The 132,412-nt window shown below is 39.3% G+C and overlaps 5 protein-coding genes across 12 annotated transcripts; 3 read left to right on the forward strand and 2 right to left on the reverse strand.

The window, feature by feature from the left end:
• Positions 1-1,335: 1,335 nt before the first annotated feature.
• Positions 1,336-19,023, forward strand: LOC101157472 (armadillo repeat protein deleted in velo-cardio-facial syndrome homolog). 3 transcript variants are annotated; one of them, XM_011481788.3, is made up of 15 exons: positions 1,340-1,804; positions 6,240-6,416; positions 6,909-7,498; positions 11,787-12,265; positions 12,337-12,523; positions 12,595-12,712; positions 13,011-13,176; positions 13,870-13,887; positions 14,714-14,841; positions 15,477-15,627; positions 15,700-15,892; positions 16,432-16,543; positions 16,708-16,795; positions 17,795-17,871; positions 18,042-19,023. In XM_011481788.3, the coding sequence occupies exons 1-15, from the start codon at positions 1,784-1,786 to the stop codon at positions 18,132-18,134; spliced, it is 2,598 nt and encodes an 865-aa protein (XP_011480090.1). In that variant the 5' UTR covers positions 1,340-1,783; the 3' UTR covers positions 18,135-19,023. The 3 variants fall into 3 exon arrangements, with proteins under 3 accessions (XP_020563316.1, XP_020563317.1, XP_011480090.1); XM_020707657.2 differs by lacking the exon at positions 13,870-13,887 and having other exon boundaries at positions 1,336-1,804; XM_020707658.2 differs by lacking the exon at positions 6,240-6,416 and having other exon boundaries at positions 1,337-1,804.
• A 1,469-nt stretch (positions 19,024-20,492) lies between these two features.
• Positions 20,493-23,105, forward strand: LOC101157715 (bone morphogenetic protein 10). The gene is made up of 2 exons (XM_020707659.2): positions 20,493-21,044; positions 21,331-23,105. Exons 1-2 carry the CDS (start codon positions 20,702-20,704, stop codon positions 22,311-22,313), a joined length of 1,326 nt encoding a protein of 441 aa, XP_020563318.1. The 5' UTR covers positions 20,493-20,701; the 3' UTR covers positions 22,314-23,105.
• Positions 23,106-24,913: 1,808 nt separating this feature from the next.
• Positions 24,914-32,632, forward strand: LOC101163504 (mothers against decapentaplegic homolog 4). 2 transcript variants are annotated; one of them, XM_004074773.4, is made up of 11 exons: positions 24,915-25,306; positions 25,878-26,190; positions 26,279-26,453; positions 26,678-26,707; positions 26,786-26,989; positions 27,130-27,237; positions 28,808-28,858; positions 28,945-29,128; positions 29,811-29,979; positions 30,100-30,238; positions 30,879-32,632. In XM_004074773.4, exons 2-11 carry the CDS (start codon positions 25,951-25,953, stop codon positions 31,088-31,090), a joined length of 1,512 nt encoding a protein of 503 aa, XP_004074821.1. In that variant the 5' UTR covers positions 24,915-25,306; positions 25,878-25,950; the 3' UTR covers positions 31,091-32,632. The 2 variants fall into 2 exon arrangements, with proteins under 2 accessions (XP_011480091.1, XP_004074821.1); XM_011481789.3 differs by lacking the exon at positions 26,678-26,707 and having other exon boundaries at positions 24,914-25,306.
• rfx3 (regulatory factor X3) lies at positions 32,249-48,987 on the reverse strand. Of its 2 annotated transcripts, XM_023960433.1 has the most exons (17): positions 48,675-48,984; positions 42,501-42,613; positions 42,270-42,349; positions 41,717-41,975; positions 40,581-40,655; positions 40,159-40,340; positions 39,953-40,072; positions 39,757-39,881; positions 39,551-39,666; positions 39,198-39,313; positions 38,655-38,809; positions 38,464-38,561; positions 38,148-38,297; positions 37,841-38,049; positions 37,608-37,761; positions 37,428-37,470; positions 32,249-37,234 (listed from the first exon to the last, which is right to left on the reverse strand). In XM_023960433.1, the coding sequence occupies exons 2-17, from the start codon at positions 42,606-42,608 to the stop codon at positions 36,960-36,962; spliced, it is 2,265 nt and encodes a 754-aa protein (XP_023816201.1). In that variant the 5' UTR covers positions 42,609-42,613; positions 48,675-48,984; the 3' UTR covers positions 32,249-36,959. The 2 variants fall into 2 exon arrangements, with proteins under 2 accessions (XP_023816201.1, XP_023816202.1); XM_023960434.1 differs by lacking the exon at positions 40,581-40,655 and having other exon boundaries at positions 48,675-48,987.
• A 2,310-nt stretch (positions 48,988-51,297) lies between these two features.
• On the reverse strand, positions 51,298-80,057 carry glis3 (GLIS family zinc finger 3). 4 transcript variants are annotated; one of them, XM_023960353.1, is made up of 11 exons: positions 77,126-80,057; positions 76,327-76,735; positions 75,444-75,606; positions 74,232-75,360; positions 60,349-60,510; positions 60,147-60,257; positions 56,717-56,849; positions 56,500-56,572; positions 52,338-52,483; positions 52,039-52,143; positions 51,764-51,855 (listed from the first exon to the last, which is right to left on the reverse strand). In XM_023960353.1, exons 2-10 carry the CDS (start codon positions 76,664-76,666, stop codon positions 52,079-52,081), a joined length of 2,322 nt encoding a protein of 773 aa, XP_023816121.1. In that variant the 5' UTR covers positions 76,667-76,735; positions 77,126-80,057; the 3' UTR covers positions 51,764-51,855; positions 52,039-52,078. The 4 variants fall into 4 exon arrangements, with proteins under 4 accessions (XP_011480005.1, XP_020563042.1, NP_001157277.1 ...); XM_011481703.3 differs by lacking the exon at positions 52,039-52,143 and having other exon boundaries at positions 51,298-51,855; positions 75,444-75,533; positions 77,842-78,866; XM_020707383.2 differs by lacking the exon at positions 52,039-52,143 and having other exon boundaries at positions 51,298-51,855; positions 77,126-77,609.
• Positions 80,058-132,412: the final 52,355 nt, after the last annotated feature.

The raw sequence follows: 132,412 nt of genomic DNA on the forward strand, positions 1-132,412 counted from the left end.
TCGAACCAAAATATTATTTTTACAAGAAACGAAGCTTTTATATTGCTTTTCTTTTTCCTGCCCCATGTGACTTACTAAAATAGAATATGAGCCCAAATTTACTTGGTTGGATCAAGTCTGTCTGACAACTTTGTAGATGTATAACAGATGTCACCAGTCTTAATGATGTGAATTAAGGAATGTTAGTTTGATTTGTCAAAAAGCAAAGATTTAACATTCCTACATAATATTCCCTTGGTTTAATGATTTGGTTCACTAGTGATTGTGTTTGGCTCCAGTTGACTCTTAATCTTAAAGATGGAGGAAAGGAGGAAGACATTTTCTCTCACATCATTGCTGCCACGTAAATGGTAGTTTTTTGCAGACACTGCGTGGAAATATTTAGTTGTTTTATGGATTGGTATATTTTAAGCATTTTTTGCAATACAAATAAGGAAAAAATACAGACAAAAAAAGGAAAAATCCATAGATCTTATAGATTGCAGAAATTTTAGGGCAGGAGTTGCTCAGGTGCTTGAGCAGGTCAGCCAATGATCAAAGGGTCGGCGGTTACATCCTCTGTTGCTGTGTCCTTGGGCCTCTGTGCCTCCAGTGTGAATGCATATATGAATGCCCCGGTGATGGTCAGAGGGGCTGTAGGCGTGTACTGGCAGCCACGCCTCTGTCAGTCTGCCCCAGAGAAGCTGTAGCTACATCAGTAGCTACCATCACCAAGATTGAATGAGGAGTGAATGGATACACATTGTAAGCACTTTAAGAAACACAGAAAAATCCAATCCATTATTATTATTATTACATCAAACATTATGTCAGAGATAATGAGACTTGAAGGATAATGGCTTATTTAGATCAGCTGTAAATTAATCATTAGTATTTTAATAGATGTTTAGTGTGTTTTAGAGGGTAAATTTACCATATTCTAGCTTTTAAATGAGTGTGTTTCAGATTGGTTGTGATTTATTTCAACCACAGCTACAGCAGGTCAAATGGTGGTAACATTTAAAAAGCAGGTGCAGCTGCAGCATAAATCCTCTCTGTTGGTTCTTACTTTTTGAGATTTGAAACAGAGCTTTATAAAGCTAAATTTTGGAGCAAATCTCCATCTTGAGCCTGAAGTGAGTTTTCCATCTTCTGCTGCATGCGGTGCTCACTCCGTGCACCTTGCACCTCCCTTCACTCCCCCCCCACCACCAGTCCCTCATTCCTCGTTGTGGTGCACATGGGGTGTCACAGGACTGAGCGAGCTGCTCTGTGCTCCAGCTGCATCTGCTTGTGTGCCCACAGGGGTCGGTGTGTGTGCACGGATGCATGTGCATGTGTGCACGCTCCCTATGCACCAGCTTCAGCCAGAAATTATGGAGGGAGCACAGGGATTGCAGGGCTTTGCACTTACCCAAGCCATTCACAGGCTCAGCATCGCACAGTTGATTCAGCACCTTGTTAATAGCGCACACATTAACTGCAGCGCAGATCAGAGGAGGAGTGCAGTTATGAAAGGGAGGGGGGGGGACATCTGTGTTGAGCAAATGTGTGCATGGTGCGTCTAGTGTGTGTGTTTGTGGGAGAAAGGGAAATCGAGGCAGTGAGTGCAGGAGGGAGAGAAGCAGCGGACGTGTGTTGGTGTGAGCAAGGGAGGAAAGGATGGCTGCTCATGCTTGAACAGCTTCACCTGCCCAAAAAGGAGGCAAACAAATTCAACAGAGCCTGAGTAACGCTCCAGAGGAAAGGATTTGTTCATCATTTGCAGGGAGGCAAAGCAGAAGAAAGAAAAAAAGATTTGGCAATGCCTGCTGAAGTGAAGGAGGTAAGTGTGCTGTGCTGGAATGGCTCTATTTGCTCCCATCAGGCTTTTTTCCCTCCTCATCCTGCAGAGAACTGTAGCCCTCCACGGCTTTGCGTTCTGCCTCTGTCATGATGAATGAAGCAGGCAGCAGTCGCTCCCTTGCATCTCAGTGCTGGTTGGTGCGATCTGCTTGGATGCAAACATCTCAATCCATGTGTTTTGCACGCCTGCAGAAAAGCGAATGTAAAAAAGAAAAACAAAACAAATGCAATCTTATAAGGAGAACTTTGATTGCATTACACAGAAAGGTTGTTCTTTGAGGGAGGGGGTTATGCTGCACACAATCTGGTAAGTGCGTTGCCATGATGTGTCGGCGAGGCATTAAATTAGACCATGCAGCATTTAATTATGACAGGATCACACGGAAATCAGGATTGAAAGCAGAGAAAAACTTTTTGAGATGGATTCTCTCTTTTCCTTTTTTGCATGGGTTGTTATTTTTGAGCTTTTGCCTTGCAGATAACGGAGTCTTTTCATCTGCATTTCCAACTCGATCTCCATATTTCAGCTTAAAACCAGAGCAACACTGATTCAACAGATACTAGAAGGCAGGACAAAGTTGTGACTAACGTTGTCTGACATCTGTAGGGTGATGTCATGTTTTATTATTGTGCAGGAGCATCACTATAACAGTGTTGCACTTTGATAAAAGCAAGGTGTCTGTTCAAGCTCATTGGTTTGAATCACTTTCCGATGGTTTTACTGATGAAACTGAAATCTATTTTTCTAACCATCAGTTTTCTTTTGAAAACTGATTTTTTTCCCCCCTCAAGTTTGAATCATGGCTTGTGTCTGTTGTGCCCTTGAGTAGGAATTAGATTACTCCCTGTCTCTCCTAAAATAACATCTCAGCATCTTGCTCCCATCATGAAGTTGATGGAAACGAGAAACAAATCATTCCATCTGCTCTGCTGCACCTAATATCTATTGTTTTGTTGCTTTTTTTTAAAAGCCAAGTCACATTTAGACCCTTCATTTTGACCTATTTGGCTCTGCGAACACACTCCATGTTGGTGCAGTGAGTTATTCAAATGAGCCTTGACTCACAGTGCCTTGGCCTCCACTGGATCTGACAGAGACTGCATAAAGGCCTGCGTCCAGCCTATTAGGATCCTCTAAATCCTTAATCAAGCTGTCTGTAAAGGACAGTGGATCCTCGGCTGCCTTTTGGCCAGGCATTTATTTACAGCTGCCTGACAATATCCAATCAACCTCCGTCCCCCCTCTTCTCGAAGTGTCGGAGCCAAGATCAGCTCCCGGCAGCCAGTTTCTCCCGGGTGATGCTTTCATCTCCCTTCTCCAACACATTTTCCACATAGATATGAGGAGCTTTTCTGTCAGGCGAAGGGGTTTGAAGTTCTGTCCCTCTTCTCGAACAAGCACCACAACCATGTTTATGCAATGAAGTTCAACTTACTGTTCTCTTTTGTACTGCAGCTTCAGGTGATTTACAAGTAAATCCATTTGAATGTAGTCTTAGCGTGTCCCTGGGCTAATTGTGACTGTGCATGACAATGAAACGTTTCACATTCATTTAAATTGTGTTTAAAAAAAAAGGAAAAATTGGTTTGGAGAACAGAGAAGTGCTCCATGACTCATAAGTAAGTCAGGATGGTTCCTTTTAAGTATTCTGTCATCTTTTTAATTAGTTGCTTGCGTCATTGTTAGAGTAATGGAACTTCTGGAGGAAAGCAGTTTCTCTTCTCCCATTGGGAGAAAGACTATGTTTTGAAATTTTAGGGTTTTTGTAAAAGAAATAAACAAGCAGATTGATTTGTCATTTTAAGTCTGCAAAATGCCTCTTTATGGTGTCAGCGGGACTTTTTTTTTGAACAAACTATTCAAGCTCAGTTTGTCACATACAGACACAGTTTGGCAAATACTTCATAAAAACTGTGAGGCTCAGGGCTCATTCTAACTTCCATGAGAAGTTTCATAAATACAAAAATTATTTGTGTATTTTTAACCACTACTGTGATTACAAAAAAAACGGAGCCATGGTGTAGCTTACATGCTGGCTCTTTTCTCGCAGTTGGATCTCTGAAAACCTGTCTGTGAAATGTTGGATTTCAAACGTGTCATCGTTTAGTCATGACGTTTTAAAAAAAGTGGCAAAAGTTGGTTGAAAACGTGCTTCAGACAAACAAAAAGAATAACTTGAAGATAGGACAATAAATATGGACATATCAAGGAAAGCTTATGTAAAGGAAATATCATGCATATCTTGTTATTACGCTAAAAGGTTCACTGGTTTGAATCCCCTAGCACAGTTGTCAAGCTCCAGGCCTCAAGGGCCGGTGTCCTACATATTTTCCAACCAACCTGCCATTGAAGCTCCTTATTGGCTAAACACACCTGATCCAGGTAATCAGCAGCAGATGAGACAGGATTTCTGAAAAACCAGCAGGAGGTCATGTGTGATTTATCTTTTTGTACCCAATGTTAGGTCATACAAAGCCCACTATTTTTAAGTTTTCTTCTTTTTATTTTTTAGCTTGATATTACTCAAGATTCCTTGTTGTACAAAGTCCAACTAGTAAAGGAGAGTTGGCACAAAAATCTCAATATAAACAAAATCAGTCCGATTTCTCAGTTGTGTAATCAGACTGAAAAATTCCTTTGTTAGAGATCAAGTCCCGAACCTTGCATTACAAACCTGCATTACATCAGCTCAGTTGCTGTTTTGGTTCAGTTGTTCCACTCCAAGAACGGATTGCATTCAGACAGAGTGAACCAAGGCTCAGTCCAATTGGAAATGAACCGAAACCACCTCCAAAGATGGGTTCGAGAGTGGTTTCCTTGTCCAGGGTCTATCGGAGGAAACAAACTCTGGTTCCTTTAAAGCGAACCAAATGTGTCCAGACTGAATGCACCCTCAACTTTTAAAATCCAGCTTGAAATTAAATAGTTGGTATAAAACAAATGTTAACTTAAATGGAAACAGATATCGGTTTCCGTCAAAAGAGTATAGGCAAGAGTTGGAAACAGGAAGTAGCATCTAAGTGATGAAGGAAACAGCTGGAATATAAAATAAGATGATGTGCTCTCTTAGTAAACCTGAAACACAATACTTACCATGTTTTTAATTATGACCTGGACATAAAAAAATATATCCCCATAGTTTGATCTTTACTTAGAAAATGCCAAAAATTACTACTAAAAAAATCCACAAATTAATTTTCCATTGATGAAATTTCCTGGCTTTTATTTATTTACAAATTTAGTGAGTAAAAGTTTCACTTTTTTTTTAGAAATAATTTATAATAGAGATATAGAGATAGATGACCATAAATATTTTATTTTTAAAAAACTCAAAAAGTTCACATTAATCAAATAATTAGACCTTGAATTTGCGAATCAAAATTTAATTATTACTACATTGTGGCAGTAATACTCAGCACAACCTCAGTTGGTTTTAGTAATAATTAAAAACATAGTTAATATTAAAATAGATGTTATTTATTGTTTGTCTATTTATAAAGTTCTGGCGAATAAAAAACGTTTCTAAGAAACCACTTATATTTCTAAATCTGCTTCATCTAAGCAGTAATGCTTAACTGTTTGTAGTTTTTGTATTCTTAAAAAATGCTGACTTTTAAAAGCATTTTTTTGCAGTTTAATTTATTTCTAAGTTGGTCTTTATATGCATTTCATGTTATCTTTCTCATATTTTCCATAACACTGCTTTCCAGTGACCAAATCTTTGAAAAACCTCCAAAACAAAGTGCACAGAAATGCTGAAGCTCCAGATGAAAGCTCTGTAAATCTTTTAAAAACTCAGAAATTCAGGAGAACACCTTCACTCAGAAGCAACATTCTTTGAAATAAAGAGAACTATAATCATCAAAGAACAAGTTAGATGTGTGATAACTCTGAGAGGTTACTCTGGGAGTTCTGCCAGAGCTCCCCATTTAGTGGAATCAGTAGTGTTGACTTCTGTCAAGAAAACAAGCCAAAAGTATGAAAAGTTAAAGAACAGCACGTGTAAAATTAATTTAGTACCCAGTTCTATGATGTATAACAGCACGCTGCAAGAATTTGGCTTAAATTGTAGAAGACTTCTCAGACCAAAGAAAAGCTGCAGGAGCATAGGAAGAAGAGTTTGAGAATTTTGAGACATTTGTATCTAAGAGTCTTGTCAACTAACAACAGGACTCTATTTAATGCTGGGCTGTGATCCTTAAAAACACCAAAAAACAATCAAAGTAAAAATTCAAAAGTGGAGTATAATGGACTTGTCCAGGGTGTACCTGTGCTTAACAGTAGCCAGGTCAGGCTCTGGCAACCCCATGATCCCAAAAGGGATATTGCGGACCAGGAGAATGGATGGATAGATGGAGTTTAATTGCTTTTTCCCCCACAAAGTCCTTAGTGTCTATGAATGTGTGTTGTTTAGGAGCAAAGTTTGGAGGAGCTGCCTCCATTCACTCCATCACATAAAGACAAGGAGTCAAACCAGGAAAACCCAACCTCCACAGATGAACTGGACACGCCCACTTCCATTGCCTCGGTGATGACCTCCACCAATGAAAGCTCCACAGAAACTGACACTCCACACCAGACGGACACAGAGGTCCGTCCCAACCTTTTTTTGATTCACTTTGATTCTTTGATTCTGTGGGACAACAAAACTTTGTCCCTTTAAACCTCTTTTTTTTAAATTGCTGTAAAAAACTAGTAAAAGGAGAATGTTTTAACATAACCAGACAATTAAATATCCTGCTATTTGTTTTGTCTAGTTTTGTCAAAAAGTTGCTGACCTCAAGTTGTTTCATCAGAGCTCAATCCAAAGCCATTTTCAGCTAAGAGGATTTCATTATTCTTTGGCACGAAAGCTGAATTCATTATTTATGGACGGCTCACAAAGCCAGACGTGTGCTGAAACAATGATGATTGATGTTCTCTTTAAAAGACATAAACTCACAAAGTAATGTTTTGGCAGCTGAGCATGAATCAAGCTAAAATTTAACTGCTGGGATGTAAATGCAGAGAGGTAAACGTGCAAACTGCTTGGATGCTTTTTTTTAAACCTTAGATTGATTCCTTCTTTGTGTTTATCCTTCAGGAGTCCAAGGTGTTGGAGCAAGAGAGTGAAAAGATTCCTAGTGATGTGCAAGAAAACCCAGAGAGCGTCCATGCTCCAGGAAAATCTTATTCTGCGTTACTTTCTGCGGTTCCGGAAAACGCTTCCACTCAGCAGCCTGTTTCTCAGCCAATTGCTGAGGCCTGTGAATCTGTCACACCGACCACAACAGCCACCAGCGCCGCCACAACAAACCCACAACCTCAGCAAGTGGCGCCTGCTGCTGAGTCTCCCACGGTAACCACAGACGCCCACAGCAGAGTGTACACCCTTCCCGATGCCTTCAGGGGCGTACGAAGTGACCTTTACGCAGGATATGGAAGTCTTTCTCGCTTCAGCATCCATGGCTACCTGCCCACCAAAAACTTCCAACCAGGCGCTCACTACACCCTCCCCTTCCTCAGAGACAGCTACACCCCAACATGCATCAGTAGTCAAATGGAGGAGGACAGAGAGAACCTGCTGGACAAGAAAAGCGATGACTCAGCTGCCGATTACCAAACATTGGGAGGAATCCACCAGTTTAGGCCCATTACCACCATGGAGCTGTTCAGGGAGCCCTCAAGGACCAGGTAAGAGGATTCTACATCAGATTAAAAGCTTCTGATCCCACAGGGAGAGATGTGTGAAAAGCCATAATGTTCTGAACAAGCAATAAGACAAATGTTGTGAGCTCCTGTAACATCTAATGTCTTTCAAGCCTCTCTTCTGTTTATCCAGCTCCCTCTTTCCTCTGCTCCAGCATCTTTTTTTAACCCTCCTATTTTGGCCCATTTTCCCACCTGTCTTCCTTTTGCTGTCCTCCTCCATCCCGCTCTTCCTCTTTTCCTCCTCCTTTTATCCACTTCGCAAAAAGCCAGTCCAATCAATCATCATAAAATGACGAGTATTACTCTAATCAAGACTGTTTTAAATCAATTTCCTTTTTTTTTTCTTTGGAAACAAAATCTTTTTCGAGCAAAAATTGCGTCATGCTGCTGGATATTTTACTAGGATGACTGATAATTGCCAGAGAATGTGTAAAAATTTGTCAAAGATGTTAAATCACTGGGAAAAAAAGAAATAGATGCTCTGATCACATCTGAAACATTTATTTAATTAAATATATTGTGCAACTTTTGTGAAAAAATCCTACTTGACAATACAACTTTACACAGAAATGGAAATGTAAGTGTTGTGACATTTCTTAATTGGCTTTCCCGCTTTTGGCTGGTGATGGGATTTTCTGGAGAAATTATTTCTTTTTTCCCCTCTGTGTGTCATACGTGATTGACTGACAAAAAGCTGGAAAAAGTTTTTAGGAAGGACTTGCTGATAGCTGTCTTTTACTTTAACTGGATGTATGAACAAAGCTTTGAAGACTAGTTTGAACAGGAAGCTGTTGGACTGTATTTCTGTGGTATTTTGATCAAATCGCCTCACACACACACACGCATGCACGCACGCACGCACGCACGCACACACACCTCACCTAAAGCTCTAGAACCTGTGTCAACGTCAGAAATTAGGACATGTCAGTCTTTTTTAACAGCTACGTTCTGCTTCAGCAAACAAGAAAGCAGCAGAGAAAAGATCAAGACCCCCCCCCCCATGCTCCCCCAGCTGTCATTAACACACATGTTCATTCACAGCTTTGACATCTAAACATCATCAACTCATAACAGGCTCACTAGAATGCACACAGGTCGGGTTAGTCTTCAGCACAAATCCTTGCGGTGTTAACAAACAGGTCTAAAAATATAACGGCAGCCACAAGATTAAAACTGAACAACATTTTGAGCAAATTTTAAACTTATTGATGCTAAAAATGGTCAATAAATAAATAGTTACCAGTATAAAACTTGTGTTTTACTACTTTCATAATTAAAGTTTTCAAAAATAGCACAATCTTTGGGTTTAAAAGGAAAAATTACACCATTGACATTCACTGCAAACATCATGACCAAGCTGAGTTTGTCTTGTTCTCAGTTTTTACATTATGAGGTAATCTTAATTGTTTTTAACAAGTTCCACGTGTAACATTTTTGCTGTGTCTTATTGCCAGTTTGATTTTAATAAACACAAATTACAATGCTACATGATCGAATAATAATTCATATTTTCCATTTATTACCAAAATCCATTTAGTTTGGTTCTAAAAACATGATCAATATAAATAATTATTAATAATTATAATTCAATAACTTTAGTTATCATTACATTATATTATATCATATATTAAGTTAATACAATGTTTGGGACAGATTGGGCCAGCTTCTGCTGGGATACACATTTGTAAAATAATTACGAGACAAATCAACATTTTGTTTCATAAATCAGTGATTCTTCATAGTTTCACTGCATCCATGACCTAATTTTACAAACAGCACATTTTAGCACAAATGTCATATTTTAGCCCAAAGTATTCTGAACAAAGCAGTTACATGATTGTGGCAGATTTCAGGCTTCAGGACGGCTTTAACTTACAGAACAACTACAGGTTCAAAATGCTTCACTATCATTTAACAACAAACTGGTGTAATTTAAGCAGAAAAGCTCTAAGATCAGTCAGGCAGTGAGAAAAATAAATCTTATGCAGATGACGGTACCGTCTGCTTCTGGCTAAATTGCTGCTGGTTCCACTCCTGCAATGTTTGATGTATTATTTGAGCTAATTTAGTGTACTGCTTCTGCACAGCAGCTTTAATGCACCACGTGGTGAGTCTGTAGTGCTCTACATGACCGAAGAGATGTTAGGCTTTGTATTTTGAACAGCACTGCAGAATGGCTGAATCACCACAGAAGGAGCATGGATTAGGACAAGAGGTTTATTTTGAAGGCTTTACGGGAGGAACAGAAACCAGCTGAAACAGTATTTTAGAAAAATAAGTCATACAACAATGTACATTTATTTGAGTGTAAATAAAGATTGATAAAACATTAATTATTGGTTTGTTCTTCTATTATAGCAAAAATCGGCTACAATCTGTGAGGGGAAAAAAAGAAATATAGCGGCAAAGTTAAATCAACAGAGCTATTTTTCTTATCCATGCAGACAATAATTTGTGTCAAACTCCAAACCTGCAGAGACATTCAGAGAAAGCCTCTGCCATGTTCCTGTAAGTCAGCAGGAATAATGGAAAGACAGATGGACAGCAGTTAAGTTGCAGCTGGTATCAATCGGGATGGCAGCCTCGCTGCAGCTGATAAATAAGGAGGTCTCTTCTGTTATTGCCTGCCGGAAGCGTCTCCTTGGCCCACAGAAAGTGATAGAACTGTTTACTAAAGGTTTCACTGAGGCTCAGCTTGTGAATTACAGAAATCCAGTTGAAACAACTTTAAAATGTTAAATGTCTACGAAGCAGACTGACACATCTGAGAATGACTCGATGAAACTTTGCCAAATTCAATCCAGTGCGAATTATTGCACATAGATAACACATTTACCTAACAATTCCACATGTGCTGCAAAGAAATATGGAAAGACCAGTAAAGCGAAATAAAAGAGAGAATTGAAAAAGACAAATAGACAGATCTTAAGAACTTAAAAAACACTGATCAACAGAAAGTCCCACTCCAATCCCCTTTTGACCTATTGTAAAAATGTTTCCCGTGGTCTTTTAGATGAATATGCCATTTGAAGCCAAAATCAAAAAAACCTGTGTCATTTCCTAGGACATAATTTCTGCAGAGCGGCTATAGTTCATTAGAAATTCACCTCTAAGTTGTGGGCAGGACCGTTGGCACAGAGCAACCCTGCCACCCTTTCCAGTCATCCATAACTTAGAACTGTTTACATGCTAGCTTACATACAACCAAATATTAACGGTGCAACAAAAATGGCGACCAATATTGGAGCAATCTAGCCGTACAACTCAGACAAGGAAAAAATGAAAAAGTACATGGATCTAGCTGTCTGTGAGTGGATGCATCAGGATGGCACAGAGCAGGGAGCTTGTGGTCCGCCCAGTGCATTTTCTACGTTACAACTAAGCTCTTTTTCAAGCTGCATTTTTTCATCTGCTCCTGATTCAAAACTATTTCAATAAAGAAATACTCAGAAATGCATTATTGAGTTTAATTTTCTTCTTATATTCCCTCCCTCATAAAAAACTGTTTGAAGAATATGTAAAAAAACACCAAAAACACAACTTTCATCTGAGTGGGTCTTCAAGATTCGACTTATGTGGCTTCAGTGTGAGGCTCTTTTAGCTTGGGAATGACATTTGCAGCTTAGATTAAGCCACTGCTGTATGTTCAAGGTTTGTATTTAAGTCATTTCCATATATAAATTTGATTCAGTGTTATCAAGATATTCATAATTCTCTTCATATTTATTTTCCTTATTTGGATTATTTGAGCACTGCTTGAGATAAACAAAATAGATCCAAAAAATTACCAGGTGAGCAGAAACAAAGTCTGTTCTGGGTAAAGAAAGGTTATTTGTAGATCAATCTGTAAAATGTAAAACAAAATAAACAGAGCTCAACACCCTTCCATAAATTAAAAGTGGGTTAAAAGAAGGAGGTGATATTTTGTTGATTTTAGGATCAGAGAAAAAGTGAACGTGGTTTTTTGTAAGCTCCAAAAAATAACACTAATCTGTTTTCATAGTTCCCACAATGAAACAGCAAGCTTTAAAATCACCAGCCTTCCATGCAGTAGACCAGACTGATTTAAAATAAACGGAAATGCTGAGTTTCATGTTTTTTGGTCCTTGCAAATTCCTTAAATGTGATTTACAAATATTTGACCCCTCCAAACAATAATAAATTCTTAAACTTGCTCGATGACAACAAAAATGTTGTTTTGTGTGGAAAGAAAATCACCTATAACTCAAAGCTAAGTCTATTTCTTGATCCAAACTGTATGTTTCTTCAGGAGTGGCTATGATGAGGCCTTCATGGCCCAGCTGGAAGGAACCCTGAACCCTTTCTTCCAGGCCATGTGCCGCGCACAGACTCTGCAGATTCCCCACAAACGCAGCAGCATGGTGAGCCTGGACAGCATTCGAAGAGACCCGCGCTGGCGAGACCCCAACCTGCATGAAGTGATCTCAATGCTCAGCCACCCTCTGGATCCCGTCAAGTCCAACGCGGCTGCCTATCTGCAGCACCTGTGTTATGAGAATGACAGGATCAAGCAGGAGGTCCGTCAGCTGAACGGGGTTCCGATCTTGGTGGCGTTGCTGGACCATCCTAAGGCTGAGGTCCATCGCAAGGCCTGTGGGGCTTTGCGCAACATATCATATGGAAAAGACCACAACAACAAAATAGCCATCAAGAACTGTGGCGGGATCCAAGCTTTAGTTCGGCTGCTGAGGAAGTCCAGCAGCATGGAGGTCAAAGAGTTGGCCACAGGTACAGAATAACTTTGTAAACTCTAGTGCAACTATTTGCAGTTCTTCAAGCTTCTTCTGCTCCATTTGCAGGGACTCTGTGGAACCTTTCCTCACACGAGCCTCTCAAGATGATGGTCATCAACCAGGGGCTTCAAACTCTGACTGATGAAATCATCATCCCACACTCAGGCTGGAGAAGGAGAGACTCAGCTGACTCCTCAAAGCTGCAGAGCGCCGAGTGGACAACCGTCTTTAAGAACACATCTGGGTGTCTGAGGTGGGCCTGCCTGCAGCGTTTACACACAATCGGAAAAATGGAGAGGTGTTTGCTGACAGTTTCTCCTGCAGGAATGTCAGCTCGGACGGGGCAGAAGCTCGACAGAGACTGAGGGAGTGTGAGGGGCTGGTGGCAGCGCTCCTTCATGCCCTGCAGTCAGCCGTCATCAACAAGGACACAGACAACAAGGTTTTTCACAGCGATTTAAATGTTTTATATAAAACTGTGTCATTTATGAAAGCTAAAATATGTGAATAAATGTTTCAATAAATGTTTTTAGTGTTTCTAAATATAAAATGATTTATTCTTAATGTCTGATTTGCCAAGCTTAATCAGAAATGCAGTATAATTACAATAAATGTAAAAGTTCTTGACATTTTTTAAAACTTTGACTTCCATTTGAGAAGAAAACAATCTGTATTTTATCCTTTTTTTGTTTTGTTTTAGGACATCTGAATAAAACTTGTTTTTATTGCTCTAAATGTAGTCAGTGGAGAACTGCGTTTGCATCCTCCGAAACCTGTCCTATCACGTTCACAAAGAGGTACCTGGAACTGAGCGGCTGCAGGAGCCCCATGCTTGTCACCTGAGATCAGTGGGTCTTCAGAAGAAGAAAAATGAGCCAGACAGCCTTGCTGGAAAAAGACCTAAAGGTAGACTGCGCAGTGGCTCCTGATTTTCATCATCTTTTGTTCTTGTAAAGGAATTTTGATCAAGTGTTTTTTTTGTAGAAAGTTCCAAATCTTGAATCTGAATTACTCTGTTCCGAATGTAAATTTGAACATGCAGATCAGGATGTGCTGTTTTCTTTCAACTATTGTTTTAGTTTCAAAACTGCACAATCATAATTCAAAAAACACTGGGAATGCTTCTAAAATAGATCAAAAGAAGATCGCAGAGGGATTTTAAGACCATTTCCTTTTTCCCCAACATTTTTATTTTTTACTTCCTCAGTCTCCATATAAGGATTTAACTCTAAATGTGCTGGTTAGCTTGTTGAAAGATGTCTTTTCTACATTTGGTGCAGCAAAAAAGCCAATTTCATAACTCATAGAGCTGAAAAATGACATTAAACACATTCATTTGATTTAGTTATCAGCTGACACCCAGAACATAATAGACTGCAGCAGTTTATGCTAATGACTTTGTTGAGAGTGTGCAATCGAAGATTTCAAGTTTTATGGCTTTCAGCAAGACTGCAACACAGAGTCTGGCTGGCTAATCTAATCTGCCGCTCAGTCTGACCACACGGAGGAGCTGTGTGTGTTCTGCCCCTGCTGTGTCCTTTAGCAGCATAACCTAAACTCTGACATTGTCCTATCATCTTCCTCCTTTCTATTCTTTAGAGGAATGGTTCACTCAAGGTTAGTCTACTCATTATTCCTGAATGTTTTCAAAGCAGAGTTTGTGCCAGAGTGTTTTTGCTGATGGGCTGTACTAGTGTTTGTGAGCATGACAGTTTGTGATTTGCATGTTGGAAAATTTAATATGAAGCGCATTTATGCTCACACTAATGGAGACTATTTTTGTTCAAACTTTTACTGTAAAGGAGCCCCATTATTGGACACATCCTCCTCATCCAGCAGTCCCATCAACAGGCACATGTGCATTAACCTGCATTCTATTTGCAGTGTAAGCATGACTTTGGTATGCCTGGCAGGAGAAACCATTAAAATGCAGTGCCACACATCAGCGCCTTGCAGACTTCCAGAACAAAAAACAGAATGACCCGCTACATTTTACCTGGCTGCATTGAAAGCGCCTCCAAACACTGCATGGCCCTTCATTCCTTTCATTCCTTTCACTTCTCTATGTATTGTGTTCAGTGCTCTTGAGTTTTTAGCCCAGCCTTCACTTTGAATAAAGAAAAAAACTGAAAGAGAGAGGAAGAAAAAAACTCGGAAGCACTGCAGGCCTGAACACAGTCATTAGAACAGAGATCAGAGCTTAGTTTCTGCCTCCCACGCTGCAGCCAGTGAATGCAGATCAGAATGACAATAATGTTAGCCTTCAAGGTTAGCCCTGCAATTCTTGTATGCCTTTCAGCACTGACTCAGTTAGAGGAAAGCAAAAAAAAAAACCTGAAGGAGGCTCCTGGATTTACAATTTTCTTCTGTGTGGTTTCAGTTAAATAATTTGATTAAAACCCTGCTGGCTTTTAAACTAATAGTGCTTCTTTCTGTGGTAAAGGTTTGGAACTGCTGTACCAGCCAGAGGTGGTGCGGCTCTACCTCTCCCTTCTCACCTGCAGTCACAACCACAACACCCTGGAGGCAGCTGCAGGAGCACTGCAGAACCTCGCTGCAGGACAATGGGCTGTGAGTAACGCTCAAAATTACATTCCTTCACACCGCTACAGGGGTTGCGATAGAAAGTGTGAACGAATCTTTTGATTTCGGTGATGAAAAACTTGCTTTGACCCTAACACAGGCACAAAAGTTTTTGTTCTACATGAGCTGCGGATCATCATCCTCTCTGCTGCCTTGTTTGAAGCACTTCCAGCCTCTTAAGCCTCCTAGAAGAAGAGAGGGTTCATGTAGAGTTGTGCTGTAATGAAAACTTCAAAAATCAGACAGCAGAGTTCAGGGTCAAACAAGACAAAAGCAACAGTGAGCTTTAAGGCATCCGCGCTCAAAGCCTTTTTCTCAGCTGGTCGCGTTTGTTTTTGCTGCGACATCATTAATCAACTTAATGAAAATGTGCAGTGACCTTGTCATCGGCATTCACGATCAGAAATATCTTGAGCGTCTTTCTGCCTGAGCGGCTTAATATGTCTTAAAAAAATAGCGACTTGAGTCAGAAAGCACCGTGAATGTCATTGTCATTTATGATGAAAGGTTGCTTTCACATTAAAGAACTCCGGTAATCCTTTGAAGTCATAAACATGTATGGGGGAGCGTGCTCCAGAGCTTTAATATGCATTTGTTTGTGTGTGATGATTCTGTGCTGACAGTGGTCCAGCTACATTCGGGTGACGGTCAGAAAAGAGAAAGGGTTGCCTGTTCTGGTGGAGCTGCTGCGCTCAGATGTGGACAAAGTTGTGCGAGCCGTGGCCATTGCTCTCCGCAACCTCGCCATTGACAAACGGAATAAAGACTTAATTGGTAAAGTCCTTTTACCCATACATGTGTGCACAAAGATCAATGCAGACACACTCACCATGTTTGTCCTTGCAGCCAATTACGCCCTGAGAGAGCTCGTTGGTAATTTACCATGTGGCCAACAGCACCCCGCAAAGAATTTGGAGGGTGACACAGTGGTGTCCATCCTGAACACAATTCATGAGATCATCACAGACAGCCCTGAGAATGCTCGAGCACTTGTGCAGTGTCATGCTGTGCAGAAACTGGTGGCCATCAACAAGTCAAGGTACAGCAGCATCACAGAACTTCTCCTCTGGGAGGATGGGTGTTCTTTGTTCTTTGTTTTTGTCTCTTTTGTTTCCAGGTTTTGATAAGTAGTTTAGTTCTTTTTGATCATCACTGCCGTTTTGTAGGAGTTTATCAGCCCTAGGTGCTTGGTTTTCTTTGGCTTGCCCTTCATTCGTTCCATGTTCGGATTTGTTTGTCATGGTTGAACTCATGTCATGCACAACTTCATAAAGACCCACTCCAATTAAAATAGTGTTTTTTTTACATGTTCTTGTAGCATTTTTCTCATGATGGAGGACATACTGTGTGTTGAGAAAATTAATCTCAACCTTCAAAAATAAGAAAAATGATGTTTTAAATCAGTCTGATATTATTATTGAAGAGATTCCAAATTAGATTGCCGTTAGTGTTACTGACCGTGAGTGTCAGCGCACTGTCTTGATATTATGAGCATCAGCGCTGTCACTGAGCTTAATTATTCAGACAGTTGTGTCTCGAAGCCGATCTCTCTTTTATAACGCAATGATGTGTTGTCAGCCAATCCACACGAGAGACCAAGGCAGCCTCCCATGTCCTCCAGACAATATGGACCTTCAAGGAGCTGAGAAACTCGTTGAACAAGGCAGGATGGAACAAGAGCCACTTTAAGGTATCTGTTGAAAAATTGATGCTTTGCAGGAAAAGAGAAAATTGGGGGCGTCAAGTCTGAAGAGAATATTATATTTTCAATAAGACGGTTTTTTGCCAAAAAAAATAGGAAAAGTGTAATTATGCCCAGCTTGAAAAGCCTTTTTTCTCTTCTGTCTTTGAAAGCCAACAACCAGCGGAGCAGCAAAAAAATCCAAGAGCGGCAAACAAGGCATTGATGACATCACCTCACCTCTGATGGACAAAAATCAAGGTCGATAAAATCTGTGCATGAATTCCTGTGAAAAGTTAGAAATTATCCTCGGTGTTTCCACATCATCTCCCAGACAGAAAATTTTTACTTTAAGACGATATTTTTTCCACAATGTAGCCATAAATCAGTGACATGCTGTGAGGGTAATCAGTGCACAGGCTCGCTTTATTAACAGTCTGTTAATGGTAGAACAGTCTCTCCCAGAGGCAGTACAGCCACACGCTTCAACGCTCACTTTTCCGATGAAACCATTTTTTTGGTTGTTTTTTTCTAAAAAAGAAACACATGCTTGGAAAACAAACGACCGCCAACTTCCTGTAAATACATACATTTTCTAACATTCATGTTAACAATGAAAAATGAACTGTTGTATGGTCTTTTACTGCAGAAATCAAGCCAACATTCATGACATATAAATATAAAAATAGATCTGTTTAGTTACTCATTTCCTTTGTGAGTATATTGACTTTCTGCTCAAATTCATAATTTCTTTATGTGCTCAGTCACATAGATTACAAATGTGTAGGAGAAAACATTTTTTTTATTGTTAACACAAGAGGAAAATCAACATTTATTTCCCTAAAAAAGCTCAAAAGCACATTTCTCCTGGAAAATTCCTTATATATTCCTTACCAGACCCCAATTTGTTGGCAATGGTATGGACCTTTTTTAAGCCCTTAAATTCTTAAGCTTGTGTTTCTTGTAAGTTTAATTTAATTTAAGTAATTAATTTAATTCTGCTATATGACTTATGTTTTGTTTATTGTGCTGAAATTTGGACCTGGAGTCTGTAATAAAAGTTCTATTCTATTCTATTCTATTCTAAATAAAGGTTGGAAGCTTATTAGGTTTATGCATCCTTTTGAGTCATACTAATCAAGATTTTTTGTTCTTGTCATTTCTTCTATTTCTGCCCATATGTGTACAATTACTGTAATGCTAACAAGTCTTCCATAGTGGATATATATATGTATATATATTTTTTTCACGTTTGTGCAGATGTTTATTCTACCTTAGAGCCAAATGGCAGAGCTGGAGATGGAAAGGGGCCTGCAGTGGAAAGAGACCCACTTCAGGTAATCCACCCACTAATTGCATCCATGTTATGTGATATGTAGACACAAAATAAACACTCTTTGTTCCCCCAGTTTGGGATTGTGTGATATTTTATAGTAGACTTTAATTTCTTCTGGCAACTAAAAATGTTTTTGCTGACTGATAAAGACTGGCTGTGCTCCTGATGCAGGCGACGAGTGAGAGGAAACACTTCATCCGAGCTGGCAGGCCTGCAGTGGGCCTCATGGACAACAAACCTCCACCGCTGGACTCCTGGGTGTAAGCTTAGGAGTTCGTCCAGTCAAGCTCATCAAATCCCATAAAGGCACTTTTCTCTGTTAAAAATCCAGATTTAATCTTTTGGATGGTTCTTGTACAAACAAACATCCTTGTTTACAGGACTTATTGTGCCAAACACTGACATACATTCATGGATTTATCATTTATTGTACTAAACTGAGTGACTGATTATGTGTGACAAATAAAATAGCCCAAATATGCAAACTGTGTTAAAAATATGATCCCAAAGAATATATGACCAGTTTAGGTTGAAGTTTGAAATCAAGCTAGCAAGATCTGAAGTGGCATGTGGATATTTTATGCTCCACCACCATAGTTCTACTTTAAGATACTTTTTGATCAAAACTTTTCCCTTCGTTTTTTATGTTTCATTTTTTTTGACACATTTAGGACAATATATGAGCCTTTCCTCCAAATGATTCAATATTTGGTTTGTTCTCAATAAATCTAAGTAGATTACAGAGTCTTTACTGCATTTGTGTGAAGTTAAGAAAAAAAGAGTGTACATGTGTAACAAAAGACTGTTAATATCCAAATTAAGGCATTTATATTGTAATGTTTATTGTAATAACCATTATATTAAGAGTTATTTATGTGTATTAGCCAATACTGATAAGTGATGCAGTTTTGCTTTGCAATGATCCTTTTTGCATTGCCATGTTGAATGAAAATAAATGCTTTGCATAGTTTCTTTATTATTTGTCCTTTATTTTTATGCAATAGAGTAAAGTTTATGTTGTTGTACTTTATATCTGCTTGCATATCAGAGACCGGCCCAGTGACGTTGTAAGATCCAGAGCCCTCTTTGGTCCCAGCAAGGGTAAAAATTGTTTGTGCACAAATTGAATAAATAAAGATCTTTTTTTATCTTATTTTATTTTTTGCATCTGTTTTTCCTCAAGAAAACGCATTGAGCAATTTTGTTATATATATATTTATATAAATAATTATAATAAAAATTTTGAATTGTGAACAAAATAGAATATTTTAACTTGGAAAAACAACTTCAGGCACCAAAGGTTAGTTTTATAACTATTTGTATTTACTTTTTTTTTATTATTTTTATTTTTTGCACAGTAAAAAAAGTCACTTTCTGGGATTACATGGGCTCTGCAGCTATGCAAAACCTTGGTTCATTTCTATATTTAGTGGTTTTTAAATAATTTCCATCACTATTAGTATTACTATTTCATTTTTAAGTAAATGCAAAAGTACAAAAACTAATTACCATTGATGAAGGACTGTAAAAATGAAATTAAATCTAACAATTTAATCTAATAACAAAAAGGTTTGAATATATATATTCTTACGATCCAACCAGATCAATTTGTCTGAGACAATTGTTCATCCAATCAACATATACCATTATAAAATCGTTTTAAAATCAAATAAATCAAATGTATTGATAAAGGGAAAATGCCATTTAGGCACTGTGCATCATAGCAGAGAACAAACGTGATGGCGGCAAAAAATGATCAATCCATCATTCCAGTCCACTGTGTGGAAACACTTTGAATTTAGCAGACATTTGACCATCCAGTATTCTTGAATGTTCTAATAATGTTCTATTTGGATTATTTTGATGTGGAAAAGCAACAGTGGGCTTGACTTTAGGAAACTATATTGTGAATGGATTTGACATTAATTCTTGTTTACTTGTTTGTTTGTACACATATTTAATTGAAACTGGATTATTTTGCAAGAAACACAAGAAATTGGGAAAAAATTAACAGACACTATTCAGTTTAGCTCGTGCTGGTTTGCGGCGCCTTCCGTCTGTGAAACCAGGGTTCAACTCCGGGCTGCTCCCTGTTCCCTTCTCTACCTCTGTGCCGGTTCCAAGCCCGGTTTGAGAAGGTTGCGTCAGGAAGGGCATCCGGCGTAAAACATTGCCAAGTTTACCATGCGACTTGTTTGCTGTGGCGACCCCTGATGGGAGAAGCCGAAAGAGGAAGAAGAAGATTCAGTACCCAGGTATTTATCTCTGAGTCACACTGGTTGAATTTCTAACTAAATATGTTCCGGATCAAAACGGTCAGTGAATTAGATCGTTTAAAATGAACCAATACCGACCAGGAATCGTATTGACAGCCACAAATTATGACATGAATTGAATTATTGATAAAATGAATTGTCAAACCCCTATAATAATTACAATTAATATATTACAAGATATTGCATGACAAACATTCATTAGACCTTCTAACCTTTGTAGAAAGCATTTCATAAGTGGATTTTCCCACCTGGAATACTGTTTAGTAGAGAGTTAAAGATCAAAATCCAGCAATATGAGTGGACTTGCGAGTGGACAGTCCCAGCTTTGGTGAGAGAGAGGAGGGCAGAGCATGGCATCTCACATGGGACAGCACAGCCCTGCCCTCACAACCCAGCCTCAAGATCAACAGGGGCGACAGCGTTTTCATTTTGGCCCCAAGAGCCAACTGTTGTCACCTGATGAAGGAGAGTCTGCAGGTGTTTTCTTAAAAAAAAAAGTCCCATCTTCTCATCTCATGCTCAGTCGTTGGATGTAAGTCTTTCCTCTGCTCGGCCATGACTGCTTCAACTTTCTCTAACCTTGGCTCTGTCAACACCCTGAATGTCGCTCTTCTTGTGGTGACTGGTTTGAGCTGGAGTAGTCCCATTAAGCCTGCAGAAAACCAGCACTGGATGTCGTTTGGTGTTAATGGGCGCCACGAGCCGCTTTTCAACGCACAGGACCTCCTAAGCCAGTTTCTGTCCACACTAAACCTCACCAGGCTGAGGTCTCAGACCAGGGGCCTCACTGGTCCTCAGGAGCCACTGCCAGAGTTCATGCTGGAGCTCTACAATCGATTTACCAATAACCGCACCGCCGTACCGTCTGCAAACATTGTACGCAGTTTCAAGAATGAAGGTACATTTCTTTACCTTTTTCCTTAAAAATGTTTGAAAAGCTATCATGGATAGGGACGTTTCTACTTTCTTTAAATTTAACGTTTGGCATGAATGCTGACATAGTTGAATCAGTTTAACCTTTTAGATTGCAGCTGCGCAATTGTTTATTTGAAAAAGTAATTAAATCCTGCAAAATGTATGAGTGAAACAATAAAAAGAATAGATCAAGATGTTAATTATTGTCCAAAGAATAATTTTGGGTATTGTAGAACTCATTAAAAAATCCTTTCCTATGTTAATTTCAGATTCCTCCCTCTCCACTGTAAGAGCCCTGGGTGTTAGGATTTATCCCCTCCTGTTCAATATCACCATACCCCATCACGAAAGCATAACGGTAGCTGAGCTTCGCCTCTTCACTCTGATCCGGAAGGCCCAGAAACCCCATCCTGGCTTTGACTGCGAGGTGACAATCTACAAAAAGCATGAGGGTGTTGTTTGGACCAAAGAGGTGGGGAAAGAAGTGAGAGGGAGGGATAAAGAGGAGGTGGTGGGGATGGAGGACTTGGAGGAACTGGTGACAAAGCACATCCACGTCAAAGATAACAGCTGGGTGTCATTTGACCTCACTCATGTGGTTTCACTTTGGAGGAAGTCAGGCCGAGCAGCTCACAGACTGGAGGTTCACGTCGCACGTCTGGAGGACAGAAGCCTGGCTGAGATTGATATTGACAGGAACTTGGAGGGGCAGCACAACACAGTATTGATTGTATTCTCAGACGATCAAAGCAGAGAGCCCAAAAAGGACAGGCAGGAGCTCAAACAGGTGATTAAACATGAGAATAACCTCAAGGCAAATGTGGGACAGAGCCACCATCCTTTCAAGGGGCACGCATATGACCAACAGTCAGTCACGGAGTTTCAGTCCAACCATATCTATGACACACCTCCTCGAATCCGGCGCAGTGCTAAGAGCCAGTCGTGCAGGAGGACGCCTCTCTTTGTGGATTTTAAAGACATCGGCTGGGACAGTTGGATAATTCAGCCTCTAGGCTACGAAGCATACAAGTGCAACGGCGTGTGCAACCCGCCTATGACCTCCGAGGTCTCTCCAACCAATCATGCCATCGTGCAGACGCTGCTGAATTTGCACAGCCCTGACAGGACATCGCGCGCCTGCTGTGTGCCCACAAAACTGGAGCCGATCTCCCTCCTCTATCATGATAATGGAGTGGTCACTTTTAATCACAAGTATGAGGGAATGGTAGTAGCAGAATGCGGCTGCAGATAGTATCTCATAATGATAGAGACTGGGAGCTGAACATCTATTTATCTATATTACACACTTGTTTTGCTTTCACAGACGTGAATTTAAGACAGTGGAGTTAGTTGTACATTAGAGATGAAGACAGTAATGTGAATATTCTATTGTATGAAAGAGACAAGTATATTTTTGCATGATTTACAACAAAACAAAAATTGTGAGCAGAATTGGAGCTATCCAGCTGTACAGTTTTGAGCCAGATGCCAGCTCATTTCATTCAATTTTATTTAATTTATATAGCCCAATATAACAACAAGAGTCATCTCAATTGGCTCATACCGGTAATTAGTCATCTCCAAGTGGATGCATCAGAATGAAGTGGAGCAGGGAGCTTGTGGCTTGCAGTAGTAACTTGTGCGTCACATTTACAACCTTTTTTAAGTGGCATTTTTTCTTCTGCTCCTACTTCACAATAATTTGAATAAAATAAATACTCAGAAATGCAATTATAAAACTAATTTTCCTTATATATGTCATCCATCATTAGAAAAAAAATGCCACAATAACATGTTAAAAACACTATTTTCATTGGAGTCTGTCTTTACGTTTTTTCCGATTGTTTTGCAAAGTTCTTCCACATTGCAGTTCCTTGCTGGAAGAATTTTAAGACAAACATGGTGGTCTACATCCTTTTGCTGATAAAGTTAGATCTGTGTCATTAGAGAAATTACTGATCTTTGTCTATTTATATCTGTTTTTTTCTCTCTCCACACATCAGTGGATAGGCTGTAAAATAAAATATCTGAAAGCAAACATGTTTATCGAGCTATCTTCGATTGCTCATGCTGTTCTGTTGTCAACTTATCACAACACTCCCAATCTAACAACGTTAATCCCCATCCTTCCAGCATCACATGCCTCGCGGGCCTCTCTCTGTGCTCGCTTCCATGCCATCGTGATAAAGAGGTGTCAGAGCCTGGAGTCTTGTAGACCATCACTCAGGGTGAGACGCCACTCCAAGTGGCAGCATTTGTGAAAAGGTGGTGTCAGATTCTTGGTCACCCTGCTCCAACGTGCTTTTTTGACAATCCTGCCATCAGGTTGCTCGATGCACTTTGAACCCTCCCACTCACTGGCATGCTTTTCCACTTAACGTGGCCACGGCAACGATGCAAATGGAAAAAAGAAACATGCCACATCATCACGCAGCTTCTGCTGCTAACAGTCGGGAGAACACGACGGAATATTACGTTGGGAATAACTTAATAGGGTTGTTTCTCAGCTTGCTAATTTATAAAACAGTATACAAACTGGTACACATTAATAAAACTCAATTAATTAATAAAACCTCATTATGAACTGGAAAATGTAATAAAAGGCTCAATAAAGACGTGGCCATTGTGGTCAATTCTAAATAGTTGCTTTGTTTTCATGCAGCATACCTGTTTATGTAGATGAGTCTATCTTAAGTGATTTTGATTTGTCAAATGTTTAAAGTTAGATGTTTCAGTTTGCCCCTACATGCTTGTTGATAGAGTTCACCATATATTTTTGTACTTTTGTTTTTAGAGTTTGAAATTCTTTAACTGTCTAAGCTTTATGATGCTTAGAGTGATGTATTACTGTTCTTTCAAACAAAGCTTAGCTGGGAAGAATAATCAAAATCCTAATATAATAATTATGAATCAATTAAACTTTAATTATAGAGCATGATTTCTGCAAATTGTCTGCAGCTCAAAGTGGTTACCAACATAACAACCCCCCCCTAAAATGCCCACATATCCAAATTAGTCTAAAAATTACACACAGTAAGACACAAAATAAATAATAAAAAAGAGACTTTCAAAAACAAACTAACAAATTAATATTTGATACTAATGAATCTTTCTCGGTTTAAAATCTTTTTAAACACATTTTTCTGTGGGTGTTATTTTCACAACTTTCGTACTCCCTTAACAAAAAGCACTCAATTCAAGTGTACTGCAGGTATACCTAGTCTACACTAAAAGTGAGGCAGCATACTTTGAAGTATAATTTTTATTCACTATCTATATATTGCAATCTTAACTCTTGTCCTATCCTAGTCACTTTAACATTGGGAGTTGGGTCATCTAGACCCACTAGACAGTGCGCAGAACCTTTTTTCTTCAATGATTTGTGATCTTCACTGGTGTCCATGGACAACATGAAATCTTCCCACCTTTGTCGTGGTAGGGAGAACACGTCAATGGTCATCTTGACCCCATAGGATAGCACAAGGGTTAAAATGTTCCAATTCTGTCTGAAAACGTATTCGGTTAGTAAAAATCCTGCACTACAGTATACTTAATATACTTATACACAGCTATGCTAAACATAATCAACTTGAAGCACACTTTTGCAAAGGGCATTTTAAATAAAAATGGATAGATTTAAGGAATTCTATGATTCAGAGACCACCAATCATCAAATCATTATAAAACCAATTGTTGTTTTGCACACAGTATCAGCGTCAGTCTGATTTCAGAATCACGCTGCTGGTTCTAATGAAAGCTGTGACCCACAGTGACAACAGAGACCTGTGTACAGTTTCTAGAAAATAAAAAATGGCAAAACAAGCTGCACTGCAGCGCCACGCCTGTCACATTACCTCTGCGCATGTGCAGTTAGAGCGAGGTGGGTGGAGGAATTTTTTTTGTTTGTTTTCGTGGCTAGTAGTTAGCCCGTGAAATAGTTGGTTTTAACCAACGTCATTCGTGATAGAAATATTACATTCGATGAATGAAACTTATGAACGAATGAGAGTTTCGGTAAATGCTCTTCTCTGTGGAAATAGGGAACGGTGAAGCGTTTTGGAACAAGTTAGCTCAGCTGGCAAGCTAGCGCGAAGTTGATGGTCGTCCGCTAGCACACATGCTAGTTCGCTAGCTGGATAACCTGAACGGAGGGCAATTAACCAAAAATAATACATTTAGTTGGCGAAGTCGCAGGTGTACCAACAGTCAGTACTGTGACGAGCTCTGCCTTGAGGCCATTTTGCGGTAAGTTTCTACGTGCGTGTTTATTTCTTGTTTGATGGATGGTTTGTTTCTTTGTGGAGCAACGTTAGCGACGAATAGCAAATGCTAACAAAATTCATTCTTGCTAATGCTAACCAACTACCTACTGTCAATGAGTTGTCTATTTCTAATAGGGTAAATTGGTATAAACATATGTTTATTTCATGCAATGTCAAGGCATTTCAATTTACGGCGGTTTGTTTGTCATTTTTTCTCAATGTGTTATTAGCAACGTAAGATTAGCCCAAAAATTTAGTGAACACCGCGAGAACGTAATGTTAGTTTGAATGTTTTTTGTAGTTGGACAAGTCAACTCGATTAAATCCAGTTCTGAAATAGTTACATTTGTTTTGTTTACATTATAATATGTTTTATTTCTTTGAATAATTTAAAGGTAACCTATATCATCTATATCCTATAACCTATACCATAGCGCATTAATTCATCCCATATGCACGAATACCATTGTTGAATATGACTTGGAAAAAAGACACATAAACGTTATTCCTATGATGTTCTGCCCAAAATGTCATTAATGTTCTTTTTGATTTAGATTTGTAAACGTGAGCTGCATTAGATCAACTCTGATCTCACAAGAAGAAACCCCAAGATTGTAAAAGAGCAACATGTCAATCACTAACACCCCCACAAGCAATGATGCCTGCCTGAGCATCGTGCACAGCCTCATGTGCCATCGGCAGGGAGGGGAGAGTGAAAGCTTTGCCAAACGGGCTATCGAGAGTTTAGTCAAGAAGCTGAAGGAGAAAAAGGATGAGCTGGATTCTCTCATCACAGCCATCACCACAAATGGGGCACATCCAAGCAAATGTGTAACCATACAGCGAACGTTGGATGGACGCTTGCAGGTATAGTGCAAGTGGTTTACTTCCTGTAATAAAATGGTGGATTAAAAAAAAAAAGGCTGCCATGGCTAACATCTTATCTGTGTTTTAGGTTGCAGGTCGTAAAGGTTTTCCACATGTCGTCTATGCCAGACTGTGGCGATGGCCTGATCTACACAAGAACGAGTTAAAACATGTGAAATACTGTCAGTATGCCTTCGACCTGAAATGCGACAGTGTTTGTGTCAACCCGTACCACTATGAGAGGGTTGTTTCTCCAGGAATTGGTAAGTAGGAGTCAGGTAGTTCTAAGAAATACAGATTGTTAGAAGCACATTAAAGTGTATATGAATCACCACTTTTTTACACTTTTAAACTTATTAAATTTTCTCGAACAATTAGTCACACATGCAATAATTTGCCAAAAAGTACACTTGAAAGTACTCGGTACTGATTAATTTAAAGTAGTTGTGGGGAAACTGATTCATATATCTTGTTAATGTGTTTGCAGACTTATCAACACTCACCATTTCAAATTCAGGTACAGAGTTTTTCCTTTCCTCGCCATAGTTTTTGTCGATTTTCACCTGTCTTAATCATCTCTCTCACTTTCTGCCAGGTCCACTCATCGTGAAAGATGAGTTTGACTATGATAACCAACAGTCTCACTCCAGCTCGGAGAGTCACCTGCAGACGATCCAGCATCCACCGTCAAGAGCGGTTCCCCCGGAGACGTTCAGCAGCCCAGCTCTGCTGCCTCCGTCAGATGGCAGCAGCTCAGCCTCGACATCTGCTTTCTCAGCTATTAGCGCTGGACCTTCAAGTGAGATGCTACACAAGCTGAACTCCTTTGTTGTACATCTAACACTCTGCAGGACAAAGTTTCTCCAAAGCATGAAGTATTTATTTTTTATTTCTGCTTTTGCCAACACATATTTATTTATTTATTTTTTAATATTTCAGATCCTGCCCCAAACTGGAGCAGAAATGGCAGCTTTCCTGCAGCGGTGCCTCAACACCAGAATGGGCACCTACAGCATCATCCACCCATGCCTCACACGGGACATTACTGTGAGTAGACTGACAGCAAGCAATTCTTAAAAACATCTGACATCAAACTGGAAAGAATTAAATGTAGAAGTTTTTGTTCTGACAGATATAGATTGTTTTTTTTATTGATCAAAATAATTGCCTCAGTGGCTGCATAGAATTTGTTCTTTTTTGTTTTAGACTAGAGCAGGGGTCGGGAACCTATGGCTCGCGAGCCATATATGGCTCTTTTGATGGTCACATGTGGCTCGCAGACAAATCCTTAATTATACTTTTTTTTTTTCATTAGACCAGTCCTTCTCGGGCGCGATGCAATGCCAGAGGCGCGCAGTAGTAGCGGTGCTTGGAGAAAAAATTATCAATTTACTGTTATCTATTATTTCACAGAGTTTGTACCACCCGGAAACCTTTGAATTGCCTCCCTGAGGAAGAGCGCGCAGTTTTGGGGACGGGATGTGTGAGGAAGAAAGCAGAGGGGGTGGGGGGTGGGGGGGGACCGGCAGCAGGTGAATCGCGCAGAGATGGTAAAAACGTAAACCTGCTGCCCGTCACTCCTGCAGGGTGAGTGTGTGTTTGGTTCCATGTCTGTCTCACATCTAAAGAACATTCAGACCTACGATCACGTTTAAAGTCTCAACGCCTGCATGAAGCAGAAACTCACCACGTATCAACCAGACTAGACCATCAGCAAAACCACCACGAGAAATACTCATCATTTATTAGCAACAGTATAACAATGTTATTAAAAAGAATCCACAGACTTATTGGACTTTAAAAATGTTGAAATTACATCAAATGCACACATTCACTTGTATATTTAGTTTTAAACATATTGTCGCGGACTGAGTTTAACTTGGCTGTTGGGCCGCGTTAAAAGTTCTGGAGTTCATGGAACGCATCGTTCAAGCAGAGATCTGATTGGCCCTCAGTTCTGTCGCTCAGCCTGTTGTTAGGGAGTTTGGACCAATGGGGTTCAGCCATGGGCCGAATAAGGAAATGGGAGGGGCTGGAGCGGGAGCAGGGGAATATAAAGTTGGGAGAAGCGCTCTCGTCTCGGCGGGAGAGATTCAGGAGTTGCTGAATTGATTGTACGGCGTTTGTTGCGGTCTGCAGTAACCAGAATAAAGAACCCTAAAAGAGGTTAAGTCTCCGTGCCTTAGTGTGGGAAAGGGACACTACATTATTGTATGGCTCTTTCGAAATTACATTTAAAAATATGTGGCGTTTATGGCTCTCCTGGCCAAAAAGGTTCCCGACCCCTGGACTAGAGGATGCTTCAGCTAACTATGCAGGACATATTTATGCAAAGTTTTAACATTAAGCTACAAATTTTAGAATGAAAATGAGAGAAAGCATGCCATAGCTCTACAATGCCATTAATGAACGTAGGAGTAGTTTCAAAATTTGAAGTCAGATTTCTCCACTTAAAAGGTGCCAAACATAATAAAAGTTAAATTTTATCTTTGCATGTTTTGGTATTGTATCTTTTTCAGGTGTGGCTGGATGATTTTTCTCCATATTTGATTAACTTTTAAATTATTTTAGGTAGTTTGATAAATGTGTAACTATAAACAAAATAACATGTTTTCAGGGCCTGTTGCCAGTGAAATTTCCTTCCAGCCGCCTATATCCAATCATCCAGGTCAGTAGAAGCTTCAGGCAGTTTTACCATTTGACAGAATGCTTTTTCTGTGTAACTAATGATGCTTTTTCAACTGTTGGGTCCAGCTCCAGAATACTGGTGCTCCATTGCCTACTTTGAGATGGACGTCCAAGTTGGGGAGACATTTAAGGTTCCATCCACATGTCCTGTTGTAACTGTAGACGGTTACGTGGATCCATCTGGAGGAGATCGCTTCTGCCTGGGACAATTGAGTAATGTCCACAGGACAGAAAATATAGAGAGAGCCAGGTATTCTATAACATACAAAGTGTATCATCATACACGATCTGTAATAAATGAATTTATACCATGGTCCGGGTGATTACTGGATTCTGATTGGCTGCTGGGTGCGCATTAAAACCTGATAACCACACGCCCCAAAAAGAAGAAGGTCCGGTCACATATCTTAAATCTTCTGTATCACTGCGCCGGCTTCTTTAAAACAACCTTTAGCTTTATCAACTTGACAAAAACAAGCGGTAAGAGGAGAATTTTTCTCTGAACTGATGCTTTATTCAATCCATCAGAAAGATCAGCATATATATCTTGCCGAATCTTGACTACAGCGGTGGTGCGGCGCCTTGTCAGTTGTCACGTTACCGTGACAACGTTACCGTGACAACTGACGTACGTAACAAATAGTCCGCTTGAGTGTAAATTAGTCCGCTTTTCCAAATCGAAAAAAACACCCCAAGAATTAAGGACTAAAAACTGTTTAATATTTATTTATTTTGTAAGTGACCATGGTATAAGCAGGTCAATGGCCTTCGAAGTGTGCATTATCACTATTTCAGGCTTCCACGGCGTGCGTTAAAAAGTGATAATGCACACTCCGTCTGCCATAAATCCTCACTAATTTGCCACCAAAAGTTACTTTTAATGGCGCATTACTTAACTTGCAGTTTATCTTTTGTTTCTTGTTGGCCTGCAGGCTTCACATTGGCAAAGGCGTGCAGCTGGAGTGCAAAGGTGAAGGAGATGTGTGGGTGCGCTGCCTAAGTGATCACGCCGTCTTTGTGCAGAGCTACTATCTGGACCGAGAAGCTGGACGCGCACCAGGGGACGCCGTTCACAAGATCTACCCCAGCGCATACATCAAGGTGAGAACTCTGCTGCGTTTTCCTAGAATTTTCCTGCAAAAGGTGTGTGCAAAGTCTAAACTGTTGCTTCAAGTGTTGCACTTTCTTGGCAGATCTAGCAGCTCTGTTGTACCTTGTCAGGTGTTTGACTTGCGCCAGTGCCACAGGCAGATGCAGCAGCAGGCGGCAACGGCTCAGGCAGCGGCTGCGGCGCAGGCAGCTGCTGTGGCTGGGAACATTCCAGGACCTGGCTCTGTGGGAGGCATCGCCCCCGCCATCAGTGAGTGCTGTTAACTGCTGCACTTAGCTTTGAACAAGTCTCTTACTGTGATTACTTGCCATTGTCAAACTCAGTGAGGTAGTTTAGCATTTTTACCAAAAACATTGACTGTTTTTTTGACCCTCAGCTGCAGCAAAATGGAACAAAAGTAACAAAATGCACAGTTTTAACAGGGAAGTCCACATAAATAACATTTTAATTGCATAAGCAGAACCCTATGAAGTTTTAGTAAGGTGGTCCGGATGGTGAAGTAACACTCGTTCTGGAGTTAAATAAATTAATTGTACTGTCCCAATTTTTTCTTGGAAGAAAAAAAAAGTCATCTTCTCAGGATTGGATTCACGATTCTTGATTTAGATTCTTAAACCCTCCAGACTGCGTCACAGCAATGAATAGAAGCCATTAGGACCAGTTTCCTGCATGATTTAAATTATAGAGAAGCTGTTCTTCAAAAGTACACCTCTGATTAGAGTATTTATGTTGCTCTGGAGAGCCTCAACACTTCTTCTTTAGTATGCGTTAGATCTGACTTATTCACTTTGCTGAGAGAAAAGGGACTGCTGGCCGTTGGTCGATGATTAAGTCTGCTCTGTAACTCCTTGTGGATATGACAGTCTCCATTTTCAAACTCCTCCTGCAGGTTTGTCTGCTGCTGCTGGCATCGGTGTGGACGACCTGCGCAGGCTGTGCATTCTGCGCATGAGCTTCGTGAAAGGCTGGGGGCCGGATTACCCACGGCAGAGCATCAAGGAAACACCCTGCTGGATCGAGATCCATTTACATCGAGCTCTGCAGCTACTAGATGAGGTCCTGCACACTATGCCCATCGCTGACCCTCAGCCTCTCGACTGAATATAACAACACAAACTGTACAGAGGAATAGAGGCGAGGGAGGGGTGTATATCTGGCTGTAATTGAACAGACAACTCCACCTTTGTGGCTCGGGGGTGCTGAAAGAAGACTTGAGTCACACGGATACTGTACAGGCTGTATGAGTAGAAGCAAAGTTACTCCAAACATCTTTAACTGCAGCTCTGTGAGGAGTTGCCTTTATAGTGAACTCCAGATGTGCAAGTCCATTCCAATCAGCAGCTGGAGAAGCATGCGGGTTACACTGACAGTAGCTGCAGTGCTCTGGAAGACGCAGCTGAGCAGGAACACCAGCTCTGTCTGCTTGGAGATCAGGCCTGGGCTTCTCCTGCCTCAAAGAATGTGTAAACTGCACGGTAACACGCCACAGGCAATAATCTTTTAGTGTGACTTGGTCTAGTGAGAACAGAAAGTTGCTTCTCATCGGTGGATTTTTTTGTTTTGTTTTCATATATTCACACTATCAAAGTGTAAAAAGAGACCATTTATCTCAGAGTTGCCTTTTAAGTGACTAAATTCATTGTTGTTACCTCGTCTGTACATTCTGTGGGTTCTCAGCTGGAGAAAACTCTCTCCTTCATTTAGAGTTTTGGGGCTAAAATACTTCCTTTAGTTTGGAGTATTTTGAAAAAGTTGTTTTTTGTCTTTTTTAGGAGCATTCAAAAAAGCCCACTAAAACTGCATAAGATAATAAAAAAAATCACCAAACAAAGCTACCACCACATAACCCCCCCCCCCAGTCTAACTTTTAAAAGACTTAACACACCTGCATGAATGTTCAATTTTTTTTCATTAGGTGTCAATTAGCACTTTAATAATTTGCATTTTTTTCTTCTTTCACAGGTTAACTTGTGGCTTTTTGTTGCATCTTTATGTTTTAGCATCATTTATCTTTGTCATGCTAAGGAATTTGGTTCCAAAGTTCAAGATTTCCCCTCTTCCCAGTTCTCATACCGCTCCTAAAGATCTTCCTTCCCGAATTAAACACTGTATTATATTTCAGGTTCAAATACTACAAAGAGGCAGGCGTGCATTTCGTAGAGTCCTGGATGGTGCATCACTTTAAAATGGCTCACTACCCTTATTTTGAAAATAATTGTAAGGCAGTGGATCCAAATAATCAGCTGAGTGAGGAATGAACTGTGAGGAACTGTAAGCCATAATGATGCCAAAAATACTTCCTGAAATGTTGGAAGGGTTACTGGACTGCAGTTGTTTCAGTGTTACTTCTCTTGTGAAAGCTGGATTTTACTTCTTTAAACATTTTGTCAGCAATATTGTTTCAATAATGTTAGTTTTGTTTACCTCCAGGCTGTGGCAGTATTTTATGATTTTTGTTGCTAATTTTACAGTGATGAACCATTCGGGTCACAGGAAAAAAAGAAGCAAAAACATGCGTGGTGAACCTTACAATCATGGCATACAATCTGAAGAAATATGAAGTTTGAATGCAATTGGTGTTTATGTATGAATAAAAATGAAATGCGCCAACTTTGTGTTTACTGTAAATAAAAAAAGAAATCAGAAACTGGTTTTGAACAAGAAAATGTTTATTACTGCAAAGACAAGTCACAGAGTTTAAGAAAACAACACTAAGAAGCTAGCCTGAGCTGAGATCTGAAATATTCAGAAAAACGAAACTACATGTGTCAGTAATAGTTTCTCTAGTCATCAATACGACACACTAAATGATCAGGTCTCTGTAAATATAAAATTCCCCAAATTGTCCATGTTTTTTTCTTTTTTTTTCTGTAAAACACAATACAAATCACCCTACACGCATTGGTTTGCTCGCAAATTTAAGAATATACATTGTATGTAACAAACTCAACAGCACACGAGAAGAGTCACGGGAAACTTGTGTGTATATGTCTCATCAGGTACTATACATTATCCAAAAAAAGAAGAAATCACAAAAGCACTTTAGCCAACATATTAGATAAAATGTTTACCAAAAAGAACAAATATTCTGGACAAAAAGATACTTTTAATATATATATATATATATATATATATAAATATATACACATTTTGCCAAAGGTGAACTGAAACAGAAACCGTGTCCCAAATGCCACTGCCAAATGCTTGTGCTTGCAGTAGAGCGTGCTACAGATGGCCACGACTCACTAGACTCAAATGGCACTTAACAAATCTCAAAACAAGTCACAGCATTCAGAAAATATTTGACAAATCTGAAAAAAACAAAACAAAAAACCTCAGGAGGGCATTTTTTTTTAAAACTTACAGTCACTCTCCTTGTACATTTGACCAGTTTTATACACGTAAAAGTTGTTTGCGGGTTTATGTGTTTCTAGCCGAGTGTGTGCGCACGCGCGCAAGTCTGTGGTTGTCAACAGCCAGTAAATTCATCATCAGTAGTCAAGTCTGAGGGATTTCTCCCCCCCAAAAAAAAAAAAAAAGTGGCAGCACTTGTGCATCTATAGGTCGGCCCTATAGCCTCCATCTGTAGCCCACCAGAGACCCAGCAGTCACCCAGGCCATCTGCTGCAGCCGGGGGGGGGGCAAAATTAAAGGCACCAGAGTTTGCTATGGGTCAGTGAAGCTGCCGCGTCGTCTACATCCAGGCAGTTCTCGCATATAGTTTTCTACTTTGAAATGGTCTGGTTTGCAAACAGCTTTTTATATATAAAAAAATTAATAATAATAATAATTCAAAGAAATTAGGTACAGTTGTGTTGCAGCATTACCATCAGTCCATTGTTTTATCAGGCAGCACTTTTAAATAAAGGAAACAAAAAAAGTCTAAGGAAAGATTGACAAACAATTGCTAGCAGCACATGGCAGGAGTGCAAGACCAGAAAGCACTTACAAAAAGCACACAATTGAGATTCCAAGAAAAACATCCTTTAAGCCATTTTCACTTCAGGCACAAAATAATACAAGTCACCATCAAAAGTACCAAATATATTTATATTTCTGAAAAACAAAAACAAAAACAAAAAAGAAACCAAACAGTAAACATGCCACGAGGAGAAAGAAGTATCCTTAAAAAAGAAGTTTCAACCTTAATAGAACAGTGAAAACAAGACTGGCAAAGTATTTGAAGATTGTGAAGACAAAGAAATCTTTTGTGTTGAGATACATTTTTCAAGCCAGCCATTTTTCTGTTTGAAGTTTCAGAAAAAACTAGTTCTTAAGGTCATGATGAAGGAACAGAGAAAACTGAAAACATCTGACTTTTACACTGCAGCTGCCTCAAGTGAGGAGGTTAGTTTTTTCTCGCAAACGTTTTAAACTAAAAGTCAGATCAGCTTAATCAGAGTAAACAGAGACTGTCAGGTTCCACAGGTGTTACTAAGAGAAGGCGGCTGGGATGATCAATTTGACCCTTTTTTGAAAATAACATCCAGGGGTCTCCACAGAAAAAACCCCCACCACTTTGCAATATTTTCACCCGTATTTGTTTCCTTATGCATGAGTCTCAAGCCTTCAAAATGAAACCAGGGGTGGCTTAATCTAGAGGGATCATCATTTCTAAAAGGCCTTTTATTTATTTATTTTTGTTTTAGGGGCTTCATTTGGCAAACAAATACGCAAAAAAAAAAAAAATCCCTCCTTTTTAAACCTTTTTTTCTTACTCTACATGGATTTATTACACCATGTTGGGGGCAAACAACACAAAATGAAACAATTGCTCTCTGTACAGTAGGTATGCTCTTTGCAGTAGTAAAGTTCATAATTCTTCCTTAAAAGATTTATGATTACGATTATGTAAAACAAAAACAAACAATAAATATCAATAAATAAATACACAATGAAGAAACGGCTGTTTTAAACAAGCATAAAGGAAGGAAAACTCCTTTTCCGATCAAAGGGGGTTTCTGCAGAGCCCCGCCCCCTCCTCTAGAACAAAGAAGGCTAGAACAGTTCAAGTATAGATCTAAGAAGTTAGTTGCCACAAGCCTTTCCCATTTCACAGTCTCTAAACTAGGGACAGATGAGCTATGCAAAAAAAAAACATTCACATATTAACAATCAGATCAATCGCAAAAGAGAAACATGTAGTGTCATCATTTTATATACTATACATATATATTTTGATATATATATATATAACTATCTGTCTCTATATCTCTTTGAATATCAGAAAATATCTACTTTTTGTCCACTGTACAAAGAGGGTCTTCAAACAGGGAGCAAATGATGAAGCATTTAATGGGCTCCAGAACGGATTAAAAAAAGGAAACAAGGAATAAAAGGTTATCGGAGGTGAGAGAAATAACAATGGGGGCTTCTCTCCGTCATGTTAAGATTTGTGCAGTACAGTGGTGGTTGTGTGCAATAAGGTCGGGCGACTGCGCTGCACGCATCTAAGGGCTGGCACCACTGGTTTGAGGTAGGGTGACTGATGAATGTGTTCCAACACGCACATGCAAGCACACGGATGCAGACATGTGAAGCTCCAAAAAAACAAAAAAAAAAAGGACATTGCAGGTCTATCACACACACGCAAACGCGCACAAACGCAGGCACCTTTGACCAGATGACGAAGGCTTCAAGAGGGCAGAGTGAGGGCAGGAGCAAGGCTAAGGACCATGGTTCAGATAAATTGTAGGTTCGGGAGAGCTGATATAGAGGGAAAAACTAAAACAAAAGCCCAACAGGTGTGTTTGTGCCCGCCTCCCCCCCAGGTCTCAGTACTGATGAGCCAGCCCAAATCCAGCAACGAGTCACCAGAAGGCCAAATGTGGGGCTGGGACAACGCAGAGGGGGCTGTGGGCGTCTCTACAACACACAGTCAGGACTACATGGACAGCTGCATTTAAGGATAAGGCACTATGATAAAGCCGAGGTACATTATATCCCTGACATTCCTTCTGCTCTGCAACATGGCACTGTGGGACAGGAAAAAGCCTCTGTGTGGCCCCGAATGGCTCACACTGAGCTTCCTTTTTTATTTTTATTTTTGGTTTACTTCAAAACGTTAATGCAAATTCCTGAAAAGAAAAATGACCACAAAAAAAAAAAAAAAAAATCAGCAAAACCAATGGTAGGAGTAATGTAGGCTGTTTTCACGATTGTAACACATGAATCCGCACTAAGAGGACTTCTGAAATGAACGGTGTTCACAAAAAAGCTAGAGCGGAGGGCTTTTTTCTCCCCAAAAAACTTGTTCCTGTCAATTTAATCTCAGTGTTCAGCAGCGCAGATGTTTCTGGACGTTTGCTGGTGGCGATTGGCCCACAATCCTTTTTAGCATCACACAAAACAGAAAGTTTCCCTGTTTTTAGCTACATACAATACTCCCACACTAGCTTGTATACTTCGGTGTAAATGTGAGTGTAAATTAGTATACTTCAGCTAGTCTGATGTGTATCAGAATGCATATGAACAGAAACAACTAGAGAACTTAAAGCACAATGATAGCACCATGAGCTTTAAGTGATACCAATTCCAGCAACTCTATGTACAGTGGGTGGTGCTTGGAGTTGGTCGGCGCTCTGCTCTGCTGGGACTTGTGACATGGATTTGAGCTCAGAGACATCAGTAGTTTGAAGGACTTTACCTTCAGTCGCGCTCAAAGAAAAAAAAAGGTCAAATTTAGTCCTTTCCCTCCACGTCCCTTCCGCCGCCTGCCGTGCTTTGCAAAATTTTTTTTTTTTTTTTAACAGGATGACTAGACATCCAGATTGGAAACAAGTCAGACAAAGACAGCACTGCTAGGTCAGACGATCCCTCCTCAGTGGACGGGGCCAAACAGAGAGAGGGAACTACGCTCACACAGGCTGCAAACGGAGACGATGCATGAAAAGGACACCACACTTACAGGTTTCCCATCAGTGGGGACAGAAAACTCAGACCGGACACGCTCAGCTCTGCCCTCAGACCCTCAAACGGAGGCGTAGGTGTTGCCCGTGCAGTGGCGGATGGTGGGAGTACCAGTGGGGGATGTTAGCATGTGCTCGGTGTGGTCCGGCTGGGGCTGCGGCAGGGAGTGGAGGACACTCGGCTGGACGACACCCACCACAGGATGGGATCCGTCCTCCAGGGCTCCAACCTGGATCACCTGGATTACCTCGTGCTCTGACTTCTCCCGCTTGGCAAGAGGTTCTCCAGACTCCCCCGTGTACTCCTCCAAGTCACTGTCCATTCCACTTGTTTCATCTAAAAGAGATTTTTTTTTTCTAAATCAAAGACACTTTTTTGTCCCATTTTTCTACAACATAACCATCGTTTTTACTTAAACTAAAACCAAAATCAACAAATCTTTTTTTTTTTTTGGAGACCTTGTTTCTTTGAGCCTCTGGACACTTCTTGTAAGAAATAAAAAATATAAAAACTCTCCTTTTTGGCTTACCTTTATCAATGTTTGCAAGGGATAAGGTGTTGAGGCTGTCAAACTGAAAAGACACACAAAATAAACAAACAGGCACACACTCGAAATGTCAGCGGATACAAAAATGAGCAACTACAGAAATAACATGAGTCTGGAATCCAAAGATTTAAACAATAAAAACAGGAGTTACAGCATGTTTACCTCGCCCATTACACCAATAGGCGTCTCTCCAGTAGCTTGAGCCACCCGATGCTCCACCAGGTAAAACATGTACTCATCATACAGCAGGCGAATCAGGTGAAAGGAGCCAAAGCTGGCAGCGCTGCGCAGAGTCAGGTCCCTGATCACCATTGAGCTGCAGAGACATTAAAGACATTAAGTTCTTCGTGTCGCCACGGCGTGTGCTCAGCCACGTCTCTGCGGTCGTTGCAGACCTGTAGAAGGACCATTTGAGCAGGAACTGCCGAGCTGCTCTGGGGAAACTGGGCCTGTGCTCGTAGGGTTTCAGCACTTGGGTGACCACATTGTCCAGCCAGGCTGCCCACTGCTCCAGGGAGCTCTGCTGCTGCAGCGTGGCTTTGAAGTCCTGCTCCAAGTGCTGAACCACCGTCTCCTCACACTGGCACACCCATGATGCCTGCTCCTGTGTGAGCACATGGAAGATCAGTCTTTTAAGATGGGAGTCAATTCCAGAAAACGGACATTAGGGGAACCATCATGGCTGAAAATTGACATTCTTACCTGTACGTTGGCAAAGTCCACACGGTTCAGATCACTCAGCATCTGGTTGATCTGGGATGTGTTCTGCAACACGGCGCGTGCCGCCTGAGCCAGGTGGTTCAGTGACGTATATCTGCGCAACGTTTGCGCAAAGGCACTAACAGCGGCAATCTGTGACCAGAAAAACGTAAGTGTTAGCATCTTTTGGCAGGGACATTTCATCTGTAAAGCAAGCCGTGTACCGTATGATGACAGAAAAAGCCCACATGTATGTAGAATGAGCTCCAAACAAACCCCCCTCATGAACTTCTCAAATGTAACTACTGCAGTAATGCACCTTGGTCTGGATCATTCTCTGTGGAATGGCATTCATGGCATTATTAAGCCAACCTTCCAGGCTTTTGGCAAAGTTGCGAATGGCTTGAGTCAAGGCACCTAAAAACAAAAACAACACAAACCCAACCCGGTAAGTTAACAACCACAGAAACCCCCCCAGCACGTTAGCCAAGTAAACATGAGGCGTCTCACTGGGAATGGGTCTCAGGACATCAGGAATAAGGATCTCCACGAGGGCCTGGTACATTAAATGGTCACAGGTGCTCATCCACTTCAGAACTGCCTCGTTTCGGCACAGCACCAGCAGCCGTGCTCGAGGGAGTCGGGCTTCAATCTCGCTTATGCTGCTGCGGAGGGAACAAACCACATGTACCCTGGACTCCTTTGAATAATGGGTTTGGCCATGACATCAATCAGGTTCAAATATGCGCTGCATATGAGTTTAATATTCCAAATAGACCAACGATAAAACTGACGTTGATTCTTGCTGGCATTTATAAGGACAGAACTCAGAAAAGACAGATTTGTATCATTTGCTGTTAGTATAAATAATACAGTATGTGGCGTTTCTAGCTGCCTTTTACACCAGAGAAAATATTTCTGCAACCTCTAAAGTTCTTGTCTTGCTTTTCAAATAAAAACTGTGATGTCATTTTGAGATCTGACTTGGTTATTTCTTGCTGAATTGAAGTGCTCTGGGGGCCTCATTGTCCCCTTTTGTGATCTCGAGCTTACCTGTTTTCTGTTACAGTGGCGCCCTCTACTGTTTCAGGGGGAGAATAACGCCAGAATGTCTCCCACAGCTTCTCAATTAAGCTGAACTGAAGGTTGACAACTACATCAAGGATTGCCTGAAAAACATTTAAAAACAAGGAGTCAGACCTTTTGAAAATGTGATAGTCTTTTCTCTGAATTTTAACGTTAAATAATGCACTTATTCAAACACTTCAACACGTCAGTTCAGTATTCTGTCTTAACTTTAAATAAAATGCAAAACTCCCATCTTAAAAGATATCAAATCTCAAAAACTTTTTTGTATTTAATGATTTGTGGTAGAGTGAGCGTTGAGTTTTCACAGAATCTCTAACCTCACAGTGCTCTCTGTAAAGGGACTGGAGAGCTTTCACATCCTCTGAGCTGATGTTCTCTGTATTGCTCTGTCCCAGGTCCAGCTCAACAAAGTCGGGGAGTGCTCGCGATGCATCTAGAGGGAAGCAACAAAACAAAGAAACAGGTAAAAAATATATCCATTTGTACTTTTGAAGTCCAGGATTAAAGGAAAAAGGCGGCAGACCTATGAACTGCTGGTGGTGCTGGCTCTGTGCAATGACGGTCTGCTCTGCTGCACCAGGATGATGCTGGCCTCCACCTGAGTAATTCTCCCCAGAGCTGCTGTCAAACTTCTGCACCGGCTTGAACCTGAAACAAAACTTCATTATGTCTGATGGCTAAAATCAGCAGCAATGGCGGTTTGGCAGAACGCATTCCACCTCTGTTTCTGCTGAACGGGCTGCTGCTTCAGAGCCATGTACTGCATGTCTTCTTGAAGTCTATTTAGCGGTGAGTCTGGTTTCACACGTATACCATAGTAGTGATATTTGGAATTCCCTCTGCAAAAAATGAAAAAGAAATCCTAAAACGTGTTGACAGAGCCAAAGATGGTGTCGACAGATTTTATTTTGAAAAAGTAGCCAACCTCGTTCCAAGGCGCCTTGTACGGAGTCCCATGAAGATGGAGCGAATTAGTTTGCCAAAGGAGGCTGCATTAACGGGGTCCAGCTTCTGCTCCTGGCAGTGGCGGAGATAATGATTGTAGAGGGTAGATCGCGGTAGACTCACCCCTTCTGCTGTCTCATAATTGTCCAGCAGCCACTGGAGCTGAAAAAAGAAAAGAAAAATGCTTTTCAAAACCAAACCGCACTCGGAACCGTGACACTGTCGGGCAACGGCCAATAAACGTGATGCTGCTGTCGCGTGACGGGCTTTAGCACAAGCTTCTAAAGGCAGACAGCAAACTTAAAGCAACAGCGAGCACCTCACCAAACTGAAAGAGCAGAAATAGAAAGACAGATTTGCAGAAAGAGTAAAGTTAAGCAGGCGTGGAGAAAAGCAACTTACATGGCTGTTGAGCAGCGAGCTTCTCTGACTGGATAAACCCTCAGATTTTTGGAGCGTCTCAATCGCCATTTCAATCTGATAAACCACGAAAGCACAGGACAACAAAATGTAAGAGGGGAAAAAAAAAATCGGAACCAAAGCCAGAAAAAACGAGAAGTCGATGTAAACGTGTCACTTGGCCACAAGCGAAAATAAAGATGGTCTAGAAAAAAAAACAAAAAACAATCCCGAAGCAAAGCAGCACTAAAACCCCAAGCAGAGCAAGAAAAAAAAATCCTCTACAACTCATAAATGGAACAGGAAAAAGGCTCATTTTCCACCCCCACGCCTAAATCAGACATCCAACTTCCACACTTACAAAGATCCGGCAAATCTGACCAAAGTTTGTGAGACAAATCACTTTTGAAAAGTTATATCCTGCTGCTTTCATCTTTTTTTAATTTGAGTTTAAAAAAAAAAGAAGTCTGTTTAAATGACCATGTAAATCTGATAACTGGAATAATCAGATGATAATCAGATTGGACACATTTAAATGTACTCTACAAATCTGATTCTCAAAAAAGATTTACATGTGTTTTTTTATAGATTGTGTCTTTAGAGACTCATAATCTGCTTTAATCTTCCTGAAATTGAACATGCCTACAATCTGACTTTTTTATGTAGAAGCTCATCAACCTGCAAAATATGCCAAGTACACCAGACAAAACCGTGTACATGTTGAAAAATGTCAAATTATTGGTAGAAGTTTTTCTGTCCTAATCAGATTCCCCACAATCAGATGATTGTCTTAAACTAATAAAGGAGATCAGATTATAGTGTGTACTGCTTATGATCCCAGGAACAATCTGATAACCAAGCCTAATGATCAGATTTTAGTGTGCAGCATTTGATTCTCCTTTTATCCAATCAATCAATCGTGCATTTAGCCTTTTTCCACTTAGGAGATGGAATGCTGATCTGACGATAGGACTAACATGATGGGAAACACAAAATAAGATCCGTTTTACTGCAGGAGAGAGAAGAATGCGCTACAGAGTGAAAGGGAAAGAGCTTTCTTTAAACTCTAATCATCACTTCAAAGGCTAGAGGGCAAATAGTGAGCGAAGGCTGCCTTTGGTGGCCGCCGTGTCACTTACAGTGGCCGGGGAGGCTCGTGCGGTCTGGGTGGCAGGGTGGGGTCCAGCATTGTCCATCAGGTAAGCCCCTGAACTGCTGCTGATTACTTGACCCCCTGCGAGACCCATGCTCATTCCTCCGGTTCCCCCTCCTCCATTGTTGGTCAGGCCGTGGGAAGTCACCACAGTGGACACCTGTGACGAGCTCCCCTGCGTGTCAAAGTAGCTCCCTCCACTGTTCTGGCTGTACAGCTGCGGCTCTGAGTACGAGTAAGTTCTTCTGTTCAGGAAAGAGGTCAGGGGTCAAACCGGCTGTCATTGCTTTATTGAGCTGGTCGTTTTTGATCAGCTTGTAAACCATCTTATCAAGTTGAGGTGAACTGATCGCAGCAAAACCTATGATTTCAGGCCTTCAGAGGGAAGGAAAAAAAAAGAAAACAGTTGCATTCCTTCAACATCATGTGCTTCCACCATGAATGACTGCAGGAAAAGGCTTGAATGGAGAAAGCACAGAATAGGGAATGTTTTTTTGTGAAGTGGCATAAGAGCGCAGCTGACTAATAGAGTGACTCACATGTTGCCGTTGGTGTAGACGCCACTGTTTTCCTCCACATACTGCACCTGTGCTGGGTAAACATGCTGAACAGTCTGGGCCTAGAAAATAAACGAATAAATAAATAAAAAAAAGACATTGTAAAGTGCTTCAGATAAATGAGTCCATTAGCTATAGTCAGTCGCAAGGCATGCAAGTGCACTTTTGCTTGGAACACTTCAAAACAGACATAAACAGTGTGCAGATAGATACCTGCTGCTGGACAGGCACCTGCTGGGTGGAGCCAGGAGGCTGGACAGGCACAGTGGTCTGAAGAGGGACAGTGGAGGTGGAATCAGCGCCCGCCTCAGGGGTCTGCATGGCGCCTAATCAACAGAGAACATTCTTAAAAAAAATAAATAAATAACAGAACTACCTGTTTGGGGTGTTTAAATTTTTTTTTTTTTTTTACAGAAAATGCTAAATCAGCTTGTTAAATATTACATCAATCTTCACTGAAAATATTTTCTTGTCACTTCTAAATGCTCCTATTTTTTATTTTTATTTTGGGGATGCATTTGATAAAAAAAAAAAAAGTTTTTTATTTAAAATGCCAAATTAGTTCATTAAAGGATTAAATCAATCTCTGTTTTAAGGTATTTTCTTGGGCCAAAAAAACCCAAAAAACTTCAAGTATGTTTTTAAAGGTCGTATTATTGTTTCATGATACTTAATCATAGATCGGTTTATATCACTGCTTATGTGAAAAGTGTTCAAAAGAAAACGGTATTATAATTACAAATCCATATTTAATGGAATCGATTCTGCGTTTTGGCAATGAAGCCCATCCTCAGTGATATTTATTTAAAGCTCAATAGCAACAGCCTAAATTAAAGACGTTACAAGGACAATGATGATGTCAAATGAAAGAAAATATAGCTGTTTTAGTGTTACTAATATGGCTTTCCAGTTGTTATTAAAAGCAATCCACTTAAATCTAAGTAACAACACCCTCTGCAGGACTTCCTTTTTTTTATTTTCTGGAAACAATGGGAGATCCCCTCATTAAATCTGTAACTAAACAGATATATTCCAAATGCTGCCTGCGTTTTCAGCACTGAAGCAAGCAATAACAATAAAAAAAGAATTGGATGCATTACAAATGCAGAAAATATCTAGTTATCCCAAAAAAATATATCAAACTGAGGAAATGAAAGGTGCAATGGCATATTCTGCTGCGTTTCTTCCTTAATCGATGCCTCCAGAGCTTTTCAAGACCAATTGTACCCGGCTTTTTCCGCGCATGGTACTCAATGTACTGAGAGTCTCATGCATCACTGACACACGGTCTTGTCTCCACATTGGAAGCCATAAAACAAGTTAATATTTAACTAACTCTAAATAGACGCTGCCTCTCTGCCAGTTCCCACTTTTTTTTTTTTTTTTTTTACAGGTTTCACGACAGCTGCATCTAAAGAGCATGAGTCCACGACCAATGCAGCTCTTCACAAGCACAGAGACGTCTTGTTACCTTGATCTGTCTTTAAATTAAAACTCTAAATTAAACAGATTTAAACACACACCTTTAACAGAAGGAGGGCCAAATAAAAAGAGGGAGACACTGGGGGTGAACCTGTGTTTGTAAGTTAATAATAGTGCGGCGGCTGCCGTTGCTGAATTGTTCCAGGGAAAAGCCACCTTCAGTTAATCACACGGTTTCCATGAACAAGCCTCTCTTGGTTAATTAAGCTGGGTCTCCTAACAGCTTCAAATCACTCTAGGGACAGCTTGCCACTTTCTCTTCCCCTCACTGTTACACTGCCCCTCTTTAAAGTTCACAATTCTACAACTTTATTCATGTTTTTCTGGATAACTTAAAAGATAGTTTTACAAAAAGCAGAGAATAATCTAATTTTCATCCACAGATGACCTTTTTGCTGTACTTCCCTTGTCAGATGACTTTTCAGACTACTTTAAGGAGTTTTATTATGGGATAGTTTGATGCTATGTTAAAATATTAGACTGTGCAAATACCCGCACCAAATAATGAAAGCTTCTACAGTTTCTCCAAATTTGATGTAGATAAACTTTCTTGAAACAAAACAAAACTAAATAGGATGTGTTCTTTTCGTGGTCCCACAGTGGAGAAAACGGACTAAAATTCTGTATAAAACCTATAAATTCAAGAATATGAAAATAAAAGGAAATTTGAGTAAAACTAGTGCAACAGTCTAACAAAAGAGAAACTGAATATTATATACATAAAAACCTGCTTTTAAATGAAACACGTTTTTTTTCTAAAATAAAAACAGTAAATATACAAAAAGATCCATGGGTTTCATAAATCAATAATACACTTTCTAAGTAAAGATCACTAACTCCGTTTTTTTTTAAATGAGGGCTGTGAAACTGTCAAATCTTGTGTACAAACCCCAAACAATGAAAGGACAATAAGATAACCTGATGATACACAACTGATAAGCAACAACACACAACTTATTTCATTTGTCGTTGTTTTTTTAAGGTAAAAGCAGGGCACAAATATCTTTAAAATGTCATTTCATCCAGTCAAATTGTAGCCTTCGGCTTCCTATAACCAGTTATCTAAAAAGACACGCAGAGAGTGGACAATATTCCACAGAGTAGTTTGAAAGCTAAAGTACATAGCCCCAACTGAGCCTACCTAATCGAGGAAAAGAGCCCCTGTATTAAAGCGCCCTCGATGCTTTACCTCCACCCCCCCCCCCCCCCCCCCTTCCACAAAGAAATCCACGCACACACACCTCTTGCCACACCATTCAGGCACTCCCTTGTGGCCCACTTAAATGCTGTGCTCCACCAAGCAAGTGCAATCCCTACAAAGACACGGAGGAACAAAAGCCACCAAGGAGTGCAACATTTTGCTGGGAGTCCCCCCCCCCCCCCCTTTCTTCCCTTCCAGTCCAGCCGAGATCCTGAGCCAACAAACACTGCAAAGCACCGTAAACTATCCAGAACTTTTCAATCTTTAACGGCTATAAGTAACAATGTTGGAATCTCACGTGCAGAATCAAGGAAGTACATAAAGCTGTATTTGCTGCACATGTGATCGGATGCTGGCGCAGCAGGAAAACAGCAGGAGGAAGATGTGACGGAAAGCTGAAAAGGCGAGGGGGGGGGTGGTGGTGCAGAGAGCTGCGATGTTGAAATAAGGATTTAAAAATTAGAACGAAAAAGGCTTTGACTTACACTGACAGTGCAGCTGATTTTAATTTCAAAAATGCCATAATAATAATTTAAAAAAAAAGCTGATTGCAAAAATACACCATCCAACTTGTCCCTTTTCAAAAGACCTGTAGATGCTTTTGACAGTCTAAGTTTAAAAACAACTTTATAATTGAGAGACTGCAGAAAAGAGCAGCTCAAATATGCAGCTAAGCCCTGAAAATGTGTGATGGAATAATTGAATTAATCAGCCGCTCTTTAAATGATTGGAAATGCAACAGGATCCAGGCAGCAGGTGGCACGGTTCTATTTCTGCCCTACTGGACTACAGGTAAGTGGTAACATGATCTGATAACTGGCAGTTCCCAACATCCTGTTTTGTTTGTGTGTGTGTGTGTGTGTGTTGTGGTGACCTAATTTGGGTTAACTCCATAGAAAAGAAAATATCTTATTAGGAAAAAAGAATTTTACTAAAAAATCTTCCAGTTTACGAAATACGTTTACAAGCCAAATGTATTTATTTGCAAAAGTTTAGTACGCCTGATTCTTTTTTCTAATACTAGAAACGTCCCTCTCAATCAACGCTTCTTTCTGAAATGGATTCAATATTTTCATTTCATGCATCTTCAGCATTTTGAAGAGCACTACTTTGCTGTGATGAGCTGCTGCGAATACGATGCACCGCTCCTCAGAGGTCCTCTTGGTTTATCAGGGAGACAAGTGCGACTCCACCTTTCAAATCTTAAAAAACCTCCTCAGAACCCAAACATTGGTGGATTTCGTTTAGGATCGTCTCCCAGCCTTTCCTGTTATTTGAACGAATCGTGCAAATTTCTATTGTTAGAAATGTCAAAACATCCCAGAGCCGTCTAATCTACGGCCCCTGAAAGCTAGTTTCATTTCATGGCAACAGTTTCCAACTGTATGGTTTGCTAAACCCCATCTCTTAACTTTTGAACTGTTCTCTTGACACACATCCATCTGTCAGGCGATGAAATACTAGGACTCCTCTCCAGCAGGGGTTTGCTGTATTGTATAACAAGCAAACCAGCTGTGATTGCCTGTGCACAGATTTGCATCTGTGTTGTGCCAAACTATTTTCAGTCATTCAACTCGCTTTAATTACATTTATGTTTTTCAATTAAATCCATTTTATTTCCTACGTTCTTTTATTTTCGTTTGCTGCAACCTTAGATTTAATATAATGCATAGCCTTTGCACATTTACGGTACACACACACACACGCACAGACAAATCGCAATATGGATTTGGCTTTTTTAATCTGAACTCTACAGCCGCAGTTCTATGCAAGGACTTAAATTATTTAAAGACTGCTGCAGCTGTTACACAATTGTTCTAATTTTAATTTGTTTGTTGCTGCAGCTGACATTTAATATACCTAATTTGCAACAGGGGACTGACTCATTTTGATTGAACTCTATATTTTGACAGTATGAGTATGACTATTACTCACTCAATGAAGTAAACCAGATCTAAAAAGAGAAAATAGTTTTGTTTTTTTTGCGTAAAGAAGATTTTTGCAATAAAATAATTGTTTGGTTGTCACAAGAACATTGAGAGTATATAAATCTAGCATTACAATTTTTTTCAATCTGTACGAATTTCCACCTGCTGAGCACAGTGCATCAAAAATGAACACAAAGGAAAGCAAGTTAATAATGACGATTGGCCAGCACTGGTTTTAGCTAAAAACTCAATGTAGCGAATCAAGGAAAGCACTGAAAGTCATCTCTTGGCACGGTGGTGGTAGGATGATAATTTAGGTGTGTTTGGAGTTTAGATCTTGCAGCCAATGAGTCATTTATAAATTTTTCCTTGTGCCAAAATATAATCGTTTAACAAAACATCCTTTATCAGTAGCTAAAGCTGTTAAACTGCCTTATGCAACAGGTCAAACACACCAACAAAACTACAACAGCTGAATAAATAATTGGCTTAAACAAAAAACTTAAGGATGGAAAGAAAAGAAAAAACTTTTTACAGATGGTCTTAAGACAGGTGACGAAGTAGCACTGCTACTACCTCTGTCACAACCAGAATTCACCCTTGTGTGTTTTTTTTTTATTGCAACTCACACACACAGACAAAGATACACAAACCCATGCACACCTGTTCCCTCTCCTAATGGGAAGGAGAGGCTGCAGGGGAGCGGGAGACCAAGTGGACCCAGGAGTAAATGTGATGCAACACTTAGAAACTTAACATGGAAAAAAAAAACGACTGGAGGATCATGGGGTCTCCCCAGTTTTTAGTTTTTATTCTGTTTAATGGCAGAAATTGAAACAGCAAATTGGTGTGTTTAATTATAGTTAGAAAATATGAATAAACACACTGAAAAAAACCAACATTTTTTCTGAAAATAAAACAACTTTTTCTTTTTTATTAACCAATACATTTTTTTGAGTAAATATTGTGAAAAAAAGCACAGAGCTAGTATTTAGAACATCCTGTATTACCTCAAATATTGAAATACATTAATATAAATCTGATTGTGTAGTAACTGATCCCTACAGAACTGATGTTATCGCGTTCTTATCATTATTACCAGTTGATCCCACAAAGAGCACAGATGGAGAGCTAACGCCGCGATCTTGCTCCCTAAGACAAAAGGGAAAGTAAAGGCTCAGCTATTGTGAACCTATTAGAGAGTGAAAGCCCAGCGAGCACACACCACTTTCCTTTGCTAATCGACGAACAGATTTCTTAGCGGCAAAAAACGCTGAATCACCCGACGCGGAAACACACAACCCGACCGTAACATTTACCCGAAAATGGGACAGCAACAGACATCGCTGGCGTTAGCAACCTAGCAACAACAGACACCTGCTCCAGCTGACCAGTTAGCATCACTGGCTAGCCTTTGCGACCACTCAGCATGGCAACTTCAGACCAATTCTCTGCGAATAAAAGCTCGTTTTTTAGAACAAAATGGAGTCGGGCCGGTCCGTAAAGCTTTGTAAAAGGCTACACAGCCGGTTTCTGTTGGCGACCAGGACGCCTCGCCTCAGTTAGTATCCACAGGCAACGTTAGCACGCAGGCTAACACGTTACAAAGAAACACCCTCGCTAGCAAAACTACCACAGCTACCCAGCGAGCCTTCATCCAACAGCAGACAAAACGCAAACCAACAGCATCAAACCCCCCCTGATAAAATTCATATCCTGTGACGCCGAGGAGCATCTTACATTTATGCTAAAAATAGTCAAGGATTTAAATCAAACCTGAGCCGTGGACTGGTTGATGAAGATGAGGATGATGGAGGAGGTGGTAATGATGGAGCGAGAGGTTGTTGTTGGTGGGTTACAGTCGCCAGGACTACGGTGACTATGGCGCTGCCTCACCGGGCAACAGTTGCTATAAAACTCACCGGCAGCGCGCAACCTTAGGTGGGAGGAGCGCGCGGCGATACCTACGGCAAAAATCAAAAAGGAATAAAACGATTTCAACCATCGATGAATTGATTGGACTGCTTCTCTTTCGGCTTTTGTCTTTCTTTTCTTTCCTTTTTTCGGGGGGCATGTACAGATAAATTCCCCGATATTTTTCTCTCTCAATCAAATTACTTCGAAGTCTTGACTTAAATAATACAAAAATAAATAAAATGTATTTAGCCATTACTTTGTTTTCCATGTTATTACAATGTTGTGGTTGTTTTACACTGCAGTATATTTATCAAAAATTGCATTGCAATTGATAAATCGTGTATACTTCTGTATCATATTTAATTTAAAGGTGAGAAATTATATATTTTCATGCACTCAGTTGGAATTTATATATATATATATATATATATATAGGTTTGGGAAATAAAAGTAAAAGAACATACAAATCTATGTACATCCACTTGTAAATGATGTCCTTATAATTACTCTTAATCATAAATAGACATGATTGTACCTATACAATACATAACCCATCAAATCCATTTAATGTGAAGTTTCTCAAAATGAATTAAATTATTTGCTTAGAAAGGAATGTGCGGAAGTCAAATTTTATAATCCCACCCCTATTATGCTCATGTTGTTGATTAATAACTTTATTATTATTATTATTATTATTATTTGCTTAATTATCGATGTTCTTTTGACAAATATTAATGCATTCAATAATTTAATGTACTCAATTTATTTGTATGTATGTTACTATATTTATCATTTAAATATTATTTTCAGCACTTGCAGACAAATGGTGTCCTTCTTTTGAACTAAACTCGGGTGCAAAAGGTGAAACTATTTCATCAAACCAGGTTTTTTAAAGGAAGAACAATGTTAAAACAAAGCAGGCATTGGCTTCTGCTGGACACAAAGCCTAACAAACCACCTGTATCCAACACACCGCCTTTCTTTTTATTTGTATTTGATTAGCAGTTAGTAACTGCCAGTTACTAAACAGACGCTTTTTTGGTAAAGCTGTTATTCCCGTTGCTAGGCAACTAGCAAAACCTCCATCTGAAGCACAACACTCTTATAAAAAAAAGATGTTTCAAGTAAAATTGTTTGTTCTTCTAGTTTCAGAGGAGAAAGACACAGTTAAGGAACACTATAATTTAGGATTATTTGGTGTCTTAAATGTTAAAAACCATTAACATCTTTATATCATAATCTAATAATAAAGTGCTTTCAAACTTATATTATTGTCCTTATTGTAGTCACACTCATTTTCTATACAAACTTTGTGCTTTTCTTGTTGATAAATTAAAAAAAAAAACCCAGTACAACCACTAAAACTCTGTTCTATTTACACCAGGAAAATTCAGATTATTGCTGAACCTGAGAGGAAGAAATACTTTAAGAAGGATTCAAAAAAAGAAAGAACAAAAAAAGACTTACGTTTTTGCATCTCTGCGTTACTAAAACACGCACAATGAAAAGATAAAATATAAAAAACACACAGTGACATGTTTCTGAACCCCTCTAAAACATCTTTAGATCAGTTTAGCTGGACTTATCCATCACTAATAAACAGTTTTTACCTAACCTAATCACAAACTTTTACTCAAGCATTTATTAATTAAATTTCCCTCTAGCTGTGTTTTAGGTATTACATTTGTGGATCATCATTCACACTAGGCAAGTAAACCACATTTGCGCTACAATCGCGTCAGATGTGAAAAACCGTTGTGGTGATGCGTTTAGGTTCTTGTGAAGAACTACAATGCAGATCGGGAAAGAAAACGAGGCTGTTACTGGTTAGAATCTGGCAAATGAACCATGAGCATCACTTCCTGTTGGTTCACAGAGCATGCATCCCTCTAACCTCTGTGGGAAATCTTGCCTCCTACAAAATGATGTTGCCTAATATAACAGGATTGTAAACTTGACCCATCAATTACCAGAGCACAGAAGTGTGTGGCTTTTCCATCAGCTGTGGTGCTGAGTTTCAATTCTACATTTCAAAACTTAATACTAATCAGTTTTATTCCACATTTTTTGACTGTTCAGAACAAATTCAGGCAAATTTTAGCATCCAGATAAACTCCCTCTGGTGGAGAAACCCCCAAATTTTTTCTGGGTAAATGTCAAGCAAATAAAAGTTGACCTTTATAATTCAGGCATTTTTAGCAATAAAGTTATAGCTGAAAATCACATTTACAAATTATGGAACGCAATCTAAACTTGTGATAGTAATCCCTTTTTTTTTAAACTAAACATGAAGGCATTTTTATACTGCAAGTTCTTTGTTTCCAATTAAATTTTAGATGAAAATCAGGTGGTTTATTAATGTACAGCATATAGTTTTAAACATTGAAACGGTACGTTGTTGTGAAGTTTGAAAACTTTGTAGGCATTCAGGGGTCAAAGGAATGATCACAGCTAATTAAAATAAGTAGGAGACATGCACGGGATCATTCACAGTCCTTTCATTATTCAAGAAACAGGTGATATGCAGGAATATTACATTGAAATGGTGAGGGTGTCTTGTTACTATAGTTACAAAGACAAGGCTCTAAGAGAAAAAAAACATGATCCATAGCAGACTTTGCTTTGATTGCAGTGTTAACATTGTGCAAAATGCCATCAGACCTGAAGTACTACATACAGAACAGGAACTGCGTCTCAACCTAACAAGTAAACGAAAAAAGAAAAAAAAACTGCTAGCACATTAATTATGAAGTAAGAATAATGTATTTATGATGCTTTAACAAACACATTAACAGTTATTTTTAAAAATAGAATCTTTGACTATTTCATCATTTTGTCTGCTTGAGGCATTGAACTAACATAAACAAGATGTGCTCCCTCTGTAGCAAAAAGTAGTGCAATAGAATATCCATCAGTGAAGGTTCTCATCCAACTGGATAGAAAACCTAATTTGTGCCATGGTCCAAAACAGTGTAGTACTCTGCGCTGTGCAGCTCCCGATTAGCAGTAATTTCTTCCTCTTGAATGTGGACGTCAAATCCTACAGAAGAACACACACAGATCAGCCTCTGAAACTTAATGGCATACAGAATTTTTTTTTTTTCCTTTCTGAACGAACTGAGTTTGAGACTATTGGGAACGGAAAAGAACTGCCAACGTAGCCAGAGACTTGAGAATACAATGATTTCTTTTTTTAAACTCAAATGCAAAAAAAGTCGCCAACCTTGCAGCTGTCAAGTCTGGATAGAACATGGGGGCTTTGTTTAAAGGTGAAGTTGGAAAATTGAAACCAGCAGCTCACAGCAGCACATCTTTAGGATAAACTCGACTACACCATTAGTGTGCATGAAAAAAAAAAAAAAGAAAATAAACACACAGCACCACCTACATCTTTGCTAAAAGGTTCTTCAGGTAGGAAGCTTTCACAGAAGAAAACCACCTTTTGGCACCAAAGTGGTAACACCCGTGGAGAGATCCTTTTCACATGTTTAAAGATGGATTTGATTATAACTTGCTGAGTACCTGGGCTGTGATCTGCCACACCAGGAGCTTGGCTGAACTGCTGTAGATAACAGTTGTTCTGAAGGAATGATCCACTGGTGGTTAGGCAGGGGGAAGTCTCACACAAGTCCTCAGAGAACACTTGATGAGGGCAAGGTGCAGCAAACCTGAAATATTTGCAGAAATCAGTAAATACTTGCTAAAAGTTGGAAAAAAAGAGCTCTTCTGATGGAGTTGCATCACTTCTTCGTGGCCATTTTTGATGTTTTCCTGCCTCGTTAGCTTTGGTGTGGGTGTGTCTCTTCTTAAATCTATAAATCAGGTTTCCATGTGGGATCGGAGCTTTCCTTCTCCATGCTCTGCTGGACTCGTGCCTCAGCCGTGTGCTTCATTCAAGCAACAGCAATTACCTGCACCTGCTGCTATAAAAGTGCAGCCAGTTTGTTACTGCTGGGATTTGGTGCGAACAGCTTGCCGCTATGCCTCTCGTTAGTGTTTATTAGTCATGTGGCTACTTTAATTAATCAGTTTTAGCTATGCTGCAGAATCTTGACTTTGCGAGTCACCACTAATGGTGCAGATCGAGTGTGTGTTTTGCGCGTGAAACTTTTATCTGTCTTTATTTGCCAGTGCTGAGACAAGGTCAGGGTTTTGTAAAAAAACTAACCACTTACTGTTGCTGCAGGTTAAAAAAAAAACTAAAAAAATGGTAACAACAAAAAGCTTTCAGTAAATACAGCACACATGCTGGGGCAGTATTAGCATTGCCCCCCTTCCAATTGTAAGGATGTTCTGGGTTTAAACTGTTACTGGGCTGACAGCTTTGAAATAAATCTGTGAAAGAGCCCTGCTGTGCTCTTGGGCACTTAGATTAATTGCCGGTTTCACCACCTCTGTCTTAACCCTGTACCCTGCCTTTTACCACACACAAGCTGAAGTGGACAAGTGGACTGCAACTTGAAAAAAATTATTTAAGTGGGTAATGCTTACATCTATTTTTAAGATGTTTGTATTTATTAAAGGCTAGAATTTGATTGATCTTTCCTATAAACACATTCTCGAGCGCTCATTTTTATTTAGTATGTGTAATCCAAGCTCTAGTTTCCTTTCCTATCCTTAATTTTTGCTGAACATACCAAAAGTATTGGCTCACCTACTTGACTCACATGTGAACTGAAGTGCTATTCCATTCTTAACCCCTAGAGTTCAATACGATGTCAGACCACCTTTGGCAGCTATTACAGCTTCAACTCTTTTGGGAAGGCTGTCCAGAAGGTTGAGGAGTGTGTTTCTAGGACTCCTTGACCATTCTTCCAAAAGCGCATTGGTGAGTGAGGTCACACACTGATGTTGGTGGAGAACGCCTGGCTCTCAGTCTCTGGTCCAATTCTTCCCAAAGGTGTTCTATCTGGTTCAGGTCAGGACTCTGTGCAGGCCAGTCAAGTTCATCCACACCAGACTCTGTCATCCATGTCTTTATGGACCTTGCTTTGTGCACTGGTGCACAGTCCTGTTGGAAGAGGAAGGGGCCCGCTCAAAACTGTTCCCACAAGGTTAGGAGAATGGAATGGTCCAAAATGTTTTGGTATCCTGAAGCATTCAAAGCTCCTTTTCACTGGAACTGAGGGGCCAAGTCCTGAAAAACAACTCATCATAATTCTTCCTCCACCAAATTTCATAATGTAGTCCGAAGTGTACCGTTTTCCTGGCAACCTCCAAACCCAGACTCGTCCATCAAATTGCCAGATGGAAAAGCGTGATTCATCCCTCCAGAGAAGGCTTCTCCATTTCTCTAGAGTCCAGTGGCGGCGTGCTTTACACCACTGCATCTAACGCTTTTCATTGGACTTGGTGATGTGTGTCTTGAATACAGCTGCTCGGCCATGGAAATCCATTCCAAGAAGCTCTCTGCGTTCTGTACTTGGGCTAATCTGGCGGTCACAGGAAGTTTGGAGCTCTGTAGCAATTGACTGTGTATCTTTGCACAATGCTCTTCTGCAACCGCTGACCCCTCTCCGTTACCAACCACTTGGTGAATGAGTTGCTGTTGTTCCCAAACTCTTCTATTTTGTTCTGATAGAGCTGAAAGTTGACTGTGCAATATTTGGGAGCGAGGCAATTTCACAACTGGATTTGTTGCACAGGTAGCATCCTATGACAGTTCCACGCTGGAATTCACTGAGCTCCTCAGAGCGGCCCATTCTTCCACAAATATTTGTAAAAACAGTCTGCATGCCTGAGTGCTTGATTTTATACACCTGTGGCCAGGCCAAGTGATTAGGACACCTGATTTTGATGATTTGGATGGGTGAACAAATACCTTTGGTAATATAGTGTATCTTACAGTAATAGCAAAAGTTAAAAACAACTTTACATACATTTGTGTGGAAGTCTATTTTTTGGGATAAAAAACATAAAAAAAAAACACAACGGGTGTTTTTGTTCCAATGTTATTCTGTGTTTTTCCTTCTAATTTTTTTCAACGACTGCAAAAGCAAAGAACTCCAATCAGGCTGGGCTCTAACCTCAGCTACTCATGAAAAGTATAAGATGAGCTGCAATGAAAAATTGAAAAACCACAATGTGACTGTGTAATAAACATGATCCGTGTCTGTTTTGTTTATGTGCTCGTCACCATATTGACAGACTGTTTTGTTCGTCCTACTTTATCCACAAACAATGCAAAGCAGAACGTTGGGGAAGTATTAAACATTAATCAGGATGAACGGTTTATTTTCGTTTGTGGTGATGCAGAAAATGAGATACTGTTGGACTCTGCAGGGGCAAAAGTACACAAAAACGCCCCAGACAAAAATGATCAAACATCCCAAGAACTTATAATTGTAAAAACAAACTCCATAGAAATCCCTTATATCATTACTCTCTCTGTTGGAGTGAACCAAGTTGTTGGAGTAATGCAAGTAAGTTATAGACGTGTCCTTATCTTCTCTCTTTGGGACTAAAACTGTTGTAGTCCTAAAAATATTTGAGCGAAAAACAAAAAAAATTAGATTGCAAAACAACTACAAATAAAAAATATAAATCTTAAAAAAAAAAAAAAAAATCTCACAAAAGCATCCAAGTCGCCCACAAACTTCGCTGCTTGTTATTGGGATTCACTCACAGACAAAAAATAATAATAAACAGTTCATATTTAATAATTCTCAAACATTTTCCTCTGTAATGTTTGTGGATAAAGTAAGTAGGAAGAATAAAGGAGACTGGCGATATCGAGACGAAAGCATAAACAAAATAGACGCGTTTATGACACGGACACTTTGTGGCTTTTCAGCTTTAAGTTGCAGCTGATCTCATAGTTTTCATGAGTAGCTGAGGTTAGAGCCCAGCCTTAGAAACACCCATGTTTTTTTGTAAATACAAGAAAAAATTTGAACGCAGATCACCTGTTTTTTTTTTTTTAATTGAATGCAATACGCTTCCATCCATTTGAAACAGGTCCTTGTAAATCTGCAGAGTTCCTCTTGGCATCTAAACCATTTGAACTTTACAGTTTCCAGTACAGCTAATGAAACCTTTGAATGTACACAATATGGTTCTGATACAGTGGTTGTCACACAATCATTTCCTTACCAGCTTGATATTTACACTACTTACAAGTTATTTAATGATACACTTCGCCCTCCTGTTGTGTCATACAATTGTATGTTTACTCATAAATTTATTACATTTTGAAAAGTGGCAAGAATAACTAAAGAAGAATCCATCCTCCTGTATGTTGATGCAAATCAGTTGTTTTACTTCACTACAATGAACTTTTGAGTTATCTTTCTAAAGTTGTTATAGCATGTAGGGCATTGATTTAAAGGCAGCTTAATTTATTTTCCTCTTTTAGATTTATTGCAATATAAATAATATGTTTTTAAAAAGTGTAGGTTCTTTTTTGCAGAAGAACATAAATCATTTAGACAGATAATTAAACTTACAAAAAAAACTATAGAACATTTGGAGGCTGATGGCCTTTTTGTTGGTTATGATTATGTAAAACCTTTAAATGTAAAAAAAAAAAAAAAAAATTTTTTATAACAGCAGGCCAAATTAAGCAGAAGGTGAAAATGTTTGCAGAAAATAAAAACAAGGATTTTTAAATCGGATTTAACATGCACAAGTAGCTAAAGTCTCAAATGTAAACATAAACATCATAATGCAACACAATCTCCAGTACCTGGGGCCATCTTGAATGGGTAACAAATGAGTCAGGTGAGGATCGCCGAAGGAGTCGTGTCCTTGTGCTGCAGCTGAGGAACAGGATGACAGACACTTCAGGGCTGTGAATCTAATGGATAGGCCTTTTATGTGCACATCGTTTCAGAGGGATATGTTTATGTAAGTTTCCTCCCTGATATCAAGCGCATTTATGCAAACAGGACAAAGTTACATACCAGAGAATGAGTCATGAGAGGCACCAGGAGATAAGTTGTCTTGGCTTGCCAGAGGGGAAGTGTTTGGCTGAAGGTGTTGGATAGTTAAACAATCTGTAAGTGTGTCCAGACTTCCATCAGTGTAGGATTTCATCTGTCGAAACAATACACGTGTGTAAAAAAATAGAAACGATTATGATCAACTTTTGATATTCATTTACATTAAAAGATCTTTTAAAAGAAAACATAAAAAAACACTAAATACGTACAAGTTTTTGATACTTGATAAGGCACAGGAAAATATGATGATGAATTTCCTATTGTCTGCTAAAGCTTCCTGCTGTGGTAATGGTTTCATGGTCTGGGCTAGATGGTTCTATCAGGTAGTAGGCTAAATGTTTTTTTTTAAAACCCACTGTGCTAAATTATATTTTGGTGATTTTGACATGTCCTCGAGGCATTTTTCTGATGCTAGAGGACATATATGAAGAACATTAAAAGTCTTCTTTATTCCAATCACTGTAAATCTAGAGCAGCTGATAAAATGCTGTTTAAAAAAGATACAATTGGTGGGCTACAAGCTCCCTGCCCCGCTCCATTCTGATGCGTCCACTTATTGACGACTAGATCCACGTACATCTGCGTTTAAACGGTACAGCTGGATAGCTCGGATATTTCTCGCCGTTTTTGTTGCACAGGTAATGTTAGGTTGGGGTTGTGAGTGGCTGTAAGCTTGTGGATTGGAGTGTAAACAGATGGACAACAGGATGTGTGGGCGGGCCTACTCCGCCCCAACAATCTAGCCCACAACTCAGATCGGAATTTCTAAAGAACTACTGCCGCTCTGCAGAAACTATGTCCTGGAAAACAACACGTTTTCAGATTCTGGCTAAAAACAGCATAATTATAATTAAAAGACCACTGGGACACTTTGGAAATCGATCAAAAGATGATCTGAGACTTTTAAGAGAAATTCCAAAGTATCAAAACCTTCAAAACTTCCCACTAAATACACAAAATCTAGAAGAAACGAATAAATAAAGGAGGTTTAATGCTCATGTGATGGAATGGAAGAAAACCCACAAACACTCAGGAAATGAAGCTGTTCCGTTCGGATAAATGCAAACAAATTTCTCCAAGTTGAAAAATAGTACTGATTAACCCAACTTTTTCATCATAATTTCTACAAAGAAGAAAAATCCCATCATAACAACACCTGAAGACCCAGCATTTTTGATAAACAGAAATTGTTTCACCCATCTGTACAGTGCTCCATGGAAACAAAAAGGAAGTTAAAAATACTTTGGTGACAAGACAGAGCATCTGTTTCTCAAATCCTGTCAGACTACAACAGTTGCTATGCAGTCCTGAAAAAAAATCATGTTTGTATATTGTCCCGTGTAAAATATTTTATTTATGAAGAAGGGTTGTGTAGTAAAGATATGCATGACACATATTCCAGCCTGTATACACATCTTGTTCTACAAAATGTATGTTTTGTCAAACTTTTCTATGGGAAGAAGGAAAAATATTTTTTTTTAAAACACATTTTTTTCAGGTTTTTTTTTTCTTTCTTTTTTGTCTCATTCATTAGTATTAGAAAAATACTCTCTCATAATGGGTAGGGATGGGCATCAATGCCAGAAATCAGTGTTTTTCAAGTTTTGACAGTTTGATTTGATTCACGTTTTATTTTCTTTTTTAAAATTCTTTTCAAATTGCTTGGTTAAGAAAAACATTTTTTGCCATCACTAGTGAAGAAAAATGGAACTTTCATTTAAAAATTAGAATTTCTTACACTGTAAACCAAATGAAATCAATGTTTGACTTTAACTAATCCCAATCTGCTAAGATGCACTCCATCTTTACGACTACTCACTACTACTACTACTACTACTACTACTACTCACAGCGTCTCTTATAAAATGTAAATACTTTCAAGTGCATAGGTGAGTGTCTCTCCCTCTAATGTAGACAACTACATACATCTTTTTTAATGGGAATTAAAAACAAACAAACAAATAATTAGTAAAATATTTCCTTCCCTTCTTTTTAACTTTGTCTCAAGACTGGCCTTAAAAAAAAGGAAAAATCTGTGTCTGAGTTGATTACATTTAATTTAGAAAGAAACAGTTTTTTTGTCAAAACCATACAAAACACTCTAGAGGTTAATTGAAGTTTGAGAAAGACTGAACACATTTTTTTCAATCAACTTAAGCAAACTTTTTTTACCGGTTTATAATGGTGGTTAATTGTTGGTAAAATTAAATCTGAAGTTACTAATAGGATTAGAAAGCATAGTTTTTGTGCATGAAAGAAAAAAACAACAAAAAACTGACAAATGTAGGAAAAAATTTGTGTTGATCGCTCTAGAATATTTGACCTCAAAAAACATAATTTCCAACTGTAGCCAGAAAGACTTCCTTTTGTTGGATTGCTCATATAAATAATTAACTCATAATAGTACAATAAGTCAAGAGTTCATCTTTTGTAAATATGAAGATGCAGAATTTAAAAAGGAAATTGTGTACTTAAAAAAGAGGAAAAGAAATTGTGGAACTCTTTGCGATTTCAGTCAATTAAGTCAAGTAAAATCGGTAATAATAGTATCTGTGCAGAGACTCTTTTGGTCCTAAGCTTATGTCGCCATAGATACAGACAAAGATGAGTTGTTACTAAAAAAGAAGACAATTTACAAAATCTTCTAAATCCTTAACTTAAAAAAAATACTTTTGGTGTCCAGCAAAGGCTGAATATGGTTTAAAAATCATCAACTATTTAGTCTTTTGTCTTCTAAACATTTATGACAAAATAAAAATAATAATCATGACACATTTAAAATATCTCAAATCGAAAAACCCTGTTCTGTGCCTTTTTTCCCTAGCAACTCATCTTTGTCTGTATCTATGGTGACTTATGCCTCAAAGCAAAGGAGCATGTCATGCATGCATGCTAAAATATGAACTTGAACCCTGCACTGCTGTAAAAGTAAAGTAATGGAGAGGCTTCCAGTGGAAAATGGAAAGCAGAGATATAACAAACAACATAATTGTGAGTAATTTTCTGAGATCTATTTCTGTCATCTCGGCTCATGCATGCGCTAGGTGTTTCCATCAAACGGCACCTTTAATTAAATTTAATCTATGTTCAGCTATAGTGTGGAGCTCACAGGGATAAGTAGCCTGTCAGAATTAATTAAAATAGATCAAAGCACAGTAGAAGTTTAGTGTCTGAAAAATACTTGAATTTTTTTTATTTTGACTTGATGGTACGTATGGATCCATCCATCCATCCATCCATCCATCCATCCATCCATCCATCCATCCATCCATCCATCCATCCATCCATCCATCCATCCATAAATCTATACATTTAGATATATCTACATAAGTTTTCTCCAACAATATAGGCAAAAGAAAAACAGGAAAGTATTATTGTACAAAGCACTTGCCTTCTTGCGTAACTGTCGCTCTCTTGTAGAGTGGGATTTCAAATGTTTCCTTAATGAACTGGGATCAGTGTAACGCTTTGCACAGCCAGGAACCTGACATGCGTACGGCTTCTGCACAACCACAAACAAACATGTATGGAAAAGGTGCGCAGAAAAAGAGGATTCATAACAATCCATATTCTTCTGCTAGGGTGTCACTCACTGTGTCCAGGTGTGTGCGCTGGTGTTTGGCTCTGTCACTGGAGTTGCTGAAAGCCTTGTGGCATCCTGGGTGCTGACACAGATAGGGTTTCTCCCCCGTGTGACTGCGCAGGTGGATCTTCAGGTTTTCAAGTCGAGAAAATGCCTTCTTGCAGCCTTCAAACTGGAACCACGTTAAAAACAAAACAAGGATATTCAGAGCTATAGATCGGAGGACCTCACATCAAAATCTTAAACTCAAATTCACAACACTGAAACTATACTTTATGGCTCGAAGAACATAATGCATTTTGGCTTTCAGGGTGACCAAATAGTTTGTCGAAAACACAGACATTTTAATTATTTAGGCTTTTTGGAAATTCACTTTTAAATATACATTTTACAATGATGTTATTACAAATAACTATTCCTTTTATTACTACAACCTGAGCTCTTAGAAGAGGTAAATAGACAATTTAATAATCATAAGAATAGTGTCAAAACATATAGCAATAGGTTTCTTGCTTTTTTGACAGTAACATATCGTATAAATATGTTTATAATTATAAATAATTCTATGCATTCTATGCATGTGTGGAGTTATGGATGCCTGACTGAGAAGCTATGCAAAAATTGCCCTTTGGAATGTTAATAAAGTTCTTGTTAAATAAAATTCTTAATCAGTGCAAAATGTTATGAATTTTTACATATGATGACACTTTATTTCTGATTGTTTAAAAGATTGAAATAAACAATTTTATCAAACAAAATGAAATAGAAGTATTAACAATAGGAGAATTTTGTATAATCCAAATCCAAAAACTAGAATTATCCAATTATAAAATAATGATGTCACCAGCAGGGGTCAGTATTTCAACATATAATACCAGGTTTCTGTTTTCAACAGTTTGTCCTGTGTCACCTTGACAGCAGTTGTCAGACATCACTTTTACTTGTATTTACTTTAGTAAAGTATTAGAAGTACATTCATAGTAAAACAGATGGCTTTTTTAAGGAATTCAACTGTTTATGAAGACAGAAGTGCTGTGTTCACATTAGTTGAAATTTTCTGAAGCATAGAGTGACTAATGACTTCACTGCTCAAAAATGCCACTCAAAGGTTTTTCGTTGTAATCCTAAAGTATTTGCCCCCCCTTCTCCCTGCAGCTCCCTGCTTACAGAGAGTGGGTGATTGGAATGTCCTTTCGGACCATGTCTAATAAAGTTATTCTTCCTCCAACACCAGATTCCTGGCATACTGAAACCTCTTGGCCATCACTGCAAAAACAAATTACTTTTTATTTTATTTTTCTTCATTGATTTAAATTCTTGCCATTCTTTCTTGTCAAAATAGATCTTTCCAGTCAACTTCTCATCTCAAAAACTTTAACAAGCCCATTTCTGCTTTAGAGAAAACTGAATAGAAAGTTAATTTCCAGGAAAACGGCGGTTCATATTGAAAACTCTGTGAACTGTGTCACTTCATAGAATGTAATTTGGAGGTTGTACAGGCTAAATGCCTTAAACCTGGTTCCAAACTGGTAAATAAAAAGGAACAATTCATTATCCAGGTAAATGTTCATTGATAAAGATGATCAAATGGACTTAAAAACAAGCAACTAAGACAGAGTCAAAAGCAGAGTTAGTGCACAATTGGGGCAAAATTTGAGGTCAGTCTAGTAAGGTAACTGCATAAGTCACTTAGTGGAAAAAAACTCAACAGGAATATACGTCTGATCAGAGCTTTGAGGAAACACAATAAAACGTTTTTCTGCCTCACAAGTGGAAACAGACAGCAAAAGATAAGAGTCACTGATTTACATATCTGCATTATAGCCATGTCTTTGTGCAACAGTTCCTCTTTTTGTCTAGTAACCTAAAATCTTGTCATGAGCCAATTCCTGTTCACCCCTCCAAAAGCATTTGAGTGTACATGAGCTCTAACATGCTGCTGAAGCTTCAGCCAGCACTGTATCCCTCCCCTCCTATGTCAGACTTACTTCTCTCTTTAGCAAAAGATCCTTTTTAGTCTTGAATTTAAAAGAACACACACAAAAAGAATTGCTTTCTTTGCACGAACTAAATATTTTTAAACTTCCAAAGCAGATGTTGGGCCAAAAAAAAAAAACCGTATGGCTCCACAGAGAGGATGAGAGTAACAGCCAGCATGTGACAGGTCCTGGCAGGAACTCGTGCCCTGGCTGCACAATGACAGCTGCAGTCTGTGCAAGCAGACGTTTTCCAGTGCCCACCTTTACTCGAAGGTCAGTTCACATCATGTCTGTTGCATGACGTTTTCTCTATTATAAATCATGCAGTTTTTCTTATGTTTCTATTGATTATTTCGTCTAAAATATGACTAAATAAATCAAATGAAAAAAGAGATACATCCTAAACAAAAAAAGTTATGTCAGCTCTAAAAAAAAAAACATTACAGGAACTGTCCCAAAACTGGATCAATCAATGTTAACAGCCTTAAAAAAATAGAATTATCAAGATTTATCAAATCTAGACCTTGGTCCTTTTTGAAATTTAGAATTACTTTTCAAATATTTAGGATTTACCCTTTGTCTAGTATGACGGCACGACAGAGTTTTAGGGCCAGTTTACAATTTTTTTTTTTTTTAAATTACGACTTTTAAGTCGTAAATTTATGAGAAAGAAAGTCATAACTGTTAAATTACGAAATTTTAAGTTGTAAATTTAAGAGTTTTATCTCGTATATGTAAGACGTATGACATATTTTGAACAATCGTTTAGAAAAAATTGTGAAGGAAAAAATGCATTTCCCAGTGTTTGCTGCTACATCAGGAGAATCTTTACAGAGCAAATCAAAGCTTACATAAAATACAAACTACTGTTGCGTGCAAATGTAGCAGAATCTAAACAAGTAAGTCTCATTTGAGATCATTATTTTTGTAAAAATAACTATTACCAAGCGCATGATGGTACACATTGGAGGAAAATCTCATCACATCTTTTTTTTTTTTTTTTTTTTTTTTTTTTTTTTTTTTTTTTTTTTTTTTTTTTTTTTTTAACTTGTCCTGTCCAACAGCTAGGCAAACAGATGAGAGCTGAGGGCCTCTTGTGTTGGACATATTTTATTCTAACAAGAGGGGTTATTCATCTTCAGACAAACCAAAGGTATGTCTGAATAAACCCCTTTTGTAATTGAGGCCAAACTTTATTAATTTCAATCATGTTTGAAAATCTTTGGTGTTGGACCGGACGGAAAAGGAAAGAGGGGAACAAGAGAGAGGGACGTTAGAGAGAGGGGGGGGTAGGAGGGTGATAATAGGAGGGGAAGGGGGGTAAGACCATGAAGCAGCATAGAGCAGACAGGTTTACTGGTTGTTTATCGTTACGGTACGGTTCAAATGTAGTACAAAAAGGGCGGGGCCTGTTCACACACACTCAAATATTATCAACACACCTGCTAGCCGCAGAAATGTCCACATGTCAGCATGCACACAAAACAGATAGTGTTCACGAACGCATACCTATGCCTTTAAACCAACTAGTGTGAAATCTTTCATTCATTCAATCATGCAAACTATTAGTGCAAAGGTGAGCTAACACCTGTGCTCAGGTGAGTGTTTATGTTCTTCTAAAATGGATGGTGGAATGTGAAAAGAAGGAGGAGGAGCGCCCAGCCACCCCCACACCCATACCCCCGCCGCAGCAGCAGCGGCAGCCGGAATTCCCCCAGCGCCACACGGGAACAGGCAGGGAACAACCGCCCCCCGGGCGACCAAGACCGCCACCCAGGCCAGGGCCAGCAGGACCGCCGCGAGGCCCCCAGAGCCAGAGAGCAGGGAAGCGCAGAGGGAAAGAGAGCGCCGCCCCAGCCCAGCCAGGAAAGCAGCCCCCCGCCGCGCCGGAAGAGCCCAACGCAGGGCCCCACCGGAGAGGGACGCCCACAGCCCCAGACGAGCACCCCACCACCACCCAGGAGTTCCGGGCATCCCCCCGCCCCGACCCCAGGTACGAGCCAGGACCCCCCAAGGGAGACCCGCTCCGCACTCCAGGCAGCCACCCACCCGGCCCACGGTTGGTCCAGGTAGGAGCAAGGCAGGGGCCCGCCGCCCCCGCCCAGGAGGGGGGAACCCCGGGGAAAAAAGGGCGGCCCATAAGGGATGTTATAAATATGGCCCGACCAGGCTCGGCCATGTTGGAAGTTTGGCGGGGCCCAGCGCCCAGGGGCAAGGACCAGGACCCACCCCCCAGGGACACGAACACCCCCGGCTCAGGTGTAATGTGAACCCCCCACCGCGCGGAGAGAGCACCGCCGGGCCCAGGGAGCCGGCACCCAAGGGACACGGCCGCCATCGCCAAGAGGCCCGCACCCCCCACCAGGGACAGGGTAGGGGACAGATGGACCCAGGTCCCACCTTCCTTGTAAAATGTGTGTGCGTGTATGGGTGTTTGAGAGGGTGTTTGTGTGCATGTGTGTGTGTTTATGTTTGAATGTATATATTGAAGGGGGAGGGGTGTGTGTACTAAGGGGGGTGCAGTTAAAATTGGCGAGTAGGGCACTAAGGGGACATCTCCTGATTACTCACAGTGATGTCCCCTCACCCTCCACACCAAGGGGCCCTAAATGTCTAAGGTGCGGTTAAAATTGGCGGGTAGGGTGCCAGGAGGACATCTGCTGCTTGCTTGCAGTGATGTCCAAGCACCCCCCCTACCAAGGACCCTACGTGTCTAAGGTGCAAATAAAACCGAAAGAGGGGGGGCCCACTCCATACGGCAACCATAGGAGGGGGGCCACTCCCAAGTAGCCCCCCCCAAGGCGCATCGCAGGCTAAACCCCCCACCCCCTCACCCTAATATGAGGTTATATAAGGAAGGGGGTAAGTTGGGGACAGCTGGTAGACTGTCCCCCGGTGGTCAAACAGCCGTCCCCCAGCCCACCCCCAGCAAAGGGGCCAGGGCCACCCAGCCCAGGGGCCCACCCCCGGAGGCGCCGACACCCCAGGCCCGGCACCACCCACCCCACACAGAGAGAGAGGAGCCAGAAAGCGTCGCCCCCCCCGGAGCAAGCCCAGGCCCCCACCCCCAGACGCCGGCCCTAGAAGAGCTCTGGTCAGGCCTCGACGGGACCGAGGAGGCCAACCGGCCGAGGCAACCACTGATTGCCTCAGCGGAGACCCCGACCCGCCAGCCCCCCCGACCCGTACTAATAATGGCCCCCCCTCCCCCCCAGAACGCCCCCCCACAGGACAGGGCCGACAAGCCCCCCACCCCACCCCACCCCAGACCCCGCAGCCGAAGCGGGTGATACCCAGAGCGACCGGGGGCCCCGAGAGGGTTGTCCCGTCCCGTCCCAGAGCCAGGGAAGGGCCGATCCCAGCCCCAGGTGCAGATGGGCAGCCCATCCGGCGCCGCTGGGCCCCCCCCACCCGAGCAAGGCCCCCCGCCAACCCCCCCCAGCACAGGCAAAGGGACCACCCCCCCAAGCCAAGCCAGACCACCACCCCACCCCCCACCACGCACCCCCACACCCAAGCCCAGAGGACCACGCAGCGCCCCAGCCCGCCCCACCCAGGCACCGGACCCGACCCCCCGACCAACGGAGCCCCCCACCGCCCCCGCCAGGCACCGGAAGCCCCGACCCCCACCCCAAACCACGGCAGAAGGGCAAGGAGCAGCGACGACCAAGCCCTCCACCCCCTAAGTCATGGAGTCAACCACAGGAGACCAGAGAGACTGAATTCTTTCAAAGTTACTTGAGCTTTGGGCTGACATTTTTTCCAAGCTGATATGATCAAACAGCAGATTTCTGTGTTGACTTATGTTTATATTTTTCTTGTTTTTCCAATTTATTAAAATAGTTTTTTTGGCAATACAAAGAGTTATGAAAATGATAGATGCTAATCCTTCTTCTATATCGATGGCACTCATGTCACCAAGCACACAAAGTGACGGTGAGGCAGTGATTGAAACCTTAAGCCAGACTGATAAATCGACACATACCTGCTGCCAGAGAGCCCTGACAGGAGTGCAGAACCACAGTGCGTGCATGTAGCTGTCGGGTAGATTATTATCACAGTGCTCGCAAATGTCTGAGTTACTGAGACCCATCTTGAACATCCTCTGTCCAGTGTAGTAAATTCTGTGAAGAGTTTTGAGATGGATTAGCTGTAGATTTGAACTTTTTGTCAGTTTAAAGGTGTTTAGACAAAGTTCTGACCAGAAGCTTTCATCTGTGCTGATGCTCAAATCTGCATCCCATTTTTTTGTTGGAAGGGCAATATTGTTATCTAAATTGCATAAAAGTTTGTATATTTTGGAGAGAGTTCTATTCATTGAAAAATTAATCAGAGTGGTAACTACATCTGGTAGCTTTAAATCGTCGTCTTTAATTTTATACTTTTTAGTAATACTTGATTTAAGTTGCTGATATTCCAAGAAGTTATTTATTCCATGTTTGTCTTGAAGTTCCTGGGGGGTTATGAATCTTCTATCAATAATTACGTGCTCTAGTTGTTTTATGCCCCCTGCTTGCCAAGCTGGGAAGTGAATCATTTTTTTGTTAATAAGGATGTCCGGGTTGTTCCAGATGGGTGTCATTTTGCACGGTTGAATTGATGATTTTGATATTTTGAGAAATTCCCACCAGGCTGTTAAGGTGGCATTTATATTAATGCTTTTGAAACAATCCTGTTTTTTAACTATTTGGCTAATAAATGGTAGCTGTGACAGGTTGATCTTTCCACATAACACCTGTTCCAAGTCTAACCATGAGTTGGTTTCTGGATTATTTTTTAACCATTTTAAGATATATTGTAATCTATTTGCAAGAAAGTATTTGTGGAAATTAGGTAGTTCTAATCCTCCACAGCTTTTTGCAGATTTTAAAGTTTTTAGACTAATTCTTGCAGGTTTGTTGTTCCATAGAAAGCTTGATATGGATGAGTCTAATGTTTTGAACCATTTTAATGGCGGTTGTGTGGGAATCATTGAGAAGAGATAATTAACTTTGGGTAAGATTTTCATTTTAACCGTGGCTACCTTGCCCATAAGGGACAGAGGCAGGTTGGTCCAGCGTGTTAGATCGTCCTGTATGCTTTTCAGTAATGGGGTGTGGTTTAGCTGCACCAGTTCTGATAGTTTGGGGGAAAAGTAGATACCCAGATATTTGATATTTCCTGTTTTAACTGGAATTGTGAGTCTTTGTTCCATATTCCTGTTGAGTGGTAATAAAACAGACTTATTCCAATTAATGGAATAGTCTGATATGGAGGAGAATTCATTTATGATCATTGCTGTTTCATTTACAGAATGTAAATTCCTTAAAAACAGTAATATGTCATCCGCATAAAGACTAATTTTATGATGGCTGTGTTTGGTTTTTATTCCTATAATGCTCTCATTCTGTCTTATTGCTGCAGCTAAAGGCTCAATGAATATAGCAAAAAGAGAAGGAGAGAGTGGGCAGCCCTGTCTGGTTCCTCTTCCAAGAAAAAACCTGTTTGAAGTCTGTTTATTAGTTCTAACTGATGCATTGGGGTTGTGATATAATATTTTGATCCAATTGATGAATGCTTCTCCAAAACCAAACTTATGGAGGGCAGCAATAAGGAACTTCCAATTAACTCTGTCAAAGGCTTTTTCAGCATCCAGCGATAGTACCGTCATTTCCTGGTTTTTAATGGTGGCAAAGTCTATTATATTAACTAGTCTACGGACATTATCATCCGAGTGTCTGCCTTTGATGAATCCAGTCTGGTCGAAGTGAATTATGTGAGGAGTGATTTTTTCTATTCTCTGTGCTAGTGCTTTGCAGATAATTTTTACATCTGCATTGATTAAAGAAATAGGGCGATAGCTTGAAGGACTAGTGGGATCTTTGTCTGGTTTTAGAAGAAGAATTATGTTGGCTGAGTTCATGTTATGTGGCATTGATTGGCTCTCATTAATAGATGTGACAGTTTTATAAAATGTTGGTGCCAGTTGTTCCCAGAATTCTTTATAAAACTCAGCAGGAAAGCCGTCAGGCCCTGGTGCTTTACCATTAGGCATTAGTAACAGAGCTTCATGAAGTTCAGACGGCGAGAGCGGAGAATCTAAGTTTGTGATTTGATCCTCATTTAGCCTGGGTAGGTTTACATTATTAAGAAATGAGTCAATACTTTGCTCTGACGGATTGATCTGCGGTGTGTACAGGTTTTTATAAAAGTTTTCAAATTCGTTATTAATTTTGACCGGGTCATGGGTGACATTTCCTGTTTGGTCCATAATAGAGGTGATTGATGATTTTTCTCTGTTAATTTTAAGCTGATTAGCCAGAAATTTGCCAGATTTATTAGAGTTTTCAAATCTTTCAAGTCGTAGCCTTTGTATTTGAAATTGTGTTTGTTTATTAATGATGTCATTTAACTGCAGCTTTAAATTTTTCAGATCTCCCAGAATGTGTTCCTGTGCAGAAGCAGCATAAGCAGTCTCCAGGGTTTTGATTTTATTTTCTAATTCTAATAAATCTGCTTTCTCTTTGCGTTTTTTGTGCGTTGAATAAGAAATGATTTTCCCTCTCATGACTGCCTTTGCTGTTTCCCAAAGAACGCACGGTGGGATGTCTGGAGTATTGTTGAAGTCTAAGAAGGTTGCCCACTCTTTTTTAAAGAATTCAAGAAATTCCTGGTCCTTTAACAGAGACGTATTAAACCTCCAGGTTGTACCAGAGGGTGTGGATTTTTCCCTAGAAATGTTTACAGAGACTGGTGCATGATCACTGATAATAATTGGATGGATATTGGAGCTTTGAATATTTTTTAAAAGAGAGTTACTGATTAATAAATAGTCTAAACGGGAGTGTGAATAGTGAACTGGAGAAAAAAAGGTGAACCCTTTAGTGCTTGGGTGACATGAGCGCCACGCGTCGCAGAGACCCAGATCATTCATGTACTGCTTTAGAATACTTGCAGACCGCCATGTACGCTGGTTTGCTGCTGTGCTGAGTCTGTCAAGTTCAGGGTCCAAAACAAGGTTGAAGTCTCCTCCTATAATGATTGTGGAGTCAGAGTGAACTGAGAGTGAGGTGAAGAATCTGTGAAAGAAGGAAGAGTCGTCAACATTGGGACCATAAATACTCACTATACAATAGTCCTTATTCTGAATGGATATATTAATGATTACAAATCTGCCTTCTGGGTCAGTAACTGTATCCTTATGAGTAGAATTAAGATTTTTATTAATTAAAACAGCAACTCCTCTTTGTTTGGAGTTGTAACTGGCAGAGTATATAACTGGAAATTGTAAGCAGCACATAAGGTGATTCAAAGAATCTGATAAATGGGTCTCCTGCAGTAGAGCTATATCTGCTTTTAGACCATCCAGGTGATTTAACACTTTCAATCTCTTTGGCTCAGAGCCAAGTCCACGCACATTCCAGCTAACGATGTTAAGACTGTTCATAACTGCTCTGACTGAAAAGGTGTAAAGCTAAGTGATGCATGTGTGCCAGTCCGTGTGCGCGTGCCCGCATTGAGAAGCGCTGTGCGCGTGAACGTTTTCTGGCTATGTGAGCTGCGTGTCGCGTGCGTCCTATGAGAGCCTGTGTGAGGTGATTGCAGTATGTCGGCGTGTGTGTGCGGGATCGCATGTGCACGCCCCTGTGTGCGCTTGTGTGTGCGCGCGCCCGTTCCGTGCATAAATAAATACTTACCGAGGATGAGTTGCTTCCAGGTGATTTACATATAATGAGGGGGGAGAGGGGGGGGGGAGAGTAAAGGAAAAAAAAAAGAGATAGAAGGGAAAACGAAAACAACAACAAAACAACAATAGAAACATGAGTGGGACTGAGGTGACGAAGAAAAAAAAAAAGACTGTTTTCCTGAGATCGAGGTGTGGATTATTGATGATCCGGTTTTCCATTCATGAAGTAAGTTTAGCGGGTTTCTTCTGGGCACCGCAGATGTTCTCAGCGCGGATCTGAAAGCCTTCAGCACAGCCAGGGGGTGATCTCCGGGTCCCGGAACAGCCGGCCGTCCACGTAAAGTTTGTCAACAGCCACAATCGCTCTCGAACCAGCAGCAAGATGCTTCCTCCTCAGCGGGAACAGGATCTTCCTTCTGCGGAGGATTTCTGCCGGGAACTGGTCATTAACGCTGTAATGCGTGCCTCTCAGTTCCCGTCCGCGGCCCTTCACCATCTCCTTCTGTTTGAAATGTTCGAATTTAGCCACAATAGGACGCGGGCGCTGGTGGTCGGACCTTCTTCCTCCGAGGCGGTGAACCCTGTGGAAGGAGATCTTCTGCACCTCCTCCTTGGGGAGCTTCAGGTGGACCTGTAAAAAGGATCTAACGGTGGCCTCGGGGTCTTCTCCTACCTCCTCTGGAACCCCCGCGACCACTAGATTGTCCCTCATGCTCCTCGACTGAAGATCCAGGAGGGTTTCCTTGATGGATCGGTTCTCCTCGGAGAGACGGGCGGTGTCACTGCTCAGGGTCTTCACGGTCTCTCTGAGGGCCTGGTTCTCCGCTGCGAGCTCCCGCACCTGCTGCTGGCTGAATTCCAGAGACTCCCGCAGACCTTGAAATTCTCTATGGAGGATCTCCAGCAGATTGAGGCGGCCATCAAAGCTGGAGAGCTTTTTGTCAATCGAATCCAGGATATCGCTCATTCCGCTGCCTGGAGAGGACACAGCCCCGGGAGAGTCCTCAGGCCGTTCACGCTTGGCGGAGGGGGTGGTGGTGGCGGTTCTGGGCTTCACCATGTTGCAGGTATTAAAACACTCGTCGATGAAATTCTCCAGGTCCTCCAGGCTGACAGAAGCTTAATACTCTTAACAGGTTATGTTAGTTAGCAGGAAATGTTTTAATATGGCGGAAAAATGAAACAAGATCGAAAATGTTTGTTCAAATGCTTACGCGCCGCCAAGTCGACTCACCACACTCGTCTCGCTGGGTCTCGCGATACTACAGCATCACGCCTCCTACAGCATCACCTAAAAATCTCATCACATCTAACATCGATGCCGAGGAAACTGTACTGCTTAAATAAAACACTAATTCGTTTAGTTTGACATAATTATTTGGAATTGTCTAAAAGCAATTAATTAATTCTTAAGTGTTGAGGATTATGGGAAGAGGATGGAAGTAAAAACACACAAAGACATGAAGCAAAGATGCCAACAACACACAGTAACTACTGCTGCTCTTTGCAGAGAGTGCTAACCATCACAACATCCTCATGACCCTAACCATGGCCCTTCACAACTATCCCACTCATCTTTTAGCCATCCCTTTCCTGTTTGGTGGTAATTATTTTGAACTAGTGATTCCGATTTTGTGTAACCGAATATAAATGTGACATGTTTTCAGCGGAGACAAAATAGATACCACAATTAAATATTTGCTTGTCGTAATGAAAAAAACAACAACTCATATTTCATGCAAAAGAAACAGAGTTGTAAAGAAAATCATACAAAATCAAATTGCAAAAAGCTGATGTCACCTCCTTCCATTAAGCAATCCCTTTAACGAGGAAGTCCATCAATTACCTCCATGATCAGCAGTGAAATGTTTTGTAAAACCTTGTGAAACCTCTAATGCTTCTATCACAATAATGAGAATTGTCCTGTGAGCGAAGAATACCAACAGGCTGATCAATCACTGCTGAAGAGATGGTAGCTGCAGGTTTGGGCTTGCCTTCTCTGTGTGCAGCTTACTAAAAACTGTTTTTTCTGCTAGTTAGGGGATTTATGTAGCAATCTATTTAACTTTTGTGTTTTGGGGGGACAGGCTTTATATCATGTTCTGACAAACATAAAAATAACTTGAGCTTTCCCATCCATCCATCCCACACACTGCAAAAACCGGCCCCTAAGAAATAATTTAAGAATACGCTCCCCATTGGCAGATTTTCTTTAACGGAGTAAAACAAAATCTGCCATTGAAGGAAGAAAAATGGTCTTAAAAATAATTGTAAGAAGGAAATCTCGATTTCTCTAACTCAAAATATTTTGCCATTGAAAATCTTTCTTGAAAAGATTATTTTTCTTGTAAAACAGAAACAATTTTTCTTCAAACAAGACTCTAATTACATTCAGTTTTTGTGGAGCATGCACAACTTTTTAGCTTTTATTTATTTTTCGTTATCAGTCTATTTAAGATACAATGATATTTTGGTATAATCAATCTTCTTAAAAACTTCTGCTAAATTATTAGTGTGATGAAAAATGTTACCGTTTGACGCAAACATAAAACGTTAGGCAACAAGTTGCAACCTACAAAAAGTTATCCCTTGGTGACTGCAGGGAACGAATAACCCTGAAGTGATGGCACCCCTATGGAAACCGAGCTGGTTTCAGCTAATAAGTAAGTATTTTAGAGCAAAAGGTCGACTGCAACTATGCTTGATGTTAATAGTTAACTTTCTGAAGGCTCTGACATTTACCATGCCTGGCCAGTGCTTCTTTAATTACTCATCTAAGTCTGAAGTATTTTTACAGACGGAATACGGAGTAAAATATACGCAATTTTGTTGACAAAAAAGTGTTTAGATTTTTATGTCAGAAACATCAACAAGTTCTGTGGCCACAACAGCTAATAGAGGGAAATGTCATGAAAGATATGAATCCTTCCAGCTATGATTGAAATCTATCAAGCTGTTACTAATACATTACAATAAGTTTAAAATCTGACATAGTGTCTCAAAAAAAGTTTAAGAAATTCATATCATGGGTGTATAATAAGACATTTGCCAACTTTTGCTAGCTACTTGTTTTTGTCATCACTAGAGGAAGCCAGAGAAATTTCACTCCATAACAAACATTTGGTTTGCAGAATCCAAACCCATGAATCAACGGCTAGAAATTTAACGTCAGCCATAATTCAGCCACAGTTGGAAACATCTTTGGAGTTTAAAATATTGCTACTCATAAAGCAGGATTGTTTTAGTAAGTCACAGTAATTTGAGGAAGTTGCTTTTAGTGTTATAGAGATTAAGAAGTGGTAGTTCCGCATCATTAGTATTGATGAAATTAAGCAAAAAGCTACACGGTGGTGTAGTGGTTTGCGCTCTTGCCTCACAGCCTGGTTTGAATCCCAGTTGGGACCTTTTGGTGTGGAGTTTGCATCTTCTCCCCATGCATGTGTGGGTTTTCTCCAGATACTCCGGAGTCCTCCCACAGTTCAAATGCATGCTTCTTTTGATAACTGAGGATTCTAAATTGTCTCTAAGTAGGCCTATGTATGTGATAGTGTGGCCTGCACCCCAGGCAGTACCCCACCTTTGCCCAACAGCAGATGGGATAGGCTCCAGCAGCCTCATGCCTCCAAAAGGGATACAGCGGGCTCAGAAGATGGATGGATGGATGGATTTAGGCACAGTGCAATCAAAAAGTAATAAACTTGTGATTTGGGAGTATAAAAGTTCAGCATAACACAGCTGAGTTCCCTACATGATGGGAAAAATGTTAAGCGGTTGTCAGACAGAATTCTGGCAAACCTCTGGCTACTGACAGGCCAAAAAACTACTTAAGAGCCCTTATGTCATGCCAGATTTAAAGCACCAGACCTTCTTTGTGCCCATTTAATAATTATATAATTAATTTTACTCTTGTGCAAAACTGCTAATTACCCAGTGGCTTTGCATAAGACGATAGGGGAATGAAATTTCTGATTTAAGTTTTGGCCACGTATCCAGGACACATGACGGCCTTTACCTTCACAGCCAGAAGCTTTAAATTCCTCAGCTGGACACTGGCTTTAAATGACACACACAGAAATGAACTAGATGATCTCTGTTATTTGATGGATCCTGCTTTTGAGTCTATCGCAGATGATTGAAGAAACAAAAACGTCTGGGTCAGTGTGAAATGCTACTCCGACTTTCTAAGAGGCAGAGAAAAGGGACAGAGTCTAGCAGCTTGTGCCGTGACAAACACACATACAGATGTACCGAGCATTTGTTGGGCTTCTCTCCAGAATGGACCCTCATGTGGATGAGAAGCTTGTATCGGGCATTAAAGGGCTTCAAGTTGCGTGGACAGCCGACCCAGTAGCAGGTGAAGTCCTCCGTCTTCCTTTGGTCCACATGTAGCTTCTCTATGTGCCTCACCAGCTCCTCCTTATGGTCATAAACTGCACTGCAGTCCATCCATCGGCAGCAGTGAGCACTGTAGTCCTCCAACTCTGCTTCTTCCTCTTCCAGCATTGGAATCTGGGGTAAATAACCGATTCCATGCTTGTGAGGATATGCAGTGGGTTGTGTGACGGGGTCTTTAGAGGGAGGTTTAGCTTTGCAATGATGTCTGGAAAGATAGACGTGTTTGTGGGAGTGGTAGGGTGGTGGAGGCCCAAGTGAAGCAGCATCTTCCTGGACTGTGGATAATGCAGCTGGCTCTGGCTGTAGAGACAGAAGAACATTGTTGCTAGGTTGGCTGCCGCTGTCTGTAGTCTTTTCCAGAAACCCAATTTCCTCAGGGAAGCACTGTTGCTTCACCACCATGTTGGCCATCTGGCTTTCCAGACTACTTCCCTCTTCGATCATCTCCATCCGGCCACATTCGAACTGTGTGGCTGGAATTTGGGAGGAACCGGGAAAACTGTAGGGGTGGTTCTGAGGTATGCAGCGACCTCTCACTCCCAGGAAGTGACCGTATCCATCGGACTGAATGGGTGAGACGGTGGAGTAGGAGGCTGGTGAACTGCGGGGACCATTAATATAAGCCACAAGGGAAGTGGGTGACGTACGTATAATAGAGTTGAAGTCAATACCCATAAGATCCGACAAAGGTGACATGGAGAGAGGTCTCTTCCTCGCACCTGTCTGTCTGGGGCTTCCAGTCTCATATGCAAAAAGGTATGATGGGAGGGAGGCGGAGGTGCTTGCTGTGCCTGACATGGCAGCGCCTGGGGAGAGACTGAACTGCTCACAGCCCTCGTTGGCTTGGTTAGAGCAGTGGGATGATCCCAGGGGAGGAAGCACACGGTAACCATATGGCCAGTCGTGTTTGCCACTAAACATGGACTGTGTTTCAAACAGACTAAGGGTGGTGGATGCCAGGGATTCTCTGGACAGAAGGGATCTGGAAATTCAAAATATTCATAATCTGCAACATCCTCTGTTTAATTTTTAATAGCCAACTTTCAAACTAATAAACAAACTCACCTGCCATCACTTTGGGGAGCCGGCGCATTATGAAACGACTGGGCATGAAACTCTGCGGTATATCGATGGCCTGTTGCAACACTCAGGGGACTGTTGGTCACAGTGAGGTTAACATCAGTTGCCTTTCCAAATACATCCACAGTGGAGCCAGACACTTCACAATCTGCTTGACACAAGCCCAGTGTTTGATGAATAAAATATCCACACCAGTCACTTCTCAGTAAATCAATTAATACACAGTTGTATGCAGTCACTGCACGAATCAAGTGTAAATAAACTTCATTAAAGACTGGAATTTATGGAATTTCCAGAGACATTGTGACCAGGTAATCGCTAATCAATGTTTAACCTCTAAAGGAATCATTCCGGGTAAATAATCTGTAAATAAAATAGTTAAGTTTATGTTTTATTGTTTGACAGTAAACCAGGGTCTGCAACTTGAGGCTCTGGAGCCACGTTACCCCTCCTTTTTGAAAAATAACATATTTTACTTTGTACAACTCATCAGTTGCAGCACAGTACATATCACTCCAGCAGGCTCCTGACTGACTACAGTATGCATAATGCTCTGACAATCTATTAAGCGGTGGGGTTTTGTAGTTTACCAAAGTTGTACTAAAACATGTAGACAGATTTTGGACCATGCAAATCAGTGTGCTGGATTATAAGGCACATTTTCTATTTAAAAAACAGAAAAAAACATAGTAAGGGTCCGAAAAATGGTTTACAAATTTGTGTCTTATATCTCTGAAAGGTGAAGTAAGACTCCTATTGGGTTGTGGTCAGTGAGAAATTGACCTAAATGGCTCTTTAAGTGTTGACTCCTCGTTTAACCCTTCAAAAGAGTTAAGTTCAACCTTGGTTAGAGTTCAGCTGCATTTACCTCTGGATCTGTTGCCAGGTGGGAGGAGTCTTGTTAGTTTCGGCTGACGGGAAGCTAAGGATGCAGTGGGCCCACTTAGATGTTTCCCATTGATTAGCACTTGCCTGCGAAGACTCAGGGCAGGCAAGACAACATGGCTCCCGCTTTGCTTCCCAGTGGTAAAAGAGTTCACGTTTCCCGTTTTCACTTCTTCTGACCTCCCCAGGGAGGAGCAGAGACTGACCAGGTCATCGGACGCTGTCGGCATCCTGATATACTGGGACTGGTGGCCTCTGGTCATCTTTAGTGGTGGGGACACTCTGGAAGGAGACACCATGAGCTGACAACCTTTCCCACTCATGTCTAAAACGGATTCAGGAAGTCGTTTTGTCGTTGGGTTATCGAAGGTTTTGCATTGTTGGGATTACACCTAAACAGAAAAACAGAAACATAAGACAATTTGACCAAAAGAATCTAAAACATTTTGGAGGATGTGGGGAATTCAAGTTTTATGTAAAGTTACTCAAGGAAAACCATCAACCACTAGTCTGAACTTTGAACCTATTGAAAAAGCACTCAACCATAACTAACTTGAATACTTTATTCTTCTCCATAATAGGCAACTAAGTGAGACTAGACTACAGCATGCCTATCTATAAACTACAGACTAAAAAAAATCCAAAAATTGTGTCCATATATTCACCAATTTCAATAACTTTGTTAAATCAGATTCTTTATTTATACGAAAATGTGTTATTCAGTTTCCTGCGTAATCACTTAAAATATGACTTTCTGAGAAGTTTTTTTTGCCCTAACTTACCTAAAGTTGATGGATCAAACACTTTCTCCAAAACGGATAAATAGCCTCTGCAAGTTTTCGAGCTTTAATGGCATGCAGAGAAATATAGCGATGCACAAATAATCCAAATTCCGTCGGAGTTTAGGTCAAAAATACAGTCAGCAGAGAAGTTGAGCATGTGATGAATCTGTCCGCAGCTTCCCGGCGACTCACTCGTCAGTTTCCAGGAACTTTTCTCCCCGTTTTTTTTCCCCTGGTTTACACTTTTCGTCCTTGGCAGCGCTTCGTATGGAGGACGTCATCTAAAAATGAGCGCACCTTTACAGTAACTTGAAGTTCGATTACACGCATGCGCGCTGGAGACCTCAACTCCGTAAGGAAAGAAGAATAAAAACATCTAAACTGTTCGATAATTTTATGAATTCCTCTGGCCTCTTTCAGAAATAAACGACAACTTTCACATTTTAAAAACAACTAAAAGTAGACATAATCTAATCATTTTTGACAGAATACTGATTTTATCCAAAATTCTGCATCTAAAAGTTTGAGTTGTAGACTCAATTATTATATCAATATTTAAAAAATATGAAAAAAATTTATGACCCACCTCATTAAAAAAATAAAAGCAAAAAACATGTCACCAAAATATTTCAAAAGTCCCAAAACAGCTCAGTGGAACAATAAAGCTGTTTTAAATGAGAAAAAAAAAAATAAAATTAGGATTAATTTGACCATACCTGCAAGTCATTGACCATTTTGCCAATCTGTCCCAAATGTCCGATCTTTGTGTCAGGTTTCAACAGCAAGAAATCACCAAGCAACCCAAAGTCATTCCTGAGTCACCACAGAGTTATGCAGTTAAAAAACAACTTCAAGAGAGCAGGTCGGACCAAAAACACACAAAAAAGATCAGCAAAGTAAAAACATTTTTCTGCCTTTCATTTGAAAACAACGTTTTAAAAGCACTCTAAGCAAACAGTCATAATTTGAAAACATGTCAATATGAAATGTTGAATTTAAAGCAGGGATCAACACTTGACAACATGTAGTAATAATAAATGCTGTAAAGTAAATCATACAGGTAATAAAGTAGAGTTTCCTATTTTTACTTAAAGAACTTCAACATTTGATTAGGAAACACTACGTTACTAATTAATTATAAAGTTGTATTTTTTCTTTTTTTTTTTATCTGTAATCTTTGAGCACCTACTCTGAGGAAAACCATGTTTTTAGTGTTTTTAACATGTTTTTGTGACAATTTCTTATGATGGAGGACATTTATTAAGAAAACCAAGCTCAAAATGCATTTTCTTCATCTGATTTACACCAGTTTGAATAAAGAAATACACAGAAATGCAAGTTTGAAAGGCTCTCTCCATTTTCTTCTGTATATTTGTTTTCTTTTATGACAATTATCTATGTTTGGCTTTGGGCTTGGAATCCTGCTGAGCAGAAGCATTTGTTCTTATAATAAAGCAACTTCATACCTCAACTATCTGCCTCCTGCTGGTGTGTCCTACATTTGGATCCTCAATAACAATCATGGTCTTATGATAAGCTGACACAGCTCTTACTCTACAGCCTCTTCATTGTACCTCTAACCATTCTGTATTCCAGCCTGAGAATCCACAGCTTTACATTTCCATATTCCTCCACCTCTCAAGCCCTCCCAATAATCCATTGTAATGCCCTTTTCTGCTGTTTCGCTGGAGTGTTTGCTCTGTAGATTGTGCGCTGGGATGGCATGGAAACCAGCGTGTTGACAGAGGGAAAGTAACAAAGTAGGGGTGCTGATGCAAGAGCTTTTAGAATAATGTGCTTAATAAAAATAAAAAAGCTGGAAGTTGGAAGTTTTGAGTTGGAAAAAAAGGTGGGTTCAAGATGAGATGTACGTATTTTCTCAACTTTGTGGTCATTTTATTCTTTTAATTCATACAAAAAATACTCAGTTAAATAAAAATACACTTTCATTTCTAAGTTGCAAATGGAAATTCAATATCTGTTGCAAGTGAACGGTTGACAAATATTAACAATAGATGACTATAACCAACATTCCTCCTTCTAAATGTTACGCTTGTGGGAATCATTGTATTTGAACAACTTTTCTCATATTTACAGACAAGTTTAATGGCAAATATATCTCAGGCTCTGCTTCAGAAAAAAACATGTTCAGTTGAATACAGCTTATTTAAACAACTTAGGTTCAGTTAAGAACAGTCAAACACATAAAAAAAAAAACAGAGTGGGAAGCCCAGCAGAATAAAACAATAATGTGGACTGCATGGGCAGACCAAACTGACATAAGAATAATAGAAACAACAGCAAAAAGGTCAGAGGTATCAGCCGTGTGGGAGTATTCAAAAAAGTTTAGCATTTGCCATAAATTCTACAGACAAATCAGTGAGGATAAAAGCAAAATGCATCATGGGATTTCAGGTCCTGCTTTTCTTTTATTTATACAAGATAAAATATTATTTTAATTAATTCCGTTTGTCTTTAATAAAATGTTGTTCAGCTCAGAACAGCTCCCTCTGTCATGTTCCCCTTTCTGCCTGCAGGGGTTACTGTTAGCATACTAATAGGGTGCCAGGGTTGCACATTTCTCTCAACATACTGTGAACACAAATCTCCAAACAAAAGAAAAGAAAAGATGAAGCAAAGGTCAAAAACGATGCTTGTGAAGATCACAAAGAAGCTACTTGTTTACATAATTCAATCAAATAGTTCACATGTTCCAGGAATCCTGCTTGCTTCAAGCGGTTATGATTTTGCCGGGGCAAAAGGAGTCACATGTTTCTAAATGTCACAGTAACGCTGCAGCAATATCTCTGCGCTGAAGAGACTAAAGTCACTTTCTCATTTAAAAATATTCAAAAAGTTTTGACTTCAAATGCATTTCTTTGAAAGCGTTTGCTCTTCACACGCTTGTTTTCTGCTTTGTAAGGAAATGATTTGTAAAGAACAAAGAGGGCACGTAGAGAAAGCTGGAGAAGACAGGAGAAAAAAAAGAACCAGATTTAAGTGTTGATCATTAGTGAATAGCTCCATTTGTAACAAAATTAATGCTGTAGTAGACTCTCCCCTACTTACAGAATCCATTTTCTCCCTCGTGATGTCAGCATCAGCACTCCTGAGAGCAGCAAAGCGTCCATTCTGGTGTCAGGATAAAAAATCATAGGTGATTTCTCTTTAAGTTATATTACAATGGTCACTTAAGGTAATGCGCACGACAGTAGGCCAGTGATTAATTTATTTCCATTTGATTCGGTGAAGACAGTTCAAGTCAAATGCAAGGTTACTGAGGCTGAGTCAATCCTTTTAACTGCAGCCGGAAAGTACAGTACTCAGTGCTGGAGGTATCAATTTATTGCTATCATTCCTCATCATAATAGCTCCTGTTGGCCTGTAGCACCTCACACGTTCAGTATGTTATTCGATGCATGCAATTAAACCCATACAGCAAGGGGCATCACTTTAAAAAGGATTGCCACGGGAGCCAGGTCAGTTTACAAGGTAACCGCTAGGTGGCTCACGACAGCGGAGGAAGGTCTCATTCACTGTTGTAAAGCAGATAAATTTGACCACAGAATACTTGCATGTCTTTTATGGTTTAAACATCTATGTGGTTAGATGTAATATCCATGACATGTGCAATGCATGAAGTAAATTTTTTATACTTCCTTGTTTTTCCCGTCTGAGCTGTTATCCGGATCAAAACTTTAGCTGCAATATTGCTCACTGTTTTTGTTGCACCGGTAATGTTGTTGGGGGTGAGAGAAGCTGTAAGCTAGCGGGAGAGAGTGTAAACAGATGGACTGGGTTGAAAAGGGGTGGGGTTACTCCATGCCAAGAGGTGAATTTCTATTGAACTAATGCTGCTCTGCAGATCCAACACAGAGTTGCTGTTTTTTTAAAATTTTGGTTAAAAAAATCATAATTAAAAGACCACTGGGAACACTTTTTTCTTGTTTCTGGCCAGTTTATTTTTACTTTCTCAGTTTTTTCTTCTACCTGCATGAATTTTGATAGTGATTTACATTTTCCTCACTGAAGAGTTTTTTCTCAGGTAGGTTTCACATTGTGCTGCAGTATTTTGTTTCTGAATTTAATAAGGAAAGGAAACACATCATGTCACCACACAGTATGTTCATTCGATGGCCATTGATTAATGCAGTAACAATCTTGGCACACGAAGATTGATTGATTAAAAGTTAAATGAAACTTAGCAACATTTGGGTTTTTATCCTCCACGTTAAAATGTATGTTTTACAAGATGTCTCAAACCAGACTGCTGATTGTGTTCTCTCATGATGCAAGATCATCGTCAGTAAAAAAAAAAAACAAGGCCATCCATCCTTCTCCTTCTGTGCTCCTCTGCTGTCAAAACCAGCACCAGGATGAAGATGAGTGTGAGAGAGATCGACTTGCGAGAGCCTTTCCATCTCCATCCGTCAGCCTGAGCTGAAACCTCTCACAACCATTCCGGGGACTGATGAAATAAAAGAAAAGGACAGAAGGGAACGCAGTCATCCACTTCCTCAGCCTCTGTGTTCAGTCCCTCCCCGCTGTGTTTTTCGAACAAGATGACTCTAATAAAAGAACGCTGACACAACAGCCCACATGTTTAGAAGTGCTGGTAAGCCATGGGCTTGTTTTTAATTTGAGCACAGATTCAGGGTGTTGCCTAAGGGTGGAGGTGCCATAAGCTCCCTTTTCTGCTCAGATATTATTAACACGGAGCCTTTGGACTCACATCAAGGATGATGAGGCCCGAGTGCTGGAACACAATCACAGAGCTCACTCCGGCACTGTCCAATCAAAAGAAGCACTACCCAAGACTTTAAAATAGGCACAATGAAAGAAAAGCAGCTTGCGGAGATGAGATGTAAATCAAAAAGTGAAAGGGAATTTAAATGTGGAAGTTGAAGTAGCTTCAAATTGTGTTACCCAACAATAACTCAGTGTTGCGAAATGACAAACCCGTCGTTCCACGTGTTTTAAAAAGTTAATCCGTCCCATGTGTTTGGTGCTGCTGAATGACCATTTGACAACTCCAACACACAATTGGGTATTACTTGGATTCCATTCAGGAGTTGTCTTTCTTCAATCGGTGTCGGTTGATGTTGTGGGCTGTCAGGTCACATACGACAAAATAGAAGGAGGGGGCTCTCTGCTCCGTGGTCAAAAGCTCACAACATTTGTCTTCATTAAAAACGTTGGTCTTTGCACAGATGGTCATTACCAGCACCCCCTCTTTGGTCTCCCCACTATTCTGTACTTAGAGGACACTCTCAATTCCTTGGGGTATACCGGCAAACTGCGCCGACATGGGAAAAAAAGTGGTGCAACTTTGGGACGACCGCTGGGAGAATCATAAATCACCCTGTGATTTTTTTTTTCCAAGTAACTGCATGCAAGGAATATTGAGAACAAACTGTAAGAACTCTTTGACAGTTGTTAGTGTCACAACAAAAAAATTCTCTGTAGATTTTCAGAAACAAAAAAATCCATAAATTCATTCTCAAGTGTATTTTATGTGCAATGAGGTCCTTCAAAATCACTAAAACACCAGATTGATGCCAGATTTCCCTGGGTTCATGTAGTTTAATAGGGGTTTATTTGAAGGAAGCAGGATACAGACATTCACTTTGAAGTAAGAACTTTTAGAAATTCAAAAGAACTTTTATGTTAGAAATTGCCAACTAATCATAATTTTGTTCTTATATTTAAAAAAAAAAAACATTGTAAACCTGCAATACTACGTTAAAACCAAACGTGTGACACCCGCTTAACATAATGGTGTTCATATTGGACTGTCGATAAGTGATTTCTTCAGGCTTTTTCTTTCACAGCTCTATTCCGATATACAAAAGACATGATGTCATATATTTCTGGCCGGGCACAAACCACAAGCTTTAATTTCTCCTCTATGATCAATTTTCAAACGGTTGGTACTTCCGTAAATTAAAAGTGACGCCATCCATACGTCACTACCAAATCTGTGTCTCTGGTCAAAGTTTAACTGCCTTAATTTTGAACATGGGTTTAATGGCTGTTTTGTACGTAGAGCCTGAAAATAGTTGTAGAAACTTGCTAGTGACATGTGAATGCCAGGGTTTTAAACACGGATGCCCAAAAAGTATGCATTCACAGACATTTACATGGACTTTGCAGTAAAAGCGGTAGCTTGAGCTCATTGCTGAGGGTAGTGTGAATGTAGCACAAAGTTCTTCAACTTTAGGTTTATGGTGCAGTCATTGACCTTGGGATCTTCTTTAACACAACAATATCACCAAAGAAACTTGACCTGCAAAGATCTTAAAATAAAATTGGTAAACAGGACCGAAGAGTACAGCCCTTCACTTGAAACAAAATGTAAGCATAGAAAGTCCACCAGACAGACTGCATCACCAGATGTTTTGAAAAAAAGATGACTGATTTGAATTTGATGTTGAAGTGCTTTTAATCATCAAAATGAGGGCATAGTCTGCTTTTTTTAATCATTAAAGTACCAAGTGATCATGGTGACACCGTTTTGACCACAGATCAAGAAAGAGGTCAATGACTGTCAACAAAGCCTTGCCATCATAGTCTTCACATCGTGACTCAGTAAAATAAATGAGTTTACATCTAATAGGGTTATATTTTAAGCAAAATATAGTTTTACCAAACTTTGTTTAGAAAAGACAAGATAGTTCAAAGAAAGGGTTAAGTAGGGACTCTTTGTGTCCGTAGTGAAGGGCATAAATATTTTCTTTAGTTCAGCAATGACAGCCCTGCCATAAGTGTCTCCAGCAGCAGCCGCCATGGATCCCAATTACTACAGCGATCACTCTTTAGCTGAGAGCATGGATTCTGACAGGCAAAGTATTATCCATCTTCATCATATTCATTATCAGGCAGCAGAAGCAGGTGTCCTCGACTCCCACTGCTCAACGCCATTAGTGACTAATAGTTAAAGGAACGAATATGATTTTTGCCTCATAGATAACAACCTCATGCTTTTTGTCTGGTCTTTCCTGTATACTTTTCTGTTAGGAATTTGACCAACATGGTACTGAGATTTTTTTCTGCTGTTGTGGAAAACTGCAGACCAGAGAGGCTGACGTGTCCGTGATACGAGCACGGTCAAAAGTCACACAGCAGGGGGTTTGGAGCACATCATTTGTCCTACCCTGATTATCCTGTGCTGTCTCGCTAACAATGTGTTCCGTGTGACAGACACATATTATATTTGTTTCACACAAAAAGGGGGGAGACGGAGCAGTATCATAGTAGTAGCTCGTTTGCCACCTATCGATCCAGCTTACACTGACACTCACATGGGTGGAAAGGGCAGCTCGCACCTCGCTGAAGGAACCTGTCAATGAGCACTGAGCCAAGATAGTAGGCGTTGCTTTGTGGTAACTCATATAAATCATCTCGTTAGCTTGTTTTCCAATGTGCTTTTGCAGCACCTGTCTGACACCGTGTTCCTGTTAAAGCTCATGAGATTTTCCAAATTAAAATTTTTTTTTTGGGTGGGATCGTTTTCCTATCCTCTGGCTCTTGGTCGAGGTCATTCTATTAGTTGGATTGATTTACATTTAAATTGAACTTGCAGCATTACACACCTCCTTAAACTCCTCTGTTTCACTACTGTACCTCATTATCTGTCCTCCATACCCCAACAAGCATTTAATCTTCTCTTTCATATTGTCTTATGTTTCATTAAGTTTCAGGTGTTATTTATTAAAATTAATTTAGTTAATATTAGGCCCCCACCCCTTTTCCCCATAGTGTACCTATTCTAATGTGTTCATGGCATCTGTGTATCCGGAGGTGAAATGGGAAATGTTGAAAATTCACTGGAATATGAAAAGCAATCATATTTTCTGTATCAGTAAGCAGGTCTGTGGTAGCTGGAGGTCATTCTTGCACTCTGTTGTTGCTTGGGGAGGCATTTTAAAAGATCCCTCAAGGCTCACCTAGTTAATTAAGTTTTTTGCTATTAGAACACTAACTTCCTATTTTACCACTATACAAAGACAGCTCTCTGCAGCTGCTGAGACACCAATAGATGTTATGTGTCTGATTTCTTGTTTTTACATAATATTGCAAATAAGAAAATAAGTATGTTATGTTGTGACACACCTGAAGCTAAGATGTTGCTGTTCACCGATTTTTAAAATGTGAAACCATTTTTAAAATGGTCCTATTTTCAAACAGACAGGGAAAGTTTATGCAGTGGAGATAAGGAATTTTAATGCAGTCAGAAGGTGGAAATGAAGCTCTAGATTTAGAAACGTGTGGGTGTGTGACTTCATGTACTGCCAAGAAAGACATAAATAAAGCAATAACATTTGTTGGGTGAGCTTCATATCAAGGGTGAGAAGCGAAAGAAAAGAGAAAGTGATTAAAACCTGCAAGGGGAAAGTTGATCACACAGTTGTTCTAATGCAGCAGCGCAAGAAATGAAACTAGTATTGTTTAGAAAAGGCATTTTTTTCTATGTTTACTTTCCAGAAGCTTTTCAAGATTTGACCACCAAAAAGCTGTCAAAAACTTTGTTTCATCATTTTCTGTATTTGATAAAGTTGCACCATTATGATTAAATATCTTTAAACATGACTTTTTGTAGCTGGCCCTGTTGTTGCTGCGTTTGAGGGACTTTCCTTCCCATAAATAAAGTAGTGACTACCTTAATTTATGTGTCCAAAGTGGCAGTAATTGTTTTGTGATAGAGGGAGGCTTGGATTATGTGCAACACAAATGGGACGAGAATTTGTGGGGGTAGCAGTTTTCCACTCCCTTCATTTAATTTGGAATGCAAGAAGATACTATCAGAACAGACTATTTCAAACTAGACAAGGTATTCCTATTTTGCGTTGTATATATGTTTAAAAAAATATTATGAAACCTCTGAATTGAAGAATTTATTTTACTTCCTTCCATACTTTATCACCTTCCCAATATATCTTTCTTGTCTGAGCAAAAATGGTGCAAACGTCCCAGTGAAACAAGACTTATACTTAAAATCTTATATATAAATCCAGATTCCTAGCAGTGTTCATGTAAACCTTTAAGAAATCAACTCGTAAGAAAGAAATTAAAGAAAATTTGCTTTTATTGACATTTAACAGACTATTTTAATTATTACAAATGTCCAGAAAGTTAGAATAAAAGTGGAAGATCTGCAAATTACAGATTATTAAAAATAATAGTTTTTTTTAATTAGTCAATTAAGTGTGTTTCTTGGTTTAGTTTTGATTTACAAAACTAAAGAAAGAAAGAAAGAAAACGCTCTATTTTCTGCAAGTTTTTAACCCACACAGGCACATTTATCAGTTTTACTAAATTATATGCTTACATGAGTGAATTACAATGATGTGACACGGGGCTGATGGTTTGGACTCTTAACAACCCACTAAATGAGACACTTTTCCCTATATGGGTATATGAGCTTTTTAATGGGTATGAATAAAATGTCATAGCAGTAGTTTTAGATGCAGGTATATAATCTTGATTTAATGTGACTGAAGAGCTATAATTAAGTAATAAAAACAGGACTCATGTAAATGACAGTACAGTAGCAAAGTCTGAAGACATAAAAGATTCTCTGAAATCCGGCCAATTTTCATTTATGTTGCCCACAATGTAATGTCTGTGTTTTTTATTGCATTTTGTAGCTTACAATAAAAACAATAGGGTTTACTGTACTGCTTCTTACTGCCTTTTGCTTGAATCCTCTCATTTATTAACAGAATTGATTCAGTTTTTAGTTTCCCAGCAGAAACTCACTGATGAGGTGAATCTGCAGGAGAAAAAGTCTGACAAAGAGACTTAGTTTTAGTCTCTCCTGACCTTCACAGAACAAACATTTCTCATTTAAACAAACCTGCTACATTACATTTTTGTTAAATCACACTGAGATTATTGTTAAAAGAGACTTTAAAGCCACTAAAATGAAATAAAAATTCAGTTTGGGCAACTCAGTTTCACGTTAGACCCACTCAAATCATCTTTTGATCTATTTTAAAAACATTCCGAGTGGTCTTTTAAGTATGATGCTGTTTCAAAAAAAAAGTGTTGTTCTCTAGGACAGGGGTCGGGAACCTTTTTGGCCAAGAGAGCCATAAACGCCACATATTTTGAAATGTAATTTCGAAAGAGCCATACAATAATGTAGTGTCCCTTCCCCACACTGAGGCACGGAGCCTCTTTTAAAGTTCTTTATTCCGATTACTGCAGACCGCAACAAAGGCCGTTCATTCAATTAATTCAGCAACTCCTGAATCTCTCCCGCCGAGACGAGAGCGCGTCTCCCAACTTTATATTCCCCTACTCCCGCTCCAGCCCTCCCATTTCCCTTCTTCGGCCCATAGCTGAACCCCATTGGTCCAAACTACCTAACAACAGGCTGAGCGACAGAACTGAGGGCCAATCAGATCTCTGCTTGACGCGTTCAATGAACTCCAGAACTTTTAACGCTGCCCAACAGCCATCCAACTCAGTCCGCGACAATTTGTTTAAAACTAAATATATAAATGAATGTGTGCATTTGATTTAATTTCAACATTTTTAAAGTACAATAAGTCTGTCGATTCTTTTTAATAACATTGTTATTCTGTTGCTAATAAATGATGAGTATTTCTCGTGGTAGTTTTGCTGATGGTCTAGTCTGGTTGATACGTGGTGAGTTTCTGCTTCGTGCAGGCGTTGAGACTTTAAACGTGATCGTAGGTCTGAATGTTCTGTAGATGTGAGACAGACTGCTCACATGCAGACGGGGAGCCAAACATATACTCACACGCTGCAGTGAGTGACGGGCAGCGGGTTTTACGTTTTTACAATCCCTGCGCGATTCACCTGCTGCCTGTCCCCACAACCCCTCACCCCCACCCTCTGCTTTCTCCCTCACACATCCCGTCCCCGCATCTGCGCGCTCTTTCTCAGAGACGGGAGCGCGCAGTTTTAGGCACGTCAATTCACAGGTTTCCAGCTGGTACAAACTCTGTGAAATAATAGATAATAGTAACTGATAGCGCTGGCGCAGATTTCTCTCTCTAAGCACTGCTACTACTGCGCGCCTCTGGCATCGCATCGCGCCGGAGAAGGACTGGTCTAATGAAAAAAAAAACTATAATTTAAGATTTGTCTGCGAGCCACATGTGACCATCAAAAGAGCCATATATGGCTCGCGAGCCATAGGTTCCCGACCCCTGCTCTAGGACATAGTTTCTGCAGAGTAGCATTAGACCATTGACGTGGAGCAACCCCGCCCCCTCTGCATCAACAGAAATAATGCTACAAAAACATGTTAAAGTAAAAAAGAAACACGTGGATCTTTAAATTACAGTTTTCAATCACAATTTGGTAAAACTAATCTATCAATGTTTATCATTCATTTCTTCATTCATCTTCTGCAGTTCTATCCCTTTCGGGGTCACGGGGCTGCCGGGACCTATACAGGCCACTTGTGGGCGAAGGCAGTTCACCAGTCTGTTGCAGGGCCACAATCACACACCCATTCACACTCACACCTAGGGACAATTTAGAGTTGCTACTTGACCTATGAAGCATGTTTTTAAATGGTGGGAGGAAGCTGGAGACCCTGGAGAGAACCCACGCATGCACGGGGAGGACATGCAAACTCCACACAGAAAGTTCCCACATTGGTGCTCTGTTTCAGGTCCCCCAGCCGGGACTTGAACTAGGGGCCTTCTTGCTGTGAGTCAAGAGCACTAACCACTGCACCACTGTACAGCCCATTTTATGTAATCATTTTATAAAATCACAATGACTTCATAAAGTACCTTAAAGTACCCAGCTGGAAAGAAACTGAGAAACATTTTGACACAAAGAAACCTTTTCAAACCTGGTTCTGCAGTTCAGAACACATCATGTGAAGTACAAATGATGTTTCACATGTCAAAACTGTTGATAACAGTGGAAAGATTCACTGAAATTTTCTCTGCAGAATAATGAAGAGGGACCTGGAAGTTTCCTTCGCCCGGAGCAACGCAGACTAAAACACCTCCTCTACCTTCCTCTCGATCCCGACTCAAATGAAAGATGCAAGCCAAGTCTGACAAGCTTCTGAAAACAAATATGATGACTGACAGACTACCGTGTTTTTTCAGCGGAAGCCAATAATGTGGAGTTTTATCGGGTCTCACTAGGCTTGGCGTTGAAAAAGCTCTCCAGTGTATGAAACTCATATCAGCAATAATAGATTTCAAGTTCTTTTCTTTGCATTTCTTTTGTTTGAGGAAGGTATTCAATAAGAATAAGGGGGGGAAATTGCTCCTCTGTCCTTGGATCTATTGTTGTCAGCTTGGTTCCCATTTAATGGTTTGACAGATTTGCTTGCAAACTTATGGGCACAACCAGACCCACATTTACAGTGTTAGAGAAGTGACAGGTAGAGCTGATGATCAGCGCCATGCATGAGAGTAATAGATCCGTTTAGCGTTAATCAATGTCGCTCATGGGCTCATTGAGCAGTGCACTTAGCATCCTGCTTTTGTGTCAGGGAGCCTTTTAATCTAATTGGACATTAAACTCCTGTCATTATTCCTCATGCTCGGAGACTTATTTATGGCCCTCCTGCTTGCTTGTCTTTACCTTTTCATTACAGCACGCCAGTCTACATCAGCAAACTCATTAAAAGAAATGAATCAAAGGAGAGGGCCTGGTGTGTGGCTAAAAAGTGTAATTTCATAAATGTGTGTTAGGCTGATGCGCGCGGCGCATCACTCATGTTGTTTACAGGCTGTAACGTGTGAGCAGGTGAGGGCACTTTAATAATAAAGGCCTTTCGCAAAGGCAGAATCGGCCCTGCATTTCAATACTGGGACCTGCTGAGAATGATTATCAGACCTGAAGGCAGTCAGCGGGAGTGCTCTCGCCACTGCAGCTCGGAAATACCAATATCTTAACTGTCCCACAGTTTCTGGAACTTTTTACCACGGCTCAGTACCTCTCAGCATGTGACATATGTTTTAGAAAATCTTAGAAACTGAAAAGTCAAATTTTGTAAGCACATTAATGTTTGTTACAGAACTTGTCTGACGCTTGGCTGCCTTAAGTGGCCAATGTTAAAGTCAGAGCATTACCGTATGACTAGCATAGAGGTTTTTTTTCAATTAAAATAAAATCTAAACCTAAAATAAAGCCTCTAGTCCTACATAGACATTGGAATAAGGAAAGGCTGTGATGCTTTTGTCAGATGAAGCCCAACATTAAGGGTTAGGGTCAGAAAATGACAAGTCTTTTGATTGCTTTTCACTGAGTACAAAAGAGGATTTAGTCTATGCAAATACAAAAACAAATGTATTGTTTCATATGCGGTAATATGTCATGAATGCAGATAAAAAAAGAAAAAGAAAAACTCACAAGAAAAGGTTGGACTTTTGGCTTAATTAATTAAAAAATGCACACACGCACGCACACACACACAATTACAAAATGAAGAGAAATGGATGTACCTAGTATAATTTGGGAAAAAAACCATGATCAATATCATTTTGGAATCTTGGAAATTTTAAAGATGCACTCCAAAGAAAATCCTATTTTTGGTGTTTTAACATCTTGTTGTAAAATTCTTTTTATGATGGATATAAAGAAAATTGAGCTTACAATTACGTAAACTAGCTGTAAAGTAGCTAGAGAGTGTATAAATAGATGGATGATGGGAAATGGGCGCGGGCTCATTCCATGCCAACATTTCTGCCCACAACTCAGAGGCATATCTCTGAAAATATGTCCTAGAAAATGTCCCAGTTTTTATTAAATTTAGGCTAGAAACAACTTAATTAGAATGAAAAAAACAACTGGGAAGGCTTTTAAAAAAGATCTAAAGATGATCGGAGTGGCACTTTGAGGTATTGAGCTCGGTCACCAGCTTTCTGTACCTCTGTTCTGTTCTCATCCATTGATTCTTTTGGAATTTTTATTCAGCTCCACTCCTAGTTTGGCGCTCACATCTAGTTTGTGTCAATTTCCTCATCTATTTCCTCTTGGTTCATTTTTCCTCAGTACAGTACATGTTTATAACATGGTTTCAGTTTTTCATTTGCTTATGTCACATTTTTTTTCTACCTGTCACCTTTTAGATGGTTTTGTAAGTTACTTGTTCTTAGTTGAGGCTTCTGGTTGTTTTTTTTCAGTTTAACAGATTTTCTAAATAAAATCTCATCCTTTTTTTCCTTTTTCACATTGACCAAGGCCCGACCTTTAAATCTTCATTGCTGAAATTCTCCAGTTTCTTTTCTGTTCTATGACATTATGCCATCGAGAGGGGGAAATAATTGAACGGTTCCTTTCTTTCTTTGAACAAATTGTTTTTTTGACTTCGTTGTAGATCTATGTACAAACATTTAACAGTCGAAATGTTCAGAAATGTTATGTATTTGAAGATAACTCAGTTGCTTTTTGTTGTCTTTTGCAATGCCCTAGTCTTTGCTGTTTTCTCATGTTCACTCACTTTTCTTTTTTCTGATCACATACTTGTTTAAGTTAGAAAAAGGTTTTCTCGGAATCCTTAAATCTGTGATTGGTGGTAAGCTCTGTTCAAAGCATTGCATAAAGAATTACATTTGTTGTACAATAAGATAATATTGTACAAAGAATTATGTTATTCAACTCGTTTATGGCAGATGTGGCTAATTTGAAATGTACCATATAATCCAGGACTCCACTTATTTTAGTATCATTTTGAATGGAAAACACATTGAAGAATATTTTTCATACATTGAAAATGGATTTATTAAGAATTATTAAAAAATAATTTAAATGCTTTTACCTTTTATTGCAGAAAATGTGTTTTGTACTACATTGTTTTGCTATCACGTTACTTTGGATATTCTCATGTAAGTTTGAAAGTTTAGAAAATTTAGAATTTTCATTCAGGCATTTCCTTTAACAAAGCTGTAGACATTGTAAATAGAGGAATTTAATAATCATATTGAACTTACAAGCTATAATAATAAAATGTAACTTACCAGTAATTCCTGCATTTTATTTTGAAAAAATCGTGACAAACATTTTTCCTACTGTATTCTGCTGCCAATTCTGGCAATAGTATGTGCTTGGCCAATAAAAGTGTGTCATATTTCACAAACTAATACTTCTCTTTTTATTTATTTTGTGTAAAAAATAATAAAAAAGTTGATGTTGTTGGTACTGAAAAAAATCTGAATTTCAATTTAAACTTTGATACTAAAAGTTTCCTGATATCAAAACGGTTTCAAGCTGAACCTGACGTTTCAAGTCCTTCAAATGAAAGGGGGTATTTATGATTGATCTAGATTTTATCTGTATACATACAAATGTTGGTGTCTTTGTTAAGCTCTGTCCTGTTCAGTGTTCCGTGTTTCTTCATTGTGGAGAACTGGGATTTGTGTCCTGGGAGTTGATGTTTTAATAAATAATTTGTATCAAATATTACAAAAAAAAAAACCATATTTGTGTTGATTAAGGTAAAGGTTTATTTTATAAAAAAAGGTTTACCTAGGTAAACTTTAAAAAACCTTTTGACTTTTTTTTTGGGACTTTTTGAATAAATGCTTTTCCCTGTCCAACACAAAAGGCCTTCAGCTCTAATCTGTTTGCTCAGTTGTTGGACAGAACAAGAAAAAAAAGAAAAAGATTGACTTTATGTTCTTATTTGATAGGGTGCTTAGTGTTTCCGATTGTCACAAGTACGGGCAGACGGCTGGTTCCAATTACAGCCGGTTTTAGTAGCACATCTTAAAGTCCACAAAGCTAAATCAGGGTCAGGCAGGCAGGGGTCAATAAGGAGTATGGGAGCATCAGAGAAGAAACAGGAGTAGTCAGGATCCAGGCAAAATTCGGGGCAGGCGGCAGGCAAATGGAGTCAGAGACAAAAACAGGGTCAGGAAATCAGAAGATATGGCCTGGATATACACTTGGTAATGCAGGCAGAGTGGCACAAACAATACTTCGCACTGAGTGAGGTGTGTGACATCCAGGAACTGTGCGCTGGGGTTGCTGGGAGATGTAGTGCAACGGTACTCTGGAGACGGTTCCCGCTGGTGACCAGAGGGAAAGACAGAACTCGACTTCTGACAAAAATCTGTTTGCTGTGTTTTAATAATATCATTAACACAAACATATTTAATATAAATAAAGTTTAGCCTTTAATAGAAAAAGGGGTTCATACAAATATGCGCATCACGTGTCAGATTATTCATAACCCCCTTTTGTAACAATGAAATCTTCAGCTGTTTGCTCAGCTGGAAAAGACAGAAAAAAATTCAGCTTTTTTATTTGTCCTCTTCTTTTTTTCTTTTTTCTTACAGAACATTGATATGGTGCTTGCAAAGCAAGTCCTATGTATTTTGCTAGAGCTGCTTTTCTTTGCCCTCCCTCACATTGTGTTTTTTCATGCAACAATTACCCCCTACAAACATTTCATTAGACTAACACATCCCGGCTGCAACAGTTTTATCCTGCTGAGCGTGCTGTTTTCATCACATTGAAGGGACTCCTCCTCCCATATACTAACTATATTCCCTGCTGTCAGGTGTAATGCAACAAAATGAGCTGTGAGCTTGTCCTGCAGCATGCCATTTTATGAATTTGTTATCTTGTAAATATACTGATGTTTTTCCAATGTGCATCGAATTTGATTTATTTTCAGTCTTATCTGAGCTTTTTTCAAATTATAAATACGATTTTGTGTACATTTCAAGATGGTTTTTTTTAATGGTTTTATCATATCAATTTTTGGATTTTTAATTTACCTTCTTTAGTAAAAAAATAAAAAAACACAGGCCAAATCCTTTTTGATTTGACATGGTTTGTTGAGACCAAAGCATGAGCTTGTCCTTTGCTCCCGTAATAGTCATTCAGAGCTGCATCATGAGTTTGTTCCACATCAATTGCAAAAGAGGTCAAACAAGTTTGAAGATTACTCTTCGCAGGAATCTCAGTCTTGCATTCAGGATTCATATGTGCATTCTTTGATTCTACCATCCATCCATCCATCCTCTGATCCCATTCAATCTCTTTCGGGGTCACAGGGCTGCTGGAGCCTATCCCAGCTAATGTTGGGGGAAGGCGGGGTACACCCTGAAAACGTCACCATTCTGTTGCAGGGCTTGATTGTTTCATATAAAAAAAATAATAATAAAATAATGTGAAAATAATAAAAAAGGAACTGACTGTATGAAAAGATGTCATCATAAATATATCCTTAAAATCTTAAATAATCACGATTTCTGTCACAAGGGCATACGTTTACCAGAATGGTTCACAGCAGCTGTGTGAGCCGGATTCCTTTGCTCCCCGTGCATGGTCAATCACGTACACATTGCATGGAAAATTAATTCCATTATTAAACATGCCGCACTTCAGAAATTTCAATTACCGACTGCAGCATGTGGAGGAGGAAGAAACTAATGCGTGCCTGCTCTAATGTATGAATATTGCATTAGGCCGAAAGAGTAATCACGGCTGATAGCTACAGAAGTCAAGTGGCTTGAGGTCCATTTATATACATGACTTCTGGCCAGATGGCCATAGTAGACAACAGGTTCATTTATACAGCCATTAGGCAGTGAAAATTGTTAAAGTGGTCAAGAATCTGACAACCAGGGGGTCCAAAACATAATGGCCACTCCACCTAATAGGTTGAAGAGGAATGTGCACTAGTGGGCGGCTTTTTGCAAACAAATTAACCCTGTTGACCTGTCAGTTTTTTACGGTAAGGATTTGTTACAGATCAACACGTTGCTTCCACAATCAAACTGTTTGTATAATGAAAAAAATAGATTTTTTTTCTTTACAGAGTACTAACTCAATGTTTTTTTCTCTCTTTTGTTGTCTTCTGGGAAATTGGAAAAGCATAAACGTAACCGAACAAAGTGCTGTGTTCTGACCCAGCAGAGGACAAACCCTTACCCCTGTTAATTTCCTCACTTGCCATTTCCTCATGTTTTGCGGACTTGAGCACTCTTTCCAGTTGGGTAAAATGTCCCTTGTTGCCACCGAGGCATGAGTCTGAGAGGAAAAAAAAGGTCAAAGCAATTTATATGTGACACATAGAGTTTGATCGCTTTGTCATCGCCTCGGGGGCCAAACCTGCCGCTCTCATAAGTACTTTACACACACACGCGCGCACACACAATCACACACTCTATTGGCGCCTCACGCATATGTGTTGTGCACATTGATTTGAGCGCACACACTTGCAGAAACAGGTCCAGCTTTAAGGTGCATATACCTCACACACACAGCTAATATGAAGATGTGAAAAAAAAAATTTGGGCACAACCTGCTTTTCATTTGAAAAATCAGTGAGTGTGAAATGATTCTTTCTTTCATCTTCCTCCATTTTTGTCCCTTTCGGGGTCACGGGCTGCCGGAGCCTATCCCAGCCACTTGTGGGCAAAGGTAGGGGACACCCTGGACAGGTTGCCAGTCTGTCACAGGGCCAGATTTCACATGTTACATATCCATTTACACTCACATTCACTGTCACCTGTGGAAAATTTAGAGTTGCTAATTGACCTATGAAGCACTTTTTTGGACGGTGAGAGGAAGCCGGAGACCCCGGAGAGAACCCACGCATGCACGGGGAGAACAAGCAAACTCCACACAGAGAGGTCCCCTATTGTTGTTCAGCTTCAAATCCTCCAGCCAGGACTTGAACTAGGGGCCTTCTTGCTGTGAGTCAAGAGCGCTAACCACTGTGCCACCATTCACATGCAGATGCAGAGGTTAAATAGAGGAGTGCTTTAAGATCACAGTTTGCTGATTTTTGTATTTTCCTTTTCAATTCAATTCAATTCAATTTTATTTGTATAGCCCAAAATCACAACAACAGTGATGGGCTTCGAAGTAAAACATGAAATCAAAAGGATCACGAATACAAAGAGTTCAATAGAAAAATACTAAAATGAACTAACAAACTGACTAAGCTATACTGGCATCCCTGCCCTTAGACCCCTCTTCGCGGTAAGGAAAAACTCCCAAAAAAAACGGATTCCGGAAAAAACGAAGAAACCTCAGGGGTGCCCACATGAAGGAGGGATCCTCCCCCAGGACGGACAGGCGATTTACCAGAACTCTTAGAGAAGAATTAACTTATCTAAATCTACAACTACATATATAAAAGTCCAGCAGACGAGCTTCATCCAGCCGTGGTTGTGGGGACAGTCAAAGGCGCGAGTCGAGCCGGAGACAGGAACCACAGCCAGGTGTAGGAGCAGGAGCAGAGACGAGGTACTCGGTCAGGTACAGAGCAGAGACGAGCCAGAGACGAGCCAGAGGCAGGATCCACAGCCAGGTGTAGGAGCAGGAGCAAAGGCGAGGTAAACGGTCAGGAACTGGAGCACGGATGAGCCAACTGGAGTCTGGAAGCACTCCCACTCCCCAGGAGGGGAGAGGAAAGGAGGGACAATACATGAATCGCACTGCACCAAACAGAGGCATGGAGAACTAAATGATAAATTATGATCAAGAATAGAGGAGAGGAAGGGTAGAAGTAGAAAAGAAAAGAGGACAGAACCCCAGTGCACCATAGTTACCCCAGCTTCAACTTCTAGCAGCCTTTTAAAAGAAATAGTTATTATTAAGTTTAATATAAACAAATTAACATTAAGTTAAATAATCTCTGAATACTAACTAGTCTGACAATAAGCCTGTCCAAATAGGAATGTTTTCAGTCTAACTTTGAATGTAGAAACTGAGTCGGCCTCTCTTACATGAGCTGGGAGTTTATTCCATAAGACAGGGGCGTGGTGGCTAAACGCTCTACCTCCAACCGTACTTTTACTGATTCTAGGAACCACAAGCAGTCCTGCATTTTGCGAGCGAAGTGTTCTCATTGGATGGTAAGGGACTATGAGGTACTTAATATAGGACGGGGCCATTCCATGTAAGGCCTTATAGGTTAACAGGAGGATCTTGAACTTGATTCTGGAATCAACTGGGAGCCAATGGAGCGAAACTAACTTTTGCATTTAGGTTTATTATTTTTATTAAAGAATAAATGATTATAGAAATCAAAATAATTTGCTTCAAAGTCAATCATGCATGGATTACAAATGGAACATTTAACATAAAAGATGTATCAAAAACAAAATCCATGCCCATGACTTAATGAGAAAGTTAATAATCTATAAAGCATCTGCTATTATTTGTTAAATAAATAATTGAGCTTTAGTGAAATCGGATTTCCTAGAACAACCAAACAAACAATTAGTTCAGCAGAAAGGCTTAATTTGGCAAGATGCTCTCTTGCTCCACTCAGAGGAAACAAAATATGACTACTAGCAACTCCAGTGCTCAGTTTCTATCTACTTCTTGGCCTGTAGTCTTTGTCGGTTGCCTGGCAACTGCTCCCAGCCAAGAAACAGAAGGAAAATGGTTTAATTGTGCCATCTGTATGTGCTTTATGAAATATATAAAGGTATTACTTTTTCACCTAAACAAAAGCCTAAAAAGGAATTATTTTGTATTCGCATTTTTGGAAATTACCATAAAATCTGGACTAAATTGAAGTGATTTATTTAGGCAGGAATGATATGTATTTTATTGAATTGACTTTTAAACTTTAAACCCCTAAAAAACAGTTCTGTTTATCAAACATTTGTTGCCACATTGATCCAAGTTGATTTATATAAAACCGTCTACATCTCCCAAAGTTATGTCCCATCAGTGTTTATCAACAGAATTTAAACATACATTTTGCTAATCACAAGAACTATTCTGAATTTTTCCGTTTAACTTTTAAAGTTCAAAGACATCCACATTTTGAAAATGCTGATACAAAACATTGTTGCTTGGATAATACATTCACACTTTTTATATTCTCTACATTCTTTAGAGTAGAAATAAAAGAAAAAAAAACAGCTTGATGATAAAACTTCCTAAAAAGTGTTTTTTAAAGTATCGTTAGTTTAAGTGTATTTTCACAAAACATTTGATCATCAAATACAATACTCCAATGGAATAAAAGACAACAAGAAAGGAAAACAGAAGAAAATGTGTAAAAATACTAAAACAATTAGACCATCATTTCACATTGTAAACCTTCATGTTTTATGACTGGACTTTATTGTTGCAGTGATTTCTTGAGGTCCTTTTGTTTTTCAGATCTGGCAACCATTTTTTGAAAGTAATAAATTGGCTTACAGCTTCTCATATTAGTCACTATGGAAAAGCATCAGGATATAATAGACAGAAACAAATGAAGACCTTAGGTAGGAAGGGCCCACGGTTCTGTGTGTCTGCTCCAAGTGTTCTGTAACAGATGAAATTGTCCAGATGCGTCATTATTTATCGTGCACATCTGCTTGGAGTACTCGACAGAGCGAAGACGGGGGGCAGTGAAAGGACTGCAGGCAGTGGCTGCCTCCATGAATACCCATCATGCCAATTCCACAGTGATTTATGAAGAGTCTTGCCAAAGCAGGGGACAAGCGACCTTCACACATAGTTATCAAAGGATGATATCAGCGGACAGGGATTTCTGTATCACATCCATCTTTGCCCCAGGGCCCAGACCAGACTGTGTGTTTGCCTGTGTACAGGTGTGCATGTGTGTGTTATGGAGTGAAGCTGGCGATGACCAGAGGAGCATTGTTGGTTGCATCCCATGTGTGTGTCTGTCCTTTTTAGCAGATTAACTATGATAACCGGCAGCCTCTGTTGTCCTGTTTTACAGGCTATGTCCACAATCACAAAAGCTAAGTGGTTAAAATAGCAAGACTTTTATACTCTTGTTTATCTAGTATGTTTCAAGAAACTATTACTTACTGTTGGGGAAGAACGATTCATCGGTATGTAGAGGAATTGATTTATATTCCCGCGTTCCAACCAGATCAATTTGTCTGAGGTAACCTGATCATGGAAACGACTTATGCCAATTATAAAATCATTCCAACAAGAAACAAAAATCAATAGTATTGATATTGGGAAAATATTATTTGGATTGAGGCATATAGGTGTATTCACAATATCATAAAGATGTTAAATGAAACTTAATTTACTCTGCCTGTATGTGATGTCATGTCTAAGCTTCAGCACAGCAGACAACACAGGCTTGATGGCAGATGGCAAAGAAAAAAAGTCAATCAAAAAAATAATAAATTCATTGTTACGGTCCAATGTGTGGAAATAGTTTGGATTTCTACAAAGACAGGGAAGTTTTAAAGGCCCTATATCATGCAAAATCAATTTTTTGAGCATTTAGGTGTATTGTATTGTTCATTCCTCACGGAAAACAACCCCAAAGCGGTATTTTAATCCATTCACGGATTTCTCATTCCCCTAAAAATCTGCACTCTGAGCACCAGCCCCTCCCAGTCCACAAAAATGAGTGGGACGCAGACATTGAGACCTGCCCCCTTCCCTGAAGAGTTTGTGCTACCCCCAGGCCAGGGTAACACACCCACTTTAAGGCTCCAGGTTGACATCATGAAATGGGCGGCACCCACAAGGAGTGAAAGCCGGTCCCTCAGAGATCGAGTCGTCTTACTTCCAGGTGGGAAAATGAACTCATGAAAAAATAGTTCTCTAGTGTGCCAAAGGTAATATATAATCATATGGCCGCAGTGTTTCTAAAAGGCCTAAAAAAAGCATGATATAGACCCTCTTTAAATAAGTCACTCACTGTTTACAGGCTTTAGTAAAATACAACGGCAAAGACTGATCCCTCCACCCTCCTAGGAGGTGAAGACATGGAATCACTCAAAATGCTGACCATGCTGACCAGGTCCAGGTACTTCTTTCACTCTGAAGCAGCAAACAGTAATGTCAGCCTTGCTCAAGCCTCAGGTGTATTAGAATCTTTGGCCAAAGGTGTCCTGGATCGATTTTAGGTGAGTGAATCGGATTGAATTGGATTGTTCAAAATAAACCAATATTGACTATGAATCGTATCAGCAACTACAAATTATGACATGAATCGAATCATTGTTAGTATGAATCCGTTCACATTGCTTAAGCACAAATCCTCAGTTGAGGATTATCCTATATGGGGTTGTAGCTAGACTGGTTTCCACTCTGTCAAGAGTCACAAATACAAAAAAAAAACAAATACAAAAAGGAAAACAGCCCACATTTATTATATTAGTTCATTTAAATGAGAACTTTACATAAAAGTGATGCTTACATAAAAGTGATACAGCTAAAACAAAGAGGGCTCTGTGCTTTGGCAATCTTAAAATTCACTTTTAACTTGTGAAAATAATCTTTAGACTTGTTTAAACTAGTTTTCTTCCAAATCTGATCAAGATAACCTTTTGCATGCTGCTAGCAAAATCTTGGTTTGTGTCACCCGCTGTGCACATCCTGTGGCTTCTAGATATAAAACTGCATGCTGTTTCCCATAAGAATTTGGGTGAGATTTGCTCACAGGCAGAACTGCAGGCCTGGGGTGTCTTGACTGTTTTTAGAAAAATGTGTCCAGTTTACTTTTAAAAATGACCAAATTTGGATTGAAGTAAAAAACGAGCTTTTTGCAGCAACGTTTAATGGAAAATGTAATTAAATTTGTACATATTTTTATATATTCCATAGAAAACAACAGATTCACACATAAATCAACAAAAACATTTTTTTTGGCACTGGTCTTCTAGAAGTTCTACAGCTGCTTGTTAAAGCCTTAGTTTTAGCACGCTGAAGTAGCATCCTGTGTTGGTTACAACAGCAACAGACTAATTTCTGGTCTTATGCTTGTTCCACAGCTCTACAGTAAAGAGCAGAGTAATTCATGAAAAGCTTGCATGTTTTTTTTGTTTTTTCCTTTGAAAGAAAATCTGATACAAACCCTTGTATTCTGATGTCTCCATTTTTCTCTTTGCAGCAGCATTAAAAAGTGCCAGAACTCTGAGTCTCATTTGTCGGGCCTTCTCTAACTGGAGGCTTCTGACTCTCAGGGCTAAAGATTGTGAACCCAATTAAAGCCAGTAGTTTGTGTTAAATTTATGATGCTTGAGCTGCTGTGCCATTGGACCAAAGCTCGTGAGTGAGCACCTTTACACTTAGCGTCTTAGTCTAGCTAAACAGGGGTTTCTCTTATTGCTCGATGGATTTATTTCCTCTGATGGCTGAGAACTGGCTTCTGATGGGTCTCAGTACTCCAAGTTCAATAAACTTTCACTTCATTAAAGGCCCTGTCAAGTTTTAATGACAATATTTCACAAGTGGTTAGAACAGTCGTTTAATTTGTGATCATGTGAGAACTCTTTCAGAGGGTTATGTCAAGCAAACAACACTAAAAAAATTTAAAACCATTAATTTATTTTAAAATCAAAACTGCATGGACTAATTCGACATTGTTGTTCTTAAAAATAGTCCCTTTAGAGTAACTTTTTTAAATTGACTTGCTTGCTGTGTTAATAAACAATCCCCTGAATGCCTGTCATTTACCACACACTAACAGAGTGCAGCCTGGAGGGGAGGAGACTCAGACATTGTTCTATTTTCAAAGCTGTCAGTCTGACAGATGACTCTGAGGCCTCCATCATCTTTCTTTTCTTTGTACTTATGGTGAGAAGAAGACAAATTACGAACAGGACTACATTTATTCCGAATCTTCATTTGAATCTCATGATCTATTTCTATCTAGTTTGACAAATTTTAAGTGATATATTTAGCCTACAATAGACAGTGAAACATTTTTTTAAACGGATATCAATTCAAGTGTAGTGCTAAATTGGCATTCAGTAAACTGGACAAAACAGTTATGTTTCCAAAATGGTCGAAGGCAAATAGTTACCAGTACTGTATGGTCTTTATCTTTTCAACTCATCTTTCTCTCTGAGAGCACAATATTCACTGTGACTTTTCAATTTGCTTGTGCAGATAATTCAGTCTTTTTTGCTCACATAAGAAGAGATTATCATCATCTGATCATTCTGAAGGGAAGATTAATACTTTGAAGTAGAAAGTAGGATAGATACTTGATCGTGACAGGGAAGCATCTTCTCAAAACCTGGGTCAAATATCATGAGACAGGTCATAAAAGCTAATCTTCATAATTAAAATTGGTCAAGCATGAAACACGCTTCACTTCAAACATGTAGACTTAACATTTTTTGGAACATATACATGACTATCATTCAAAAACATGCTTCATAGGTTGATCGGTTACTCTAAATTGTCCCTAGGTGTGAATGTGAGTGTTTATGGGTGTGTGATTTGTGGCCCTGCGATAGACTGGCAACCTGTACATGATGTCCCCTGCCTTCACCCGTGAGTGGTCGGGATAGGCTCCGGCATCCCCGTGACCCCGAAATCAACAAAAAGTGTTTAGAAGATGAATGAATGAATGAATTAGAAGACATACGCAAATATATTTTTATACAGTAATTGGGAACCGTGCAAAAATGCTTTTTTTAAAATGAAGAAAAGTATTTGTAATAAATGCAACAGTAGCACATGATGTTTCTTGCTTGATTTTTTAGGTCATTCAGCAACGATTTAAATAGATGCAGACATTTATTTTGTTTTTCCACATTCTTCTCCTGAGACAGAGGAGCATCTGACTCTCTCTGTAGATATACACCTTTTAACATATCTTGAAGTACACACCAAAGCTCAGCTGCTAAATGGGTTTCAGACAATCTTTTTGGGTTTTCTTTTGTTTGATTTTTGTTTTATTTTAATGTCATTTAACCTCTCAAGTAACATAATTCACTGTCAAATCTGTGATCTGAGAATATTCCCCTGTCTTTCGCAGGGATTGAAATGTGATTTTCCTCAGAGAAGTGAGTCATTGTGTGTCTTAATTTAAATTAATTTAGTGAAGGTTAACATTCCAACGCCAAGGGCCAGGGTGATTTCCTTTTCATTTATTCGAAATGCATTTTTTAGGTTTTCTTTTTACATTTTTTGGCTGAGATTTACTGCTTTGATTTGGGCTACATTTCAAAAATTTCTGAAAAAAAAAACATTGTAAAAATGTCTCAATTGATTTCAAAAACTTGGTTCCAAACTATTTTAAAATGCATTTTCTGTCCTCCAGAAATGCCCCTTATTCAGCAAAAGAGGTTAGAAGCCTTGAAAGGTTTAGTTTTGATGTAATCCGAACTTTTTATTTTACTTTAAATAAAATACTATAAATTTAGCTTTAATGAATTACAGAGTACTGGTACTTACAATTTTCCCCTTGGCAAAAAGGATTGGTTAAATAATAAATAAGCCAAAATCTATTACAGAAGTTTAAATATTAAGCTACTCCTAATATTAAAAGGGTTTTAGTGTCTATAGTATTTGTGTTACAGACAAGCCTTGCAGGTAAATTTGTTTCATATTGCTTACTTTTTGTTTATATTCAACTCTTCCTCTCCTTCAAAAAACAGCATTGTTCACATAAAACATAGCTCTTTGTTTTTAAATTGTTTTTGACAATAAAGCAATGAAATGGCCCATCAGGTTTTTGCCTCAGCGCACCATCCTTTTTGAAGACAGACAGTGTGTCATTTATTTACTGTGAAGGCAAGCCTGGAGGAATCCATTCAAGGTGTGATTAACTGGCCACATATAGCCAACTTTACAAGCTATTAATCTGTTACCGAACAGCACAAAAACCACAGACTCCTGAGCTCTCCTGCGAGTGACTTTGGCTCAAAAGACAGTAGAATTCTGGTTTGAAAAGCACTTGAATCCCAGCATTACAAGATACACCACTCTTGAAATGTTCATAAAGAACTTAGACTAAGATGTCACAGCTACAGCTTTTCAACAAACAGCCAAAACACTAAATGAGGTGATAAATGATGCCCCGACAAATACATTGGACTCAGAGAGCAGCTGCTGAAATACTATTGCAACACAGCAAGGACATTTTTAAAGTTACTGGTGTCTCTGGAATCCCATGAACATGAACATGAACATCCTCCAGAGGCTTGCAGTTAGATGTAAAACCTCTATTCAGGGCCCCCTAAATAACACTAACCAGCAGAAAACGGCTGCAATGGGCCCAGACATAGGCGAAGACTAATTTTTAAACAGTCTTGTTGTCTGCCGTGTAACCCTGGATGGTTCAGATGGATGGAGTAGAGGGTGGCTGGTGGATGTCCCAACAAGGCTGCGACGTCAGCAAGGAGGTGGGGAGTCGTGTTTTGGGCCGGAATCATGAGGAGAGCTGGTCGGCCCCTTTTGGTTCCCTGGAGTTGTAAAAAATGACCTCTGAAAAGTAGGCGGTGTTTCTGACTGACCACTTTCTTCTGTAGTACAAAAAGAGGAACTGTGGTTTCTGTAACAACATCATATTCAAGCATGATAATGCACCTTTTCACGCTGCAAGGAATCCTTCTGCATCATTGGCTGCTATGAGCATAAAAGGAGATAAATTGATGGTGTAGCTCCCATCCTCCTCTGACTCAACCCTATTGAGAACCTTTGGAAGATCCTCAAGCAAACTTTCTATGAGGGTGGGAGGCAGTGCACATCCAAACAGCAGCTCTGGGAGGCTAGATATGATACTGCATGCTGTGTCCCATAAGAAGTTGGTTGCAGATTTGCTCACAGGCAGAACTCTGCAAAAACTCACAAGTTCAATGGATGCAAGAATTTTGAAGCTGTTACAAATTGGAATAGCTTTTGATTTCAGTAAATATGATCTTCTAATGCAGCAAATTCAACTATTTTCTTTCCAGTTCCTTAGAATCTATCAAATGTGGAACAGTGCAGTTTAACAGAGAAAATTGTTATCTTTAGGAGGTTTGTTCGTAGACGTTAAATATATACTTTAATGGTTAGTGACTTGAAAGTTATGCTGACTGTCATTTCCATTAGGTATTTAGAAAAATCATAAAAAATATTGCTTGCATAATAACTTGGAACATGCTATGACCAGATTCTTCCTTCAAACAGTCTTAGATTAAGTCTTGATCAGATTATTAGATTATTCAAGCATTCCTTCTTTCAGAGTGAGCTGTATTAAGACAAAGTAAGGTGTGTTAAGAAAGAGAAAACCCACTTAGAAGAAACCGGGAACTCTTCCAATCTCTATATGTAGACATTCAACATCCTTAATGCTTGCGATCCAAACTCCTGTGGTTCTGGGTAAATTCTGACATCAAATAAAGTGACACGGCCAAGAATGATTGTTCCACCCAGCAGTGGCTTTGGCCGTGCCACTTTACATCTCTTTACAGGTTAGTCACACACATTGAAATCCTATTAACATGGAAAACAAGCTTACAGATAATGGAAAAAATATGAACAGAAATCTACATTTACAAAGTCTACACCTTTTTAGTGAAATTCTCTCTATTTTATATTTTAACTGGAGTAATTAGCATTAAAAACAAACTTTCTTCTTTATTGTCGTCTATTTGTGTACACTTTTGTGTTTTTTTCTATTGGCAGAAATCTTGGAGTATTTACAATCTCCTTTGAACCAATTGTTTTTTATTATTATTAATATTCATAATCTATTTAAAAAATACTGTAACTTTTGTTTATGAGGTCTGAAAGCTTGATAAAATCTGTCCAATATATTTCTAAAATGACCAAGGGTTAGAAAAAGTGTTCTCTTACCCAACAGTTGGTACATATACCAAATGATGCATTTTAAAGGAAATGATTGCCCTTTAAATAAAAAAAAATGTGTGGTATTTCTTACATTTTTTATGTTGTTTTAAAAGTACAGCAAAGCTCCCCACAGTCCTAACTGGTTGGAATACGCAGAAAAAAACACAAGAGGCAGAAAATGTCAAAATATAAAAGGAAACTTTAGAAGAGATGTCAAAAAAATGTTCTTTGGGTGACCAAGTGGCCAGAGGAGGATAACTGAAAATGTATGAAAAATGCACTCAAAAAAGTACTAAGGATACATTAATAAACTAAAAGAAATGAACTGACAAACAATAGAGGTGCATAAAACATTTGACAAAGTCTAGAAAGAAACACAAAACTTGGTCCTTCAATGGAAAACAAATTAAAGGACACAAAAAAATGAACATAAATGCATGACAACCCAATGCAACTTGTCTCCAAGTGGATACATTGGAATAGAGCGAAGCCGGGAGCTTGTAGCCCAACCATTTTTTAAAATAATTATTTCCTCCTGATTCACAACAATTTGAATACAGAAATACACAAAATTTCAATTTTGAGCTTAATTTTCCTAATATATGTCCTCCATAATCAAAAAAACGTCACGAGAACATGAAAAAACCCCACCAGAAACGCTATTTACATTGGAGTGGGTCTTTAAATTAATAGTGCCATATATGATCTAGGCGTAAAGGAAGCATGGTTGGGATTCAGTGCAGAGGGCAAAGTTGACCGACATGTCTATAAGGCAGGGGCCTTTACTTATCTAAAAAATAAAATTTGTTTCTGTTTCTTCATATACTTAGAAGTTTTTATGTTGTCAAAGTCAGGCCTGTAACACAACTGCAATAACCAGCAAAAAAGAATATAAGAATGAATTATGGTTACTTTTAAAAGGACAGTTTTATCTTTCTTTAATGGCTCCCATTGCATCTTTTTGTAGTACTCGTACTTGCAGGACCTGTACAAAAAGAAAATAATTTCAAGCATTTAAACCGAGTCTATGTAGCATTGATTGTAGTCATTAATTGGAAACTAATACATTTTAAGCAAACATGCTGGTCTTGTAAAAGATGTGACATTACTGTTTTTGCAGGGATTCTATTACTTAAATGACCACTATCGGTTTCTTTGGGGGAACCTCTCCTTTAGCAAACTCTTAAACCTTCACACAGACTCGGAAAACGCTTTTGTTGTGGCACCCCTCCTTTGCCCTCTAGTTTCTTGCTGATTTACATACAAATTGATCTTGAGGTAAATCAGATGTCACTTTTCTCCGGGTCACAGAGAACATGCTGAGATAATGAAATCAGGGTCCGCTGAGTGCTACACTTGCACAAGCTACCAGATGGGGTTCTCCTTTGCAGCGATGCCTCCGTTTCCACTCGGCTGCACAAACACGTTTGTGTGAGTGCACGCACGTGCATGTGTGTTTTCGCTAATGCAAAATTATTTTACACCATCTATTTATTTAGCTAATATAAAAGTTAATGTATGTGCTCATGTGTGATTATTTGTTTGACAGCTGTGTAGAGAATACATTTCCCCAGTGAACCTGATTGCTTCAAATTGCTTGAATACATTTTTGTGATAGAAAGTTCAGCTTAAGAAAAAAAAAGGGAAAACCATGCTGGAAAATGCATGAAGAACTCAAAGGCAGTCTTATCTGCAGAAAAGTCTGCACTCACTGTTAGTAGAATCAAAAAAAGAATGCTAATAAATAAACAAGGGAGGGAGTCGTGTAAAGCAATTTTATCATTTTTAAACACCTAAACCTATACATTTTTTGCTGTTAAGTAAACAAATTTGTATAAATCTAAGGCTCTTTAAAAGAAAAGAAGTTTGGGGGGCTGTGATGGCATCAAACAATGCCATGACTTCCGCAAAGGGGTGATAAACTTCCCATATCACTGCACACTTTTTATCCTCAAATTCAATCTTATTATATAAACACACTTTTTTTAAATTAAAATGTAAATTCATTTTTGATTTTTAACTGTGTGTAGGTATATTTATAGCACACACATTATTAATTGACTTAGGTTTTTTTCTTCACATCACCTGTTTAAGTTCCCAGTGCTGAGGAGGACGCTGCTCACTCTAGGATGCACAGCCTTTAATACACCGAGCAGACGCCATCTACCCACATTTTCCTTGGAAAAAGGATGGACTCAGCTAATGAATGTTTAATTGCATAAATAGATCCATGGAAGTCTTTGTTTTCCTCATCTGAGCTGGCTTCTGACTCAACACTGTACAGCTGGATAGCTCCAATATTGGCCACAATATTTTTTGTTGCATTGAGAGTTTTGCTGCACCGGAAATGCTAGGTTGGGGATGTAAGGGGCAGTAAACTAGTAGGAGAGAGTATAAACAGAGAGCTCTCAGCAATGGGGAGAGATGGGGGTGGGGCCTAAATGAGTCTCTTTACTTTACAAGCGACTAAAATCCCTGCATTGGCTTCTCTTCACAGTACAAGGTTGTACTGCTTAACATTTTTAGAGGACAATAATATTTTGGAGGCTCAAAGAAATATTGCCACAAACAAACCGCCACAAATCAGAAATAAAGAAATAGTTTAAAAACATCTAACCATTTAGAAATGCCATGAGAACTTTAACCAGATCTGTTAATGTCCATTATCAGTTGATCAGACTCTTTAGAGTATCACATGCAGCTTCAAAATGAACAACTTTATTTATTCTGCTGAAATTATTTCATTGTTGCTCCTATATAATTACTGGGAATTTGTTATTTTTTTTTGAATTTTTGGTCCAAACTAAATTAAGCACATTATCTGAACAAAACACATTTATCTCCAGCATCATATTTTAATTTTCTCACCGAATTATGTTATTTGTTACTATCCCAAAAAGGAACACGTCTCACACAGTGAGATGCATCTCTGCACTTACCACTCGTAAATTAAGCACAGCACTTTCTGTTCTACAGAACTTTACACAATACAAGCATGATGGACTGTCTCATTTCCAGCCATTTAACCCCTCAGGTACCACTCACTCTCCATCTGCCAGAAACCAAATCCACACACATGCTCGCACACACATAAATACAGTACAGGGGCTGAGAGCTGATGATGATCCATTTCACTTTATCTCTTCCATTAGAGCCTCCACAACAGTACCAGAAAAGACTGGGGGGATTCAACATCTGCTTCTCTGCACTGACAGCACAGAGGTTTTGGCCCTGCCACACGAGAGTGACCACGTCCACCCCGGCTCAGTCCTCAGGTTATTATCTGCTCTTTGGTTGAGAGAACGAGCTGAGTAGCTGTGTCTGCAATGAACTGGAGGAAGTCGCTCGTGAGAGAAAGCGATTTTCTGTCGCAAATGGGTTGGAAATATTAACAAAACCCAAAATGTCGGTGCAGAGATCAGCTAGGGGGGATTTTGTCCTCTATGCACCATAAAGCTAGTCATTGTAGTTTGGTTATAGTAACTTATTTATGGTGAGATGAATAAGGTTAGAATTTTCAAAAATGACTATGATTACATGTGCAATACGTCTGAAAAAAGATGAGAGTTATAGGCGGAAATCTAAAAATGCAATTAAGGAATCTTTTTGTTTAAGTAGAATGATAAAAGCACAAACTTCAGAAGAAACAATTGATCAAACTGCCTTTGAAAAGAAATTAGAACAGAATGCACAATCTTCATTTTCCTTTTACAACACTAGCTGTAATGATTGCTTAATTTCATGTTTTAGCTATTCAGTTTTACCTATAAAGCTCTGAGCAAAGAACAAAGAAAAGGGGAGAAAACGAGCCAGCTTACACAATTTTCTCCCTAAACACTCAAAAGAATTAATCTCTCAGCCAATTTTGACAAGTGACCCTGTAGGGGGTTGCAAATGTTATGGCAAGGGACCCTACTTAAGTATCCCACATCTCAGCCTTTTCCTTTTTTTCTGAGTGATCTAATTATTGCATGTTAAATTGGCATCTGGTAAATGGTGCATATAATGATGCGCTTCCACAGAATAAAGTGCCTGACTGTCCTGCTGCTGGGCTAACACATAAATTGGTCCTCCTCTGTTCTCTTCTCCTTTTCCCTCCTGCAATCTCTCATTTGAGTTCTGAGGGTAAAGCTCTTGCAGAGACATGCCTCAGGTTCTGCCCAGATTAATGACAGGAAGCTGAGATGAGTTTTAGTCTACAAAAAAACAACAACAAAAAGAGGACGAGAAACAATGCAACAGTTCAAGACATGGGTGGGTTACATTTAGGGTTTCTGTGACTTGTATTTATCTGTTATTTTGCACCGTTATCCATCAATTATGTAACTCAGAAGCATGTCAGAGCTTGGTGCAGAGTTTGAAATACTGTAAAAAACGTCATTAATATTTCTTTCTGCATAAATGTCAACGGATTTCAGTGTGCTAAATTCTTTCTTTTTAAATGGGCCCATTTGCATAAGGAGAAATATATCTAGCTACGAAAACTTTTTTTTTCCACACTTTCCTGTGCCTTTCAAAACCCTTTCAAAAATCTGCATTCAGAATCATGGCCCATTTTGGAAGTGTGTCTTATAGTATCAGCAACAATTTTTCCATATTTTCTACATTAGTACTATTAAGTCAAGAATGTTGTCTTTACATTTATTTTGACAAAAAAGCATATGCAGTCAATAATTCTGGATGTTTTCCTTACTTAAAAGATCATATAAATTTGATTGGATTAGTTAGTTTAAATGGAAAAAAGCTTTTTCATAAAACAAATGATAAAACGTCATTTAAAAAAAAAAAAAGCCTGAATGAGCCAAACGGGTATTTTCATCTGTAGTCCTCTGGACTTGATGTTAAAAAGCAGTATATAGATACATTAAAGGGCCTAGATCATCCAAAATGCAAGATCATGCTGCCAGCACCGTATGGAGTTATTTCAGTCTCAATAATCAGAAATGCACACAACCGGTTTTACAAATACACACGCTCCGATTCACAAATGTCATTTTATGCAAACGTGAAAAATAAATTCGGAAATACACACCCTGTGTTTCACAAACACACACATTGTGTTTCACAAATGCACACTAAATGTTTTACAAATGCACAATAAGTGTTTCTCACAAATGTGCACACTGTTTTTCACAAAAACATTTTAGAAATTCACAATAAATGTATCAGAAATGCAGACTAAGTGCTTCACAAACGTGATTTTTAGGTACACATGTGATGTGAACTCACAGATCATTCGAATTGCAGAATGTGCATTCAAAATCCCGTTCTCGTTTGTGAATCTCCCCGTGTGTGTGAGAGATTTTTCTACGGTGAATATTGAGACTCATCTGACGGAGCGGGTCGACTAATCTCACCATTGGCTAGTGAATCTGTCAATCAAACTAATTGGCAAAGCAGGCGGGTTCGCTTTTAGCCAATCGAATGGCCCCTTACACTCTTCACTCTCAACTGACGAGGGAGGGAGCTGTTCAACACAGCAGTTGGGAGGACGCGGGCGGCAAACATGGCGGAGAGGTCTTCTGAAAGGGATCAGTCTCAGCCCGTAAGTAATGCACTTATTTGATTATTATTCCCTCGTTGTACGTCCTGTAATGTTATTGAATACTAAGTTGAAGCGTTCTCCTTGGCCAAGTGACATGTGTGAATGCTTTATGAACATTTCAGCCGAGTCGTTTGCAGAGTACCCCCACCGCAAATTAGCTTAGCTTAGCCTGTGCGGTCATATTTTTTATGAAAGCGGGGGAGGACTTATGATGGTTTTGTCAAGTTTTATACTTGGCATACCAGCTCTTCACACAACACGAGTAACTACAACCAACCAGGGGCCTCGAAACTAGCCGGCTTTTGACTCAAATTCTGTCTGTCTGCCCTGTGAGTGTGAGGGAAGTTTAAGCTAGCGCGTCGGTTCAAGCTAGATATACAGCCAATCTGTAGGTTCTTAACATGATTCATAAGGAACTAAGGGGAAAACATGCCGGATTTACAGCAGCACAGAAAGTTTAATAAAAAGTATTGATTTGGAGACGGGGATTTGTTTAAACACTGATGCTATGCTAACTAGCTAGCTAGTTAGCTGTTCCGTGTGCTGCCTTTATGTAAACGCGATCCGGGTTAAAGTTAGACACAGTCTTTTCACAACCCAGACTTTAAGACGGGGTGGATTGTGCAACAAAGTTAATTCATATGACATTCATGAAAACTGCATTTTGTAAATATAACAGACGTGAATCCACTGTTGAATGAAAGAAGCCTCATTAAGTTTCTAACGTTAGAACCCGTATTGTGCTGAAAAGCCCTGTGAGATTGTGTCAGAGTGACAGCCACTAAATTCCCCGTATCTTTACTTCCAATGACGAAATGACAAGAATCCCAAACATTATGTTTTTAGTCTGTTTTGTAGTCGATAAGTAGTCACAGAAAGGGCGGATGGGAGAAATCAGCTGTCAACAGTGATTTGAGTAGAAGTTACTGTAAGTATTACACACAGGCTTCCTGTGATCAGTGTCTTGTCTCTGATTTTTTTAAAGCTGTTCTTTACTACAAGCTCAAGTTATCATAGCAAGAGTGTTTTAAAAAATTCCCCTTTCTAATATTTGAAAATTATGTAATTTAATCTCAGACAGCTAAATGATCTAATCCATGTTTGTCGTGTTTTTATTTATTCTCTAGGAATTGCTGAAGTGTGACATCCTAAATACCTTTCTATTCTATTCTATTTCATATTTTATCATCCTATTGTATTACTGTTTTACCTATCAATTGGGAATTTAGCATTTTTGCCCCTGTAAATATCTGCCAGTTGAAAGTATTTGTACTTGTATTCCATAGATCTTGTACCTGAAGATAGCAGAGAACAACTGTGCAGACACCCACTTGGCCTTCTTCAGTGACGCTGTGAACGTGTATGGATTACCTCTGAGGTATTCATGTTATTCATAAAGAAATATTTTATTCACATATCGGGCAGTATAAGTACTTGGTTATTTGTACAAAAATAAAATAACTTTTTTTAGACTCCTCTGAAAACAAAGGCAACTCTAAAACTCTTTCCCCTCATGAATAACATTTTACCCCCCCTTAACAGTCTCTCTCACCTCAATTTTTTCCCCAGTGATACATGTAACCCACTCCTGCAATTTGTCTAACCTAGAAATTCTACTTATTGGCAACATACATAAGAACATTACATTTTAAATTGATGTGTACCGTATTGGCGATGCATTTGTAATTATGTGTTTGAGACATGATTTTCATGTTATTGTCAGGGTGAGAGGAGATCACGGAGGACAAAATGTGGGCATAGCTGAGTTGATGCTCACAGTACGTAGAACTGACACAAACAGCTTCATTGCAGCAAAAGTGTACACACAATCAACGGTGAGTTGAACCTAGTTTTAGACGCATTAATATAAACATAAAAGTGAATGATGTATTAAAAATAAATCTGACAATATAATATTTCTTTTTGCTTTTTTCCAAATACAGGATTGAGCTCCTCTGGTGTGATGTCTTCGTGAGTGTTACTGGTTTATATTACAACATCCTGCACTCTCCTGAGGACCAAGACTTGCTCAATATCGGTAACATCACGTATTCTGCTGCCACTATATTTTTCTACCACGCATTCAGGCCAGTTTGGATGTCTTTAGTGACGCGTGGGACAGCCATCCAATCAGGACGGAGCAAAGCATGACACCAAATCAGCTGTGGCAGTTGGGCTTGACCCAGAACCCTGTTTCTGATCCCCGGGTAAGTGCTTTATTTCAGTGTTTTTCAACCTTTGTTCACTTGTTCCACGGTCTGACACTGGACTCTGTGGAAAGTTACACCGCTAAAGACGAGCTTTAGCTGGTATTTTTGTTATAACTGAGCGACTTTATCAGCAGAATTAAGAACAAGGAAGGGAAAACTTTAACCACTTCTGATTGGTCAGACTGATGACATGTGATCAAGCCTTCAATAATGATTGGCGGAGACAGTTAAAGGGGCGCGACTTTTCCTTACACAGTTATAGCTGCAGCTAAATCGCGGCACCGTCAACCTTATCAAAATGTATTTTATAGAATTAAATAAACACAAAGAAAAAGTCATTTTAAGATCTTTTATATTCCTAACTACTCAGTGTTTTATCAGTGCCTGTTTGGATTAACAAAGAGCTGATTTCCTGGAGATGGGAAATGTTTTTAGATCAGTTAATGAGGGCAATTTTCCACGGCACACTTGACCATCTCCCACGGCACACTAGTGTGCCGCGGCACACACACTGGTTGAAAAACACTGCTTTATTTAATCTCACTGTACTGGACAACTGATTTGTGTGCAGTTCGACTAAAGTGGAAAGTATCAAGAACAGTATAATGAAATCACAATGACTACAAGGAATTTTCATCAAAAATGAATGAAAAGTATTATTGTTGTGTGGTGCAAACTATTTCCCTAAATTGTTTGGTTTTTTAAATCAAGTAGGAAGAATAGCACATCTGCAAGTTCAAAATGCATCACAATGCATGGCATTATGAGCCATCAGCTGTACTAATCTCACTACTTTGTTAAGAGTCACTTATTTGCAAATTATAAACAGTTATGGAGATATGAGGTCTGCCTGCTAGAAACAATATAAGTCATTATTAGTGGGTCTCTGTTCATACATAATCTAAAACATAAAAAAAACAGTGCTGTTCATAAACAGTATCTTTTTTTTTTTGTCAGGGTATGCTGGTTCCAGAGAATGAATGGGAGGAGAGTGGATCCATGACTGAACCTCATCCTGGGATCAATGTCCTGGTATGGGACAGTCCCCTTTTGGGTCCACAAATGTTGGAACTGCAAGACGACATCAACCCATTGTGTAATTCAGACCGTTTGGGAGTGGACCTACATCTTTACTGTCCCGTTTGTTTAGAACTTAATTTAGGCGACATAATTACATACAGAAGAAGAGAGACTGAGGGGAGCAAGACAGAGTTCAAATAAATACTGCTGTATTGTTCAAGGGACTTCATTGTATGTAAGGATGTTATGAAAATTAGTTCCAGTTTAAATAAAATTCAAATCAGTAGAGATCCCACATTTGCTTAAATTTTGATGTTTTAATCTGTCCATGTTTTCACTGAATTTTACTCTGCAATAAAGGGTGAATGTTTGCACTTTGTTGTTCTATGACCATCTTTTGTTGTGTAGTATTTAACCAGTTATAAAACCCAGAGAGATGAGGAAACTTTTTTTAAGGGTGACCTGGCCAAGAGGTGTATATGTATATGGTTACAATATAAAATCTATGACATTTGAGTTATTAAAAAAATAAAATTAAGGTCCAGCAGAGTGACTTGGGGAGCAGGGGAGGTGTATTGGGTATCTGTGATTGACAGTGAGATGAACTTGAGGTAATGTAGTCCCACTGCGTGGTACGGAGCAAAGTGATGCCAGTTTCTCCACAAAACCTGTGGAAGTTGCAGGTTTTTCTCCTCCACCTTCATATGATCAAGACCGAAGGGGACCGTGTCTGAGTGTTGAAATGACGCTAGCATGAAAGCTAAGAGAAGGATAACGTACAAACAATCCCGAGTGAAACATTCATTTTAAATCTCATGACCAGTACAGAGTTCGATGGATTCTATGTCAACTGCATTCAACCAATGTTGCCTTCATACCAGGTCCACTGAAAAGTTGCACAAGCCAGTAAATTTTGACAACCGAAGGCAAATAAACCGACAAGCCATGCTAAAGCTAACACGCTAACGACCGACTGGTCCAGAATCAAACATGGGCGGGGCTTTTGCCACCCGCAGAAAGCGTAGAGAAAGTGTAAGGGGCCATACAATTGGCTAAAAGCGAACCCGCCTGCTTTGCCGACGAGTTTGATTGACAGATTCACTAGCCAATGGTGAGATTAGTCGACCCGCTCCGTCAGATGAGTCTCAATATTCACCGTAGAAAAATCTCTCACACACACGGGGAGATTCACAAACGAGAACGGGATTTTGAATGCACAGTCTGCAATTCGAATGATCTGTGAGTTCACATCACATGTGTAACTAAAAATCACGTTTGTGAAGCACTTAGTCTGCATTTCTGATACATTTATTGTGAATTTCTAAAATGTTTTTGTGAAAAACAGTGTGCACATTTGTGAGAAACACTTATTGTGCATTTGTAAAACATTTAGTGTGCATTTGTGAAACACAATGTGTGTGTTTGTGAAACACAGGGTGTGTATTTCCGAATTTATTTTTCACGTTTGCATAAAATGACATTTGTGAATCGGAGCGTGTGTATTTGTAAAACCGGTTGTGTGTATTTCTGATTATTGAGACTGAAATAACTCCATAGCACCGGCCCCAGGCTAACACACACCCACTTTCTCTGCAGAGCTTGCGGTGTTTGGCAAAAACGGTTTAATTTTATATGTACCATAAGCACATCCATCTTTGCAAAAGTTTGGATGTTGTTTGTTTTCATAGGCGAAATGCAGACAGACCGGTGAGGCCGACTCTGGGTTCTTCTTCTTCTTCTTACTGCCTTTTACGCCTTGAGACGCATAGGGCAGCAACAAAATCTTTCCACTTCTGACGGTCGCGGGCCAGGGTGATGATGGTTCCCCAGATGTGTCCAAATTCTTTCAGCTCGGCTTCTACTGTTCGGCGCCAGGTGATCTTCGCCCGTCCTCTTTGTCTTTTTCCATCTGGTGTCCAATGTAGTGCTGTCTTTATTATTGTGTTGTCTTCACTCCTGAGTACATGTCCAATCCATGTCCAGCGTCTTTTGAGGATAATTGATGACACGTCTTCTTGATTGCTGCGGAAGAATAGATCTTCATTGGAGATCTTTTGGGGCCAGAAAATTCTTAATATCCTCCTTAAATTTTTGGTGTGGACATTCGAAAGATTTGTCAAGTCCTGCTGTGTCATTCTCCAGCACTCTGCTCCATACAGTAATACTGACAGAACACAGCTGCTGTAGAGCTTCAGTTTTGTCTTAGTACTGTACTGTGATGTCTTCCAAATATTGTTCATGCTTATGAATGCAACCCTTGCTTTATTAATCTTGTTCTGTATGTCCTTATTAATTCCAACTACTGACGTGATGATGCTACCCAAGTAAGTAAAGCTTTCAGTAAATAGTAAATTCTGATCATTGACCTTGATGGGAGCTGTGACGTTGTGACGCTGTTGACGTCATGAAAAGGGCCGTACCCACACTGGAGACAACAATCAAGCCAGCAAGCAGAGAGGTCAGCCAGGCATTAGAACTGGGGAAAGTAGTACAGAAGTACAACCGTCTGTACCTAAGGCATTGCAAACTGTCAAGCAAAGACTTACAGCCTCAGTTGCCAGTCTGAGAAGGTGTCTTTTAAAGAAGGGAGAGGTCAGAATGGTAAACAGATTCTCTCCACTAAATCATCAGAGATCTACTTCCAGAGGCAACACCAGACCCACCAAGGCTGGAGAATGAACAAAACTGGAGATGCATATGGGAGAAAGAAACATCATAACAACAATCCTCAGTGGCCAATGGATTTAGGAGCAGAACATTTGGACCTTTCTCTCAGAACAAGATCTAGTGGTAAACTAGGGTCTCAGCTATAAAGAGCTGGACAGCACTAGAGTCTCACACGATCCACATCTACATGCTATAAGTCAAGCAGAATAAGTACAAAAATACTCCAGAGCAGTTTTTATCCAAATGCCATAAACAAGTCAAACGTGCCTGAAGTTTCTTTTCATATAACACATATTGAAGCACTTTTATGTATTTTTACTGTATGTTTTATTTATATATATTTTTATATATATATATATATATATATATATATATATATATATATATATATTTTTTTTAGTAGGACGTTTTTTTGCTTTCATTTTTCACCATTGGTTGTTTTTAAGGTAGGGATGTTGCACTGACCAGGAAGCACTTTCAATTTAATCGTAAATAATCAATCAATCAATCAATCAATCAATCAATCAATCAATCAATCAATCAATCAATCAATCAATCAATCAATCAATCAATCAGACTTCACACATTAACACACACAAGCAATGACCCCACAATCAAATAATACTTATAAAAGTAAATTCTAAAGGAAATTTAAGCCTTGGCACTGTTGTGAGGAAACAGTTTTTTTGGAATCTAATCATATCAGGGGCCAGCTCAGCAACAGGAACATTACCATAGTGCCCACCCAGACCGGGAACGGCAGTGGGGTCCACTCCACAGTTGTGAGGGTAGTTATCTGTTTGTCCGTCTGTCCGTCCGTTCGCCAGCCCGCCAGCCCGCCAGCCCGCCCATCAAAATACAAATTTTGACGCCAATTTAATTCTTGTTTTTTTTTTCTAAAATTTTACATTTTTATTTAAGTTGTTTTATTGAGGAAAATTCACAGTTCCTTCCACTTGCTTGTAAAATAGAATGGTTCTCAATTTAAAAACCGTTTGATTTTATGTTATGTGTTGTGTTTTTATACATTGATGCTATTTTGCCCTTAAGGGCTGTGCATGAGCTTTTCTTTTAAAGTAAAAAAAAAACCTCAGCTCATCTTGATTGACATTTCAGGGGTTTGTGTTTGGTATATCAGTTCAATTGCTGGACAAAAATTACTATGAGAACATCTCCCCCCATCCTTCAGCTCAGACTCTGTAAATATCAGCAGGCAGCATCATCTGCTCTATTTCAGCAAAGCCTCAGCAGCGTTGCTGACATTTATCTATATCTGCTGCCAAAGAATAACCTTTGTGAGTTATGAAAAGCTGCCCAGACCTTCCTGTTTAAATGTCGTAACACATAAGTTCATTATCAAAGCTCAGGGACAAGGCTTAAAGGCCCAATCTGTGATCTAAATGTAAATAAACAGTGAGCTCCTACTGTCAACACTCAGAAGACAGAGCTGGAGGCTGAAGCATTTTCACCGCAGACACTAAGAACAAACATATTGATGTTATTGTTAAAGATCGGTACAACAAATAAAATGATAATCAGTGAATGAAACTGTCTGTTAGTTTTTTTTTAGCCTGAAATGAATGTGTCCACAGCTGTTCAAGCTCATAATTCTCAGGAAGAGGATGTATCACTCTTTGTGTCAGGGCATGCTTGTCTTTTTGATTTAGATGGATAATTCATCTCCATACCTTCAGGCGGTGCTATTTTACCTAACAACAGTCTGTGTTTCCCCAAATACTTTATCACACACATTTCCGTGAAATTCTGATTGATAAAATATCATTAGGAAGAGAATACAGTGTTGTAGCTGCATGATCTGATGAAACAACCAACAATATTGTCACTTCTTGGTACAATTCTTTCCTATAAAAACGCAATTGAAAAAAAAAAAAACATGATACAGAAAGCATGCAGAGGTTGATAGCACTGCCCAAACAATTACAACCCTGGCTTGATCTCAGTAAAGATGCAAAAAGCTCCCTAAAAATGCAGGGAGCACATCATAAAACTCTTGGGCGGTGCCTTTGTCTGATTGGTTCTCTTCATCCAACAAAGTTATCTTGTTCTCCACTATTATTTGCTAGGGAGCGCTGTCTATCTCTTTATGCCTTTGCATATTTTACTTCTGATCAACAGCAATTCTATATGAAAACAGCCGTAGAAAAATCTTATGTGTGATTATCTTTTGTTTATTTTACACAGAATCAAACCAATAGGTGATGTATTATTTTCCTGAGTGAAGCCCTTTCTGACTGAAGCTGCTCTTATTTTTAACTAAAGTCAAACTGTTGGACTTTTGTCTTCTTGATTAATCACAGACATGGAGGTACAGTCTGTTCCCTATGAACATCGTTTCAGTCTCTGACATGCATATTAGTCATGAGTCCATGTTGAAGTTATACATCATTAGCTGTGACACGGGTAGAGGATAAAGAGGTTTTTGTAATAGTGTGTAGGAGCCTTCCTTTATTCGGTCTCGCCCCTGTTTTAGCACGAGGGGAAAATTTTAAGACGTTCATTAAGGCTGTAGGTGAATGCAATTAGCCTTGCTACAGCTCGACTTCATGGTGATTAAATATGAAAGAGGGGCAAATGCTCAATTATACAAACTGAGCATTTTAATTATAGCCTTCTTCTATAGGGCTCCCCTACTTTTCAATAAATATAAGCACTTGCAGCTGTGTCAATTGCAGATGGGCAGTAAAACTTCCTATAAAACACCAAGCATACTACTAAAGATTTCACAGTTATGTTGCTTAACCCCTCTAAGTGTAGTTCATTACTTGGTGGTCTTATATCAATTTACATCCAAACCAGTACAGGAATGATGAAATATTGACAGATTTAAGTCCAAAACAACTTAAAAAACGCTCTAAAACCTTCGGGTCTACCTGATAAAAATCAAGATATTTTATAAGTAAATTATTATAATAAATTTCCCATGCATGCTTCATCACTGATGGAAAATCTGGGATAGCTGGAGTTATTCCGACTAAAATTTAGATCACAATTTGGACGTGGTTGATGGCTTGTTGCACTGAGCATCTTTAAACAAAGGTTCTGATTGGTTTAGGCTCAGCAAGAAACAGACGTAGCAGGAGCTGCGTGACAACACCTGAGTCGTGTGGTGTCTGTCTTCTGCCTTAACCATATCTGGCCCAATTGGAGGTCTCAGGAACAACCAATAAACCAGTGAGTCCAAGGAGCAGCAGACTGGAGCTGTACACTCCAGTGCGTCTGCATGCTGAGGACAGCTGACACTCCACGGTATTAAGACAAACACATCCACGCTCCAAAGTTAGATTGGGGAGGCTGTTCCAAAAAGCTGCCTTTCCCTGCTACATCTCACCTGTCTCCTGAAGGTAGCCAAGACTCCTGGCAACATGTGCAGCACAGTGTGTAATCAAAAAACAAAAAGGACACAGCTCCAGACATACACATGAGACCAAATAACTGCAGGCAAGTAGTCAGTGGGTAAAACAAAAAAACCAAAAAGAATAGAAGAGCAAACACACCCGCTAAGCAAGTCAGTTAGTCATGGTCCACTACAACTGTTGTCCTGACCACATGTTCTGACTGCATGTATTGACCATATTTGCTGACCTGAAGTGCTGCTAGCATGGGGTTTGCAGACTGTGCTGTCACACTGGAATGGATTAGGAGACAGCAGGTCTAACAGCTTGGTTTGGTGCTATCCTACGCGGCTGCCATCCCGCCTTGAGCACTGCAGATGCCACCTCACTGGTAGGTAGAGTGAATGTGCTGAAAAAGGTAAGTTCTTTACTACTACTGCACCCAGGCTTTCGAATCATCCTAACATTTTACAGTAGTTTTATATGGCACTCGTAATGTTTTATCTTACTGGCTTGAAATCAAGGGTTATACAGAAATTCAAACCATAGTGAGCTGTCAGAAATTCATGATACAATTCTTTTTATGCTACAGTACTACTTCCATGTGAATATGGTTTTCATTGGCTTAATAGCTGTTGTGCAGCTATTATAACCCACCAGGGAGTTTCTTATAGAGGAATTCACAGCTCAAAGTCATTCAGGTTTACAGCAGGAACAATAATAACTTGCAACAAACAAACATGTCTGACATGGAAACCAAGGCTCCTCTCTTTTGGTTCTCCCACACGGCAGTCTGTGTGTTTACTAGTACAATCACTAGAGATGCCTTCACTTTCAAGGTCACTTTCAGCAGCTTGGCAGTATTTTTTCCCCCGCTTTTTTAACTGCACCCCACTTGTGAACATGAAATCCATCACCTGGCACCACCCTGGTAATGGACTCATTTTTTTCCGCAGTTGGTTGTCGTGGAGATTCACAAGGGACACAGGTGTGGTTCCTGTGAGGTGAATAATTGACCTAATGCCAAGGGGGACCATGTAAGGTCTTTGCTGCCAATGACAAAAAGGACACCTCCAATCTTGGACCCGCAATGTCTTTGTCAATGGGGCATGGGGCAATGAGACTAGGAGGTACAATGGGATCATTAAAGACTGTGAGAGGGGGGAGAAAGAGAGGGCGGAGAGCCAAGATAACAGGAGGAGACTAGTAGTTATTTAGAGGAAAACAGCAACTGAGTGGGCATTTTCATAAACAGGGCAGCAGAGGCGAGACAAAGGACTGAATTGTTTTGACCTTCTATGATTGATGGCGTTCACTTTGAGGGGACTTTAGACTGTCAGAAAGTCGTGAGTTAAGTTCAGAAAGTCGGTATTTTTTTGGCAAAAGTTAAAATCTATTGTTTCATATTTATCTTCAAAATGTTCATTCCATTTTCAGTAAATATTTCAGGTTGTTGTTTTGGACACAAAAACAAGATTCTCACTCATCCAGGTCATGTTATCACCGGTTCTGTAGTTCGGGGCAACTTGACTTTAAAAGTTCAGCTAGAAGACATTTTGCGCTTTTCAAATTGTTTCAAAATTAGATAAATCCATAATTGAATCGAAATTGAAGAATACTATTTGGATTGAGAGAAGGTAGGTCTATTATGCTATAACATAAAAACTACCAAGTACCATCACAGCAGTCAACACACATGTGATGGCAGCAAAAAACGATCAAGCCATCATTACAGTCCAATATGTGGAAACACATTGAATTTAGGAAAGACATTTGACCATACAGTGTGGTAGAATGTTCTAATGATGTTCCGTTTGTATTATTGTGATGTAGAAAAACAACAGTGGGCCGAACTTTATGAAAGTAAAATGTGAATGGATTTGCCATTAATTCTTGTTAATTGTTTGTTTGTATACATTAATTTACACTTGACTATCGTATACAGTGAATCTTATACATTGAATACAAGGAATCAGGAAAACTTCACCTGCACTGTTCAGTACCCAGGTATTTATCTGTAAATCACACTTGGTAAAGTTTTGGCCAAAGAAGTCCTGGATGGATTTTAGGGCAGTGTATTGGATCATTCAAAATGAACCAATGTCAACTATAAAGCGTGTCATCAACCACAAATTAAGATATGAATCCAATTATTGTTAAAATGAATCGTTAAACCCCTACAAAAAAATCTAACGAACTAAATTTTAAATTAATTGTTTTGATTATATTAACAGCACTCTTCACCAGAATCGAAATGTCAATCAAAACTGCTTAATAAAGCATGTTTGACTAACTGCATGGCTTTATACGACGGAGTTTTAGGGCCACCCAAAAAAAAAGGTAAAACATGAGATTTTAAGTCGTAAATCTACGAGAAAAAAACTCGTAAATTTACGAGATTAAAGTCGAAGTGAGCATACAGAGCAGCAAGTGAACGCCGCGCAGCAGAGCAGACCGACTAAACTCAATTGAACAGGTGATCTGAATATTTATTGATAACTTTCCAAATGTTTGGAAACTCATTTGTTTGATTTACAATGTATTAATGTTTTATTTATTGATGGGTGGTTTGCATGATCTCTGCAGCCCCTTGATGAAGAAATCGGTGTCCCTGCAGGCAGCTGTCCACTTGAATCCTGTCTTCCTCCACCAAAGAGAAGATCTCTATGTTTGTGTGATGCTTCCGTCTGAGGAGGAGCACTTGGTATATTCAACGTTCTAATGCTAATTTAACTGACTATTTTCATTCCTCTTTATTGTTTTATGTTGAAATGGAATGTTTCATCTGGAGGAGGGGGCGTATGTAACACTGTTTACTTCCGCATTGGTATTCGGATGACAGGTTCATGACGTAAGGCGACAAATGAACTTCAGGGTTTGTGAATGAAAAGGAAAATAAAGGCTGCAGCGGTCCTCTACACCCAAACGTGTCTCTGAGCTCCTTATTTTACATATGAAACTCCGCTTTACTTATACTGAACCCCGGCTCCACTAAAAATATTATGATTTTGAGTCGCCAAAAGGTTCAGAATCTCTTTGTTTTTAAAACAGATCCGGAAATAAAGCTTCACAAAAGGCTCCACATATTTCATCTTCAAGCTAGGCTCCGATAAACGGAAAACTTTGGTGTTTTTTCCTCGTTAATCTGTGACTTTTAAATCTACAAGATTTTAAGTCTTAAATTACGAAATTTTTTAAAAGTCGTAATTTTAAATAATTTTGTTTTTGTAAACTGGCCCTAAAACTCAGTCGTAACTTTGAATCTTGTGATTTGGATTTTTATTACCAGTATAAATTCAGATGTGGAAGTTAAATCAGAAGAGCCCTGACCTTATCTTTTTATAAAGAAGGTGGTTAAAGATTTACCGTTTTAGATTTCCAGGAACAACCAATACAAGATTCAATAGGAGAATATGTTAAATTTAAATTGCCAACTTCTTTCCTCTATTGTTATATAACACAAGTCCCTAAGTAACTGAAACATCTCAGGTACACAATTGCTCTTGACAGAGAATCAGTGTTGTCTGAAAGTATTAAAGGAAGTCAGGTGTTAGACATGATAATGAAGTGTTGTCAGAGCAACACTCCTGCACCTCAGAGGGAGACAATGTTACTGATGCTGATGTCAAGGAAAAGCTGTCTTCTGCACCTCAGCTGCTTTAATCAAGCCGAAGCTCCGGTGAAATCTTTCATACCCAGGGTAAAGTTTAATGAAAATGACAAAAGTCATTGGAGACTCTGCATTAATAATGTCTGTGCATAGTCTAGGTGGAAATCTTCAAATGCAGATTAATAACAGGAGTTTCTTCAAATACCACTGTGGAATTTCTCTCATAAACTTTGTTATAGGAGGAATGAAACATATAGCTTTTGGAAAACTAATGTTGGGGGCTGTAAAATGGGAACAATGACGAGGGTTTGCATTTATAAAGCTCTCTTAAGGTCTCATTAAGGCAACTGTACTTGGTTCAGCGTTTATATGTGGAAAATAGCAGGTTTTACTGGTAACCTGTGGCTCCTTTATTTACATTTCCAATGGCCATCAACGTGCAAAATAAGACATAAGTCTGTTACCAAAGTTGCAACTTTTTTAAATCTATACTTGTCCTGTGCTGCTGAAACTTTTCTCCTTTTAATTACTTTTTTTACACAAAGGTACTTCAATAATGGGTCAAAAGAATAAAATGCCATCGTTCAGAAAGACAAGTTTACCTTTTTTGTCATTCTTAACCCTGTAAAGTCCACTACATCGTATAAGTCACATGTGCCAAACTCAAGGCCCGGGGGCCAAATGTGGCCCGCCATGTCATTTTATGTGGCCCGCGAGAGCATTTTTAATTTCTTAAAATAAAAAATAAAAATTGGTGTGTATTCATTCATATCTAGGGGGAATCCAACTTGAAATATCGGATTGGGCAACTATACATTAGGACTGAAACACTGTCAATATAACCTAACCTGACAGAATAAAATTGAAAAGGATTTATGCTAGAGTAACAAGCAAACATATGTTTTCTATGCAACTGTAATTGTCACTTTTAAAAGTTATAATAAATACATAAATAAGTTATTTAACATTAAGGAGTAGTTATGTTTATTTTTCATTACATTTAGTTACAAGTATAAGCAATATCTGGCCCTTTGAGGACAACCACTATGCTGATGTGGCCCTCTGTGAAAATGAGTTTGACACCCCTGGTATGAGTGAAAGAAAACTCAATTTCTTTGGTAATTAAAATATTTTTTAACCCCTTGAGGAAATCAGCTAAAAAAATGACAATATCCTTTTTTTTAAGAGATGTACCGGTAGATATTAATTATAATACGTTGGCTGATTTTGTAATTTTGGGCTCAAAACAATGTTAGTTTAAGATGCAAAAATATTTACATGAGTGATAAGGAAAAATACACCGTACTTACCCAATGTATCAAATTTGATCCACACAGTTTTAACATGGTGTAACTGTATTATAAAGAATTAATTACCAATAAATTTAGAATTCAGTACAGCAAGTTGTCATTAAAAAAATAAATAACAACAGATACCTTTTGTACTGTAACATTTTGAAAATTAGCAAAACCTTTTCCCGCCAAAAGTGTTATTTCAGATTTCATGGAAGTGGCCATTTTGAAATGGCCACTTCCATGAACCCTAGTGGAATGATGATGAACTACAGGGCAGATAACATTGACCTAGTAATGTACAATGGGGGTTTAAGGAAATTATGGATCATGCTAATGAGATAGGACTCTCAGAAATGCATGTATCAAATATGATACAAATGGTTATGTAGGGTTAAATAAACTTTCCATCTGGAAAAGAGTTTTTAGCTCATAATCTGTATTATGTAATATTTTTACTATTTTTACAAGATGGTTCGGACAGTTGTTAATAAATAATTAATTCACCAACTCTGAACAAATGTCAAATAAAAAAAGATTTTCTATAAATACTTATTATTGTCCACTTTTCATCATTTCCCATGTGGCCAGTGAGCAAAGGGGGTTATCATCAAAGGCATTCATTGTTTCAGTGGAGAAGGATTCATTTTAAGTATCAATCAGTGCTGAACTGTTTCACAGCAATCAATTTTACAGCTACCACTGCAGTTTAATGCACGTTCCCCACAAGCACAGAAGTGTTATGCCTCTCATTGTGCCTGGCAGTCTTCTCATGTGAGAGGCTCTGGGAGAGACCCCACAGTGAGGAGCCCTATCTAAGCTCTCCACCTCCACTGAGCCGCCAGCTGGAGAAATCAGTGGAGCTGCCTCCACACAATGATTCTTGCCTGTCTAGTTATTTTCATAATTTTTTTTTTTTAAGCTGAGCTGCTGTGTGACTATACATCTCACACAAGACAAACTGGCACACTGTAAAGTGGCCTAATCATGGCTGCAGTTTTATCACGGCTGACCACAAAAGCAGATTTAAAGGATTTCTCCACAGTTGGGTAATTCGGGGTGTGTGTGACCATCTTAGCCTCAACCCCCAAAGAACGGTCTGAAGAAGTCCAAAGATTTAGCACAGAGTTTGAATAAGAACATGTTTGTCAACTGAGGCATTTGTGTCACTTCATCCTGTCACTTGTTGTATCTCTTGTTACTAAAAGCTTGGAGATAGACCATCCATCACGGGGAGCATAATATCTACTCTTATTGCGAAATTTGGCTGCATTTAGCATGAAGATTCTAATGGGAGCTTTTTAAAATGGTTTAAAATACAAGTTTTTGACAGGTTCTTAAATTCATGTAGACTTTAAGTAGTGTTTGGAAATATAAACCTTCCAAATCATGTAGCCAAGTGCAAAGCTCTACAAGAAGAGCAGGAACAAATTCTTATCAAGCGGCTGTAGGGAATATTCCAGTACTTACGAAATGATCAATATACAGCAAGAGCAGAAAACATACAGCTGATCTACAGTCACAGGCTGATGAATGGAAACACATCTTAGAAAATGAAGCTAAAACTCATGTGACCCAACTGTCTAGAACATTGTTGCCAGAGTTAGGACATTTCTCAGCCAGCAGCAAGGTCAGTGGACAGAGTGGGCAGACCTCTTTCTGATCAGATCCACCACATGACACCTTTCCAAGCCAATGTCCACTCTGACATAAAAGTAGATCCAGGCAGAGAGGAGAGTATTATCCGAGAAACCCTGTTGGGCTGTCAACAGGGCTGTCTGCTTTGGCTGAAGTTCATTAGAAGTGGTACCCTGACTCAAAACCAAAAAGCATGAGCAACAAACAAAGAAAAACACAGATCTGACTGGATCTGTTGCTCAGATCTGATCCATGAAGAACAGTCAATAACAATAAGAATAATAATAAGAATTATTATCTTTTTTTGAGTCTAGTTTAAATGAACGCCTGTTATTCTCAGGTTATGGCTTACCTAGAGATAGTAGTTCCAGAAACCCTAAAATTCAACTACTTCTATTAGTCAATAAATTTCAAATCACCTGTGGTTGAGCCATTTTGGACATAAAAACCAATCACTACACTTCTGAAAACATCTCATAATTGTGTATAATGAGATGACTATCCTTACAGCATGTCTAGTCCAATGTCACGCCAATACTATCTTCTGATGTGAATCATTCAGTCCCAACAGAGTTAGTTCTCTTGTAGCTTGAAATGCAGTTTTTCTTACTGTAGTGTGAGCGCTTATAGATGATCCTTGACATTTAACTTCTTTTTTTAAACTTAGACACCTTCCACAGAATATTTTAACCCCTGCTCTCGAAATCTATTCCATCCCTGCTGTCAGTCAAACATATAGCTCACTAATTGACTTTCTTGCTTGCTGTTCAGTTCAGCCCAACTGTCAGAACTGGAGATGGAAAATATTTCAAAGCATATTGCCGTTTCAGCAGATCCTATAGATTCTATAGTGTTTCAATAGCTTTTCTTGCATGTGTCTCAGCAGACGAGCAATGCGTGTGTACATTTTCTTACCGGTAATTATTTTAAGAATTAAAGGGTTTTCTGTGTGAATTAAATTACATTACAGATTACATATAGTATAGTAGTACTATTTACTATATAGTATTATACAGTAGCAGCAATTAGGTTTTGAAAACCCATGAACAACATATGACACACGCATTAATTACTTAAAAAATACTTTGAAAATACTGAAATATATTAGTGATGCAGTAGCCTTCTGATAACATTTTTTAGCAAAAATTGTTTTCAACATTGTTCCGTTTTTATGCAATAGTAATTTGTTTAAATTGAATCATGGGGAAATTTTCTATTCACACATTTCTATGGATCCTGCTGTAATAATTGAAGTGAGCAGATGTAGAATTCACAACATTGTTCCTTTCTCATCAATGATGCAGTTGCAGATTTGCTGCTTTTCTATGATAAAGTGAAAAATGCCTGATAAAGGTTAATAAATAGGTCAGAAAAGCTCACATCTGGTTTGAGAGCCAATCAGCAAGAAAAAAGTTTAGCACTGGCCGCACGTATTTCAAAAATTACATGCAAACAGTCACTTTCTTTATGGCATTCCCTTTTATTTGCTGTGGAAGCGAATCCAACAATCTGCATGTGCTAGCATTAAATCAGTTCTGAGCCACAGCCAGTGCTGCTTGCTGGTGCAATGTACCCTAAATTATGACATCATTCAAAGCATTTTTAATGGGTTTATCTAAATTCTTTTTCGTGTGTAATTTCATTAAACAGCTGAGTCTGGTTCACAGATTAAAAGCATTGATTTGGAACAAAAAATACGTCACTTTTCAGCGTTTCTTTATGGCCGAAGATAAACTTTTGAGAATGGAGACTGTCAGTTGGTGTTGCTTGTGTTACCCCCCCCCCCGTATCAAGCCCTTCACTCGTGCAAGAAAGGGGGGATTGAGGGCGGGGCAATTCAGCTCACCACTGATGGCCACATCCATGTAGAGGAGATTTTGAAACAGAAGCTTGAGATTGACATGAAATATAGCTTTTTAAGACATTTACGTTGTGGGATTTTGGTTAAAAATGTCATAATCATAATTAAAACACCACTGGGAAGGTTTTTATTAAAAAAAAATGTCAAAGGTGGACTTTAAAACATATCAGCAACAGCAGATGCTAGATGAAAAAATATAGAGCAGAATGAATTTTCTAAATTTTAAAGACTTGCAACCACTTGCAGACTAAGTAAAATCTCCCATGTTTAGCCAATGCAGTATGAAGAAATAATTTCTCTTTAGAACAAAAGTGCTCTCACTACTTTTTTGAAATATGGAGCTATAAGCATCTCGAGAAAGCTTACTGTAAAAGTCCTTGTAGCAGTACATAAATTAGCAGCAGAATGCAGTGTTCACTATAGAGTATTATGCAGAGCAGCCATCATGGACCGTCCCTATTGCCTCTTCTGCAGCATTACTGTGATTAATGGCGCATCTCGACCATCCAAGAAAAGTCCTAAAACAGCCTCCTGTCCGTCTCCTAATGCACCAGCCAGTCTGACCTAATTCTGGCACATCTCAAGCTTGAAAGCTATAGCTATAGCTATAACTATTCCATTTCAATGACATGAAAACGCATTCGCATCAGAGCATTTAATCTTTAGTAGTCCTATAAATTTGAAAGCTTGTGCCTGAAACTGCATCCATATTTTAACTATGCCTACCTGAGATATCTCTGCCTTTATGTCTGGTCTGTCTCTGCTGTTTGTAGGATTTTTCTTACTTACCCGAAACAACCTTATTTTGATTTTGCATGTTCCTTATAAAGAATAATTAAATCCCTAAAATGAGAAAATGTAAGACTTGACCAAGCAGGTCATGGGGGCTATACAGCAGGCAGCAGGATAGCAGTCGCAGCAATTACTCGTGAAATTTTAGAAAAATATATTCTACGCTGCTTAAAAGAAGTGACTTGAATGAATCAAGATGTTCAAGAACGTTATTTATTGGCTGTTAAGACTGACAACATTGTGTTGTAATAGACTGCAGTGGATGCAGTTGATTTTTCCCCAACAGAAAAGCTACAGAGGGTTTCATTGTTTGCACTGCTTCACGAGAAGAATTTTGTGAAGAACTTTTTCAATTGAAAAATGTTTTTACAAGCCAGGAGTCTGCTTAAAAAATCCAGGGTAACACTTTATAATAACGGATAAATCTAGTGAGTTTGCATGAAACACATCTCTGAATGTGGCAAACTATAAAATTTGTGTTTAATGAAAGCCCAAAGTGTGGGGTCACTGCTATGGTTTACTCTAGTTCCAATGTTGACGTAAATAACCTCTTAGTGGTGTGCAACAAGAGATGCGGTAACATTTTTTAAATGAGAAAAAAGCTGCAGAATAATCAATACCTAAATTTTTCAATACTTGTCCTGTGTGGTACAATAGTATGCCTGACTTTTGAATGGTGAACTTGTAAAAAGACATTCACATCATGAAACTCTAGGGCGTCAGCCTCTCAGATGAGAGTCGGTGCTAGCAGGAGCTAGGAGAAACTGTAACCAAGTTATACTGTGATAATATATTTGATTATGCTTTGTCAGTCCGGTGAAGGAAACCAACTAACAATGAATACAGTCCTGCAAATGTTTTAGTCAGTTAACAGTTAAAGACCCTCTCCAATCATCTTTTGAGGTATTTTCAAAGACAATTGTTATATTATAATTTTAAAGTTTTTAGCCAAAATCTAAAACATTTATGTTGCAGCAGAAGCTTTTTAGAAATTTGCCTCTAAGTTTTGGGCGGTCCCATTGGCACGGATCAACCGCGCTCCATTCCCCTCCCTATTGCTGAGAGCTTTCTGTTAACACGCTCTCCCGCTTGTGGCCTCAGTGTTTCTATGTTACAAAGAGAATCTTTTTGTCTACTACCGATTCACAATGATTTAAATTAAATAAAAAACTCAGAAATGCAATTTTGAGCCTATTTTTTTAATATATATAAATGTGTCCTCCATCATCCGAAAAAATTCCACAAGAACATGTTAAAAACGCCAAAAACACAGTTTTCATCAGAGTGGGTCTTTAAGCAGCATTGTTTGACATCATTTTTTTTCTTTAAGTTTTGTATCTGTTTAATTCACTTTGTTAATTCACTTTCTTTACTTTTCTCTTCTGGCATGGCAAAATAAATAAATAAAAAACGTTTGCAAACTTCAGAAAGGGAGACCAATCATCGTTCCCTGAAAGACTGCAGAAACGTAATTACAGCTATTAGACTGTTTGCTTTACATCTAGCAAACACTTTCAAATTCTCTTGTTTCACTGGTTGCTGTTTTAGTTTTTTAATTTTGATGCTGTGTTTTAAAGTTTTACCGTCTTAATGGTTTAATGTGTTTGTGAGTTTTAATAGTATTAGGCTGCCTCTGGGCCAGGATTCCAATGGAAAAGGGGTTTTAATCTCAATCCTGGTAAAATAGAGGTTAATGAAGTAAAAATAAATGATAAACAAGTACTGTCCCTGAAACTTTCACAAGATTCACTATTGCAGAGCTTTAAGGCTTATTTTGGACCAACGTTCAGTAAGTTGGTTTGGTTAGTTCAGTGAAGTTTTGTACCAAAACAAAGTTCTCCTTAACATAACTTTTCTGATCCTATTTAAGGTGGTTCTTAATCTGTACCTAAATGAAGTTGCAGAGCAGTCTTCAGCCTATTATATTGTGAGGATTAAGTGAACAAGCCCCCTGATGAAATTATACTACATGCTAAGACTTATTTATTAGTTGAGCTTATGCAGAAAGTGCTTAAACGGGCCTGGGAGATTGCTCAGGTTTGGTTTAATAAAAAAAAATGCTCACAAGATATATGTGCTGCAGGTTAATTAATAAGTAATTGTTCTTTAAAATAGGTAAACCTGGACTTTCCCCCCATTTTTTTAGGATAATATAGTTTAAAGCACATGCAGTATAGAAATATTCTTCAGCAGAACCTATATCTGTCAGTTTAAGCCTCTTTGTGTTCCATTATCCTATGTCTGTGTCTTCATCAACAGTACAATTCAAAAGGTGACAAGTTAATATGCTCACTCCAAGGAATCTTACACTTTTCCAGAAAATCCAAGCTGGTCTCTCTTCTTAATATTCAGTAGGGTCACATTGCCAAGAAACAAGAACACACAATGCACCATCTGGTAAATTGTAGTCCTTTTATCAACCTTGTCCAATTTGGAAACCCCCCTCCTCTAAGATGAAGAATTTGGGAAACAAAAAAAGAACTTGCTAATTTTTTCCAGCAGACTAAAAACCAAAAGAATCTATAATTGTTTATTAGAAAAAAAACAACTTATGCAGACATAAAACCCCCCACAAAATGCCAATGATCATGTGTTTGCAGATGAGTGAAACAGCTGAATGTGGCTTCTGTCCAGCATTAAATATTCAAACGCTTTGTGCGCGTCTGTGCTTGTATGAAAACAGTTACTTTGTCACCACCCTGGACGAGTGTTTTTATGTTGGGGTTACAGCATTTAAAACATGACCCGTGATTGATCGCGAAGGGCCCAGGAAAGAAAACAGGAAAAAAAAAGTCTGGAGCCATTCCCTGCTGATTGGGCAGG

This window comes from Oryzias latipes, chromosome 12 (assembly GCF_002234675.1).
Source record: "Oryzias latipes chromosome 12, ASM223467v1".
NCBI classification, from domain to species: domain Eukaryota; kingdom Metazoa; phylum Chordata; class Actinopteri; order Beloniformes; family Adrianichthyidae; genus Oryzias; species Oryzias latipes.

Coding starts and splice junctions, on each gene's coding strand:
- glis3 (XM_020707383.2), bottom strand. CDS start 76,666: ATGAGTGGGAAAGGTTGTCAGCTCATGGTGTCTCCTTCCAGAGTGTCC. Junction 75,361..75,443: donor GCTCCCCAAAGTGATGGCAG/GTGAGTTTGTTT, acceptor TTGAATTTCCAG/ATCCCTTCTGTCCAGAGAAT. Junction 60,511..74,231: donor AGAAGCCCAACAAATGCTCG/GTACATCTGTAT, acceptor ACGTGGTTCCAG/TTTGAAGGCTGCAAGAAGGC.
- LOC101157715 (XM_020707659.2), top strand. CDS start 20,702: ATGACTGCTTCAACTTTCTCTAACCTTGGCTCTGTCAACACCCTGAAT. Junction 21,045..21,330: donor ACGCAGTTTCAAGAATGAAG/GTACATTTCTTT, acceptor TGTTAATTTCAG/ATTCCTCCCTCTCCACTGTA.
- rfx3 (XM_023960433.1), bottom strand. CDS start 42,608: ATGCAGACCCCTGAGGCGGGCGCTGATTCCACCTCCACTGTCCCTCTT. Junction 40,341..40,580: donor GCTCGCTGCTCAACAGCCAT/GTAAGTTGCTTT, acceptor TTCTTTTTTCAG/CTCCAGTGGCTGCTGGACAA. Junction 40,073..40,158: donor ACAAGGCGCCTTGGAACGAG/GTTGGCTACTTT, acceptor CATTTTTTGCAG/AGGGAATTCCAAATATCACT.
- LOC101163504 (XM_004074773.4), top strand. CDS start 25,951: ATGTCAATCACTAACACCCCCACAAGCAATGATGCCTGCCTGAGCATC. Junction 26,454..26,677: donor GGTTGTTTCTCCAGGAATTG/GTAAGTAGGAGT, acceptor ATGTGTTTGCAG/ACTTATCAACACTCACCATT. Junction 29,980..30,099: donor ACCCCAGCGCATACATCAAG/GTGAGAACTCTG, acceptor GTACCTTGTCAG/GTGTTTGACTTGCGCCAGTG.
- LOC101157472 (XM_011481788.3), top strand. CDS start 1,784: ATGCCTGCTGAAGTGAAGGAG. Junction 12,266..12,336: donor GGTCAAAGAGTTGGCCACAG/GTACAGAATAAC, acceptor CTCCATTTGCAG/GGACTCTGTGGAACCTTTCC. Junction 12,524..12,594: donor AACACATCTGGGTGTCTGAG/GTGGGCCTGCCT, acceptor TTTCTCCTGCAG/GAATGTCAGCTCGGACGGGG.